Source organism: Amblyomma mixtum, chromosome 1 (assembly GCF_055824585.1).
Source record: "Amblyomma mixtum isolate Tamu chromosome 1, ASM5582458v1, whole genome shotgun sequence".
NCBI lineage: Eukaryota > Metazoa > Arthropoda > Arachnida > Ixodida > Ixodidae > Amblyomma > Amblyomma mixtum.
Genome location: NC_143012.1, coordinates 38,421,574 through 38,565,752, shown reverse-complemented (window position 1 = coordinate 38,565,752; position 144,179 = coordinate 38,421,574). Strand labels below are relative to the sequence as shown.

General features: G+C 47.0%; 2 protein-coding genes and 1 pseudogene across 14 annotated transcripts in view; 1 reads left to right on the top strand and 2 right to left on the bottom strand.

Moving 5' to 3' along the window:
- Nucleotides 1-58,984, top strand: part of LOC149366072 (membrane metallo-endopeptidase-like 1) — a 63,675-nt gene extending 4,691 nt beyond the window's left edge. The window contains exons 2-21 of one of the 4 annotated variants that reach the window (XM_089548252.1): nt 200-295; nt 1,555-1,596; nt 4,608-4,769; nt 9,673-9,753; nt 11,084-11,283; nt 12,753-12,947; nt 22,597-22,683; nt 24,015-24,145; nt 27,690-27,915; nt 31,627-31,725; nt 32,352-32,429; nt 41,598-41,707; nt 47,562-47,620; nt 52,512-52,563; nt 53,935-54,002; nt 55,044-55,174; nt 55,841-55,906; nt 56,714-56,818; nt 56,927-57,003; nt 58,820-58,984. In XM_089548252.1, the coding sequence (XP_089404378.1) occupies nt 205-295; nt 1,555-1,596; nt 4,608-4,769; nt 9,673-9,753; nt 11,084-11,283; nt 12,753-12,947; nt 22,597-22,683; nt 24,015-24,145; nt 27,690-27,915; nt 31,627-31,725; nt 32,352-32,429; nt 41,598-41,707; nt 47,562-47,620; nt 52,512-52,563; nt 53,935-54,002; nt 55,044-55,174; nt 55,841-55,906; nt 56,714-56,818; nt 56,927-57,003; nt 58,820-58,919 (2,160 nt within the window). In that variant the 5' untranslated portion in view covers nt 200-204 and the 3' untranslated portion in view covers nt 58,920-58,984. Of the gene's footprint in view, nt 1-199; nt 296-1,530; nt 1,597-4,607; nt 4,770-9,672; nt 9,754-11,083; nt 11,284-12,752; nt 12,948-22,596; nt 22,684-24,014; nt 24,146-27,689; nt 27,916-31,626; nt 31,726-32,351; nt 32,430-40,330; nt 40,780-41,597; nt 41,708-47,561; nt 47,621-52,511; nt 52,564-53,934; nt 54,003-55,043; nt 55,175-55,840; nt 55,907-56,713; nt 56,819-56,926; nt 57,004-58,819 lie in introns of those variants that run through there. The other 3 variants (XM_089548225.1, XM_089548235.1, XM_089548244.1) reach the window with 3 other exon arrangements.
- On the bottom strand, nt 13,557-21,264 carry LOC149366073 (uncharacterized; annotated as a pseudogene).
- Nucleotides 58,985-66,444: 7,460 nt separating the features above from the next.
- On the bottom strand, nt 66,445-143,810 carry LOC149366071 (membrane metallo-endopeptidase-like 1). Of its 10 annotated transcripts, none has more exons than XM_089548086.1 (21): nt 143,785-143,807; nt 124,157-124,257; nt 122,833-122,869; nt 120,526-120,687; nt 115,609-115,689; nt 114,056-114,255; nt 112,398-112,592; nt 102,970-103,056; nt 95,803-95,933; nt 91,759-91,984; nt 89,453-89,551; nt 88,667-88,744; nt 76,214-76,323; nt 74,904-74,962; nt 72,863-72,914; nt 71,570-71,637; nt 70,682-70,812; nt 69,945-70,010; nt 68,999-69,103; nt 68,814-68,890; nt 66,445-66,609 (listed from the first exon to the last, which is right to left on the bottom strand). In XM_089548086.1, exons 2-21 carry the CDS (start codon nt 124,250-124,252, stop codon nt 66,510-66,512), a joined length of 2,160 nt encoding a protein of 719 aa, XP_089404212.1. In that variant the 5' UTR covers nt 124,253-124,257; nt 143,785-143,807; the 3' UTR covers nt 66,445-66,509. The 10 variants fall into 10 exon arrangements, with proteins under 10 accessions (XP_089404212.1, XP_089404204.1, XP_089404188.1 ...); XM_089548078.1 differs by lacking the exon at nt 143,785-143,807 and adding an exon at nt 143,666-143,765; XM_089548062.1 differs by lacking the exon at nt 143,785-143,807 and adding an exon at nt 128,742-128,878.
- Nucleotides 143,811-144,179: the final 369 nt, after the last annotated feature.

Below are 144,179 nucleotides of genomic sequence, written 5' to 3'. Positions count from 1 at the left end.
AACCCGTTCTCTATCTTCTGGAATTTCATGTAAGTGACACCCATGTGTCCAACTGCCCTACAAAAGGTTATCTTTGCGGAAACTCAACAGCGCTATGAAATTTTAACCCGCAAAAGGAAGACATGCATGTAGCCGCACTTCTGCAGTTCTGCGTGTTCATACTTTACTTTCATTTATTTTTCGTCCATATTCTTATTAGAAGCTATGCCGGCCACAAATCTCGATGCAGTGGTGTTCCTATCAACGTGGGCAACCTTGGTAGCTTCAGCGCCAGCGGAGATCGAAGAAACAAAAGGCAAGCTACTGTTTTTTTTCCACTTTACTAAATTTATGAACCAAGTTATGCTGATGATGATTTTTCTCCTTGACTATGCTGTGGTTCCAAGATCAGCCATGTAATTACATGCTTCTCTCAGGAACAACGATTTTTATCGCACGTATAACTTAATGCATTTCAGCAAAGCTCAGAAAGCGACATATTCCATGAGCCCTCGAAACGTGTATGCGTCCACATATGTCCTCTGACAACTGGACATGTAGAGCTATTTCTGTCGGCAACTCCAGCTGTGAGTGTTTTTGTAAGAGGCCGCAATTTTTTGCAGTGCAACTTGTACGAAAGCCTTTCTCTTGGGTTTACTGCTTGTCAGTCGTCTGTTTTCACTCCAATAGACGTGTCTTGCGTTATAGCAATGGATCTTATGTCGTCACGTGGGGCTAGGAACGAGCGCATAATAGGTTCAAGACAGGGGAGGAGGGGAGCTTTTATAGACCAGCACGGCTGTTGTCATTTTTCTTCGTGGAGTGCAGCGTGAACTGTTTTGTACCTTTATGCAACACACGCGTAATAATAGAACCAGACGCTCTCGCAAGCAACGATAGTGCTGCCGAGCCGAGAGCGTGGAATCGCATCTCCCATTTTTTCAGATGTCCGTAGACACCGCATCGAACGCGGTGTTCGCTTCAAAACATTGTGACTGAATGTTGTTATGCGAACAGGCACGCCAGAGCTGTTGGAAACCGCTCTCGTCTACGGGAAAATATGCAGCAGTGACATCAGGACGCCTGAGACACAGTTAGCGGTGCTCTACCGTGAAATAGCCTCATTTAGAAAAGTACAATTCCTCATCAGCGCAGCTCAAACTCGTCCTGTGGCTTTCCAACGGCGACTGACGTCATAAGGGATGCAGTGGCATAAGTCAGGGGAGTAATGTCGTGACAGCTCTCCTGGCGTAGGCTTAAACTTTGTTGAGCTCATTCAAAGAGCGTACCTGCCTCTTCATTCACACCAAATTTCCACGAAAGGTCGGACACATTAGAGGAATATAAGTAATCGACTATGCGCCCCTTCGATAACTGTAGGAGGCGTGTACAGTTGCAAGGTGGTATTTCTATTTTCATTTAGTGATATGAAGCTGTAACCTCCCCCATCCGCTTCCCCTACATTAAAGAAAGAACATTTAACTGCCACATATGCAATAATGTCGATAAAGATTGACAGTTCATTCAAATTTATTATATCTGATCGGAAATTTCCTTCCTTACACCTTCTTATAGGAAACTACACAGTGTGTGACACCGAGGTGTGCCAGCAGCGAGGTAAGATATTCGGGGCTTTTTTAATTTATTTCACTCCTCACTACATCATTTAAATGTTCGCTGAACTTTAAAGAACACTGACCTCTTCTTAGTAAAAGTCGATTCTGTGGATATTTGTTCTGACCCTGATGTTCGTCCAGCCGCAAAATCTCAGAAAATTGCATTTAAAATTGTGTTCCCTCACTCGATACGGACTCGCGGCGTCGAGATCTAAAAGGGCCCCGTGATACCCGTTTCGAAATGAATGTAGCCGGGTAACGAAGCCTCACGGATCCGACCTAACAAAAAAACTGTTTTGTTGCACCGCAGCTCCTTTGCGACAACTAACGATGGTGGCGACAGCGGTATTTATTTCGTGGCCTTTTCAAGTTTACAAACGCGCCATTTTGAATGAAATCTAGCGCTTTTGTTGTTAGAAAGTGCTAATCAACCAAAACAGGACAACTAAAGTTTGTATTCAGCGCCCTTTTGAGGCCTGGTATAAGCTTTATAAGATATAAGATAAAAGGTATAAGGTAAGCTTTTGCCGTTATTATTCAGAACTGCGCTAATTCGCACCTGTCAAAGCCGCTCTAAATACTTAGAAGTGATGCCGGTCTTAACAGAGCAAGGATACCGTAGGCTGAGACTCATGCTGGAACAATTGTTCATTCGATTTCGCTTTAAATTTTCGATTATTCGGGCTGACGCCCTGATCCTGTCACCATTGAATGCATTAAGAAGGCTCCAGTTAATCGAACCCCAAATAATCCTTTTCGGTGCCGTTTCAGTTATCGAGAGGGGTGCGTCTTACTGCTGCTTCACCTTGACGCCCAATAGTGCTTTCCGCGAGAAAGTGTGTTCTGAAATCCCAGATACACGGAGAAACAGTGTCCACATTATTTTGATTCATATCCTGTTTTAGCGGTATGCTCGAAAATGTGCCGGGGACAAACAGCGATAGAAGATCTGGGGTGGTATTCTCCCGGTGTCGCCTTTTGCGACATGTCGCATTCGCTCTTCGCTGATTGGCTCGAGCCGCGGTGACGGCGGCGTGACGACACGGACCCGCCTTCCTGCTACGTCATCGTGACGTCGCCCCAATTTACTAAGCTTAGTCGAACAATGGAATGCGCTGAAGCGATTCGCGCGGGCGACGGGCTACCGTTAGCGTACGAACGCAATCGGCAGTTGCGGCTCTTGAGCCCTTGGCGTGAAAACATGGCGACGTCCTTTCAAGCGAGAGCCGCCCGCTTCAGCGAATTCAGCAGTCCTTGCGATTCCGGTCGGCATGTTTACCGGCAACTACTGGTGTTGTTACTTTTCGCTATGACTTACCTTGCTTCGACGATAAAGTTTAAGCTGCAATTCAGCCTAGTTTCTTAGATACGCTCTCGATTCTGGAGCGCGCAAGCCTAACGGGACCTCCAGCTACACTGCTACCGTCTGCAACTGCCCGAAACGCAGCCGAAACCTAGCACAACCGTCCGGAACGAAAGAAAAATAGATTTGGAGCTTTTTCGCGGTGTTTTATAGACTTAAATGAAGTAAAGCGAGTTTATATTAAATTTGCAAATGTTTTTTTGAACATAAGACGTCATGTGATGGCAAATATTCTTGCTATCAAAGATACGAAACTACTGCTGCTATTGAATCAGCAGTGGTAAATTGTCGCTTCTCGGAGTGAATGAATGCACCGCAGACGAAAGTGCCGGCGGCTTTTTCCGTTTCTTCGAGCATCTGTAAGCACTTTTTTAGGCCCCGCCCATATGCGACATGTCGCAAAAGGCGACACCGGCAGAATACCACCCCAGGGATCAGAAGAGGGAACACAACACGACGTCGTGTTACGTCCAGGACGCATGAGGTGAATGGACGTAACACGACGTCGTGTTACGTCCATTCACCTCATGCGTCCTCCCTTCTCACCGTTGGCCACATGAACCAACCAGCCTCTCAACCTTTAAGTCTTTGAAAGGCAATCCTACGGGTTTCCGGGGGCGAGTTCTGCTCGGACACCTCAATCCAGGCCGCACTTGACAACTAACATCCACGAGTAAAGTCCCAAAGGTTGGCTGTGTAAATACTGAGGTTATAAAACATCGAAATCATCGTCGACGGCACTGAACGAAACAAGTATTGCGTGCGCCTTAAGTCATTTTGTTTTGCTTTGTTTTCAGCTTTGAAAAACACAACAACGCAATATGCCACCGTATGCAAAATATGCATAATTTCGTGGAAGTGACTCGACTGTCTGTGTTGTGTTTGTGTACGCCCTAGCTTGGAGCTAAACAACTAAAAGACACGGCGCGTAGGTATTTTTCGTGTCAGGCTGCAGTTGGTGCTTCCCTTCAGTGCCCCGTTTACTAAAGCGAAGAATTCTGTTTCGTGCTCTCTTTCTTCATCTCTCTTCCTTCACTCGGAAGTCATCGCCTCTGTGAACTGCACTATGTTTTTTTTTTTTCGCACACAAGTACGTTTCTTACGTCCGGTGCTACTTGAGGGCTCATACAACTTATGCGAAACCGGATAACCTATTCAAGAAGCTTAGCTTTTAACAGCAGCCGTGCGATGCATATTCATTTTCACTGTACTAGCGGACAGAGTGATGCGAAGGGAATGTAAATGCATAGCAACTGCACGATATCTTGCCAACATGAACCCGTGTTTTCGGCCTATCTAATAACGCGCATATAAAACCTCGGCAGTTGTCTTAGCATTTACAACACCACAGATTCGTTAGAACCGACTGAAATCAAACGCGGCATTCTTCCATTCCAGTTTTTCAGAAAGAACTGTCACATCTTCATTTATTCAGTATATATGCCTAAGACGAAACCAGACCGATGAGGAAAGTTTTACGTGAAGCGTACCTCGTTAAGAAGAGGAAATAGAAGAAATAGGCGCTTTTTGGTTGATTGATTGAGTGATTGATTGATTGATTAAGTGATTGATTGATTGATTCATTCATTCATTCATTCATTCATTGACTGATTGATTGATTGATTGATTGATTGATTGATTGATTGCAGCCAAGCTTATCAACGAGTCCGTCGACGAATGCGTTGACCCGTGCGAGGATTTCTACTCGTACGCTTGCGGCGGTTGGATAAAAGGGCACAATATATCAGAGAGCAAGTCTTCGACGGGTACTTTCGAAATCCAGGAATATCAACTGCAGGAGACGCTTAAAAGTAAGACACGTCCTATCTGCTTCTTTGCACGCGAGTGCGCCTTGTTTTTCTAACAAAGCTAAGCATTCGTCCACCAGCGACGATTCACTTTGGAAGAAACAAAACAAAAGTGTTTTGAGCCTTTGCTTGCGTTGTTTTTTTTTTGGCCCTCACTTGGAGGCTTCGAAGCGCACATCTGTTACTACAGCCGCGTAGCTTAGCGGGACTGCGGCGTCCACTGACGCAGGGAGCCAGCTATGCGGCCTTGCCTTCCTCAGAAATTGTCGGAGTCTAGAACGTTGTAAACAGTAACGCTAATGAATGCCGACGACCTATGGCTTGAGTGCCGCGTGTCTGCCACAGCGTTATCAGTGCCAACGCATGCAGCGCACATCTGTCACAACAGCCGCGTATAGCTTAGCGCGACTGAGGCGTCCACTGACGCAGGGGGCCAGTTATGCGTCCTTCCCTTCCTCAAAAATCATCGGAGTGTAGAACGTTGTCAATGCTAACGCCAATGACTGCCGACGACCTATGGTTTTAGTGCAGCTTTTGTGCCACAACGTTGTGAGTGCAAACGCATGCAGAGCACATCTGTCACTACCGCCACGTAGCTTAGCGCGACTGAGGCGTCCACTGTCCCAGGGGGCCAGTTATGCTCGCGCCTTTACTTTGCTTTCGAAGCCCCCTCTCTTCATCGGTTTCGGCTGGCCGATTAGCGCGTTTATGCTCCCTATCGACAGCTAAATCCCTGGCACGGTTGACAGTGCCGACCGGATGGTCAGACTCGGCCCGACTCGAGTACCCACTCCCGAAGACGTCGGCTCCGGCTGACTCGATTCGCCCGTAGCGAAACATTTGATGGGTAGCGTGCAGATGCCGCAGCGACGGCGGATCGCGCAGCTGCAGGTGCTGCTAGTCACGTGGTACGTCACTTGGTTACTTAGCTGAGGTAAAAATAGGTAAAATTGATTTTTCAGGAAAGGGAATAGTATCTGTCTCGCATATCTCGATGGACACCTGAACCGCGCCATAAGGGAAGGGAAGAAATAGGAGTGTAAGAAGAGAGAAAGAAGTGCTCTCCGGAATAATTTTGATCACCTGGGGATCTTTAACGCGCACTTACATCGCAAAGCATACGGGATCCCTTTGGGGAGCGCGTATACAACTACACTGCAAATTTCCTCTCTGGCAGAATAGCGCGCATCCAGTTTGGTAAAAGTCAGTCTCACTACGTGAACTTGGGCAGCATAGAAGCACCGCAGGGCTCGGTACTTTCTCCCCTTCTCTTCAACATGGCCATGATACGGCTACCGGTTAGGCTGGAGGGGCTAGATGGCCTGAACTTCTGCATGTATGTGGACATCACCATGTGGATGACCCTTGGAAGCGCCGCGCACATCGAAAGTGCTCTACAGAGGGCCATAAATGAGGTCGAATACTATGTCCGAGACCGGGGTTTGCAATGCCACCCGCTGAATTCCGAACTTTTTTATCCACCTCTTGACCAGTGAGAAACAGAACCATCCCTAACATCAAATTCCAAGTGCAAGAGGCGGAGATCCCTAAGGTTTAAAAAATCTCAATTCTAGGCATGAATATACAAAGCAACCGGTATAGCGGTGATACAGTAACTCAGATGCAGAACTGCGTACAACAAACGATGCGCGTCATACAGCGGATTGCCAACAGGAGACACGGCATGAAAGAGTATAATCTCCCGGTACTGGTACAAGCCTTCGTAGTTAGCCATATCTGGTATGCTGCCCTCAATCTTAATGCGGCAGAAAAGAGAAATATAGATGAGTGTCCTTCAGGACCCCTACTGTGGGAAATAAAGTTTTACCACCACCATGGAATTATCAGACAGCGCACGAAGAAAGCTCTACGGTTGCCCATCCGTACATCCACTCACCGCCTCACTCCGTTTCATACATAGCAGTCAACGGCCAAAGGTACGAATGTAGTCCGCTGCAAAAAACGAGCGGAATGTATTCGTCCGCATTGCGTCGTGGCTGAGTGGCACGAAACGCACGCCTGCCTGTTCATTTTATAGGGGCCAAGGTTCGACTCCCGGCTTGGCTGGTTTTTTTTATTTATTTTTTATTTTTCTTCAAAGATTCTTTAAGTAGAAACTCGAAACTGTCAAACTCTAATACCTACTTTGAAAAACACAGCGCTGTTTACTTATTTCGAAGGGAAAAGGCAGGCATACATATCGCGTGTTGCGGAAATAAACGCACGCCGTAAAATGCTTCTCCCAGCTAAACGGGTGCATTATTCGACCTAACATTTCGCACAGAAATGGCATTTGATCGGCAGAATTGTTTTATACCACGTTTGCTTGGGGTACTTACCTAATTCGAACAGAATAAGTCGGATATTTACATCGTCTGCGGCGGCGACGAAGGAAATTAAGCCGCTCTCAAAACGATCGCACCGGTGGCGCCATCTCGTTTGTTGGTCGTGAAGATTCAGCAAGATTCGGGAGATTTGCAGATGCTCTTTCAACTGGTTTCTTAATGGTCAAAAAAACTTAGCTTGGCCAAACTAAGTTTTCAGCACGTTAAGTTTTCTGTGACCATTAAAAGAAACAGTTGAAAGAGCGTCTTCAAACCTCCCGAACCTTTCTCCTTTACTGAATCTTCACGGCCAACAAACGACATGGCGCCACCGGTGCGATCGCTGACAGAACGGCATGATTTCCTGCGCCGTCACCGCAGACGATGCAAATACGCGACTTTTTTTTGATCGATTCAGGCAAGTAACCAAAACAAATGTAGGCTGAAACGATTCTGTCGACAAAATTCTACTTCGGTGCGAAATTTCAGCTCGAACAAAGCGCCCGTTTAGCTGGGAGAAGCATTCTACCGCGTGCGTTTATTTGCGCAACACGCGATACGATGTAACTTGAGTCGGATGGCGTTGAGTGCAAAGTTGTCATATTTAACACTGCGAGAGCTAGATATTGTCACCTGCTAGGACGTTTTTGCAGTGATCTTATTCCAGTAGAGAGACCTCCTTTCTTGAACCTCGCAACTGTCCGAGGGCTCACCCCGGTCATCTCGCCCACAGTTTCGAGAACTTCACGCACAGTCTTCTCCGGGAAGCGCTACCTTAACCTAGAGTAAACGTTGAGAGTCACCTGCTTGCAGTCTTTCGAAATTTTCGGAGACTTCAGCTTCGACAATAGGCGAGCTGGAGATGTTTTTGAAGCCTCAGTGAGCGAAGAAAACATGCGAGTAGGAGATAGCGGTGCCATTTTCACAGACTCAGAAACCGAAAGACGAAAGCAGACGACAACACCGGCCAGCCTAGCTGCGAAAACCTGATACAGGAGCAGCCGGAAAAAACCAGAAAACTAAGGCACCCTGTTCTGAAGAACATAAAAGAAAAAGCAAACTTTTTGCAAAATAAAGCACTTTTATTATTATACTACACTATCGCCAACATTTACTTTAGTTTTAAGTTCATTACTCTTTTCACTTCCGACGCACTACATTACGATGCGGACGAGGAGCGCGAACAGGCGCCGCAGCCTTCACTGCGTTGACTCCTATGTATGAAACAGAGTACAGAGCTAGGCATGAACAATACCCTGGAAGAAATTACGGAAGCAGTAAGAACGTCCCATATCGAACGCTTAGCCGGGACCACAACCGGCGGGGCCATTCTGGACAAACTCCATCTCATTTGAGACAACAGAAGAACTGCCAAAGTCGACTTTTTCGAAGAAGTTCAGAAAAATATGATTGTACCACAACTCCCAAGAATATGAATCCTAATCATCACTCCGTGCGCCGGGCCAAACGGGCAGAAGCGCTTGAGAAACGCTTCCACTCCAACAAAGACGAGAACGTGGTCTACGTGGATGCCACTGAGTTTGGTAAGAACATGATGGCCCTCGCGGTCTTCCATGATAAAGAACTCCTAAAAATAAGTGCCTCTATACTGTCGGGTAACCCCGAGACTGCGGAGGAAGCTGCCATAGCACTGGCTTGTGTAAGCACAAAAACGAAGTACACCATCAGTGACCACTCCAAAGCTGCCATACTATATTTCAGCAGGGGTCCGGTCTCCCCCCTGGCGAATACAATTCTAAGCCGTCATGTAATAGACAAAGAAATTACGCTAGTCTGCGCACCAGCACACACATCCCTGCCTGGTAATGAGACGGCCCTGCGAGTTCGCCCGAGGCTTTTCCTTCCTTTCTGACCCGAGCGAGGTGCTCTTCATAGACAGGGATCGCATGGTTGAGGACTTCCTTAACCAGATACCAAGCCATCAGCTGGCGCCGGTTACAAACTTAGACATTTCCAAACCCGACCATCTGGAGACTTATGTACCCTGGGCAGTTTTTAGAAAAATGCGCAGACTGCGAACTTAGGCCCAGCTTTCAACACAAGCTATGAGAGTGTCCTCATGACCCCTGGAGAGAGGACACAAAGTCCACAGACCAATGGAAGGCCTTACTACTGAGCTGCGACCCGGAAATTCAACTACGACTCCTCCGACTGGGCGAAGCCGCCATCGAGATCCAATACCTTTCGGCCGTCGACTAGGCGGGTAGCCCTCTGGCTATCCTCTTTCTGCCGGGCCTCAAATATTTTCCTATCCTGTCCTATCCGCCTCCATCGAAACGTGGCCTCCTCCGTTTCGCGGTCATTCGTACAGACAAGGCGAAATTGGCGCCTCTAAGCAAGTCACGCTTTCGGTTTAAAAATGCTCTTTCCCTAAATTTCTGGACATAGGCTCAATGGCGATCGCCACTTGAAGCTTGTTTGTTATCACATGCGTGCCCACTATAGCTTGCCCCAATTGTCCGTTACGCATGGGGTGTCATTAGAAGCCTCCGAAGCCTAGGCAAGGCTTTGTATCTTGTTCATTCGTCTGATAACAAGGCGTGACTCTTTTTCCACTTCAGGCATACTGGAAAACATGACCGTGGTTTACGAGTGCCAGAACATTACAGACAAGGCTGCTGTTGCATACAACGACTGTATGGGTACGTGAGTTTTCCATGTCAAACATAACCTAGCAACCCATTTTTTTTTGTTTTTGCTGAGTACACTTTTAAGCTAAATGGTCAATTATTGCTGGAGAAAAAAAAGACGAGCGCCAGTCAAGACGAGGACGCAAAAAAAATGGGACGAATAGGACGGGCAATCGATCCTATTGATCTTTTTGTTTATGATCTCGCGGTTCTCTATTCCCAAAAATTTTTTAAGTTTAATATTCTTTTGACAGTTATTTGCTTATTTTAACTCCAGCGGCTTTTCGCTCCAGTAAAAAAACGAATACGATATTTGTACGAAAAAGAGTATAGAGTGGTCCAGTTAGCCACGGATGGTGTGAGGGATTACTTCTGCCACCTAACGGTTACTGAAAAACAAGGCGGACAGACATCATCGTCAGCTGAGTTGAGTACACTTCAGGGTAAAGGACTCTCAAAACGACTTTCAGTTACTACAATGTATCCCCTACCGTGACAACGTTAGTTGTATTTCCTATGATCTCCCTGCAGCCAATCCTCGACCGCCATCGATAGCGTTTGTAAATCCAGAGTATACAAATCTAGAGTGCCCAGAATGACACTAGGCAGGACTAAAAGACCAGTTGTTTTTCATTCGGTCCACGGGCGCAGCCATGAGATCACAAACTCAAGCATAATTTGTTTACTTAAATTATTTATGTATTTTATGTGGTCGAATATGAACATTCGTTCCGGCGGCATTCATTACCAGCTATTCTAGAACAAGCGGTTCCAGTTGCCTTGGCTGCCATCACGTGGGGCGCATGGCTTTGAACTTCAGAAACAGCGCGCTGACATCATCAGTGACGTCAGTGCGCTTTCCATGACGTCAGAATTGCTATCGCAGCGCTTGTCTGTGCTTGCCCTAACCGACCTCGGACTGTTCTCGCCGCGGATCTCATTGTTCCGGTTCATTACATTAAACCGTGATCTTACAATTTATTTGTTCATTGATTTACTATCGAGATAAACACCGGCACCAGGGACGCCTTCTTTTGTTTTGAACTTACCAACGTTGAGAGCGTTTATGAAGGCACATTTGCAAAACGAAGCTAAAGAAAGAAGAAGCATCATAAAAGGTATGAGAGCTGAAAACGCTCGAGGACCTTGCCGCAGGGATTAATTTTTCTGCCCTACGTTTCTTATCTCGCTTTAGTTTCATGTTCGTGTAGCTACACGGCTCCAGCAGTACTTTCAGATTGCCGCGCGATCGTTTCAAGTTAACTTGTCGAGGGCTGTATGCGCAGCGCGTATCTATTAATGCATCCGTTTGTACACATGTGCATGCACTTTATTTTTTCAGCTGTTCCAGAGTTAGGAGACCAGCCCGATGTGATGAGGGCAATAATGAACTTGTCTGGCCTCACTCACTGGCCGATAACCAACGACACCGAGATAATGTTCGCAAATTGCACCGAGGTGCTGAACAAGACTACAATCTTCACCGTGCTTTCCGTTCATGTTGACAGAGATGCCAAGAACCTCAATTCTAACATCATTGGGGTAAGCAGGCTGCGTCAAGAATTGAGGTGAACATTTAACCGCTCCTTTTATTCTTCTTTTTGCTGAAAGAAACGGACTCGGCAAGAAAACCTCATGCGGTCGTCTGTGGTTAGGGGTCGAATTTAAAAGCCGACAACTTAGGCAAAGGTCGCAGTTTTTCCAAATGTGCGTAAATGGAAACCAGCATTGACATGAAAGATAGCTCTGAGGGGGAGCGTGGCAGCCATTTTGTCTCTGATTACCAGCTTAATACGCAGTCAACAGCACTTTGAAACAAATTCTACTTTCTTTTCAAGAATATGCGCGTTGCCCTGACAGAACACTGATATGATTAAACCGACAGCGAAGCCGTTTTCCTACACTCTAAATAGAAAGGTGTAAAAACGGAGTAAAGTTGTCCTCTAGGAACACCCTTTAAAAAAAGGTGTGGGGGGCAACTTACTTCCTTTTTACTGTCATATAGGTGTATTCATGTTTATATTGTAGCTGTGTCTTCAGCTACACTTAGTCTCCAGCCTTTTCCTCATAGTTGCAAACCTTGTAACCTCTACAGTTCAGAAAGAAAGAAATCACTCAGACACCTAATTACATTCATCATCATCATCAGCCTTACTACGCCCACTGCAGGGCAAAGGCCTCTCCCATTTCTCTCCAATTAACCCTGTCCTTTGCCAGTTGTGGCCACCGTATCCCCGCAAACTTCTGAACCTTACCCGCCCATCTAGCTTTCTGCCGCCCTCTGCTACGCTTGCCTTTTCTTGGAATCCGCTGCGTTACCTTTAAGGACCTGAGACTATCTTGCCTTCGCATTAGATGCCCTGCCCAAGCTCATTTCTTCCTCTTCATTTCGACTAGGGCGCGATTAAACCGCGTTTCTTCCCTCACCCACTCTGCCCTCTTCCGGTCTCTTGACGTTAAACCCATTATTTTTTTTTCATACATCGCGGCGTTGTCCGTAACTTAAGCTGTACCCTGTTGGTTAGCCTCCATGTTTCTGCACCATTGGTGAGTAGCGGTAAGATACAGGAGCTGTTCATTTCACTCTTGAGGGATATTGGCAAACTGTCACTCATGATGTGAGAGAACCTAATTACCTCGTGTGTTGGTGCCTTTATATCGAGGTTTGTGTCACTTCTTCAAGGCTGTGTTTGCGGTCCTTTGTGCGTCTACCTGCCCACAACTGGACATCGTTTCGGCTCATCTAGATCGTTGTTAGATGCTTCCTCGAAAGTGTCTAGAGGTAACCACGCGGACTAAAAGAAGATACATCGAAACTTATAGTTGTCATATCCGGTCTGGTGCCGTCGATTCCGGTATAGTGACGTTACTTACGGTCCTGAGAATTATGTCACCAATGACGCATTTTTTTCCTCAATCAGGCTTCTAATGCTGAATGTATTAAAAAAAAAAACTGCACAATCCCCGGCTGATTGCACTCGCAAACTAACGTACGATTACTCTGTTTTCAGCTCGATCAGATAGAATTCAGCCCAGTGGGCAGAAACGAGCTGTTACATCCAGAGGAAGAAGAGAACAAGGAAATAATTGATGCGTACAAGAAACTCATCCAAAGCGCACTGAGTTTTATGGAACCCAACCTCACTGAAGATGAGCTAAAGGATGTTTCTGACACGATTGTGAACTTCGAAGGACAGTTGGCCAATGTGAGAACCGAAGAACCTTCTTTTTGTTCACGATAAGACGAGCATACCTTAGTAACTGTGCATTTAACATATTTATTTACTTAGTAAGTCAGTCATCCTGTCAGTTAATTAGCTGTGGGTTCACGCTGGTTAGTTAGTTTTATTGTTTAGTTTCTCTTTTAAACGCAGGCAGTCCCTTACAAAAATGATTCGTGCGACAGCGTTGGAGTTCTCATCAGCAGAATCAACATGCCATGTTGAATTTGTGTGGGGTCCAGGATGGCCTAGTGTTGGTGAATAATTCAGTCCGAGTTTAAACCCAACCGAAATGTGGCCACCGTGCTAGAGTTGAGCATTCTCCACAGACTTTCTGCATTGCTTTTATGTCGAATTCATGTTGAAATCACTGGGGTGCATAAACACGTGATTCTGAATCTTGGCTGTGGTAAAATAAAAATTCTAGGAATACATTTGTATTGCGCCAGATGGACCAACTACCGATGTCATTTTCGTCGGTATATTCACGTTTATCGCTCAAATTTCTCATTAACGTGACGTGGTGGTGGTAATCTCTCTTATTACACCCAGAACCAGAAACGGTGGACCAGTCCAAGGACCGGTTGCGCTGGCTTAGAGGAGGTCGCGGGAATTCCTTGGGATGTCGCGGCCTCCACCGCGCACCGGATGAGCCGGCGTTGGTCTGCTGGCTCAGAAGTACGCAGGAGAGACTCCCATGTCTCTGGGGTGTTTGAGTTGTTTGTTTTGTAACGTGAACAAGTCCACACCGTGTGTATGAGAGTGGCCGGAGTTGAGCAGTGTTTGCACATCGGGTCTATCTGTTGCGAAAAGATCCTGCTGTATAAGAGGGGGTTTGGAAAACAGCCGGTTTGTAGTTTGCGCCATTGGACGGCCTCGTGTCTCGTTAGATCATGGTGTGCGGAAGGATGGAGACATCTTTCGAGCCGGAAGTGCTGGAGTATGTCCGTGTAGGGGGTGAGTAGAGAAGCGCGTGAGATATTTGTGTCAGAGGAAACAGGGAAGCTGATTATTCACTCGGCTCGGCAGCTGAGATGTCGGGCTAGAGTGTGCGCCTGGACGTTTCCGCTGAGCGACTCGTGGGCTGGAGCCCAAAGAAGTAAGCGAGAGGTGGAAGAGGGTGCAGTAGAAAGGAGAATGTGTAACGCCTGGCAAGAGATACGGCCAGCATCGTAGTTGCGTATAGCCTGTTGAGAATCACTGATGACGATTTTGGTATTAGGGTCGGCTAGCGCAATGGCAACCTCCTCTGCTGCGGTGACTGTTTCTGCATTGCGAATGCTGCAGGCTGTGTACCAGCTGCGGTGAGGGGCGAGAGCTACCGCCACCGTCGCTGGCTTCAAGGGATGGTAAGATGCGTCCGTATACGTGACGTCCGGACGTCCACTGAAGCGTTTCTCGAATTGACGTGCACGGTCGGCCCGTCTCTGGGCATGGTGTGCCGGGTGCATCCGTTTGGGAATGGAAGGGATGCGGTGATTTAGGCGATATTCCGGGATGAGTTCAGCATAACTTGGGGCCGCTCTCGGCGGGGAGATCCGAACTTGCTGCAGTACCGCTCGGCCAGCGTGTGTGAGTGAGAGCCGCTCGTATTGGGCAGTGAGGGTTGCTTCGATAAGTTCGCTCACGGTATACGAGATTCCGAAAGCCATGAGCTTATGGACATTGGAAGACCCAGGGCCGTCTTGAACGCTTTTCGGAGTGACGCCTCTAGCCGTTCGCTTTCGGCACGAGTGAGACGTAGGTAGGGTGCCGAGTTGGTGATGCGGGAGCAGATGAAGGCTTGAACGAGGCGCAGGAGGTTGGACTTTTGCATACCATGATGTTTGTTGGAAACTTGCTTAAGGGGGCATCCGATCTGTCGTTGCTACCGTTGGCCTGTAAGTGTAAGCCTAAGATCCTGATGTGATCTGTACGAGGGATCGGGTTGCCTTGCACCTGGAGGTTGATCTCAGGATGTATCTTTGAAGGGTGTCTTCCCGGGGACGGGATGATTACATACTCTGATTTTATCGCCGAGCAGGTGAGGCCAACTTTCATGAGGTAATCTCCGATCCATTTGATTGCGGTCTGCAGAGTCTCTTCTATCTGGCCGTCACTGCCGTGCGTGATCCAAAGTGTGAGGTCGTCAGCATAAATGCTGTGGTGCAGGTGAGGGATGTCGGCGAGTAGCTTGGGCAGGCCTATTAATGCAACGTTAAAAAGCATCGGCGAAAGCATGAAGCCCTAGGGCGTGCCACGGTTTGATGGAAGGAATGATGGAAGGATCTCCTGTGCCGGCGTTTAGCTGTACTGTGCGGTCGGAGAGGAAATCTCGAACGTACGCATACGTGCGATGACCGACACCGAGAGCCTGAAGTTGTTGAAGGATCGGTTCATGGAGGACGTTGTCGAATGCCTTGGCAACATGGAGGCCGACGATGACTTTCGTGTCTAGTATACGTTTCATGACCACCTGGTGATGGAGAAGAAGCATAATGTGCGTGGCCGCTAAATGAGGGCGGAAGCCGAACAATGCGTCTGGTAGTAGATGGTTGTCTTCGAGGTATCTTAAAAGTCTGGTGTGGATAACGTGTTCCATCAGCTTCCCAACGCAGGACGTGAGAGAGATGGGGCGGAGGTTGGCCAAGGTTGGTGGTTTGCCCGGCTTGGGAATGAGGACTAGATTCGCGCATTTTCACTCCTGAGGGATGATAAAGCTGGCCCAACATTCTTGAAGATAGTCGGTAAGAGCATGAATGAATGGGTCGTCTAAGTTCCTAAGCATTTTATTTGAAATGCGGTCGCGACCGGCCACCGAAGCCGTCTTCAGGCGATTGAGTTCTGCACGGACGAACCAGCAACCAACCTCCCCTTCTAGACGTTAACGTGACGCTGACATCCCCAGTCGCGTAGTGCTCCACACATACGCACAAACACAAATGTGCTAACATGAATGCATACATACATAAATACATACACTTTCGCCTGGTACAACAATCCGATAAATAGAATGAAACAGAATAGCACACGGGGCTATAGCATGAACTGACTCAGCTAGAGTTCATAACTTTTCTATCTTAAAGGCCATCCCAGCTTTACCCCTATATACTCCTACACAGTGGTGTCCGGATCTGCGCAGGTAGTGGCCTGCCGATCAGAAAAGTTATTTGAAATATTAGTATTAATATTGCAACGGGAGATAGGGCGACAGGTCGCTAACCAGCAGAATACGGCAGCCAGCCAGGGCGAGACACTTCAACGTCTTCTACTTCAACGTCTTCGAAGACACTTGAGCGCCACCTGAGAACACCAGGTGGCATTACTCCCCCTCCCCCACAAAAAAAAAAGAAAAACATAAAAGCGAGGCTGCAGTACGAGCAATGGAAGGGAAAAAAACGAAACAACAGCACAAGCACACAAAAATGTATAAGGGAGGTGGGCGAAGGTGTCCCACGCGACAACTAGCGGAACACTGAGCGTACTCTCCATTACCGCGTGAAGTACGGTTTAACGCGGACTACGTGCACGACCTCATAGGTGGATGGGCGACGCTGAGGCTGCACAGTCCCGTCAGGAAGAACTTCTTGGGTCACTTCTGTGACGCGGCGCAAAAGTCTGTAAAGTCCAAAGTAACGGCACAGCAGTTTTTCAGACAAGCCTGGGCGGCGTACCGGGGTCCACACCCAAACTTGGTCACCGGGATGGTATTCGACGTGCCGATGACGGAGGTTGTAGCGGCGCGCATCCGTGCTCCGCTGCCGCTGAATGTGAATACGGGCAAGTCGACGTGCTTCCTCGGCGCGCTGAGCGAACTGCTCGGCGTCTGGCGTGAGTGGTGGTCATCAGTGCAGCATGGAAGCATTGCATCCAGCATCGTCTGAACGTCACGTCCATAGACCGGACGAAATGGTGTAAATCGAGTCGTCTCCTGGGTGGCCGTGTTGTAGGCGTATGTGACGTACGGGAGAATCTTGTCCCAGGTTTTGTGCTGCGAGTCTATGTACATTGCGATCATGTCGGCGATCGTTCTGTTGAGTCTCTCTGTGAGCCCGTTCGTCTGTGGGTGATAGGCAGTGGTTTTGCGATGGTTCGTGTGACTGAGCTCGAATACGTCGCGCATGAGCTGTGCCGTAAACGCCGTACCTCGATCAGTGATTACGTGGGACGGTGCGCCATGACGCCGCACGATTTGTTGCATAAAAAACTGGGCGATCTCAGATGACGTGCCGCGCTCTACTGCCTTAGTTTCCGCATACCTTGTTAAATAGTCGGTCGCGACTATGATCCATTTATGACCGGACGATGACACAGGGAATGGGCCCAGAAGATCGATGCCGACTTGATCAAACGGCGTCCGAGGCGGTTCAATAGGTTGGAGCAAACCCGCTGGCTTGAGAGGAGGCGCCTTACAACGTTGGCACTCGCGGCAGCCTCTGACGTAACGTTGGACGGCGTGAGACAGTTTGGGGCAATAATACGCCTGGCGCACGCTTGCAAGTGTGCGGGCAAAGCCCAAGTGGCCGGAGGTCGGCTCGTCGTGACAAGCAAGTAGGATATCGGCGCGGAGATCTGCCGGAACGACGAGGAGGTGTGCTCGGTCAACAGTGCTGGAGTTTTTCTTAAACAAAATGCCGTTCCGTAGGCAGAACGCCGGCAGGTTCCTAGAACACAGCACTCGTGTTGTTGTGTGTGTAAACGTCGTTGTATTTTCGCGCTGTTAAAAAAATGGTCGGGGTACGTCAGAAGCTCATCCCTCCAGATAATGAATGATAGGTCGCAGGTCTGGGTCAACTCGCTGTCGGGTCATTAAGTCTAAGTCGCTAACAACTACAATAAAACCACTCTCGTCCTCTATGCTATCATCGGCTAACCCGACAGGTGCGCGAGAGAGTGTGTCAGCGTCTTCGTGCGTCTCGCCAGATTTGTGCGCAATGGTGTAGTCGAATTCTTGGAGGCGGAGGCTCCATCGGGCTAAGCGTCCCGATGGGTCGCGAAGATTGGCAAGCCAGCACAAAGAATGGTGGTCGGCAAAACTACTTTGAACGGGCGGCTGTAGATTCATGGTTGCCCACACAACCGCAAGGCATTCTTTTTCTGTGGTTGAATAGTTTGTTTCAGAGCGAGAAAACGTGCGGCTTGCATACGCGATGACACGTTCCACGCCACCTTGGTGTTGGACGAGTACGGCGCCGAGGCCGACGTTGCTGGCGTCGGTGTGGACTTCGGTTCCAGCCTCTTCATCAAAGTGCGCAAGAACAGGGGTTGTTAGCAGTCGTCTGCGCAGCTCGGCAAAAGCCTCCTGTTGCTCGCCGGCCCACACGAGCTGTGTATCATCGCGCGTAGGGTGGTGCAGGGGTGCGGCAATCTTGAAAAAGTCGGCGACGAAGCGACGGTAACATGCGCACAGGCCCAAAAAACGTTGCACACTTTTCTTTGTTGTAGGAACAGGAAAGTCGGCGACAGCAGCAGTTTTCTCGGGGTCGGGCTTAACGCCATCGGCACTCACAAGGTGACCGAGAAACTTCAACTCTTTGTACCCAAAGTGGCACTTCTCGGGCTTTAGCGTTAAGTCGGCCGATCGGAGGGCATCTAATACCATCCTCAGGCGTTCCAGGTGTTCGGCAAAGGTTTCGGAAAACACGACTACATCATCGAGATAAACCAAACAAGTTTGCCATTTGAGTCCAGCGAGAACGGTATTCATCATCCGCTGGAAAGTTGCTGACGCTGAAAGCCGTTTTTTCGCGGTCCCGCTCGTCGACCTCTATCTGCCAGTACCCAGTCTTTAAATCAATGGAGGAGAAGTACTTGGCGGGAAGAAGTCTGTCGAGATAGCCGTCGATACGAGGCAGTGGGTAGACGTCTTTTTTAGTGATGTTGTTCAGTTTTCGATAATCAACGAAGAAGCGGAATGTCCCATCCTTTTTCTTCACCAGCACGACAGGTGACGACCAGGGGCTGCTGGAAGGTTGAATGATTCCATCTGAAAGCATCTCCTTCACCTGCGTTTGGATCGCCTCACGCTCCTTCGGTGAGATACGGTACGGCTGCTGATGGATAGGGCGGGCATCGTCGGGCGTAATGATGCGGTGCTTCAGAAGAGCCGTTTGCCGGACTTTCGACGAAGAAGCGAAACAGGTAGCGTATTACAGTAGAATGGCACGTAGTTCTCGCTGTTGAGTCACCGAATGGTCCGGGTTGATGTCAAGAGCGTCAAGGGATGGGCGCGCAGGTCTAACAGCTTCGAACGCGAAACATTCAGAAACCTCCGCTAACGGGTCGGCGAATGCGATGGCAGTAGCACAAAAAAGGTGCCGCGGCTCGTTAGAGAAGCTAGTCACCAGGAGCTCAGAGCAGCCGTCGCGGAGATGGATGAGACTTCGCGCTGAGCAGACGCCGTGGGTGAGGAAAAGGGACAGGTTGCCTTCTGCGACCGCTGCCCCTTAAGTAGTCCGTCGCAGTGAACACTCACAAAATCACTGGCGCGTGGCGGAATCCAAACGCTCTCGGTAGATATTCGAAGGGCGGCGCGGCGTTGACAGTCCTCGGAGGAAACATCAGCTTTCTCGGTAGAAAATGTGACAGTGCGCTTTCGGAGGTCAATAATAGCTCTATACTCCCAGAGAAAATCAACGCCAAGGATACAGTCACGGGAGCAGTCAGGTAGAACTAGGCACCTGACAACAAATGTGGAGGTGCGAACTTGGACTCGTGCCGTGCATAGGCCAAGCGTAGTTACATGTCCGCCAGCCGTGCGAATCTGCGTGCCGGACGATAGCGTCATTACCTTTTTAAGAAGCGCCGCTAGCTTTCCGCTTAAAATCGAGAAATCAGCGCCAGTGTCCACCAAAGCACTCTTATAGCCGTCGAGAAGCACGGGTATATCCAACGAGAATCGATCTCCGAGTTCAGGTACTGCAGTCGTTGCCTTTAAATCGCTATCAGTCGCTGTTCGCGTCTTGTACGCATCGATTGCCAGCGGCCTCGCCCCCGCAGGTCGCTCTCTTTAGTTTCCCGGCGGGGGCTTGGCGACCGTCTCTGCGCCATCCAGGAGGAGCTTTGGGGCTGTGGCGAAGGTCGGCGTGATGATGGAGACCGAGACTGCCGCTGGGGAATTGTCGCCATGCGTTGCTGAGCCACGTAATCTTCGATCTCCCGGGGTCGTGGACTTCTTGGTGGGCGGGGCATGTCGACAGGGAACCCCTGCAGCCTAAGCTGTCGATACGGCCACTGGCGATACAGATGACCGGGTTCCCCGCAGTGAAAGCAGAGACGCCGCCGATCTGGAGCACGCCACAGGTCCGTCTTCCGCTGGGGCGATCGTCGATTGTCGATGTAGTACGTGTCGGGGTGTGCGGAAAACAGCGAGCCTTGATTGGACGGAGGGAACTGCGCTGAAGAGGGCGCAGGACGTCGCAAGGCTTCAACATACGTTGGCCGACGGCACTCCGTAGAAAAAGGTGGCGTGTCAACGGACGGGAACGAAGGCCTCAAGGCTTGAACCTCTTCGCGGACGAGGCTAGCGAGAGAGCCGGCCGTCGGCAGGGGAGTACCGAATAGCGTCTGGAGCTCTTCCCGCACAACTGAGCGGATCAGCTCGCGGAGATCAGGGTTAGCCCCGAAGGTAGGAAACGGTTCTGCAGCCGAAGCGGCGAGTACCGGCCTGTCGTAGCATCTTGTCCATCGTGACCGCTTCCGTAAAAAACTCGGCAACAGTCCCTGGTGGACTGCGCACGAGGCCAGCGAACAGTTGTTCTTTAACGCCACGCATGAGTTGGCGCACCTTTTTCTCTTCGGGCATGGCCGGGTCAGCTCGCCGTAAGAGCCGAGTCATATCCTCCACGTACATGGTCATAGCCTCATTCGGCATCTGAATGCGAGACTGCAAAGCCCATTCAGCCCGTTCTCGACGATCCGTGCTGGTGTAGGTCTCCAGCAAGCGTCGGCGGAACTCGTGCCATGACGTTAAGGCGTCTTCTCAGTTTTCGTACCAGGTACGTGCATCATCCTCCAGGCTAAAGAAGACGTTTCGAAGTTTAGCGGCGTCGTCCAACTGGTTGTACGAGGCCACCCGTTCAAACTCGACCAGCCAGTCTTCGACGTCCTCAAGCTGACTGCCATGGAATGGCTTGGGCAGTCGCGGATTCTGCAAGGTGTAGTAGGCTGCAGCTTGCATGACAGGTCGATGGGTGGGTGCTCTGGCAGACTCCAAGGGCCCGTGTTCGGGAGGTAGGCCTTGGTTTCTCCGGCTAGCACGGTGCACAGGGGTGTCCACTAGCGAAGGACTGGAGCCCAGGGTATCCGGAGGAGTATGAGACATATACAGGGATCTTTACCCCGCACCTTCACCAAAATATGTAACGGGAGATAGGACGACAGGTCGCTAACCAGCAGAATACGGCAGCCAGCCAGCGAGAGACACTTCAAGGTCTTCTTTTTCAACGTCTTCGAAGACACTTCAGCGCGACCTGAGAACACCAGGTGGCAATATTTATTTATTTTATGTATAGTAGAAGTAATCAAGTTCACATGCGACGTTCTGTTAAGTTGAAGACTTTTGATTCATTCATAAACAGAAATAATGCGCTAATTAGCCGCCCTTTGAATCCACGCGCATACGAATCCTCCGAAGTAGTTATGCCTGAAAAAGCATATTGCACCACTAGCACTTTTTTCTATGCAAGAAAATGACTTTGAGCGGCTTACGAGAGCCTTAACTGGTGCTGCATGCGTTCTTAATATGTATAATGTGATATGGTTTTGCTCACACGACGGAAGTCGAACTAATTTTATTTCGTTAGGCTTAGACACGGAGGCCACGAGGCTCGATTCAACGTAAATTCAAATAAACTTTTCAACAACTAATGTGTTGACTACGTTCAACAAAAATTTTGTTTACCAGGTGTTGAGTGGGCTCAACATGCATTATGTTCATGTTGATTTCCAGTTGATTCAGCAAGAGCTCAACAAGTTGTCAACTGAAGCTCAAAAGTCATTTTTGTAAAGGGTTCGCGCCGCATTTCCGTGTTCTTCGGCCTATCTCAGCATGCCAGTTCATTTTTGAAGACTGCACAGCAGTTCCCTTCCCGCTGTCTGTTTTACCTTCAAACGATGCAAGCGTTTTCTGAAATAGCTTAGAGGTAGTAATACAAATGTAGTTAGTCCAAATTCTTGCACTTATACGCTCTAGCGGCCACTTCTGTTCCGACAAATGTCTCTGAAGCCAACACTTTGGCAACCTGAAATTGCACGCTGCGAAAGATGCGGCCGTATTTGCTAAGCCAGGCGCACTTCGTTCCGCATCTCTCTGTCCAAGACACGAACTACAACCAACCGCTACAAGCAGTCAGAAATACGCATTCCATGAATTGGAAATGAATTTAGTGGAACACACGACAGACACGTCTGTTTATAGTAATATAAACTAAGACTGACATATGTGAGAGTGTAAACATTCAGGTGACATTTTGCGCATTCTCCTTCGTTACCAACAATGTTACGTTGCGCTCGAGGCATGCGCCATACGCCGAGGCCATTTTATTTTGTATACGCCAAATATATGCACAAGAAATTTCCAGCGTAATATTGTTGCCACTTATAGTCATCGAGCATACATGTTTTTGTAACTAGATTTTACATCATTTCTTTCCAGCTGACGGATCCTCCCGAAGAAAGGCGAGACCTCCTGAAAATTTACCACAGAACTACCATCGGGGAGCTCCAGGAAAATTTCACTCACGTGAGCAATTACGTGTCACTGCAGTCGATGATTGTATTGAGAGGTCCAGTTTGTACATTGTACACAGATATAAGGCAAATAGGAGGAAAAGGGGAGTGAGCTCTCCTATAACGCACTCTTTTTTAGGGGTAGGATATGCTGTCCAATTCGCGAAGTAGATTTCGATCACTAAAAGTACGGAATGCTTATTCTTGGCAACACAGTGTATTCCCACTGCAAAGCATAGTAACTTGATTCGGTTAGCAATGGGAGGAGACTTTTAAACACGGCAGTGATGGTCCTGAGGTAAACAAATAGCGGAGATTAAAACCTTGGTCCAAATTTTCATAACTGCTATAACTTCCATGGTTATGAAGAGGAACTTTGTCGCTGTTGCCAACCGTAAGTATATCGTATTTTTAGTGATTGAAATCCATCCCAGGGCTTGGGCAGCATACCCGGCCCCGTAATGGGAGGGCAATAGAGGACACCCTCCTTCCTTTTTACGCATTTTGTGTTGAGAGTGTACTGCGCCACCGGCAAGCGGGTGAGAAAGCACGTTCGAAAAGAACCTTTACTGCTGGCATGCATACAGTAGCGCAAGCGCGCAATCACGTTATGTATATAGAGGTTGCGAGAGCATGAAGTACTTGACTGCTGACAGGAGTATAGAGCAAAGTATACGCTTTGTTAAAATAAACATATTTATTTGACTCGACGTTTCGATCTGAACACCAATCTTCTTCAAGAGTGGTTTGTCTTTGCTGATGTTTCCCCTTTTATAGGGATGGGCACAGAACAGGTGAGCGAGAAACACAAAAGTAGAAGAAAAAATATAAAAACAAAGAAATAAGGGGGGTGGGAACCACTACTTACCTGTACTGCGCACACTTCATTTTTTTTTCGTGTGGGGCGCACTCCTCCTTTGCTTATATATATATATATATATATATATAAGCAAACAAGGGAAGGGGAATGAGGGGCTCGTTATAAATATGAAAAAAGCCAACAGCCACAGAAACCAAGGGGCACAGGGGATTTTTTAAAAATTGATTTATTTATTTTGTGGTGTTGATCAATTTAGAACATTACTGAATGTGCTATCGCTTAAAGCTAATTGATTAGAAAAGCAGAAGAAAAAACAACCAGGTTCGGATCCCACCGGCGGCATGTGTTTGTTTTTTCTTCTGCCTCCATTGCATTTTCAGCACATAAAGCTCTGCAACCTCCCGCCTTAGCACGCCTGTCAGGGAAACTTATGCAGAATGCGAAGGCGCTTTCTTGCCACCAGTGCATTGCCTCTGGCGGCTGAAATGTTAAGATTTCTACGTTTATTTTCATTATTTTGCCAGGTGCCACTTCTCAGTTCACTAAGGAAGGAATTTTCGAAAGCAAATATCACTCTAAATGAGAACGAGACAGTTGAATTGTACGCACTGAACTACTACGAAAGGCTAAACGTCTTTCTTGAATGTGCCGACCCGTAAGTAGAAAAAATTAACTTTTTTTCGATGACATTAAGAAGAAAGAATATTTTCTCCGCACATTGAATACTTGGAATCTGCCCTGTTATGATGTCACAATATTATAACGTCGAGAAGCTGCAGAAGCATATTATTATAACATTGAGAGAGTATTCGAAACAATTTTTGCCACTGAAAAAAGAATGTGATTAGAAAAATCTAATCCATGTGTAACTCGAGATAGCTGGCCATCTTGAGTTTACTCGCGCCCTTTATCGAATTCAAGAGATATATGAGTGACCACGGCTATCCGTTCACGTCACATATTACGTGAGAACCAGCCGAGACAGTCTAGCAACAGAAAACCCCAATCACCTGGCCTGCACGACTTCTGAGCCGTATGGCAGCAATGCCTTTTCATCAGATCGGTGTGCGCCTACTCGACCCCTTCCGTATGTTTACTTCTGGAAAAAAAAATGAATAATAGTGGCGACCGACTGCCTGACCAATACGAAGAAGCGAAAGCCTTGCCGGACTGAATTGTACTGCAGCCAAAGCTGCAAAATGATTTGTCGAACACGTCCGATTGGCACGGCGTGCCAATCAAGGACAGGGGAACAGAGTTCACGGCTGAACTGACGGAAGCCCTTTTGCTCTACATTTACACATACCATCCGCAGACCAGCGACCCAATGTAACACCTTGACTAGACCACTTCCGGCATAAGACCTGGAACGTGGGTGTCCAAAAATTTGCCCCTCTTCTAAAAACGTATCCTCGGTAGTGCTGAATAGCCACTATGCTAACGCAGAATATGTCAAACCCGCTTCTGTACGCGCAAAGCATTTTCCCCCCTTTGGGTACGTCTCAGAAATCACATAATATCGGACCACTTTTTATCTGGCGGTGAAGATTATCGTTCGGACCATCATGTAGTCGCGCCGTATTGATTTTAAACAACTGTTCGTCCGCGTCACTTGTGGATGCTGCTGTGATGTCTTGTTCACAGTGGTGTCTCAAGGCATCGGTAAGCAGCGCCGTGGCCTGGCATGTAACTGGTCGACAACTGCAAAATCCTAGACTAGGTAGCCTTCTTAACTGTGCTCCCGACTTTTAATTCCGTCTAAGTAACTCTCATCGTAAGGAAACAAAGTGAAAGAAGCATCGAATTCTCTTTCGATTCGCGACGGGCACATGCTTTGGTCATCCTGGCAAGAAACTCCGTCCCAGCCAAATATTCTCCCCCTCCCCATTTTCCCCCACTGCTCTGGCTTTTACAAATATAAACCTAGAATCTTAGCAGAGAGGAGTAAAAAGGGAGTACGCTGTACTCTCTAGCTCACTCCCTTAAGAGAGTGCGCCAGAGGACAACTTACTCCTTTTTGACTCCCACATAGGCGTATTCGTGTTTAAGAGTGTATGCAAACAAAAACGAAACAGAAGCCCAGTCAAACACTCGTGGCATTCACTGTGTTCAAAACGAAAAAAAAAAAACAGGCGTACAGAACGCCTGCGGACCAGAGCTATCTGCACTCTTTGAATCCTCGAAGCAGTTTATTGGTTTCGGGATGCTAGTCACTCATTTCGTCAGCTTCCACATTTAACTAGAACAACACTCCGGTTTCCTATTAGGCACTAGAGGAAAGGGATCACAAAATGAACAAGGGAGAGGAAAACCTCAGGTTGCTTGAGCCAACGTTTCGACAAGAGGACTTGTCTTCGTCTGGGCAAAGCGTTCATCATTGGCAGGGATTAAATAGGGCCTTCGCTCCGAGGAGGAATGCCCCGGGTGGTGGAAGGAAAGTGTTGTGAGAGGAGGGATGCGTGTCAGGAAGGGGAGGGAGGTGAATCTTGATTCGTTAAGCTGCTATAGTGGAAAAACTTATATCCGGGGGGGGGGGGGGGGGGGGTGTAATGAACAAAGGCTTTGAAGGGGCTGCGACGGGGGGGAGGCGCTGGGTGGACCTGTAAAGCTCAGATAAGAGGATTAGTCAGCGTGGCACAGGGAAATGTGAACAAGGCAAAGAAAATAGGCTGGCACTGGAAGGAGAAAGAAAGGGGGGCATTTCTAAGGAAGGACAAGGCGGGGGGGGGGGGGGGGACGGCTCGAGTTCAGAGAAAGCCAAAAGGTGGGGGCATAGGGGGTAACAGGAATGCCATGGTTCCGAGAACTGATAGTAGGGGATTAGGGGAAAAGAAGAAAAAAAAAGAAAAAGAGGTGAACAAAGGGAGAGGGTGAGAAGGCCGGAAATGTGGTGGAAGATATGACGTGGGAAGGGTGCAAAGAGCGATAATATACTTATGCGAGGTTCTAGAAAATGGTCTGACCACGTGCAAGACATTTGTAAATTTAAAATTATGCTAACCCTGGAATGTACCTGAGAGATTCCAGGTTTCCTCTGGACATGTTAATCCCTGTTGGTTGCAGTGTTTTAAATTTGTGGATTAGGAATGCTTCTCTATATTTTCTGTCCCTAGTCGATTTGAAGCCTGACTGAAGAATGAACCATTTGAGTTCATCGAATTTGTGATGGCGCTGATTAAAATGGGTCGACACTGCCTTCTGTTCATTCCGTGTTGTGTCAGCCCGGTGCCCGTTTAATTTGGCACTCATTGTTTGCCCAGTTTCTCCGATATATTGTTTCTGGCTGAAGGGGCACTGGAGCATGTAGAAATATTGGACGATGTGCAGCCAAAACTAGTCTTTGAAGGAAAGGGAAGTAGATATAATTGAGAAAGGTTAAATGGAGAGTGGTTAAAAATGAAGGTTTGGTTTATTGGTTTATTAGGGTTTGACGTCCCAAAGTGTCTAAGACTACGAGGGTCGCCGTAGTGAAGGGCTCCGGAAATTTCGACCACCTGGGGTTCTTTAACGTGCGTTGACATCACACAGTACACAGGCCTCTAGAATTTCACCTCCATCGAAATTCGGCCGCTGGAGCCGAGATCGAACCCGCGTCTTTAGGGTCACAAGAGGTACAACACCTGTCTTGTCTTGTCTGTCCTGTCTTCACCTTTTCTGTGTTTTTTTTTCGCGCTACGTGTTTCGAAGATCACAAGAGGTAGTCTGAGAAGGCATACAATTTAAGGTGCATATGTCATCGGTTCGAATCCGTGTCGCAAGCTGGCCACCAAACTGACTATAGCCCATGTTGGCTATATCCAACAAGAATCGTATGACACCAACCGGAACGCTGTACGACAAACGGCTGCTCACAATTTTGGTGCGAATGGAGTCGGGAAAACTGGCGTCACATTGTGGTCGGCCACTGCGGGGTATCTACAGACGAACAAACATGTATATGACTGAAGTGGTGGTGCTCGGCTTGCTGTGTGCGTCATACGGCCAGTTTATGACGTCAGCCTATTTTACTTGTCATTGCTGTGGTTTTCTGTACAATCTTTCGCATTAAAACAAAATAATCAGTACATCTCACGCACAGTAATAATCCTGTCGCTTGAACGCTACCCTAAATACAAAGCTTGAAATGTTTGTGCGCTACAGGGATGCTTGAATTATCCTCTGCCCTAAACGCAGCGGCCTGCTTCCAATTTTCTTTCCAGAAAGACGTTGTACAACTACGCCGGCCTGCAAATCATGAAGGCACGGGCAGCGCATGCTTCTGAGCAGTTTCGAAATGCTTCCTTCGAGCTATCGCAAGCGATTTCGGGGGTTGTCACCGACAGTCCGAGGTGGGAAAAGTGCGTTGGTACCGTGAACAACGTGATGCCTGAGATTGTCGGTCATCTCTACGTACAGCACAAGTTCAGCAAAGAGGCAAAAGAAGAGGTAATCTCGAATGCTAGTTCCTCGCACAATTCGTTGTTAACACATTCAAATCGAAGGAGCAAAAACATCGGCATCGCTGCGGCGACCCGCATTGCAGCAATGCGAAATCAAAACGTCCACATACTATATCGACGTCCGTGGCTATTTTGACGTCCATGTGCTATATCGACGAGCGTGGATACTTCGACATACAAGTGTAATTTTCATGTGTAATTAAATAACCGCTACTCATGAACTAAATATTTCTTACAGCAAAATCTCATTACGCACAAGCACATTCAAACTTTTGCACATTTATCTTTACTGGACTTCATCATCTTGCGGACAGGTTTTGATGACGCGACCCAAACATTTAATGCTTTCGCATTAATAAATTGTGGCGCCAACAGAAATAATTTCCGATGGCAGGGACTCATGTATTGCCAGCTTCTTGGGGTGAAAGTTTGTTCCTTTAATGTAATTCTGGTAACTACCGTGGTCCAGAATTCATGGTAGAGAGAGGGTAGGGTAGATGGTCCTTGACGATCACAAAATGAACAAGGGAGGGTGTCGTGTTCGTCGACCTTTGCGACTCAAGGCCGCTCCGGCAGCCCTTGCCTCCTCCGCGCATACCCGCCGCCCGCTTCCAAGAAACAAGCGCGGGCCGGCCATTCCCCACAAAAGCAGGCAGGCGTCCGTCTCCCCCGACGACGTCTGATCCCCATGGCCCCGTCGACTGGCGCATTCCCCATTTCCTTGCCGTGACCGTCTGCATTCCCACAGCGGCGAAAGTTCTTTCTTGTACACTCGCTCTCTCTCTCTCTCTCTCCCTCTACGGTAATAAACCCCCAGTCTCCACCCAGCAACCGTGTTGAGAGGTTCCTCGCATGCGGGGCTCCCACGCCCCGCACCAACGCCGCCATTAACAGAGGGGAAAAGCTCAGGTTGCTTGAGCCAACGTTTCGACAAGGGGACTTGTCTTGCCCAGATGAAGACAAGTCCCCTTGTCGAAACGTTGGCTCAATTAGCGCGCGAGCGGCGCGAACTTGATTACTTTTGTATTTTGTAAATAGTGTACAAAGCTCTCCCCTGTCCTTTCTCGCTGTCGCTCCCCTCTATACGTCTCCTCACTATCCTCTTCCTTTCCCTTTCGTTTCCGCCGGCTGCAGCTCGGGTGCTTAAGATATTAGATAGCAATTGCCGCGGCCGGCAACACTCTTTTGCTTCACTTTTTATTTTTTAAATAAACCACTACCACCAGCAACCTGAGGTTTTCCCCTCCCTTGTTCATTTTGTGAGGTCCAGAATTGCGATACAAGGGGGAGGGGGGATGTGTGAACTTGGTATAACAAAAATTAGATGTGACCTAGGCCAAGAATTAACAAAACTTAGTCGACCATCCCGGTAAGAGTCATGTCCACTATTCTCGAACAAAAATTTTGAAAATTGGAAAACTGTAAGGTACATTTATAGAATTATTCAAGGTAATAGTCCATTCTTGTGATATGCACCAAAATCTTTCTTTTAAAGTGTTTCCATCGATTGCATCGAAGTGTTAAGGCTGCCGCAAAAAAACAATTTGGAACGCTTTTGAAGATAGTAAAAACGTTAACCGAAAAAAATTCAAGACTGCTGGCGGGTGATGCGCGAATGTATTGATTGCTATTGTGAAATCCCGCATTATATGAGAAAATTGCGTTCATAAACGGTTTTCCGCTCAAAGACTCTTTCGTCCAGAATTGCTGGATATAGTGGAATGACCATACATGGTCTGTTCTGAAAGTAGTAGGACTCATTTTTTTAAACAAAATATATTCAAGAGAATAGTACAAACGATTAAAATTTTTCAAGGTAGCACCCTTCCGCACCTACACGCTGCTGCCAATGAGTTTTACAGTTTTCGTACGCCTCCAGGAACGCCTGGACCGGAATGCTGTTTAGCTCCCTCGTCACGGCCTTTTGAACCACCTGTACCGATCCGTGATGTTTCCCCTCGAGCGTCGATTTTTTTCTCGGGAATAGAAAAAAGTCTGACGGGGCCAAGTCGAGGCTGTAGGGGGGCTGAGGCAGCGTTGCGCCTTGTGCTGGGCAAAAAATCGGGGTCCTCATTAACATCATGAAGAAGATCCTACCGGTTGGCCTTTTCCTCTTCTGACAACACTCCCGGCACCAACTTCGCGCACGCGTTCCTCATGGCTAAGTTTTCTGTCACGATCTCAAAAACTTGAGTTTGAGGAATGCTCAAGTCATCAGCAATCATTCCGATACTCATTCTACGATCACTGTTTAGTAAACGTTTCACTCGCTACACATTTTCGTTGGTCTTGCTAGTCGAAGGGCGTCTGGAGCGGTCGTCTTCCTCCACTCTTTCCTTACCTTCTCAGAACCGCTTGTGCCACTCAAAAAACACCTGATCTACCCATGCAAGCCTCACTGTAGGCCTCCTTAATTATGTTGTGAGTCTCTTTGCCCGTTTTACCAAGATTTACTCAAAATTTGATCGAGCATCGCTGATCCAGTAAACGCCGATGATTCTGCGTGACGAGACGTTTCGACAAGGGTTCACAGTACAAGCGACCTCCTCTCTTCAACGGCCGAGAGCCGACTGCCGATTTTCCCCAGCATTCCCAATATCCCCCTTCAACGATCCTACACGCGCAGACAACCTCTAGTCCGCCCGTTCGCCCAGGAAAAAACCAGTCCTACTACTTTCAGAACAGACCCTGTATTACGCGTGCAAGTGCACCGTCTTTTACAAAACTAACAAAGGAATGGGTTTTGCTTACCAGCTGTAGAATGGAGCGCTTAAGACACATTTTAAAACAAAAACATCTATGAAGATCAAGACACAAATTCTGCTTACTTCACACACATTTTGAGATTAAGAAGTGTTTCTATAAAGAAGAAACGTGGCAAAAACATCCATTTATTTCCAAAATTTTACCGCTTGCATACCACCACTCATCATACGACACCAGGAGGCAAAACCATTTTGTGTTGCATACGTGTAAAAGAAACCGCGGGTTTTCTTTGTTAACCTCTACTATACTCAGCTTCCTAAATAGCTCATTACATGATCAACTAACTAATATGTCCCTGACTGCAATCCGCAAGAAATTTGTACAGCATTCTACGCTATTGTTATCGGAGATGCGCGCATGTAAACTTGTACTGTGCCACTTTCTATTATAGCTTTTATTTTTTTCAGAACGTATTGCTGCCAATTACGTGAAACATGTGCGATTATGTGATCACGTATGTTTCTGTATATAGGGCTCATCTAAGCGCAATTATAATTGTAGAAAATTCTCCAGCGGCTTTTTCTTTTGTTCTATTTCTGCCTTGTGCCTGTTGCTTACTTGTAAGGGGGCGGGCGAGGCCTATCAAGCAGCTGCTTTTTTCTCGTCATCCGCTTTTTGTATATAAACTGAATTGATGGATTGATTGATTTAATCGATCAATCGATCGATTGGTTGATTGATTGATTGATTGATTCATTGACACGTGCCGCACTACGCGGCGAAGAAACAAATGCCGTTGCGTGTTACCTTGTGCAAAGATCTTACATGGAAAATAAAAGTTAAAGTGTGTATGCGTCGAAACAACTTGCGTGTTTGTGTTACAACGATGCAGCAAACGTATATATAACGTTTTTGAAGAATAACATCCGTCTTTCCAGTTATAACATTAGGGTTTGCTAACATCGGATGCATTTACACTTTTCTCTTTCAGGTTGAAGATCTTGCCAAGCGGCTCGTAAAAGTCTTCAACGAGACGTTGCAAGAGGCTGAATGGATGGACAATGAAACGAGAAACGCAGCAGAGGATAAGGTGCTGTGCCAACCTTTTTTGGACAGGTTTTGAAAAATGTTGTTCGTCCACCTTTTTTTGACCCTTTATTAATTACACAACGCAAACAAAAATTTATTTGGGCAGTTTATTGACTGTACATACACCTTAGTCAGCAAAATCTATAACCTTTTCAAAGACAAGTCTCATAGACTTGTCTACCAAAATTTGAAATCATACAAACAATCTATAGACTGCCTACGGATTTACAGCCCTACAATTTTAGTAGACTTCTCTATAGACCGTATATAAACTGTCAATAGAGAAAAGAAAAAATCTATATCAAGGCAATAGAGTCTATAAGAAATGTATAGAAAGTCTTTAGATTATTTTCATAATGGCAGCGTCAAAGTTCACCCTCCCATGCTAGCGCTAATGGGACCTCTGACCGTAAATTTTGCTGACACATCTAAAATCTGTCTAAGGAAAAGGAAGATATGGCGCTAAATTTTACTGACACATCTGAATCCTCGCTATCAAAAAGCTCCATATGGGTGGTTGACTGAAAATGACAGTTTGCACACTACTTTCCCGACAAGTTCTGCAAACTTAAAGCATGCAATTCTGGCTCTGAAGCGCACGAATACATGACCTTTTCCGTTTTCCAGCTGGCGAAAATGGGAACAAAAATTGGATACCCGGAATGGCTGTACAACACTACATATCTGGAGCAACTTTACCAATACGTGAGTATGGGGCCTATTTACACTTTATCGCCGACTGTGACAGCATCTGAGAGTGTCTAAAGTGAGATACCTAGTTTTCTGGCACTTCGTTTACATTTCAACGGATACCAGTCGCCATCTTTCCCTCACCTCGCACCTTGAGCCATTACGTAACGGCCGTAGCTGTCCAGGTGCGCTTTGGGCAAACATGTCGCTTTGATCAAGCGTGAAAAGAGATGAACGTCAGCGCAGGACTGTTCGAAAGTTATGGTCGAACAAGGGCTGAAAAAAATGAGAGAGTTTTACCGCCGTTAAAGCGAGTATGACATAAGAAAGCAGTCGGTTTCGAATTAGCCTGACTCTTGCCTAGAACCTTCCTTACATTGTCCTCCAAAACATTTTGTTTTAAACTTTCCTGCCACGTGACCTTGCGCTATCTACATCGGATCCGAGTCATTTGACCGTGGGTAAACGGTCAAGGGTCGAAGGTGAGGATTCAGATACCCGTCGGCTTTTTCAGGAGTGCTAGTGAAGTAGTGCCATCGCATTAAAAGAAATCCCAACGTTTCGGGAGCAGCTCAGTTCCTTCTTCAAGAGTGTTCAAGGGTGACTGAAGGCTTAGATTTCTTTATTTGAAAAAAAAAAAACCTTTGGTTTTGTTAATGTCCTTCTACATTACAAACCAAACCAGAAATCCGTCGAAGCTGTTTGCGTTCAGGCTAGAGGATCCGTTATGCACCCTGGCCGATCCCCTGCCGTGGGTATCTACCATTAAGCGTGAGGACATCATCATTAGCTTGAGCGCGGATATGTCATACTATGCATTAGCAGACTTATGCACAATACTGTTGCGAAAATATCGTTTTGCGTACAGCGTTCCTTTTACATATGCAGCGGGCTTGTCATGAACATGAAATGTATCGGGAATACAGCGGGGCAGTGGCTGCCGTTGGCTAAACTGGCACTGAACGGATGCTGTAATCTGTGAATTTTGTTCCATTGTATCCTGAAATAAAAAAAAAGGATATCATTCCTCTAAACGTTTTTAAGCTGTCGCAGTAATTAGCAACCTTGTGCAACCCAGTTTTGGAGATACCCTGAACTCTAGTAGTTCAATCACGCGACACCACATGTTCCGGACGTGTTGACTCATGTTGGGGGAAGTGCCCTACCCCAGTAACCCAGCTGCTGGGAGGCAGTGCGATGAAAGGAGCAGCAAGCTTGTGCACGATGTAGCCAAAGATTCTGTACGGCCCGTTGCGGCCCAAGACTATGTACGAAGTTGAAGGTGAATCTCAATACCCATTCCCGCTGTCGGTAAGGAGAATACGAACTGCACAACGTAGAATACAGACTCCAAGACTAGGGAAATTGTTAAGCGATTCTGCTTTAACTCCACTTAGTTGGAGCATGTGGTCTGAGGACAAACTCCCAGCGCCTCCATGAGGTGCGTCACGGGCAATGGAAGATCCTGTAAGTCCCCTGTAGGGCTCCGGGACTAAGTCCGGCTAAAAAGTGGAGGTCTACGCCGCATGCGTAATACCGCTGCGGAGTGCAGGGGTCTTACTAAAAGCCCTAGAGCCCTGGTATTAAGGCGCCCATCTAAGATAGCCTGAGAGACGCTACACAATCCCCCCCCCCCCCCCCCCCCCCCGGATGCCATCGCGGTTCTTCTGTGATGCTGAACAAGCCTTCGGGTAGGGGAGCTGGCTAGTGGCCGATGTATGGGAGCCCTGGTGTTGCGCTCCCCAGGTTGGTAAAGCACGGGAACTAAAAACCCCGCGCCGGGACATCGTCACCCGTGGCAATGCTGAGGGGTTTGCTCTCCGAAGTGCTGAACCACCCGCAATCCCCACTCCGACAACGAGAACTGGTGGTGACCGTGTTATGCAACTGTGGGCTCTTGGGCTTGTTCGCGGGATTGCGGGCCATAAGCAGGGTGCTGACGAATGCTTATTGAATGCGAGAGTGGAGCAAATAAACTTGAAATGAATAAAAAACTGATGGCCCCTTGTGAACCGGGCATATTAGGGGTCCGATCTCCGAAAAACCCTCATCCACAAGCTGTACTCTACGCAGCGTGTGCTATCAGCGGGAAGATGCATCGAAAGGAAATAGAGGTAGATATAGTGCGTCCGATGGGTATGTACAGTCTTTGTCAAAAGTAACCAGGCTGCATGGTTTACTTCTAGCTCATGCAGTGGAGCTCTTACAGCTTCGCTGAAGCTGAAATGGTCGTTAAAGGTAAGGACTGGGGGTCTTCTTATCTTCCAGCACCTTTTGATCTTAAGGAAAGCCACGAGGGCTCCACTATACAAGCTAGAAGCAAACCATGCAGCCTGGTTATTTTTGACAAAGACGGTACGTTAAGGCACAGAGCGAGTTCCGAATCATAATTCGAACGTGTCGCCATCACTGCCGTTTCCACGGCGTTTCAGCCATGATTCCGGTGGTCTCGTCGAAGATGAATGTCGAGCAGGAACGAGGCTATACAGCTACCCCAGCGTAGCAGCGTTCGTGCACTCTATCAGTTGCTTATCGTAGCGACTACTGTAGACAACGCAGCGGTAGACATCGATTTGTGACACCACGTGAAGCCTTTCAGTATGACAGTTGCTATCGGTGGCAAGTGTTTCGCTCCTTTTAATGCGTAAGCATTACTACCCGCACTTTCTCGAACCCTGCCCGTCTCTTGCGTTATGGTGCCGCCCTCCGGAAGCCTCCACCCACCAACGTACCGTAATTGCTCTCCACTCACATTCACCATCCTGAATCACCCCCCCCCCCCCCCCCCACAAACAACCCACCTCCACCTTACAAAAGCATCTCACCCACCACTAACCAGCCACCTCCCCCGCCTCAGACGCCTTCGCCAAGAAGCCCACGCTGCGCTGGAACTAAAATTGACGGCGAAACACAATTCAGTGCCGCAATAGCAAGGCGATCAATGTAGAAGAGAAATGCACAACCAACACTGCTAAAGCAGATTTGTCACATCGCCCGTACTTTCTTTGAGTATTGTTACGCTTCGCCTTCATCCTGAAGAAAAATCGGAGTGGTGGTGGTGAAAACTTTTTAATAAACAACAGGAGAGTTTGCAGACCAAAAATGGCCCTTTACATAGGTGGAGTCCTTAGTCCGGGACCCCGCTGGACGAGGCCGCTACTCGCGCCCGTTGGACTAGAGCCCTTTGAGACTCCAGCCCCGAGCAGTTGAGCAGGGCTGCCTCCCATGCCTCTCGGGAAGGGGAAGGATTGGGGGGAAGGGAAGGATTCTTTTGACAGGCCCAAACCATGTGGAAGGTATCGGAAACTTCCCCACAGTGAGGGCAGCGCCCATCAATTTTGGGGTCGAAATGTTTCACTATTGCAGGACACAACAGAGTGTTGGTCTGCAAGCGCCTCAGAGTTCGCTCATCAGCTTTACTCAGGCCCTTAGCAGGGACCGGGAAAAGACGATGGCGTTCGCAATAGTCGTCCAGAATTTCTCTGAACCGCAGAAGCGGTTGCACAATCTCCGAGCCGGAAGAGCCTGGGTGAGGTGCCCGGTAGGTAAGCGCTCGGGCAGCCGCGTCCGCAGCCTCATTACCTCTAACGCCCTGATGGCCTGGAGTCCAAACTATGCGTTTGGGCGAAGGGTCCGATTCCCTCACTGCGCGCTTTAATATACTCCAGGCTAAAGGTGAAATCTCGCCAGCCAGGTAGTGTTGACAGGCTCGACGCGAATCTGTCACGATTACCTTCGAATTCAAGTCCGAGGCGGCAAGCGCAATGGCTACTTCCTCAGCCTGTGCTGAATTTCGAGCTCGAAAGGAGAGCCCGTTAACGCATTGATCCTGGTGAACTACTGCGGCCGTGTAGAATCCATTGGGCGACGGCCCTGCCACGTCAACGTAGTATACACCCTGTTTGGATCCGTGTTGGTGTTCGAGGGCCCGAGCGCGCGCCTCTCGTCTGCCTTCGTGTGTATGTGTGTCCATGTTGCGCGGGAGTGGAGGGACCCAGAGCTTGTGACGCCATAGCTCCGGAATCCGACACGTCTCCTCTGGAGTGCACTCGTGTTGGATGTGCAAGCGGTCTAGCAGGCGGCGGCCGGATGCCGTCTGCGAGAGTCGCGTATATTGGTTCACGAGGTGGGCCTCCCGTAACTCCTGGTAGGAGTTGATCACCCCCAACGCCGACAACTTAGCATTGGAGGTGGCCACTGGGAGGCCCAGTGCTCGCTTTGTAGCCTTTCTAACGATGGTGTCGATTCTTATTTCTTGTTGTTTCGTAGTGCGAAGGTAGGGAGCGGAGTAGAGGATCCTGCTGGTCACGAAGGCATGGGCGAGCCGAAGCGCGTCCCTGCCTCGCAACCCGCCGCGCTTGTTAGAAACGCGATGGATCATGCGTCCGACCTGTTCGCCTACGCGCTTGAGTTTGGCAATAGTGGATTCCGGGCTGAGCCTGTTATGGATGAACAGACCTAGTATGCGGAGCTCCCCGACCTCTTTGATGGGGCCTCCCGTCAGAGAGATTTGCAAACTCGTGTTGTCCTTAGGATCGGATCTGATGTGCAGAAGTTCCGATTTTGCGGGAGCACATTGGAGACCACAGCCGATAGCGTAGCTATCGGTTATGGTGGCGGCCCGCTGAAGGCGGTCCTCCATTTCCCCAAGGCTCCCTTCGGTAGTCCAAATTGTTATGTCGTCCGCGTATAGTGCGTGATGAATGCCTTCCACCCGGGCCAATTGGTGGGGAAGCTGCATCATGGCAATGTTGAAAAGAAGTGGCGACAAGACCGCCCCTTGGGGTGTACCCCGTGTACCCATCGTGTATGGTCCGTATTCGTCATCCTCAATCTTGAGGAAGGCCTGACGCTTGGAGAGAAAGTCTCTTACATATGTGAATGCCTTGCGCCCACAATCAGTGGTACTCAAGTTAGCCAAGATGCTGCTATGACGAACGTTGTCAAAGGCCCCCTTAAGATCAAGGGCAAGGATGGCCTTGTCGTTGTGGCGCATGGCAGTGGGTCGTATTATGTAGCGGTGTAACTGGAGGAGGACGTCCTGCGCAGACATATGCGGTCGGAACCCGAACATAGTCTGCAAAGAGGCCCTTGGTCTCTATGTGTGGAGAGAGGCGATCCCTAACCATCGTCTCCATAAGCTTGCCCACACAAGAGGTTAGTGAGATGGGCCTCAGGTTGTCGGTATTCACTGGCTTGCCTGGCTTAGGGATGAAAGTGACCAAGGAGGTCTTCCATTCGGGAGGGAGTGGACGCCCGTCCCAAATCTGGTTAATGTACCCTAGCAGGTGGAGGTAGGCCGAATCTGGGAGGTTGGCCAACAGATTGACTGTTATGCGATCCCGACCCGGAGCCGTACCTCGCCGCATTTTAGCTAAAGCCGCCTTAAGGTCGTGTAACTCAAAAGGGGCATCAATGTCGGGATTCGGCTTTCCCGCGTACTCGTACTCGGGCCCAACTGGGTCCTCTATGCGGCAGAGATATCTGTCGCACAGGGTGTCCGCGAGTTGAGCCGTCGTACCTTGGTACCCGTGCAAAGCCCGCCGGAGCTGTCTTTGCGTCTCCCCTCTCGTTTGAGTGGGGTCGATGAGACTGCGAAAGAAGCGCCATGTTCCTCTCGAGCTCATCTGACGCGCTGCCGAATTACACTTCTCTATCCAGTTTGAATCGGTGAGCTGGGCAGCATACGCCGCAGCCTGCTCCGTGAGGTCGACAATGCGAGCTTTAAGTTTGCGATTCAGCTTTTGCTTCTTCCACCGTTTGGTAAGACTCCGGCGAGCCTCCCACAAGTGCAGGAGGTGATTGTCCACTGCAGGGATCTCTTCAGTGGTCTGAAGTGTCGTGACGTGTTGTCTTTGTATAGTGTCTAATTGCTTTGCCCACTCCGCATATCCGCCGGATAAGAGTACGGGAGGTATCTCTTTTGTTCGAAACTTATGCCAATCGGTCAATTTAGTGTGGCCCCACTTTTTGCGAGCCGCCTTCGCCAGAAGAGTGACCCGGAGAAGGCAGTGATCGCTACCAAGAGTCTCTCCCAGGTTCTCCCAGGTAGCGTCTCTGGTGTTCGTAACGAGAGTCAGGTCAGGGCATGTGTCTCGCGTAACCGAGTTGCCCACACGTGTGGGACAACATGGATCCGTGAGGAGTGTAAGACGAAGTGTGGAGATGAGCTCCGCCAGCTTGCGTCCTCTGGCCTTCTCAAAGTGGTAGCCCCAATGTAGGCTTGGAGCATTGAAGTCCCCAACGATCACTAGAGGTTCCTTGTCAGCCGATTTGAGCGCGCGGTAGAAGATTTCGTTGAAGGTCACGCGCGGCTTATGCGGGGGGCAGTAAATGTTAAGGACATGTATTGATGGGTCGCGGCGCTTGAGCGGCAGGACCTTGACCATACTGTATTCCTGTTCAGTTTCCAGTTCGAGGTCTACTGGGACTGCGGTGTACGCTTTGTTCACCAGGATGCACGTTGTAGGACCGCCTTGAAACGAGCTATACCCTGTGAATTTAGCATCTGCGCCGGGTTCCTGAAGAGCTAGGAGCGCCGGTGCGGTACCGAGAGACTGCAGGTAGAGCTGGAGGTGTGACCGTTTTTTCCAGCTCCGTAGACCCCTGCAGTTCCACTGTATGATCTCGAATTGCTCCGAATTGTTGTTGGCTTTCCGCTGGGGTCGGCTAGCCATCGTGAACGTGATTATTTAATTTTGGGGGCCAGGTCCCACCCCCGAAGGTGATGGGGCCTCAGGCAGAGGCACCAGCACGTCCGGAGAGAGAGCGGCCGGAATGTTTTCTAGTGAGCCTGTGGCCTGGCGAAGGACCACCTTCCGCCTGCGGAGGTCTGGTCGCGGAGACCGCGAGCGGGAGCGGCTTTGACTGAGTTGAGCTTCAATTTGGTCCTGAACGACAGAGAGAGCTGTCTCAGTAACCTGTGCCACTATAGCAGGCATGATTTTTGCCAATTCGGCCTGAAGAAGTTGCTGAATGGAGCCCCGGACCGCTTCCATGATTTTACCTGGCAGAGCATCAATTTCGCTCTCCAGGTTGTACAGGCGGCTCTCCATCATTGGCAGCCTACCAACCACTGTGCTGGCCGACTGCTGCGACACGCTTGTCAGCCCAGATGCGACCGAGGCATTCTCATCTCGGTCCTCCGGCTCGGCTAGTTCTATAGGCTCGGAAGGACCAGCTTGAGGTTCTTTACGTCCCTCTAACTTAGCCTCCAGCTCCTGAATTTTCCGCACTAGGAATTCTGTTTGGCGCCTAAGTTCAACATTTTGCCTCTGTAGGGCGGCTTCCGTAGGGGAGAGGGAGGGAGAAAGAGGCCCGGAGGCAGCCCTAGCCCAATCGCTCACCTTGTTTTGGGCGGTCGCTAGAGGCGGGAAATCCCCAGCGCTGAAGTTCGGCGACCTCGCCTGGGTCCCGGACTTCACAGCCGTCTTGACATGACCGGACTTGCCGGGCGCAGAAGTGGACTTGCTGTCCTTGGCATTGGTGGGCGGAGCTTGCTTCTGAGCCGACTTCCGCTTGCTTTGACTCCGTGATGGTCCCGGCTTGATCGGTTTCCGGTACTTGCCGACGCAGCCGGCAGCACCGGTGAAGTGGGCACCCGCGCACAGCAGACATCGGGGGGTGCACTCATGTTGTGGTATGCCCTCGGGTGTGGTGGCCACCTGAGAGCCGCAGAGGCCGCAGCGTCCCGACTGCGGCCGCGGGCAGATGTCAGCCCGGTGCCCCACCGTGCCGCATCGATGACAGGCGGGGATCGTCTTCTTGTACAGTCTCACAGGAATGCCCTGGTCGCTGCAGAAGATTTGGCGGGGTACCTTCTTCCCTTGAAAGGTGACCACTGCGATGGCGGTGCCGCCCAGCTTGCGCACAGAAAGTATTTCTCCGTGTCTCCACTCCAGCTTCTGCTTGAGCGGTTGCAGCGGAATACCGACTAGTCACGAAAGGCAAGCTGGGTCAACGCCTGGATTACCCACGGAAGCAGCGTCCGTCTTCCAGGAAGGAGTTTTCAGCGAGCGTGCGAACGCATGAAATGCGCGGGGACGCCGCTCGTGGACATTCCGCGTCTGCGCGACGTAAATGGCATCTTTCTCCTTCTCCCAACACGTGACGGGGGCGTGTTCCCTAAGAGGAGAGTGTGTAGTGGGTGCGGAATATACGGCTCTGGTGGGTGCCACAGTGAACTTTCTAGGACACTCCTTCCTCGGCAGGCGCCGCCCTCATCTAGGGAACCTAGGGAAAGCAAATGCTTTAAAAACTCGGCATCGAATACGGCCGAGTAGCGTCTCACCATCGGGCGTCTCACCATCAAGCGTCTCACCATCGAGCCTCTCGTCGTCAAGCTCCTTGTCGAGACTCTTTGTTTGTACATAATGCAATTTAATTGTATAAATTTCTTCTCCTTTTCCCTCTCCGGCCCGACCATGCTACCTGATCCGCAACAGTATTCCGAAGCTTAAAACCATGATCAGTGAGCGGGACAGCTAACTCTAAAGGGGGGAACCAAAAACTAGCTCGGCCCCAACCGTCACACCGGAATTGGACAATTTTAGCACATCGTGGAGTCCAGTAGCGCTTCCGTACGCAATGCCGTTGAGACGTGCCGACTTATGTCTCGTCGACAATAGTTATGACGCACCGGGGTTACTGCTTCGACCAAAAAATTCCAAATGCTCGCGATCTGTCTAGTAAAAACAACTCAAGGCTTTTCATCAGCGCTTCAAAGACATTATTTACGTTTCTACTTATACAACGTTTACATCCAAATAAGCACTGTAAAGAAGATGAACCATAACTAATATGACGAACACTTTTGAGAGTTAGAAAGCAATATAAACTCAACCAGATATCAATTGATATAAGTGATATTTCACCAAGATTTGGTTACGTCATGGTACACGCGTGCAAAACCAAAGTGGTGCACCAGTACGTCTCCTCAGCTTGTTTTATGCGATAACCACTTCCCAATTCAAATGATAATTTCCATTTCATCAATATTCCAATGCTTCATTTTGTCACCGTGTATTAGGCAAGATACTTTCATTTCGATCATAATCTCAAAGCACGTTTTCGTAGGCCGTCGTTCCTTTGCAGCTTGTGTTTTTATAATTGCAAAACTCCATTGTGCAGAACGTTAACTTATTTTTCTGGCTGTAAAGAGCACAAGACTTCTTCTTTCTGCAGGTACCCCAGCTAGATCAAAACTGTTCCTTCGCGCAAATTCTGGTGTGGGTAGCGCGTAACAAGTGGACGCGGGAAATGCTCAAGCTGCGACTGCCGTACGACAAGAAAGGGTAAGTGGTTACTTTCCTTCTCGCTCGAGATTCCTTTGCCTGATCACAGAGAAAACACATCAGGTCGACCTAAGAAAAACAATAATCAAACCTTTTTGCTTAACGTGACGCCTTGTCAGTTAATCTAATCATTGATTGCCACAGCCCCGCCGCGGTTGTTCAGTGGTTGCGGCGCTCGGCTGCTGACCCGAAAGACGCGGGTTCGATCCTGGCCGCGGCGGCCGAATTTCGATGGAGGCGAAATTCTAGAGGCCCGTGTACTGTGCGATGTCAGTGCACGTTAAAGAACCCCAGGTGGTCGAAATTTAGTCGCTTTGGGACGTTAAACCCCAATAAAGAAAACGATTGATTGCCAGAGTGTTAAGTGCGTGGCGGGTTAACGTGGCGGCAATAAAGCTAGCCCTAACACAAGTACTGTCTGGGGCAGAGTATCCGGGACGCACAAGCACTAGGTGAATTGCATCCGCACGCCGCCTGGTGGCCCGACTCTCTGCGGCCATGACTTTGTGTAGCATTTCCATATCGCGCGCCTGCTGGTCTTGAAGCCTCTTATTTGATTTTCTTGCACCTGGACCACGAAGCGACCCACAGGACGAGTCGGGAAATCAGTGTGCCTCAAGGTGGTTCAGTGGCTAGGACACTTGACTACTAAGCCGGAGCCCCCGGGTTCGAACCCGGCCGCGGCGGCCGCGTTTTGATGGAGGCGAACCGAAAAAAGGAGACCGTGTGCTGTGGGATGTCACTGTATATTAAAGATCCCCAGGTGGTCGAAATTATTCAGGATCCCTCTACTACGGCACTTCGATCCTTCTCTCTTCTTGCACTCCAACCTTCCTCCCTTCCTTTACGGCGCAGTTCGTGGGTACAGCGAGATGTGAGACAATAACGGCACCGTTTTATGCGAAGCATACTACTTTAGCTACCACTTCAGCCCTTCACCGTGGTTATGCACCTCCAAATCACGTGATACATGACGTCACACCACGTGACACGATGACGTCACGACAGTGGAGAAACGGGGGCCCACCTCGCGCCGTCGCTGTGGTTGTGCGCCTCCAAATCACGTGACACGATGATGCCACACCACGTGACACGATGACGTCACGGCAGTGGAGAAACGGGGGCCCACCTCGCGCCGTCGCTGTGGTTGTGCGCCTCCAAATCACGTGATACATGACGTCACACCACGTGACTTGATGACGTAACGACATTACAGAAACGGGGGCCCACCTCGCGCCGTCGCTGTGGTTGTGCGCCTCCAAATTACGCGACACGATGATGCTTCGCATTCTCCAGGCTTAACCAAGTTAAGCCTCAGCCCTTTTTTTTTCTTTCCACAAAAACCTTTATTTTTGTTGCCCAAGGTGTGTGTGCCGCTTTTCTGTAAGACGTCGCCAAAAACATCCCAGACAAAAAACGGTTCCTGCTTTGAATTTCGCTAGAGTAAACAACCACGCACTTGGCGATATTTAACAAAGAGGCTTTGTTTGTAAATCATAGCGCAATGATAACCCTGTACAATGGCAAGGCGACTTCCGAGTGTGTCCGATATTGCTAGCGATAACAGTGCTACAAGAGAAGATCATTATGTTTAGCAGCGCGCCCCTGCGGGCTGCCGCAGTATTGCTCCGCGTGAATAATTCTGACACATGCAGACGAGCACACCACGTGCAGTTTCGATGCTACAGTATCGAGCCACCAGATGTCGCAGCGACACATCCCAGACACAGATGACTCATCAACAGGCGGTACATGTAGGCCCTGTTACGACTCAACTTGAGACCCGCGATGATCACGGTGGCGGATTCAGCAGCGGAAATTTCGATATGTGGTTTGACCTCACCAAAAAGGACAACTAGCTGGGAAGTGGCCGGTGGAGCTCTTCCCACGCTCGGCTCGGTGCGAACGACCTTCCCTTCTAGAAGCGACCGACGATGGACCGACGACAAGGGAAGAAAGGATTCACGTCGTCTGAGAGGAACCGGAACGAATCGGAGGAAGCCGGCGCAGATGCGGCCGCGGCGCCAGCATGTCTAAGCCACACCTGTATTCGACAAACACGTGCTGCTTGTTAGGGATGTTGCACCGCAGTGCGAAGGAGTTGCGGACTTGCGTTTCCTCCTCGCCAGTTCCCACGCGTGGACTCTGCAACAGGTGCCTCCGTGCTGTGCTGTACTGTGCCGACCTGTGTGTAGTTTTGAATTGCCGCCTGGTAAAGGGGCGGAGCCTTAGGGTATATAACCAGCGCCCTAAGGGAGAACGAACGCTCTGGGCCCTGGGTAAAAGGCTCATCCAGTCGCTAGACGTCATGAACTCTTTAATTTTGTTCCTTTGCTCTTTCCTTCCTTATGTAAATAAGTGTCTTAAAAAATTACCGACGATTACGTTACTTCCTAATGCGAAATTTGAGCGCAGCAAATAAGCTGTTTCACCTTTTCGATAGATTGAGGCAAAGAAATCGAGCAACACATGTATGCGCTATCACAGATTTTTTTTTTATTTTTCACACGTATTCCTTTAACAAAGACTCCACTAACAGTTCTTGGCAGTCATGAAGGAAGCTTTGTGGTCGGAGAAATAGACTGATATATGTTCGACTTGGTACACCAATGCTTGATTCTCATAGACGAGATCTATACAAGTGCCTCGCGAGGTTGTCACAGCCGTGGGACGCGTTACGAGCGAGAGGAACGGGATGTTCTCCCGCATAAGTGTTAGGAAATTGCTGTTTGTCTTTATGTCAACATTAAAGTCCCCCACTACTAACATCGGTGTGGATCGAGAGAGAGAAAAACTTTATCATGGCAAATGTGTTTAGACCCCCCTTGGGTCCCTGGACCACCGCACGGTCCCACTCTACGTCGTAACGTTCATGCGGTGTTTGTCCATGACGTCGGCACCCCGAAGCACGGACGGTTAATGCGAGTTGCAGGAAGTGCACGACGTCTTTCGTGAGTGCGGTAGGGGCGAAGTAGGCAGCTACTACCAGCAAGCCGTTGGGCAACTTTGCGGCGCACAGTTCGCCAACTTCATGTGACGTGCCAAACATTTCGACTGGTATTGCAGAGAGACCTGTGCGCAAGTAGATAGCGACTCCCGCCGCTCTGTTGTGGTCTCTGCGAGCACCACAGCAGTATAGGAAATCTATGATTTCGAGAGGCTCTTCGGGATCCATCCAGGTTTCAAGAAAGCAAAGTACAGAGGAATGGCGCAGAATGTGATCGTGGTGTACGTCCTTGGCATGTGCGGCAAGGGAGCGTACGTTAAGAATGTGGTTGTGAATGATGAATCAAGTGCTGCCAGCGAATGATGCGTCCATTGGCTGTCTGCGTGTGTTACTGATGTGTGGTTAACATGTTAAGCTTCGCCTGTAAGAGTGGAACGCGACAGCGTCTTGCAACGCTGCCAGGGAGTCCACAGAACGCCATCGCCAATTCGGCTGTACGCCTTGCTGGACGGTAAATTTATTTTTTGAGGAAAGGAAATGTATCTCTCTCGCATATCTGGGTGGACACCTGCACCTCGCCGTAAGGGAAAGGGGGAAGATGGGAGTGAACGAAGACGCCGTATTAGCTAGACGCGCCTTTGTTCATTCCAAACCATTCAGCTGGCATTACGGAGTGGCTAGCGTGCTCGTATCGCACTCCGGAGACCCTGGTTCGATTCCCCAACTCGACCAATTTCGTTCTCGGTTTTATTGATTTATGCGGTCTAACTAGAAAGGTTAATTAGGCTATTTCATATTTATATTCTTGTATTTCTATCCACCGTGTTCTGTCATTAACCTGTCAATTGTTGGAACTGTCTAGGATGTTCGACACAACGTATATGAAACGAGCAACGTCTCACTGAGTGGGGAAGTGCGGTGGTGGAGGGAACGCGGCTTCGCTGCCTTGTTGTTTTTGTCTTTGTGAGGGACTATGGTCCCTTTGTATGAATAATCAGTCCAATAAACATCTCTTCGAGTCGTACTTATCTGTTTTTTTCAGCAGCGTCTCCTTCCGCGGACGCTGTTGTTGCTGCGGCGCGCGTCTTTTCTTTTCTTCTGACCTCTTCATTCTCCTCTATATTAGTTAGGCTAATTGATTAATTAAGCAATTAACTAAACTCAGTCCAACTTAGTTGCAGCATCACTATACGATCCCTTTGATTGGTTGCATGGTTACTAGCCAAAGTACAATTGGCCCCATTTGAAATTCGCGCACTGTGACGTCACGAGCATTTCGACCAATTGAAAAGCGTGACATTGGGGGCGGAGCTGGTTACGAGGCCGACGCCGACGCGAAACCCAGGAACGGACGCCAAAGAGCTGCGCTCTAAAAAAATTCAGGGGGCACTTTGACTGTCTAAAGTGCGTAGAGGCGAAAGCATTTTCCGCACCACTTTCAGTGCTTCTGTGGCACTGGTGGCGTCACATGTAATTGAGTACTAATTACTAAGTTATGACAAATCACTAATTAATGGTTAATTACTGATTAATGCCTGAATACTAATTAACTGCTAATTAAGCTTAAGCTTCACCTTTAGGAGTGGAACGCGACAGCGTGTTGTAGCGCTGCCAGGGAGTCCACGGAACGCCACCACCCGTTCGGCGCGATGCCTTGCCGTTTCAACGCAACGGTTTTTGAGGAAAGGAAATGGCGCAGTAAATCTCTGTCATCTCGGTGGACACCTGAACCGCACCGTAGAGGAACGGAGGAAGTGGGAGTGAAAGAAGAAAGACGATGATGGCCAGTAATGAAGAAAATGAAAATTGCATTTGAGGAAAGAAAATTACGCAGTAACTGTCTCACATATCTCGGTGGACACCCGTCAAAATTCAGGGGGGGGGGGTGCACTTTTTTGACCTAAAGTGTGGTCACTGATGTGTGGTTAAGATGTTAAGCTTCGCCTGTAAGAGTGGAACGCGAGAGTGTCTTGCAACGCTGCCAGGGAGTCCATAGAACGCCATTGCCCATTCGGTTCTACGCCTCGCTCGTCGGTAAATTGGTTTTTGAGGAAAGGAAATGTATTTCTCTCTCATATCTCGGTGGACACCTAAACCTCGCCGGAAGGGAAGGGAGGAGGATGGCAGTGAGCGAAGACACCGTATTCACTAGACGTGCCTTTGTTCATTACAAACCATCGAGCTGGCATGGCAGAGTTGCAATAAAGACAAAAAAAAGCTGGCATGGCAGAGTTGATAGCATGCTCGTCTCGCACTCCGAAGACCGGGGTTCGATTCCCGAGCTCGACCAATTTCTTACTAGGTTTTATTATTTATATGGCCTGACTAGAGAAGCGAATTAGGCTAATTGGGTAATTAAGCAATTAACTAAGCTCAGTCCCACTTACTTGGAGCATCACTATATGGTCCCTTCAATTGGTTGCATGGTTACTAGCCAAAGTACAATTGGCCCCGTTTGAAATTGGCGCACTGTGACGTCACGACCGTTTCGACCAACTGAAAAGCGTGACATTCTCTGTCGACAACTGCTGCTTACAACGATGAGACATTAAAGGCTTTCGCCTTAAAAGTGCCATTAAGCCTGCTTGTTTTCGTATCCCCTACCTTCGAAGCTTCAGACTTTCCTCATCCCGGACGAGCCCCCAAGACGCAACAATTGGCCATGCTACCCGAGATATAACAGCCCCCTATTTCAGCGGCCGGTGCGCGCTCTGGGCACTTTCGTCCCTCATAGCGCACGGAATAACACCTGTTAACTGCAGAGCCGTATATTCCCGAAGGGAATATACCCGTATATTCCCGAGGGAATATACGGCTCTGGTTAACTGACGCTGCACACACTTCTCTTCTCTCTTTTTTGCTGCTTTTTTTGCATTCCCTAATGCTTGCCTTTCTTTCTCACCGCAGTTGGATCGTCGGGCCTGCTGTCGTGAACGCCTTTTACGACCCAACCAACAACGAAATGGGTAAGAACACGCATCGTTTTACAGCGACACCCGTGGGATAGCTCTTTGCGTTTCGATGCATGTATGGATGTTATAAAGGTCCCTTTTGAAACGGCGTGGTGAATGGTGCCACCATGCTGGGTATTTCTTTTTTTTATACCGGGTGTTTTTTTTAGAAGGTCCAAAATTTTTAAAGAAAGGTAAATTCCTTTAGATTTATTTTAACCCTGGGGCTATACTGAGGGCTACGGCAGACGCCAGGTAAGAGGCAAACTACTTTAATTATTTCGCTGATTAACTGAATACGTTAATTAACTTTTATAATCTATCTTTTAGGGGATATGTTGTATGAGCAGAACTGCAGATCGTCTTCCAAACAGTCTAGCCAAGAAAAAAGATTTTCATGAAAAAATTTTTGTGCGCCTTACGAAGCGAGAAAAAGTTACCCTGGTAGGCAGCTTCACACTGTAACACAGCGTCTTTGAGCGCCTGTCACGTAGCTCACTCCGCCCTGCGATTTGTGTGAATGCGTTTTTGTTCCAACGCAACATTCCGTGAGGCCGCGAAGTGAAGCGAAACAAACAACGATAGCGCAGGCCGCCCGTCCAGGCTTCAGGTGATATCAGCCGTGTGACGCAAAGCGCAGGGCGGAGCGAACTACGTCAGAGGTGCTCACCGCCGCTGAGTTACGGTGTGAAGATGCCTAACAGGGTGACTTTTTCGGGCCTCGTAATGTGCGTCAAAAATCTTTAATTAAAATTGTCTCTTCTCGGTTGGACTGTTTAAAGAACGATCTCCAATTCTGCGAATACAACATAACCCCTAAAGTAAACATTAGAAAAGTTTACTAACATATTTAGTTAATTAGCGAACTAATTAAAGTAGTTTTCCTCTTGCCTATCACCCGCCGTAGCCTCCAGTATAGAACCAGTGCTAAAATGAATCTAAAGCAATATACCTTTTTTTAAAATTTTGGACCTTCTAAAAAAAGCACCCGGTATATTTCTATCAGCAACCTATCAAGTTTCACGGTATTATCTATAAATTTGCCATCTTTCGCTGCACGCAAATTTTCTTGTCTTGTAAGTTTGACAAGTTTCTAATCGTGAACTTCTATCCTTACGTCACATCTGCTTTTGAGCCAACAATCTTCCGACCGGTTTTAGCGGACGTCTACCACAGATTCAGTCAGATTGCATTCATTGAATCTAAAGCCTCGAATCTCAGGGACAGCGTCTGTGCCTGTGTCGACATATTGATGGATACTGTACATTCTAGTAAAATACCTATGTTCAATTCTTTCTACATATCTACTACTTGCTGCATATGTGTCATCTTCTTGGTTAAATTTATTCTTGTAGCGTCGTGTTCTATGACGACCTGATCTCACTTAAAATTGTAGTGCTGTGCCTATTGACTTGTCATTGAAAGATTCCCTCTTGATTTCCCTTTGGCATTTTCTATGCAGGACTAAAGAGCGCTTTCTTTCCATTGGGTTAGTCCAGTGCTGATCAACTGTCGTTTAAAGCTCTATATACCTCCTTCCTGGTTTCATTCATACTTTGTTTAGTTTCCTAGTCCTTTTCCGTCACTGTGAGTGAACGCTCCTCTACGCAAGTATAGCTGCCCATCTGTTATCATCCAGTTTCCTCAGGCATTCTTTCTATCATTGTTTACTCTGAACTTCCCGTGCTTCTAATGATCCATATCTCATGTTCCCCTGTACTGCCTCATTAGTGGTCTGATCGTGGGCACCTAATGCCAATCTGTCAGCAGCTCGCTGATTTATTTCTAGCCCCGACTGAACTGCTGCCCTTAAGCACAAAACCGGATTCCCAAAAGCAAGCCCTGGCACCATTATTCCTTTGCAAATTACTCTCAGTACTTCATACCTATTGTACCATCTTTCTCTTCCTCTTCCGCCTTTCTCTCAGGGCGCAGTTGAGGTGTCCACCAAGAATTGAGACGATTATTGCGTCATGAGTGCCTTACATTCATGTACACTTTAGTCAATACACCTCATTTTTCTTCGCTAGATAATTATCTGGCATTTTCAAAACCTTCACCTACAAAGAACCGCCGTGTCCTAAACATTTAGCCCTTCTAAGCCTGCACTAACTTCTTTAAGTACAGTTTTTCAGTCATACCTGTGTACTGTGCGATGTCAGTGCACGTTAAAGAACCCCAGGTGGTCGAAATTTCCGGAGCCCTCCACTACGGCGTCTCTCATAGCCTTAGTCGCTTTGGGACGTTAAACCCCATAAACCATCAGTCATACCAGTGAAGTTTGGAATTCCTTAGCAGGCAGCATCCATTCTTTACCATTAAAAATTACGAGGAACTTTAGCGACTAAAGTGGTGAAAGGCGAAAGCCTGAGTGCTGACCCCTTCCCCGCAACATGTCCAGAGAAGACCATAGCGGTCGTCGCCAGGCGCGCGCGGAAGCGTTGGCGCGATACTATGGTAACCAACAACATGTGTATTACGTGGACGTTGCCGGCCCACACCACGGGGTGTGGTACACGGCCGCAGTCGTACACAACACAAACACAGTCAACGGGCTCACTTTCAAAGCCTACAGCGCAACACACGCGGAGGAGATTGCCATTGCTCTTGCTCTCACTACTCCCAAGTCGAAACACATCATCACCGACTCGCGAGGGGCCTGTCGGAACTACGAGTTGGGCTGGGCTCCCCCGCTTGCCTGGCGCATACTGGAATATAGCTGTCGATCTGAAGATCCAACTCCACGCAACCTGATTTGGGCCCCCGGTCACCAGGGACTCCAGGGAAACGAACAGGCCGATCAGGCCGCCCGCGCACTCTCTCCCCGGGCTATCTCCCTGTCCTTGGAAGGGTACTCCCAATCAGACAATCTGGCGATTACATTCAAACAAATCACCGATTACTACAAGGAGGAGCACCGGCGCTACCCGGCCCCTTGTAAGGGTCTGGATCGCGCTGACGAGCGCCTCCTCATCAAAATTCTTACTAACACTGTACTGTGCCCGGCGGTGCTTAAACATTTCAATACATCCTTTGATGGCGCGTGCCAGTTCTGTGGGGAGGTGGCTGACACCTTCCACATGGTTTGGGCGTGTCAGTCAAACCCATCTATCCCCCCCAACCCCAACCCCACCAGAGAGGACTGGGAGGCGGCCCTGCTCGGCTGTCAGGACCTAAAGACCCAAAAGGCCTTGGTTCACCGGACGCGGGCGGCGTTGCTTGCCAATGGGGCCCCGGAATAGGGGCTCCACCTAGTATTGTTAGGGGAAAGGGCCAATAGGGCCTACCCCAATCACCTCTCTGTAAATATTTATTGCATTATAAATGTTTTTCACCACCACCACCATTCTGCTACGCGATTGTTCACTGCACATTTTGTTGGGCCATTAATTAACTGCCAATTAATGACGCTTAAGCTTCGCATTTAGCAGCGGAACGCGACAGCGTGTTGTAGCGCTGCCATGGAGTCCAAGGAACGCCACCACCCGTTCGGCGCGATGCGTTGCCCTTTGAACGCAACGCTTTTTGAGGAAAGGAAATGGGGCTGCAATTCTCTGTCATCTCGGTGGACACGTGAGCCGCACCGTACAGTAAGGGAGGAAGTGTGAGTGAAAGAAGAAAGAGGGGCTGTAATGAAGAAAATGAAAAGTGTATTTGAGGAAAGGAAATTACGCATTAACTGTCTCACATATCTCTGTAGACACTAGTATTTGCGGAAAGGAAGTTGCGCAGTAACTGTCTCACATATTTCGGTGGACACCCGTCAAAATTCGCGCGCGGTGACGTCACGACAATTTGGACCAATCTGAAACGCGGCCAAATACACCTTGCTCGTTGGTAGATTGTTTTTTGAGGAAATGTATCTGTCTCTCATATCTCGGTGGACACCTAAACCTCGCCGTAACGGCAAGCAAGACGGGAGTGAACGAAGACACCGTATTCTCTATAGACGCACCTTTGTTCATTCCAAACCATCGAGCTGGCATGGCGGAGTGGTAGCGTGCTCGACTCGCACTCCGGAGACCGGGGTTCGATTCCCAAGCTCGGCCAATTTCATACTCGGTTTTATTTGTTTATCTGGTCTGACTAGAAAGGTAAATTAGACTAAGTGGTTAAGTAAGCAATTAACTAAACTCAAACTTACTTGGCACATCACTATACAATCCCTTTAATTGGTTGCATGGTTAGTAGCCGAAGTACAATTGGCCCCGTTTGAAATTCGCGCACTGTGACGTCACGACCGTTTCGACCAATTGAAAAGCGTGACATTTCTGTCGACAGCTCCTGCTTACAACGATGAGGCATTAAAGGCTTCCGCCTTAAAAGAATTCTTAGACGCCTGCTCCTAATGTTGTATGATTGCTTTCTGCTCATTCGCCGTACTAAAACTTGGGAAAACGACCGTCGGTGCGTTGTGCCATCTCAGCATCTTTAAGGCTGGTTCGCATGGGGGTTACTGTGAAAGAATTTACATTAAATTTGTTGATCGTAACCTCATCAGCTCCCCACGTCCTGCCCTTGTTATATAACACACATTCGATTAAGAATTCACAGTGGCATCTAATTTCTTTCTGCGTTAGCATTACGATGATAGCATTAGCAGCTGCTGATGTTTTTATCTGTAAGTGACGCCGCTTCCCTACAGCCAATGGGAAATCTCCGGTGTGGCGACATCAGGCATGGAAGAGCAGCCTTGGCCTCTCAAGCCTCACTAATGACTTCCCTCAAAGGCATCAATGGCTATCGAATACTGTCGAATTGCCAATATATAATGGGATTAGATGTCCCTGTGTTTTTTACCCTTCATATAAGAGCCAAGATCAGCTGCTGCATGCTGGAAGGAAAGGCAGACACACGGCGCACAATGAACTGGAGAAATAAGATATTTGCACCATTCACCTTGCAGTGTACCCTTCAGGAATTCTTCAAGGCGTCTTCTACCAGCACGGACTGCCGCGGTAAGCCACAGGATTCTTTCAAGTGTTAATAACCTTCAGACTCGGCCTGCGCTCTCTGGCAAAAGGTCACGCTATTCTGCTGAAATCTAGATTTATCACCCTCAACCGCGCAGTGACTGTAGCAACGACTGCATGCTAACAAAATGTCCTCATTTGGAGTTGGCAACCGTGCATTTAGCACAGTAGTGTGTTCAAAAAGTGCAAAACAGCAACCGGAAAAAATTTTTCTCCGGAGTCTTTAGGTATACGTTAAGGCTTCCTCATCGAGCACATGCAGCACCGTTATCGTGGCGCTGAACGACTTCCCTATTTATTAAAAGCTATAATTACAATTTTAATTACCGCCGTTAAAGCGGATGCTTGGGCGAGTTGGTACGACATTTTCCTGAATAACAGCGCGAACTTCGACCAGGACTGAAGGAAGGCACGAAGGAAGACGCATAGACAGCGCCTGCATATGTGTCTTCCTTCAGTCCTCGTCCAAGTTCGCGCTGTTATTCAGGATAATTATTACCGATTAGTTATAAAAGATGGAGCTTGGCGGAGCAAAATACTACAAGCTACCCTACACAGCTCCTAACAATTCATTCATTTCACTTCAAAGCAGAATATTGATTCATTTTAGCTGAGACAACTTACAAGTATACGCGATGAAGCAAACGCTCATGGTTGTATTTTACTGCGCTCATCGTTTCATTTGGTGCAACAGAAGTGTAAGTGTTGCATTTCCGTCGCACAGTAGAAAGTTCTGCTGTCGCTACAGGCCGCCCTGTATCCTGTCTTCTGTCTTCTGTCGTCACAACAGAGCTTCTGTAGCAACGGAACGTTCTGTTGTTTGTAGCGTGTCTTCTGTCTTTTGTCGTCACTGCAGAGCTTGTGTGCCCTCATCAGAACGATGTGTTGTCGCAACAGAACCTTCTGTTGACACGACAGAAATCACTTTAGCGGTACAGAGATTTCTGTCTCTCATTAACTTCTGTTAGGCAACAATTTTTCTCCCCCTTTTTAATCACACAAGTACTCACTAGCATATTGCTGTAAGGAAACGCATATACTAGGCACCTTTCTTCGCCAAGAAGCAACGCGGTTTCGGGGTCAAAGGATTGTGCGCTCACCTCGCAGTCTGAAAGTTCTGAGTTCAATTCGAGCACATTCGGAAGAAATTTTGTTCTTCTATGATACCGCAGTGACGTCATCTAAGATTTTTGGAGACCACTACTGCTGGTCAACGCCGACGCCGGGTTTCCTTGCCGATAAGCCGTGTAATGCTTTCGCAATGAAACACTTTCAAAATCTTGAACTGCGTGCCCTGAAGATAGACGTCAGTAAATGGTGGCGCTTATATGAAGGGCACCTTAATTTCACCCACAGGTCACTCAATTTTGGAGCCATCGGCATGGTGGTTGGGCACGAAATGACACACGGCTTTGACGACACGGGTGAGTAGTATGAGAAGGTCCACTGAGAACTTTCGCACGTGCTTCTCTTATTTGAGGAAAAGTTGTCGTCAAGTACGCCATATTAATGCATTGTCGATTGGAACTAGAAGTAAAAAGAAAAACTCCTCTCCATTCATTAGCAATGAGGAATATTATGCTCAGTTATGCCTGTCGCCTAATTAAATTTGCTTAGATCTCATTCAGTGAATCACCGAGGCGAATTAAGACGTTTGACACGAAAAAATAAGAAGCTTTCTGCAATAACGTTTACCGCACCCATCTCATAGTGTGTGTACGCGGATTCAGTGCTCTTAACAGACACCTTTAGTACACTTTTATAAATGAATTTAAGAGCACAACAACACGCACACAAGAAGAGGAAACACACAGGATAGGCGCTAACTTCATCTGATTTATTCGCAGGCAAGAAAGCAAATATATACATAAAAGCAGACATGCGCATGTCTCCTTTTACGTATATATTTGCTCTCTTGCCTGCGAACAAATCAGAAGAATTTAGCACCTGTCCTGTGCGTTTCCTCTTCTTGTGTGCGTGTTCTTGTGCGCTTAAATTCATTAAAAAAAGCTATGCACCATCTAGCCCAAACAGAAATTTTGTTAAATTTAGTATACCAGTGCTGTTAATAGACACCTTTAGCATGCCCTGTATCGTGTTACCGTTACCGGTTCCGGAGTACCGGAGCCCGCGCGCAGCCAGTGCGCATGCGTAAATCGCCTCGACGGCGCCAGATGACGCCCGGTACCCGGCAGATGCCCGCGCCTGGAGCACTGGAACCAATCAGCGCGTGCTCTCCGGCGGCGGGCGGCCTCTTGCTATTTCGGTAACAGTAATGGTAACACGATACACGGTATGCTAAAGATGTCTAATGAATGGTTTGACCTAAACGTGACATATGATTCTAAGCGAAACTCACAGCAAAGATGTCCACTATGTATTCGAAGTAAATTCAGTTATGATCATTTGAGGTTCGTTAACGTCGGTAGCTGAGACTTATGCTTATTTGCCACCCGCCCCTGAAGGAAGCCAGTTCGACGCTGAGGGTGCACTGAAACAGTGGTGGACAAACATTACCCGCACCCATTTTGAGGAGAAAGCAAAGTGCTTCGAATACCAGTACGGAAACATCACAGATCAAGCGGCCAACATGTCGGTGAGCGTTCTCAACGTTTGCTGTCCCTGCACCTTCATGACCTACACTCCACATGCATTCTGAAGGGAGGCATGCAGAGTGGGGACTAGCTGGTATACGACATTCGCCAACATAAACTGCGCAAAGGACGGGACACCGAAACGAAGCACACGGGGATGCACACAAACCCATGCCTCTGGTTTTGGTATCGGGTTACAGACAACTAACTTGAAGAAATGGGGGCTCTAGACTGGAAAATAACACAGCACGCCACAACCGCTTCCTGCGACGTCTATTATCTGATGTCTGTACACAAGTAAACACGGGATGCGTGTGTCCACTAAGCGCATATGCATTCCAGCTTCTGTTCATTGTTTAAGAGCATAAGTCCATAAATAGTTCTGATCCCAGCACGATTGGTGCTACAACATTTTACAGTGCAAGCTTAGTCTGTAGTTTTAAAGTCTATATTGTCTGGCCCAGATAGAGTGGAATACTTACCTCGGGCTGATTCTCTAGACTTTCACATTAGTTATTCATGAAACCATTTTATGTCCAACCAGATTGCGTTAAATAGTAAGATGTTAGGTAGCCGCGCATTTCCCGTAACTCCTTTTGCATACGTAGGTTATTCCAGTCACTGGCCAGACGAAGTAAAGGATCCATCTTTTCTCTCACCCCATGCAGATTAATGGCAAAAACACAGTGGGCGAAAATATAGCCGACAACGGCGGCCTTCGAATGGCCTTCGAGGTAAGTTTCACTATGACCTCCCACGTCATAAGTGGGTATGAAAAAAAAATGCTCCCTTCAACTCATATACAATTCTGAGAGCCATCTTATTTTTCTGTTCTTTTGATATAGTTGAAATTGGTTTTTGAAGAAAGGAATGGACGCAGTAAATGTCTCAGGTATCTCGGTAACACCCGAACGACGCCGTAAGGAAACGGGAGGAAGGTGCGAGTGAAAGAAAAAAAGAGAGAAAAAGGGGCCCTAGTGGAGATCTCAGGAATAATTTGGACTACCTGGGAATCTTTATCGTGCACTCTCATCGCACAGCCCACGGGAGCCTTTTGCGTTTAGCCTACATCGAAACGCGGCCAGGGTATTTCTGTATGCGGCGTTGGTGGTCGAGGGAAGTAGAAAATACTTCAGCATGCTCTAGAACACCGTACGGGAAATTAGGAGGACGAGGGTTAGTATCCCACCGGCGGCATGTGGTTGGTTTTCTTCAACGTTTCAGTCAATTATCTTTCGGCCACAAAATAATTAACCTATTAATTGGTCATATGTTAACACAACAAATTAAAGAAAGAGAAACATTCTCCTATGCTTTCTTTGGTTGATGTGACTGTTGGCTTGATATCTCCAGCCCTAATGAGCATGCGCATGTGCGCGTGCGCGCGCGTGTGTGTGAGTGTGTGTGTGTGCGTGTGCGTGTGTGTGAGGTAGTGTGTGAGTGTGTGAGAGTGTGTGTGTGTGTTCGTTTGCCAGTGATTGCCTGCAATCAGCTGGACATGTACGAAGCTATCTCTCATAAATGAATTATCTCATTTGCAGGCGTATGAACGACTACTAGAAGGTGAAAGTGAAAACAATGACACTCGCTTACCTGGCCTGGAGTACCTGTCTGGAAAAAAGCTGTTCTTCCTCTCAAACGCGATGGTACATGCATTCCCGTTCCGTCACTTTTCCGAGCAGTGTCCTTTCGCAAGTCCTCCTTTCTGATATATCGAGGATGCGCATAAACGATGGGCGTCGCTATGTGCGCAGGTATGGTGCAGCAACATCCGGCCAGAGTATCTCAGGCAGCTTATCCAGTACGACGAACACAGCCCTGCCGAGTACAGGTAAGAACCAGCTGCGGCACTTCGAAATAACGCAGCGTGTGTTAAACCACATTATCGGAAATTTCTTGCTTTCACTTCCGTGTTGATCAGCGTAGTAACAGCTCTCACCGATATATCACAGGTCAATCAATATCGCCATCAATAAGTTTTCATTTCCAGCGAATGTGGGCGGAGCGCATCAGAGGAAGGAGCTGCGACAAGCTTTACTGGCTTCTGGTCCATATGACACAACCCCTAAGGCGCTTTACAGAATGTTCAGTGAGATCCTTCAAGCTAGTTCGATGCAAGAGTGGGGAGAGTCCTTTTTATAGTTAAACCTCATAAACCAAACCTGTCTTTCTTAATCCCCTTATTTTTAGTAGAAAGCAGAATCTTCTAAAAACGTGAACTGTTTGAAGGCGTTCACGCAGTTACACTTGCAGGTGCACTAAAGTGGAATCTGAACTCATCTTTTTATCACGGCAATTAGATCTACACGTTCCTGGCACGCTTAGAAACTTGGAATTATTGTCCTGTGCGGCCGATTTTTGTAATTTAAATTATATTATCGTCCTGGCTCCCGCCTGTTTTTTTTTTTAACTCACCGCTGAGGGTAGGTGGAGTCAACGAGCGCAGAGTGCCTTTCAGGCAGTCGCGTGGCGGCTTTGAGTTCACTTTTATTTTGTTTTTCATGTTTCCGTGGATAAATAGATCCAGTTAGAGACCTAATAGCTGGAAATTAGGCCCACAGAAATAAAAGCACGCGTGGACTTTTTGCTTTCGACGATCGCTATGTATCACTCCGCCGATGAGAACGGCAAGCCGCCACGGGACTGTCTGAAAGGTTGGTTGACGCCTCCTACCGTCAGCAGAGAGTCAGCAAAAAAGTCTGGAGACAGGACTTTTAATCCGATTTAAATTCTGAAAATTGGGCGCACAGGACAATAATTCGAGGTTTCTAAGTATGCTTGGAACGTGTAGATTGAGTTCCCGCGGTAAAATGACGAGTTGAGATTCCTGTTTAGTTGAACTTTAACTTTTAAAGCTTCATACGCTGTTCAAACGGCTTCCGTGGCCGACGAAGACGTTAAATACTGCTTTCTGTGCTCCCATCCACAAAGCAATGTCAGTGCACGCTGAAGAACCCCAAGTGGTCGAAATTTCCGGAGCCCTCCACTACGGCGTCCCTGATATCCTGAGTACCTTTGGGACATTAAAGCCCATAAGCTATGAGCCTTCTTTCTCTGCTTGTTTCTGGACCATTTTTTCCGTCATTTAATTTTTTGTTAACGGATACTATATCTCTGATGATAGCGATGGGGGCGGGGGGGGGGGGGGGGGAAGGGAGATAAATTTGCAGAAATAAGTTCTAACAATGCCCGAAATATGTACTTCGAAAGCACAGTAAAAACATGTCGGCATCAAATCACAGAGTCCAAAAATTATTTCAAAGCCAGAACACGAGTTGGTACAGGAAGGAAGTTCCAAAATCTATAGCGCATGGAGAAAAAACTATTTGAACAACTCAGTACGAGGAATGAAATGTGTAATGTTTAGCTGGTGGTAGCTTCTTAATAGTGATAATTAAGAACTTTTAAACAGTTGCAAGGTGACTGAAATCACGAAGGATTAATTAAGGAACTTTGAACATACAGTGCGATGACGTGAGGAAAACGGAATGAGCCCAAGGTCAGAGAGATGGGGGGTTGATGAATGAATGCTTATTAAGAGAGAATGTACAAACATAAACAGCTCTAATAAAGTGAAGACAGCGCAATAAAATTACTCCATAAATACACCTTGAAATAAATATAATATCTGTTTTTCTTTTCTTCAGAGTCAATGTGCCGATGTCTAACATGGAAGCCTTCAGCACCATATTCAACTGCTCGGCAGGTTCTAAGATGAATGCCACAAAACGGTGCACTCTTTGGTGAACCTGACTCACACGAGAAGGAACACGTTTAGCTGTTTCTGCAGAAATAAATGCCTTCACGGTTTTCCTGCTTGGCGTTAATTTTTTTTTTATTTCTGGCTGTTGACATATCGCCGCCAAAAATTATGTAGCACAAATTTAGACAAACGAAAGTAAGCATTAGTGAGAAGCAAAAACACGCTTTACGCTCACATTTATCCTGTGCATAACTACCTACGTAATGCAAAGTTTTATTATTTCCAAAACTCTGGGGCATAAAGCTTTTCAGATTCTGGGAGAAAAAGTAATTCAGATTTCTTAAACTATTATCAGATGACGAAAGTCAACAGTCACTGAAACCAAGGAGCATAGGAGATGTCTTTTTTTAGTGGTCGTTTTTCATCAATGGGAAATGAATCAAAGCAGAAAAAAACACCCACATGCCGCCGGTGGGATCCGAACCCATGACCTCTGAATTTCGCGTCCGGTGCTCTTCCAGTTGAGGTACGGCGACGGCAATATAATCTGCTTTCGGGGGTGTATATGAGTAGTGTATCCGAATCTTGAGATAGTGCTCACCAGCGCCACATTCGTTCGAAATTCAGAGGTCGTGGGTTCGAATCCCACCGGCGGCATGTGGTTGTCTTTCCGTCTGCTTTTATTAGTCTCCCACTGATAAAAAATAAAAAAATTAAAAAAATTGCCAGAAGCTTCGCTTGGTTAAGCCCGGTAGGCTGCGAAAGCAAACGAGGCCTTGGTCGAAACACCTTACATATACACATCCTCACGTAATCTTCTCTCAGAGAGAGGAGGGGAAGGAGAGAGAGAACAGCAGCAGCAGCGTGGTTACCCTGGGACTGCGGCGACGAGCCGAGCTGGTCTCCACTTTTTCCACACCTCGGTGTGACGTCACTACGGGGGTCGTCTAAAGGTCAAACGTGGTTACCGCCGGGACCACGCTGACGACTCAAAACCTAGCGTAGTATTGCTTTCGCAATAAAAATACATCCTCTATGCTCCTTGGTTTCGGTGTCTGCTGGCTTTCGTAATTTATCCCATAACGAGCACCTCTTTTCAATCCCTTTTCAACTCATCAGATAAGGCGTTTTAAAGCGAACGGAATCTAAAGATAAGATAATTTACAGAATATCTTCTTAAGTTGTCAGAATTTTTCAGCATTCTTGTGCATGAAGATGAAGTAATGGCACATATATGAATGATTTTATTCAGAAAGGAAGTCCCGAGGCTGTGTTGCGTGGCATGTGTACAAAATCTAATTGCAGTGTACGTGTCGAGCTCTTGACACTATCTGGGATCCACGTAGAGGACTTTGCAGGACTGTTACATTTTCGCTACATACTTTTGCAGGCTACGTTCATACCAAAGTCGTTTACGCGCCGGTATAAGCGCGAGGCATAGAGTTCCTTACGTTTACTTAGCGGGAACGCTAGCGCCCCGTCTTTGGGAGTTTGCATGGAGCTTCCTCAAGACCACTTCAGCCACCATGGGCGCTCAAAGCGTCATGCGCCGGTGAGCTACCGACTGCATAACCATAACGTTTGACCAAAAATGATGCAAAAGTGTTTGACAACTTCTACTTTTGCTATCAAGAAAAGCAGCTAAAGAGCACACAATTGTCTCACTTGTGGCGATAAAAAACAAAGAAAAAAAGCGCAGTCGCGCAAACGTAAGCCATTTAAAAAAAAAGAAAACGTGAACAGATGGTAGCGGACACGAAAGCTGTGCCTTAAAGGTATGGCGTGATAGCGTTAAAGGGTGAAGGTGAATAAATGCGGTATTAGTCATTCTCGGCTTTATACTCATAGATGACCGGGAGTTCTCACACCACTCCTGGAGCAGTCGTGCAGCGGTTAATCAAATCAAATCAAATCAATCAAATCAATTTATTTAGCATTTCTTTCAATACAGAAATAAGCGATGCGCCACTGCCCTGCGGCGACAGGTGCTGCCACCGGTGGGGCTTGTGCGACCCGGATTACTCATCCCGGGGAACCTCTCGCGACCAATAATTATAATTTAACTGTCACCAGCCACGGTGGCTAGTTTGCTCACACTCTGGTGGTCAGGCTGGTTGTAATAAGACTCGCCTCCGATAGCGGAACAGTCCTATAACATTGTTTGTTTAGCTGTCATGACATCACAAGCAACCACTATCAGTAATAGAAGAGCCAAAAGATAAAGCGGGAAACGAATCTTTACAAATTACTGACCTTTATTTATTTCGCATACCCTCAATCGCCGAAGCATTGTAGAGGGGAGTGGGTTAAAAAAGCAACAACGGAATATGAAAGCGGCAGGTATATAGTACAAAATACAAAATAAATCATATAGCGTGAAAGGCTAAAAAGCGAGAAAACGAATATAATTGCGCTAGAAAAGTAAATCGAAAAGCAACAAAAGACATGAAAAACAATAACAAAAAAAACGGCAGAAAGAAAGAAAAAAAGGCAATAATGAACTCTTAGGTGACGTCACAAAAATGAATGAACAATGCTTGCCTGAAAAGAGTGTATGAAAAGAGTGTAATCTGATATGGATGCGATCTCTGCAGGAAGGTGGTTCCATTCTATAGATGTGTTTGGCATTCACCTTGAAAGCTGATTGTGAATTGAAGTAAGAAGAGCTGGGCAATGACACATTAACTAGAAAGATGGGTAAGCGGCGATTTTGTAGCGATAGCTACACTACGCCAGCCGCTTCGCGAGGTCAGCGTGACTGCGCACTGAGCCGTGGCACCACTGCGCCTCCAGCTGTGCGCAGGCGCGGAGTGACCTAAGAGCACGCAGCTGGTGTGCGCGCTTCGCCGCTGCACCGATTGCGGAGCAGACGCCACCTGCCTCGTCAGTTGTGCGCATGCGCGGAGTGACGTCAGAGCACGCAGCTGGTGTGCTCGCTTCGTCGCTGCACCGATTGCGGAGCAGACGCCGCCCGCCTCGTCAGTTGTGCGCATGCGCGGAGTGACGTCAGAGCACGCAGCTGGTGTGCGCGCCACGCGCCTCGCCGCTGCACCGACGGTGGTGCAGACGCCGCCCGCCTCGTCAGTTGTGCGCATGCTCGAGTGACGTCAGAGCACGCAGCCGGTGTGCGCGCCGCGCGCCTCGCCGCGTCGGTAGAGGTCAGTTCCGAGGGTGTTATGTCTTTTCCCTCTATTACAATGGGTTATATGCCGCCGTCGAGGCGCCAAAATTATTGAGAAAATAGACGTTGCTTGATAATCAAGAATGTCCTAGCATTAAAAATCCTGTCTATAAATTGCAACAAACGAGGAGAAAATCATGTGAATGCAAAGTTTGCCTAGAAAAAGTGATGGTTTGCTCTCCTATTGGCCAAGTATGGCAGACTATACGAAAACTAATATTTCGTGCTTAAACCTTTAAAAAGAAATATGCTTTAAAAAATATTGTTGCTTAATCATTTAGAGGGGTCTTTTAATGGCATTCCGGAAAAAAGAAATCGTTTATTGGCGTCGTGTGCTGTTGCGTTTTCGCTACTACAGCTTTTGCGCACTATGTTTGCGTCAAAGTCGACTGCGCGCGGGGCGCGCCATTTGACGGCTCTTTTCTGGAGCAGCCATTTATCCGGATCTATACAACCTAAGATGCCGCCGCGGTGGCTCAGTGGTTATGGTGCTCGGCTGCTGACCCAAAAGACGCGGGTTCGATCCCGGCCGCGGCGGCTGCAATTTCTTTGGAGGAGATTCTAAAGGCCCCTGTACTGTGCGATGTCAGTGCACGTTAAAGAACCCCAGGTGGTCGAAATTTCCGGAGCCCTCCACTGCGGCGTCTCTCATAGCCTTAGTCGCTTTGGGACGTAAACACCCATAAACCAAACCAAACTATACAACCTAAACTGTAAACACTGTGGCCAACGAGCCAACTATGATCACATAACGTTGGATTACGAAATAGAGCCACCTCCGGGTGATCTAGTTACCGCTCCTTCTCTCGAGCGGTGGGAGACCGTGCTGGCTAGCTCTGACCCCAGAACGCAAGTTTTGCCGGTGGAGTGGGCAGACAAAGTCTTCGAGGGCTATGTACTCTCGACCACTTAACACGACCTCTTACCAAGCTTTTTCCGGCGAATAAAATGTTTTACAATCAAATAGAGTTTCTTACTATTACCTATAGAGGGAAAGTCGTGAGCAAGAGCTATATATATCTCTTGCGATAACTCTTGCTATGTAGCTCTTGCTCATGTGTGCTTATATACTCGCAAATATTTTTTGCTTTCGAACATCACCTTTATTGATGAAAACCATCGGTAGTAGTTGCGAACCGCAATTCAACACGCTTTTGTTTGTTTTTGTTTTTTTTGCGCGAAATTTCCTCACCAACAAAGAATTTGAGGAATCGTCGAAGACCGGCGAATGAATCGACTGACAGCTGGTGTTAGACGCCCGTTAACCTGGCTTGTTTACCACATGCACGGTACACAAAACTATGAAAGAGCGCGGATTCTGCTTGCATAATATTTTATATATTCCTTTATATTTTTGTTATATTATGGTCTCATTTCAAGCCATCTTGAACTAACAGAAGCCTTGCCACACAAAATGCGCCAGTGTCTGAAGCCGTTTTGATGAAATCCATCTCGAAGCTCCACGTTTTTTCACTTCAAAGTTTTCGGGTGCCAGCATGATGCTTTTCCTACGGCTTTGTAACAATACTTTGATGCTTCCGTGTTTTCCATGCCCCTGTTTCTTTTTGTATTCCACACTTGCAGGCGAAATAGAAAATACGCAATTTCTGGTTAAAGCTTTTGCCGAAGTTGTCTCTCAGTGGAAAAAGGGCTTTATTCTGTACTATCAGACGAGTCTTTCTGTGTGGTTTTCAAGTCGCAGTTTCGAATCCCATATTGCAGGCATTCGAAGCGAATGTAGACGGAGAAGCTCTCCTTCCTGCGGCGCTTCTGTTTGCGTGTCTTGTCTCTTTCTTGGTCTGTGTGTGTTTACGCTGTTGAACCACCATTATGAATTCGAAGCGACTAAGATGAACTGCTAATTTTTTTATGAGTTTCTTTCGTTCAGCGTGTTTCTCTAAAAATCGCAGGCCGTACCTTTAACCCCATTAAAAAAAACTGATCAAAAATGTTTTTACGTCCATGTGGAAGAGATGCTACAACCTACAAATAATAAATGCTACAAATAAAAAATGAGCTCGCAATTTAGAGATACGAGTTATTATGTTAAAATATTACATCAATTTGCTATATTCAAATCACATTGATTTGCTTTCGTCGCATTGAATATGTTTACTGGGAGTGCGACACGTCGCATTAAACTAAAGAAGAACCATGGTACAAGGCAAGTTTAGTAAGTTAAATTTCACTTTGTGCAATTAATGTGGCGTTAGTTCTTAAGCATAAAAGATAAATTATCCTGCAAAATATGCTGCGAGTGTCTTCACGCAGACTGTGTTTCACACCTGTGGCGGCCATAATTAGGCTCATCATGACATCATGCATCTCTTTGCAGGCTCAACGCATCGTGAGATCATCGTGCATGAGCTTTACGAGGAATGTGTTTGAATGCAGTGCAACAGTCCTCTTGCAAAAGGAGTGCAACGATTACTTCCGATATGACTGATCAGTTCACTGGAGGACAGCTCCGTTAAACACTTTAGGGATGCCTTAGCCGTGCCACGGCAGCTTGCCGAGCTGCGTTGTCCAACCTGAAATATCAGTATGCAGAAAACTTGAAAATAAATGATTTTCCCACAGCCTCTGTCACCATGCTCTTAGGCCCTCCTTTCCTTTACTCTCCAGGGTGGCTGGTGGTAGCGCAAGCCATCCTGCGTGCGGTTGAAGCGTGATCCTTGTAACTCGATGCAATAAACAGGTCTTTTTCCAGGAATTCTTCAGCACTCTCTTTTATGAATATTTGCTATGTAGAGTGGTACATCCACAGTGCCGGTCACTGGTCAGTGGGTTATGTTGCATGTGCCAATTTTCGAAAGCAGGATACCAATGTTCGAAAGCTGGATACCAGTGTTTGGAACCTGCATACCAATGTTCGAAAGCTGGATACCAGTATGAAAAGCCAGTCTGAGGCCTTCATTGGCCCATGTCGCGGAACGAATGCCAGGCCTGCGTTGGTTGCTCGAACGGCCGCCAAACGTTGTTCCCAGACTGGCCTGAAAGTTCGCCAAATGTGTCAGTATCGTATCGCTCAGCCTAAATGCCAGTGTAGAACCATCGTTCATGCCAGTTTCTGCCAATGATTGCCAGACCTTCGAACAGTGCTGTTATGCTGCCTGGGTGAGATGTTCCATTCCGTAAACGCTGTTCTCCGTGCGTGCGCGCATATGGGCTGCTTCAGTGAAGAGCAAATTGCGCGTTCAGACGACTTTGGCGCGAACGTAGTGTGCAAAAGCCATAGTAGCGAAATTGCAACAGCACACGACGCCAATAAAAGGTTTCAATTTTCCGAAATGTCATTAAAAAACCTTCTATAGTGTTTAAGCAACATTTTTTAAAAACATATTTCTTTTTAAAGTGTGCAGCACGAAGTATTAGTTTCTCTAGTCTGCAACATTTGGCCAATAGGAGAGCAAGCCATCTCTTATTTTGGACAAACTTTGCATTTACATGTTTTTCTGCTCGTTTGTTGCAATTTAAAGACAGGATAATGAATGTTTGGGCATTCATGATTATCAAACAACTTTAATTTTTGCATGATTTTTTGGCCAAAAGTTGTGGTTCTGCAGTCGGTAGCTCAACGGCCCATGATGCTTAGAGCACCCATGGCGGCTGAAGTGGTCTTGAGGGGGCTCCATGCAAATTCCCATAGACGGGGCACTAGCTTTCCCTCTAAGTAATAGTAAGGAACTGTATGCCCCACGCTAAGCCCGCGCGCAGACGACTTTGGCGCTATAATAGTGTGCAAAACCATAGTAGCGAAAATGTAACAGTCCTGCAAAGTCCTCCGTGTGTATCCCAGATTGTTTCAAGAGCACGAAACGTACACCTTGAATTAGATTTTATACACCTCCCACCCAACACGGTCTCGGGCCTTCCTTTCTGTATAAACTCATGCATAGATGTGCCGTTACTTAATGCCCAAGAACGCTGAAAAATTCTCACAACTTAAGAAGAAATTCTGTAAATTATCTTGTCTTCAGCTTCCGTTCGCTTTAAACAGCCCATCCGATGATAAGTTGACAAGGGATTGGAAAGAGGTGCTCGATCGTTATGAGATAATTGACCCATTGATGAAAAACCACCAATTAAAAAAGGACATCCCCTATGCTCCTTGGTTTCAGTGACTGTTGACTTTCCTCATCTGATGATAGTTTAAGGAATTTGAACTACTTTTCTCGCAGAGTCTGAAAAGCTTCATGCCACGCAGTTTTGGAAATAATAAAATTTTTGCATTACGTAGATAGTTACGAACAGGATAAATTTGAGCGTAAAGCGTGTTTTTGCTTCTCACCAATGCTGTCTTTCGTTTGTCTAAATTGGCGCTGCATAATTTTCCGCGGCGATATGTAAATAGCGAGCAATGACAAAATAAATAAACTCCAAGCAGGAAAACCATGAAGGAATTTATTTTTGCAGAAACAGCAAAAAGCGTTTCTTCCTGTGTGAGTCAGGCTCACCAAAGAGTGCACCGTTCCGTCGCGTTCATCGTAGAATTTGCCGAGCACTTGAATATGGTGCTGAAGGCTTGCATGTTAGACATCGGCACATTGACTCTGAAGAAAAAAGAAACAGATATTAGATTTCCTTCAAAGTGCTTATGCCGTAATTTTATTGCGTTGTCTTCAGTTTATTAGAGCTGTCTTTGCTTGCACATTCTCTCTTAATAAGCATTCATTAATCGACCCCTCGTCGGTCTGACCTTGGGCTCATTTCGTTTTCCTCACGTCACCGCACTGAGTGTTCAAAGTTCATTAATTAACCCTTCGTGATTTGAGTTACTTTGCTACAGATTAAAATTTTCTAACCAACACTATTAAGAAGCTACCATCTACTAAACATTACAGCTTTCAGTCCTCGTACTTACTTGTTCAAATACAGTTTTTTCTCCATGCGCTATAGATTTTGGAACTTCCTTCGTGTACCAACTCGTGTTCTGGCTTTGAAATAATTTTTGGACTGTGTGATTTGCTGCCGACCTGTTTTTACTGTGCTTTCACAGTGCATATTTGGGGAATTCTTAGAACTTATTTCTGCACATTTATCTCCCCTCCCCCACTCGCTATCATCAGAGATATAGTATCCGTAAACAAAAAATTAAATGACGAAAATATGGTCCAGAGGCAAGCCGAAAAGGAAGGCTTATGGCTTATATAGGGTGTAATGTCCCAAACCGACTCAGGCATGAGGGACGCCGTAGTGGAGGGCTCTGGAAATTTCGACCACTTGGGGGTCTTCAACGTGCACTGATTAACATCTTCGTCATCACCGGAAGCAGTTTGAACAACGTATGAAGCTTTAAAAATTAAAGTTGCACTAAAGAGGAATCTGAACTCGTCATTTTACCGCGGGAACACGATCTACACGTTTCGAGCATTCTTAGAAACTTCGAATGATTTTCCTGTGTCGTCGAGTTCCCTAATTTAAATCAGATTAAACGTCCCGGCTCCCACCTTTTTTCGAACTCACCGCTGACGGTAGGAGGAGTCAACCAACCTTTCAGCCAATCCCGCGGCTTCTTGCCGTTGTCATCGGCGGAGTGATACGTAGCGATCGTCGAAAGGAGGATCCACACGTATTTTTATTTCCGTGGGCCTAATTTGCAGCTATGTAGTCTCTGACTAGACCTATTTATTCACGGAAACCTAAAAAAAACAAAACAGCGAAAGCGAAGCCGCCACGCGATTGCCTGAGAGGAACTTTGCGTTAGTTATCTCCTCCTACCTTCAGCAGTGAGCTCAAAAAGAAAAAAAAGGTGGGAGCCGGGGCGTGTAATCTGATTTAAATTACCGAAATTGGCCGCACAGAACAAAAAATTCAGGGGGCACTTTGGCTCTCTAAAGTGCTGCAAGGCGAAAGCGTTTCCTGGCGCACTGTTAGTATTTTTTTGTTATTTATTTTTATTATTTGTGTGCACTTAGCTTTTATTTTTGTTTCTTTTCTTCTCTTTAATCTTTTATTAATCTTTTCTTTTATTTTTTAATTTCCTTTACTTTATTTCTGAAACCCATGCATTCACTACATGCGCCTTTATTCATGCTCAAACCCTGAGCTTTCGTGGCGGATTGGTAGCGTCTCCTCTTCAAATGCCAGAGGCCCTGGTTCGATTACCAGCTTCGACACAGTTGTTTCTTTAAGCTTTAAGTAGTGACGCCGAAACGCGGACACACTTGCTAATATTCCTTGGTCACGACAGAATGAGGCATTAAAGGCTTTCGCCTTAATAACTTGATGAAATTTCGGAACGTGTAGACCGAATTCCCGCGATAAAAAGAGAAGTTAAGATTCCTCTTTAGTGCACCTCTAACTGCGGTTGCAAGCGGAACGGCGTGAACGCCTTAAACAGCTCACGTTTTTAGCAGATTTTGCTTTCTACTAAAAATAACGGCGTTAAGGAAGAAGGTTTATTTTATGAGGCTTAACGTTCCAAAGGGCTCTCCCCCCTTTCGAACCGAACTGGCTTCAGTGATCTCGCTGAAGTTTGTCCCAGGATACGAGATACAGCACACTCTGTAAAACGCCTTAGGAAATATATCATAGGGCCCAGAAGGCAGTCCAGCTTGTCGCAGCTCCTTCTTCTGATGCCTTCCGCCCACTTTCGCTGCAAATGAAAACTGATTGATGGCGATATTGACTGAAGTGTGATAAATCGGTGAGAGCTGTTGCTACGCTGATCAACATGGAAATGGATGCAAAAGATTTCAGATAATTTGGTTTCCCACACGCCGCGTTATTTCGAAGTGCCGCAGCTGGTACTTACCTGTACTGGGCAGGGCTGTGTGTGTCGTACTGGATCAGCTGCCTTAGATACCCTGGCCGGATGTTGCTGCACCATACCTGCGCACATAGCGACGCCCATAACTTATGCGCATCCTCGATCTATCAGAAAGGAGGACTTGGGAAAGGGCACTGGTCGGAAAAGTGACGGAACAAGAATGCACGTACCATCGCGTTTGAGAGGAAGAACAGCTTTTTTCCGGACAGGTGCTCCAGGCCCGGTAAGCGAGTGTCATTGTTTGCACATTCGTCTTTTAGCAGTCTGTTGTACGCCTGCAAAATGGGATAATTGTTTTATGTGAGATAGCTTTGTACATATCCAGCTGACTGCAGGCAATCACTGGCAAAGGAAAAAAAACACACACACACAAACACACACACACACACACACACACACACACACACACACACACACACACACACACACACACACACACACACACACACACACACACACGCACACGCACACACACAAACACGCACGCACACACACACACACACATGCTCATTAGGATTGGAGATATCAAGCCAACAGTCATATAAAGCAAAGAACGCATAAGAGAATGTTTCTCTTTCTTTACTTTGTGGTTTTACATATCGGCAATAAATAGCTTAATTATTTTTTGGCTGAAAGATAACTGACTAAAACGTTGAAGAAAAACAATCACATGCCGCCGGTGGGTTACTAAGCCTCGCCTACGGTGTTCTCATAGCATGACGGATTTTCTACTTCCCACAACTACTAACGCCACATACAGAAATACTATGGCCGCGTTCGGATGTAGGCGAAGCGTAAAAAGCTCCCGTGTACAGTGCGATGTCAGTGCACGTTAAAGATCCCCAGGTAGTCGAAATTTTTCCAGAGATCTCGACTACGGCCCCTTTCTCTCTTTCTTCTTTCACTCCCACCTACCTCCCTTTCTTTTAGGGCGCGGTTCGGCTGTTCACCGAGATACATGAGACAATTACTGCGTCATTTTCTTTCTTCAAAAACCGATTTCAGTTATGGCATAAGAATTGAAAAGTAAGATGGCTGTCAGCATTGTATATCAATTGAAGGGAGGGTTTTCTTTTCATTTACACTTACAACGTGGGAGGTCACAGTGAAACTTACCTTGAAGGCCATTCGAAGGCCGCCGTTGTCGGCTATATTTTCGCCCACTGTGTTTTTGCCATTAAGCTGCATGGGGTGAGAAAAAAAATGGACCTTTTACTTCGTCTTCGTTTTTACTTCGTCGCCAAGGCGTGCAAAGATTTGCAGCAAATGCGCGGCTACCTAACATCCTACCATTTAACACAATCTGGTTGGACGTGAGGTGGTTTCATGCATAACAAATGTGAAAGCCTAGAGAATCAGCCTGAGGTAATTATTCCACTCTATCTCGGCCAGACAATATCGAGTTTAAACCTACAGATTACACTTGTAGTGTAAAATGTTGTAACCCCAATCGTGCTGGGATAAGAACCATTCATGAAGTTATGCTCTCGCACAATGAACACAAGCTTGAACTCATCTGCGCTTAGTGGACGCACGCATCCTGTGTTTACTTGTGTGCAGACATCAGATACCGGACGTCGCAGGAAGCGCTTGTGCCGTGCTGTGTTATTCTCCAGTTTAGAGCCCCTCTTTCTTTAGGTTAGTTGTCTGTAACCCGATGCAAAAACGAGAGGCATGGGTTTGTGTGCAGCCCCGTGTGCTTCGTTTCTGTGTCCCGTCCTTTGCGCAGTTTATGTTGGCGAATGTCGTATACCAACTAGTCCCCACTGCACTCTTCTGCATGCCTCCCTTCAGAATGCACGTGCAGTGCAGGCCATGAACGTGCAGGGACAGCAAACGTTGCGAACTCTCACCGACATGTTGGCCGCTTGATCAGTGATGTTTCCGTACTGGTATTCGAAGCACTCAGCTCTCTTCTCAAAATGGGCGCGGGTAGTGTTTGTCCACCACTGTTTCAGTGCACCCTCAGCGTCGAACTGGCTTCCTTCACGGGCGGGTGGCGAATAAGCATAAGTAGCAGCTCTTGACGTTAAGGAAGGTCAAATGATCATTACTGAATTTACATCGAATACATAGTGGACATCTTTGCTGTGAGTTTCACTTAGAATCACATGTCAGGTTTAGGTCAAACCATTCATTAGACATCTTAGCATACCGTGTACCGTGTACCGTGTTGCCATTACTGTTACTGAAGTACCGAGAGGCCGCCCAGAGCCGGAGAGCACGCACTGATTGGTCCCAATGCTGCAGGCGCGCGCAGCTGCCGGGTACCTGGCGCCATCTGGCGCCGTGGAGGCGATTTGCGCACGCGCATTGGCAGCGCGTGGGCTCTGGTACTCGGTACTCGGTATCTTGTTGCCGGTAACGATAACACGATACATGGCATGCTAAAGGTGTCTATTAACAGCAGTGGTATGCAAAAGTGTGTGTTAAAAGCACTGAATCCGCATGGGCACACTATGAGATGGCTACAGTAAACGTGATTGTAGAAATCTTCTTATGTTTTCATGTGAAAGGTCTTAATACGCCTCGGGGATTCAGTGAATGAGATCTAGGCAAATGCAGTTAGGCGACAGGCATAACTGCGCATAATATGCCACATTGCTAATGGATGGAAAGCATTTTTTTTTGTTTCAAGTTTCAATCGACAATCCATTAATAAGACGTACTTGACGACGACGTTTAATCAAATAAGAGAAGCATGTGAGAAATTTCTCAGTGGGCCTCCTCATACTACTCACCCGTGTCGTCAAAGCCGTGTGTCATTTCGTGCCCAACCACCATGCCGATGGCTCCAAAGTTGAGTGAGCTGTGGGCGAAATGAAGGTACTCTTCACATAAGCGTCACCATTTACTGATATCTATAGTCAGGACAACCAGTCCATGATTTTGAAAGTGTTTCAATGCGAAAGTATTACACTGGTTATCGGCAACGAAACCCATCGCCGACATTAACCAGCAGTAGTGGTCTCCAAAATCTTAGATGACGTCACTGCGGTATCATAGAGGAACAAAATTTCTTACGAATATACTCGACTTGAACCCAGAACATTCAGACTGCGAGGAGAGCGCGCAACCTTTTGACCCCGAAACCGCGTTGCTCCTTGGCGAACAAAGGCGAACGTAGTATATGCGTTGCCTTAAAACAGTATGCTAGTGAGTACGTGTGCCATTAGAAAGGGGGAGAAGAATTGTTGCGCAAAAGAATTTGATGCGAGACAGAAATTTCTGTAGCGCTACACAGGTTTCTGTCGTGTCAACAGAACCTTCTGTCGCGACAACAGAACGTTGTGTTGAGGCTACAGCAGCTCTGTAGTGACGACAAAAGACAGAAGACACAAAACAGACAACAAAACGTTCTGTTGAGACTACAACACCGAGGGTGTTGAGACAACACAGAGGCTATGTTATGGCGACATACAGAAGACACGCTACAGGGTGGTCTGTAGCTACAACAGAACTTTCTACTGTGGGGCAGAAAGGCAACACCTCTGTTGCACCAGATGAAACGATGAGCGCAGCAAATGCAACCATGAGCGTTTGCTTCATCGCGTGTACTTGGAAATTGTCTGAGCTAAAATGAATCAGTATTCTGAATTGAAATGAAGTGAATGAATGGTTAGGCGCCGTGTAAGGTAGCGGCTAGTATTTTTTCATTCCGTCCGGCTCCCTGTTTGATAACTAATCGGCAATAATCAAAATGGTAAATATAGCTTTAAAGAATAGGAAAGTTGTCCAGCGCCATGAAAATGGTGCAGCATTTTAGTCGATGCGGAAGCTTTAACGTATACCTAAAGTCTGGAGGAAAACCGTTTTTCTTCTTGCAGTTTTGCAATTGTTGAACACACTACTGCGTTGAAATGTATGAATACCAGCTCAAAATGAGGACATTTTGTTATCATGCAGTCATTGCCACAACCACTGCGCTGTTGATTGTGATAAATCTAGATTTCAGCAGAATAGTGTGAGCTTTTGTTATAGAGCGCAAGCTGAGACTAAAGGTTATTAACACTCGAAAGAATCCTGTGGCTCACCGCGGCAGTCCGTGCTGGTAGAAGACGCCTTGAAGAATTCCTGAAGGGTACACTGCAAGGTGAATGGTGCAAATGTCTTATTTCTCCAGTTTATTGTGCGCCGTGGGTCTTCTTTTCCTTCCAGTTTGTAGCAGATGGTTTTGGCTCTTATATGAAGGATAAAAAACACAGGGACATCTAATCCCACTACATTTTGACAATGCGATAGTATTCGAAGCCGTTGATGCCTTTGACGGAAGTGATTAGTGGGGCTTGGGAGGAAAAGGCAGCTCTTCCTTGTCTGATGTCACCAGACCGGATACTTCCCATCGTCTGTAGGCAAGTGGCGTCACTTACAGCTAAAAACATGAGCAGCTGCTAATGCTGTCGTATTGCTAACATGCAAAGAAATTAGATGCCACTGTGAATTTTTTCATCGAATGTTTGTAATCGAACAAGGGGAGGACGTGGGGAGCTGATGAGGTTACGATCAACGAATTTAATGTAAATTCTTTCACAGTAACCCCCATGCGAACCAACCTTAAAGATTCTGAGATGCCACGACCCACGTACGGTCGTTTTCCCAAGTTTTAGTACGGCGGATGAGCAAAAAGCAATCACACAACATTAGGAACAGGCGTGTAAGAATTCTTTTAATGGTAAAGAATGGATGTTGCCTGCTAAGGAATTCCAAACTTCAATGGTATGATTGAAAAATTGTACTTAAAGAAGACATTGCGGGCTTAGAAGGGCTAACTTTTTAGGACAAGGTGGTTTTTTGGTGATCAAAGTTTTTAAAATGTCAGACAATTAACTAACAGAAAAAAACAAGGAGAATTGACTAAAGTGTACATGGATGTGAGGCATTCATGACGCAGTAATCGTCTCAATTCTTGGCGGAACATCAGCCGCGGTGCTGGTGTCCGCCGAGATATGTGAGACAGATACTGCGCCATTTCCTTTCCTCAAAAACCAATTTACCAATTTAACATCAACCGCGCCGTGAGGGAAAGGAAGAAGGTGGAGAGAATGATGGTACAGTAGGTATGAAGGACTGAGAATCATTTGGAAAGGAATAATGGTGCCAGGAATTGCTTTTGGGAATCCGGTTTTGTGCTTAAGGGCAGCAGTTCAGTCGGTGCTATAAATAAACCAGCGAACTGCTGACAGATTAGCATTAGGTTCCCACGATCAGACCACAAATGAGGCAGTACAAGGGGGCATGAGATGTGTATCCTTAGCAATACTGGAAGTTCAGAGTAAACATTTCTGCGAATAATGCCTGAGAAAATTGCGTAGGAAAAACATTCACTCACAATGACGGAAAAGGACTAGGACAGTAAACAGTAAGTATGAAGGAAACCAGTGCGGAGGTTGACAGTGAAAACACACAGTGAAAAAACCCAGATGATTAGCACTGGATAAAACCAATTGAAAGAGAACGTGCTCTAGTCCTGCATAGAAAATGGAAAAGGCAAATAAAGAGGGAATCTTTCGATGACAACTTCATAGGCAGAGCCCTACACTTTTAAGCGAGATCAGGGTGTCTTAGAACACGACGCTACACGAATAAATTTGACCAAGAAGATGACACGTATGCAGGGAGTGGTAAATCCGTAGAAACAATTGAACATATGTATTTTACTAGAATGTGACAGTATCCATCTATATGTCGATACAGGCACAGCCGCTGTCCCTGAAACCCCAGGCTTTAGAGTCAACGAGTGTAATCTGACTGAATCTGCGGTAGACGTCAGCAAAAAGCGATCGGAAGGTTGTTGGCTCAAAAGCAGGGGAGGTGACGTAAGGATAAAAGTTCAAGAATAAACATGGGAAAACTTAGAAGCCAATAAAATTTTCATGCAGCGAAAGATGGCAAATTTATAGATAATACTGTGAAACGTTATAGGTTGGTGAGAGAAACATATCAAATAAGGAAATACCCAGCACGGTGGCACCATTCGCCACCCCGTTTCAAAAGAGACATTTCTAACATCCATATGCGCATCGAAATGCAAAGAGCTATCCCACAGGTGTCGCTGTATACGTTACGTGTTCTTACCCATTTCGTTGTTGGTTGGGGAGTAAAAGGCGTTCACGACAGCAGGTCCAATGATCCAACTGCGGTGGGAAAGAAAAGTAAGCATTTCAGAATGCAAAAAAAAAACAGAAAAAAAAAGAGGCCAAGAGGTGAAGTGTGCGCGGCGTCTCTTTACACGTGTTATTCAGTGCACTATCAGGGACGAAAGTGCCCAGAGCGCCTATCACCCGCTGAAATAGGAAGCCTGCATGGACCACCTGTCGCTGAGTCATCTGTGTCTGGGATGTGTCGCTGCGACATCTGGTGGCTCGACACTGTAGTATCGAAACTGCACATGGTGTTCTCGACTATGTGTGTCCGAATTCTTCGCGCGTAGCAATACTGCGGCAGTCCGCAGCGGCGCGCTGCTAGATGTAATGATCTTCTCTTGTAGCGCTGCTATCGCTAGCGATATCGAACACACGCTCAAGCCGCCTTGCCATGGTACAGGGTTACCAATGCGCTATGATTTACAAACAAAGCCTCTTTTTTGAAGTTCGCTAAGGGCATGGTTGTTCACACAAGCGAAATTCAAAGGAGGAACCGTTTTTTTGCCTGGGATGTTGTTGACGACATCTTACACAATAGCGGTTCACACCTTGAGAAACAAAAAAAAAGGTTTTGTGGAAAGGAAAATGGCGCCGTTATTGTCTCACATCTCGGTGGACACACGAACCGCGCCGTAAGGGAAGGGAGGAAGGTTGGAGTGAAAGAAGAAAGAGAAAGAAGTGCGGTAGTAAAGGGATTCTGAATAATTTCCACCACCTGGGGAACTTTAATATACACTGACATCGCACAGCAAACGGTCGCCTTTTTGCGGGTCGCCTCCATCAAAACGAGGCCGCCGTGGCCGGGTTCGAACCAGGGACCTCCGGCTCAGTAGCCGAGTGCGATATCCACTGAGCCACCGTGAGGCACACTAATTTCTCGACTCGTCCTGCGGATCGCTTCGTGCGCCAGGTGCAAGGAAACCAGATAAGAGGCACGCGCAGTCATGACCGCAGAGTGTCGGGCCACCAGGCGGCGCCCGGATGGAATTCACCCAGCGCTTTCGCGTCCCGGATACTTCTTCCCCCGACAGTACTTGAGTTAGGGCTAGCTTTATTGCCTGCACGTTAACCCGTCACGCGATTAACACTGTGGCAATCAATAATTAGATTAATTGACAGGGCGTCACGTTAAGCAAAAAGTTTTGATTATTGTTTTAATTCACTGTTCTTAGGTGGACCGGATGTGTTTTGCCCTGTGATCAAGCAAAGGAACCTTGTGTGAGAAGGAAAGTAACCACTTACCCGTCCTTGTCGTACGGCAGTCGCAGCTTGAGCATTTGATGCACCCAATTGTTACGCACTATCCACACCAGAATTTGCGCGAAGGAACAGTTTTGACATAGCTCGGGTACCTGCAGAAAGAAGTCGGTTACTCTTTACAGTCAGGGAAATACGTGTTCGTTGTGGACATTGGAGTTTTGCAATTAAGAAAACATAAAGAAGCTGCAAAGGAACGGGGCCTACAAAAACGTGCTTTGAGATTATGATGGAAATAAAACGATCTTGCCTAATACACGGTGACAGGATGAAGCATTGGAATATTGATGAAACGGGGATTCTCATTTGAGTTGGGACGGGGTTATCGCATAAAACAAGCTGAAGCGACGTTCGGTGGTGTGCAACTTAGGTTTTGCACGCGTATACCGTAACGTAACCACATCTTGGTAAAATATTACTTATATAAATTAATACGTTGTTGAAATTATATTGCTTTTAACAATCGAAAGTATTCGTCGTATAAGGTATGGTTCATCTTCTTTTCAGTGCTTATTGGGATATAAACATTGTGTAAGTAGAAACGTATATGATGCCTTTGAAGCACCGATGAAAAGCCTTGAGTTGATAACTCTGGCGGTGTACCATAACTCTTCTCGACGAAACGTAAGACTGCGCGTCTCAACGGCATTGCGCACGGAAGTTCTACCGAACGCTACGCTGTCCTAAAACTGTCCAATTCCTGTGTGACGGCTGGGGCCGAGCTAGTTTTCGGTTCCTCACTTTTGAGATCGCTGTCCCGCTCACTGATCATGGTTTTCAGCTTTGGAATACTCAAGGAAAGTACGAGGTGATGTGACAAATCTGCCTTAGCAGTGTTGGTTGTGAATTTCACTTCTACAACGGTCGCCTTGCTATTGCGGCATTTAATTGTACTTGTAATAAGGAAGTAATTACCCATTGACATCCACCCAATCGCAGCCATACGGCTACAAAGGAAAGCTATACAGCTTTCCCAGAAACTTCGCAGTTAAAGAAAAATTCGTCCTGGTCCGGGGTTGGAACCCGGAACCACCGCTTCACCGGAGCAGTCGCTCTACCAATTGAGCTAACCGGGAAGGCAACCTTATGGTAGGGTGAGAGCAAATTGATCAATAACTCGAAGTGGGAACAGTGTTGGTCAAATGTTTAGGGGAATCCCCCAAGGTGGAGTAGATTTGTAATAAGGGAGTAATTACTCATTGACATCCACCCAATCGCATCCACCAATTGTACTTCGCCGTCAATTTTAGTTCCAGAGCAGCGTGGGTTTCTCGGTGGCTTAAGCGTCTGGAGGGGCAAGTGGCTGGTTAGTGGTGGGTGAGATGCTTTTGTAAGATGGAGGTGGGTTGTTTGTAGGGGAAAGGGGGCGGGTGCTTCTGGACGGTGAACCTGGGTGGAGGGCAACTATGGTACGCTGGTGGGTGGAGGATTCCGAAGGGAGGCAGCATAACAGAACAGACGGGCAGGCTTCGAGAAAGTGAGGGTAGTAATGCTTACGCATTAAAAGGAGCGCAACACTTGCCACCGATAGCAACTGCCATACTGAAAGGCTTCACGTGGTGTCACAAATGGATGTCTGCCGCCGCGTTTTCTGCAGTAGTCGCTATGATAAGCAGCTGACAGAGTGCACGAACACTTTACGCTAGAGTAGCTGTATTGCCTCGTTCCTGCTCCACTTCCACCTTCGACGAGACCACCGGAATCATGGCTGAAATGCAGTGGAAAGGGCATTGACGCCAACACGTTCGAATTATGATCCGGAACTCGCTGTACGCGTTAAAGTATACATCCGTGCGAGGCACTCCAGCTACCACTACATCATTTCGATGGCGCATACACACGGCGGGGGATTGGCCAGGGTGCATTACGGATCCTCTGGCCTGAATTTAAACATATTAGACGGATGAGTCTTTCTGGTTTGGTTTGTAATGTAGAAGGACATTACAAACAACCAATAATAATAATAATAATAATAATAATAATAATAATAATAATAATAATAATAATAATAATAATAATAATAATAATAATAATAATAATAATAATAATAATAATAATAATAATAATAATAATAATAATAATAATTTTTATTAGTCCTCATAGTATACACATGATAACTTGCCGGGCCTGCCGAAGCCTCTGCATGGCTAGTATGGCAGAGCCCGGCAGCGGGGCAGAATCTGAATTCACAAACAAATGGTATGCGCTTGTTCAGATTAACAGGCAGCCAAATATGCTATTGGCGTACACACTGAAAACTCATAATTGTGTCATATAAATACGTTAAAGAAATATTTTTTTTTAAGTTCAATACACTTTCAATGTATTAGCATAAATCAGTCAGACAAAATAAAAGGAAAGAGGACCACACTGAGCAATGCCATTGTGCACATACACAGAAAGGAACAAAACTATATCGGATGCTCCGAAACATCATAAAATACGTACCAAAAGCACTATGCACCACCTATTTTTGAAGTTTTATTAAAGCTCTTTTCATTCCGGATCGTGTAGTTTGTTGTAATACTGTCCCAGGAAGGTCATTAAAGGTCAGGGGAATGTAGTATTTTCTAAGGCTTTTACCGTAACGTGTTCTTATAGGAGGTATCGCAAAACCTGTATCGGCACGTAAAACTTTACCGATGCTGCGTCGCTGACGAAAATCTGTATTCCAAAAGTACTTGGGAACAATGGTGGAGAGAAAAAGGGTGTCAAAGTCTGGAAGTCTTAGATATTTAAACAATGTAATACCAGGTGCAGGGGGGTTGGTGTTATAAGCAATACTTTTAAGAATCTTCTTGAGTAGCCCATTAATTTTGTTTTTCCAAAACAATGAACAATTGAAAAAACAGGCTATACCATATCGTATGACAGAATATGCTAAGGAGTGTAAGATCATTTTTTTTACACGTAAAGGAACAAGTGATTGCAATCGGTACAACATGCAAGCAATCTGCCGAAGTCTAGTACAGATAAAGGACATGTGTTTGTTCCAAGCCAGGTCGGAGTCAAAGTAGACACCCAGATATTTTACTGAATCAGTGTACTGAACGGGTGGGCATGCGCAGGACGAGCATTTGTGGGAATGAAGGTAAACAGGTATTTGTGTACTGATAGTTCGCAACGGATTATGAAAACATACCAGTTGTGTCTTGGTTGGGTTTACATTTATCTTGTTTTCTTGAAACCATGCCATGGTTTCAGTCATGTCTAACTGTAGCATTGACACAGCGTCCTTGTAATTCATATGCCTAGCAATAATAAGTGTATCATCGGCATACTGATAAATATTACTGTATCGAATGACCGAGCTAAAATCATTAACATAAATGTTAAATAGTAACGGTGATAACACTGATCCTTGTGGTACACCCGTCTGAGTGAATTTTATGGTACTTCTAAATTCTCCTAAACAGACTAACTGCGACCGCTGCGAGAGATAATTACGCAAAAAATCATGAAACTGGCCGCGGAAGCCATAGCTATACAACTTGCTGCACAGTATGTCCCGACTGACAGAATCAAAGGCCTTGGCTAAATCCAAGAAGAGAGCACATGCAATCTGGTTTCGCTCAAAAGTTTCATGTAGAAAATCTGATAGGCTTTCGAAGAGCACATTTGTACCGCTACCTGCTATGAATCCATATTGAGAAGGTGTGAGCATGCTATGCTTTTCTACAAAGCTGTACATAACATCGAGAACATGTTTTTTCTAAAATTTGAGATAGTATAGGCAGTACAGATATCGGCCGATAATTTGCGGGGTTCGAAGGATCTCCATTTTTGTATAGGGGAATGATGCGTGCTTGCTTCATTTCATCGGGCATCAGGCCCATCTCTAAAATAGTGTTCAAAATACAAAGAACCGGTTCCGTCAATACCGGCAGATTCCGCCAGATATCGTCCGCAGATATGCCATCCACACCAACAGCGCGTCTTTTCCGAGACTGTCGCACAATGTGCACTAAAGTTTCCTTATCAAGTGGTGGTAGGTAGGCCGAGTCCGTAGTAAGGTTCGCTGGCGCCTGATAATGGGATCGTTCATGACTGTCAGCTTGAGACCCGAACGAAAAGTGGTCATTTAGACTGTTTGCAACGTCCGACGATATCTCTCCGAATCCTTTTTTAATGTTATCAATGTAACTATGCGATTGACAACCACGCAGCTCATTTACCAGCATCCACGTTTTCTTTGCATTATTCTTAGAAGCTGAAAATTGGGTGTTATAATGCTGCCGTCTAGAAGCCCGCAGCATTGCCGTTACTTTATTTCTCGTGGCTCTGTACAAATCCCTTAGTGACTGATTATTTGGTGATTGTCTGCATTTCTTCCAAAGTTGTTCTTTTTCTTTTATAACCGTTAATATATTATGATTCAACCAGTGCAGATTTGTATGGCGCTTTTTGACAGAAACTGTTTTTTTACACTTGTCACGAATATCAGAAAATATTTCTAGGAACCTCTTATAGGACGTACCTGGACATGAACTCGAGTGTACCGTTTTCCAATTTTGTTCTGAGATTAATTGGTCGAGCTTAGCTCTATCGATTATCTCCAAACAAGTATTCCAAACGGGTCGCAAACATGGCTCATGAGCACAGTAGATTTTACAGCCAACAAAGTAGTGGTCTGCCAGTTTTTCGGTAATTAACACGGAGTCTACACTCAAAGACTTTACCCGATATATTGATAGATAATCCTAAAAAGTTCTGGAAAGTTATCAATCCTACAGACCGGTCTAAAATTATTTTAACAAGCGCTAATGACGAACCTGTTCCTAACAATGAATGCTCCACTGTATTAAATGATGTCTTCTCCAGCCACTTCACGAAATCCCTGCCAAACGACTTACCTTATTGTTGCGCCCATAATTATCTGCCAATGTATCCTGTTATCGTCAACCCGGATGGAATCGCCAAAATCATTGACGGCCTGAAACCATTTTCAGCCGCCGGCATCGACTGTATTAACTCAAAATTTCTGAAAAGCACTAAGATATATTCCTCCATTATTCTTTCTAAATTATTTCAGCAGTCTCTAGAAAATAGCGCGATGCCGGCCGACTGGAAGATAGGGAAGGTGATTCCAGTACATAAATCCGGAAACAAGCACTCACCTTACAACTACCGGCCTATTTCAATCACTAGCATCCCCTGTAAGATCCTAGAACACGTTCTTTTTTCACATATAGCAAATTTCTTAGAGTCAAACTCGTTTTTTCATCATGCACAACACGGTTTTCGTAAGTCATATTCATGTGAAACGCAACTTGTTCTCTTTACTCATAAATTGCATGCAATTCTTGATCATCGTTCCACTGCAGATTGCATATTTTTAGATTTCGCCAAGGCTTTTGATAAAGTTTGTCACCGGCTTTTGCTACTAAAACTGCGCATGATAGGGCTCGATACTGACGTACTAAAATGGCTAGAGTGCTTTTTAACAGACCGTCAGCAGTTTGTAGCAACTAATGGAACTAACTCACATTTACACCCCGTTCTTTCTGGCGTTCCACAAGGTACCGTGCTTGGGCCCTTACTCTTCTTAATATTCATTAATGACCTGCCTGATTCTGTTACATCATCAATTCACTTATTTGCAGATGACTGCGTCCTTTTCCGTGAAATAATAACCGACGATGACGTACGCGCAATTCAAACTGACATTAACAACATCTCTTCTTGGTGCAAAGCATGGCAAATGACGCTAAACGTTAACAAGTGCAAATTCCTGCGCGTATCAAGGTCATCTAGCAACTCACCTACGTATCACCTTAACAATGTAGCTCTCGAATCAGTAGCGTCATACAAGTACCTTGGCATTCATATCGCTTCTAACCTTAGCTGGAACAGTCATGTCGAATTCATTGTCAACAAAGCTAACCGCATGCTAGGCTACTTAAAACGGAACTTTCGCTCGGCCCCTTCTAGTACCAAGCTTCTCTTCTACAAAACGTTAGTTCGTTCGCAACTTGAATACGCATCTTCAGTTTGGGACCCGGGCACTACTGATCTCATTAACCAGCTAGAAATGATTCAAAATAATGCAGCTCGTTTCATCTTCTCTAATTATCACCGCACCGCTAGTGTATCCTCAATGAAATCTAATCTCAATCTGCTACCCCTCACATTTCGTCGAAAGCATGCACGGTTATGCCTCTTTCATAAGATATTTTACCATGATGACTTACACGATAAATTGCTCATTCCGCCTTCATATGTATCATCACGCATTGACCACGCTCACAAGGTTGGCATAAATTCATGCAACACTAAATGTTTCTCCGATTCTTTCATACCCCACACATCTAAAGACTGGAACCGCCTTCCCTCTTCCGTTGCAACAATTAAAAAATTTTGGTTATTTCAGTCTGCCGTGCGCAATATAGAACATGCGAGTTTTTCTTAACATTGTATAAAACCTACCTCTTTCCTGTGTGTTCATATATTATTTAATTTCACCACTGTGTACACTCAAACGATTTTCATTGTGTTATATTAAGTGTTATGGGACTTTGTTTAGATCATTTTTAACCAAAATTAACTGTCACTTACAGTATTACTTGTATGTTTTTGTTGCTGTGCATATCTTTTGTTTGTTTATTGATTAAAACCCACTCCCCTCTGTAATGTTTATACCCTGAGGGTAACACTAAATAAATAAATAAAATAATAAAATACCGCCGGGAGGCCGGACTAGCACATGGTCAATGCATGACACTACAGTTCTGTCGCATACAAGTTCTTCTCTGGTTGCCTCACGGACCAGCGATTCCACTCCATATTCAGCTAATATGTTTAAATAATTATTCGCCAAGGCCTTGTCTATTTTCAAGGTGTCGATATTGAAGTCTCCTATTAAGCATAAATTACTGTAAGATGGTAACCTCTCTAAATATTGCTTTAATTCTTCTAAAAAGGATGGAGCATGCTCTGATGGTGGCCTGTAAACAGCAACTAGAGTTATCGTCATTCCGGATAGCTCCAGATCAAGTGCAAGGGACTCAGCTGTCTTAAATTCTATCTGAGCGGGTAGGGATGACCATCGTGATTTGATAAAGACCGCTATGCCGCCGCCCCTTCCTTTGGGTCTCGTAACGTAGTATTCTTGATACCCAGGTAGACGAAACTGATGTGTCAAGTTGTCTGAAATGTTTATTTCCGTCAGAACGAAAACCTCGATAAGATGAATGATATCTCGGACACTGACTAAAAAGTGGTCCCAGTATTTCTTTATACTGCGTATGTTTATATGTATAACTGAAAAAGACGCGAGGTTTTTTTCAAATACCGAGCTAAGAGCGGTACAATTGGGAATGGAATGAAACCGCACAGACATCTTAGATCAGTTTCTGGATATCCTCTTTGGTTACTACCTTAACTAAGGAGCTGCCCTCTTCCTTTCTGGCAAAGATTTTGCCATTCTTTGTCCACACGTATTTGTACTCCATTTGTTTCGCCTTGATCCGAGTCATCCAAAACAGCTGCTTATTTGCCTGTGTCAAGTTCTCGTTCAAGAACATCACGGAGGGAATGACATTTTCTTCTGCAAGTGAACGAAGCTTCCCTCGAGCGAGAAGCCATTTATCACGAACGGATGGGGACGCAAAGCGAACGAGAACAGGTGGTGTCTTATCCTTTTTGGCAGCAAGACGATGGGCCGCAACTATGTCACCTTCGTGAAAATCTTGGAGCTCCATTTTTGCGGCCAAGTCGGCCATTACAGCTTTCAAGTTCTCGCCACTGGTGACGGCAAGACCATGCAATTCTAAATTTGAAAGCCTGCTGTACTGCTCCGCATTATTCAGCTCAACCCGAAGGTGGCTAATCTCTTCCGACTGGTGTGTCACCGTGGCCGTTAGTGTAGAAACTTTCTCTTCGAGGCTTTTTTTTGCAGCATCTTGTGCTGTGTTCTGAGCGACCAGTGAGTCATAAGCCGATGACATGAACTGCACCGAATTTTGGAGGTCAGTAACCACCTGCTTCAAATTCAAGACCTCATCGATCCTGTCTTTGAGAGACAGAAGTGCATCCACCTTTCCCTGCAAGGGCAAGAGGCCAACTATGGTAGTGTTAATGCTTTCCAGCTGCCGACGCAGGGCTGTTAGCTCTTGGGCTACAGATGTGCTATCTGCAGCGACATCAGATTCCGACTGTGTTGGGACATTGTTCCCTTCCGTCTGAGACGATCTACAACCCTTGCACTTCCAACAGTCTCTTTTCGCCTGACCCATGGCCATAAATGTATTATCAGCTACACCTGAGCATGATTTGCCAAGATGATAACCGTTTCTGCATTCTGCGCAAGTCAGGTATCTGCCGTCTTTAGGAAGAACTTTTGAACACGCAGAGCAGTTTTTCCCGTCAGACATGGCCACAAGCAAACAAAAGACAAAGTGAGAACAATTATACTGCGCAAGTGACTATTTTCATAACCATACACTTCACAGGTGCAGTCGGCGGCAAACCAAGAAACACTAATACAGAGACGAAAAAAACGCTCACCTGTAATAATAATAATAATAATAATAATAATAATAATAATAATAATAATAATAATAATAATAATAATAATAATAATAATAATAATAATAATAATAATAATTTTATTTCCTGTCAGGCAATACAATACAATTCCGGGCATGCCAAAGCCATCTGTGGCTTGTTGGGCAAAACCCGGCAGCAGGCGGCAAATCTCTTTTTTTCCTACTCAGGAAAAACATTTCAAATTGACAATGCACAATGAAAAGAAAAAAACACTTCAACGAAACACAATAAAGTCATTAACAACAGGAAATGATCAAGTGGTTTGCTTTAGGTTACTTACTAAAACCGAAAAAAAAAGAAGATGATGAGAGCGTTATACCCTAAGAACACAAGAAAACAAATCTGGAGCACTTCTTCCTTTATACTGTCTTTTCCTTTAAGACAGTGTAGGTTATGAGGGCTTTCTTTATTGCCTTCTTATTCTTCAGTACCTTTATTTCATTAGGTAGACTGTTAAATATTGCGGGGACATAAAAGCAGCGCTGGCTTTCTCCGTATTTAGTTCTAGTAATTGGTAGTTCATAGGTGGAGACAGAACGGAGGTTATGACCAGATGACCGAGCAACTTTGAATTTGTTAGTCCACATATGTCTGACGGCAGCATACTGAAGAAAGACATTGTTAAATTTTGGGAAACTAAAGCTAAGAAACAAATCCTCCTTAGGCACAGAAGTGTTGTACGCTACACTTTTTAACGCACACTTTAACAAATTATTTACCCGCGTTTTCCAAAATTCCGCACAGTTAAAAAAACAGCAAATACCATATCGCAACACTGAGTAGCCTAATGAGTGAAGTATCACCCTTCTAACCGAGACAGGCGTGTATAATTTGACATTGTATAAAAGGCAAAACACACTTCTCAGCTGTTTACAAACATAAGATAGGTGAGAGCGCCAACTTAAGTCACCGTCTAGATAAATACCCATGTACTTTACCATTTCTTCATAGGGAACCGGCGAACATTGACAGGAACAGCAGTTAGAGGAATGTAGCCTTAGAGGAGCATCTAAGTTGAGAATCTTCAGAGGGCTTCTAAAACATACTAGTTGGGTCTTTGTGTTATTTATACTGATTAGGTTTGAGTCATACCAGTCTAATACGGCAGTCGCATCTTTTTGGAGCAGCTCAACACAGGCGTAATAGTCTATGTGGCGAGAAATAAGAAGTGTGTCGTCTGCATATTGGTACAGGTTAGATGAAGTAATGCTTTGTTTCAAGTCATTGACAAAAATATTGAATAACAAAGGTGATAGAATAGACCCCTGCGGAACACCACACCTAAGTTCTACGGGGGAGCTCCTCTTTTTTCCTATACAAACAAGTTGAGTACGATGACACAAGTAACTCTTCAAAAAGTCATGGAATTGACCACGGAAACCATAAATATGCAATTTTTGAAGCAGTATTTGATGGTCTATTGAATCGAATGCTTTGGACACATCTAAGAACAGACCACAGGCAACCTGATTCAGCTCAAGAGTAGAGTGCAACAGGTCCGAGACGTCTTCCAGCAGGCTCAGTGTGCCCTTTCCTGCCACAAATCCGTACTGATTGTCTGCAATCGTTTGATGTGAATCCAGGAAACTGTGCATAACTCTGGACACTTGTTTTTCTAAAATTTGCGCTAAACAAGGCAACACAGATATCGGACAATAGTTTTTAATTTCTGCCGCCGCGGTGGCTCAGTGGCTATGGTGCTCGGCTGCTGACCCAAAGGACGCGGGTTCGATCCCGGCCGCGGCGGCTGGAATTTCTTTGGAGGAGAAATTCTAGAGGCCCGTGTACTGTGCGATGTCAGTGCACGTTAAAGAACCCCAGGTGGTCGAAATTTCCGGAGCCCTCCACTACGGCGTCTCTCATAGCCTTAGTCGCTTTGGGACGTTAAACCCCATAAAAAAATAAAAAAAAAATAAAAAAAAATAAAAAAGTTTTTAATTTCTGATGAATCACCCTTTTTAGGCACAGGGATAACTCTTGCACGTTTCATAGAGTCGGGGACTTTGCCGGTCGCAATGATAGTGTATAACGTACAGAGAAGCACGTTTTTCAGGACCTCGAAATTTCTAACAATATCATCCATACGAATGCCGTCGATGCCAGCGGACTTTCTTTTTTTGAACGACTGCAAAATTTCCTGCATATCAGTTTCGCTCATTTCAGGCAGAAAAGCTGACTCAGAGACTGCGACATTACGCATGCGCGCCGATGAAGAAACACTCAGGGATTCAAGAGTAGGCACGGATGAAAAATGCAGGTTAAATCGATCTGCAAGATCCTTGCTTACAGGGCCAAAATTTCGCTCGATAATCCCTTGTGTGTCACGAGGCTTGTAACCGCGCAGTTCATTTACCAGCTGCCACGTTTTAGCAGAGTCATTTCTGGAATAAGAAAACTGCTTCTGGTACTGGTTTCTTCTTGCTAATCGAGAAAGCGCCGTGGCTCTATTTCTTGCGGCTCTAAAAGCGTTTCGCAATGCCACATTTTTCGGATATCGCCTACATCGCTGCCATAAACTATCTTTTTCATGTATCGCTTCGAGTACATCAGGATGTAACCAACTGAGGTCTTGATTGCGTCTTTTTACTTTCACCTTTCTTTTGGCGGTCTGAACAAAAGTGCCGAAACAGTCCAAAAAATCATCATACATCGCTTCACCATGCGGCTTTGACAGAAAAGAGCTCCAATCATAACCGGCCACACACTGATCCAAAACTTTTTTGTCAATAATTTCAATGCTTTCTACTTTTCGCTTATTAGAAACTTTCACCCTGGAGACAATACAACATCCGACAAAATAGTGGTCAGCAAGTTTCTGGTTGATAACAATACCCTCAACTGAAGCAACGTCATAATAATGATAATAATAATAATAATAATAATAATAATAATAATAATAATAATAATAATAATAATAATAATAATAATAATAATAATAATAATAATGTTTATTTCCACCATAACATATGATGGAGGTGGTGAGAAAAAAAGCGAGGACACTTGACTAAGTTCTCACCACCTCAGGCAGTGGCATGCAGCAAGACACATTCCGCTCTGTACATACTGCACACATGCAGCAAAAAAAATGGTTTTTAAAAAGAAATCTAAGCCTTCAGTGACCCTTGAACACCCTTGAAGAAGGAACTGAGCTGCTCCCGAAACGTTGGGATTTCTTTTAATGCGGCATTAAAAAGGACATTAAAAAGACCCAAAGGTTTTTTTAAAAAAACAAAATATAAGCAGTCAGTCACCCTTGAACACCCCTGAAGAAGGATCTGAGCTACTCCAGAAATGTTGGGATTTCTTTAAATGCGAGGGCACTACTTCACAAGCACTCCTGAAAAAAGCCGACGGGTCTCTGAATCCTCTACCTTTGACCCTTGACTATTCAGCCTTGAACCGTGTCCCTTACGGTCAAATGACTCGGATACGATGTGGATAGCGCAAGGTCACGTGGCAGGAAAGTTTAAAACAAAATGCTTTGGAGGACAATGTAAGGAAATTTCTAGGCAAGAGTGAAGCTAATTCGAAACCGAGTGCTTTCTCACGTCACACTCGTTTTAACGGCGGTAAAACTCCAGCCCTTGATTGGTTTATATACTCCTACATCATGTTCTAGCCGTCATACTGTTGTTTCTCTATTTGTGTGAACATAATTTTCGAACAGTCCTGTCCTTACGCCATCACTTATCGCACTTAATTAAAGTTGAACTAAGCCTACCAGGACAGCTGCGGCCATTACGTAATGGCTCAAGGTACTAGGCGAGGGAAAGATGGCGACTCCTATTCGTTGAAATGTGAACTAACTGCTGGAAAATTAGGCATTTCACTTGAGACACTCTCAAATGCGGTCACAGTCGGCGATATGGTGTAAATAAACCCCAAACTCACGTATTGGTAAAGTTGCTCCAGATAAGTAGTGTTGTACAGCCATTCCGGGTATCCAATTTTTCTTCCCATTTTCGCCAGCTGGAAAACGGAAAAGACAATGCATTCACGCGCTTCACAGTAAGAACTGCATGTTTTGTTGCTAAGTTTGTTGAAACTGGTTGTAGAACGTGTCGGGAAAGTAGTATGCAAACTGTAGTTTTCAGCCAACCATCTGCACGCTCTGACGCTAAAAACAGCGCAAACGGGGACGAAGCAGAGAGAGGGACACGACGTTTTTAGCCTCAGATCATGCACCAACCAGCCCAAATTTCCACCCTTTTGAAGTATCTGTATGCAGCTTTTTGCTAGCGGTGCTTTAGATGTGTCAGCAAAATTTTGAGTCAGAGGCCCCATTAGTGCTAACATGTGAGAGTGAACCTTGACTCTGCCATGATGAAAATAGTCTACAGACTTTCTATACATTCTTTATAGACTCTATTGCCTTCATATAGATTTTTACTTCTGTCTTTTGACAGTTTATAAAGTATCTATTGACAAGTCTAATAAAATTATAAGGCCATAATTGTGTAGGTAGTCTGTAGATTGCCTGTATGATTTTTATTTTCTATAGACAAGTCTATGGGACTTGTCTTCACAAAGGTTATATATTTTACTTACTAAAGTCTATGTAGAGTCAATAGACTGTCCAAATAAATTTTTGTTTGGGTTGTGTAATTAATAAAGGATGAGGAAATGTTGGACGAACAGCACTTTTCGAAATCTTGAAAAACAAGGTTTGCACAGCACCTTATCCTCTGCTGCATTTCTCGTTTCATTGTCCATCCATTTAGCCTTTTGCAATGTTTCGTTAAAGACTTCCATGAGCCGCTTGGCAAGGTCTTCGACCTGAAAGCAAAAGTGTAAATGCATCGGATGGTTGTATACTCTGCTGCTATAACTGGAAAGACGGACGTTATTCTTCATAGACGTTGTATAAATGTTTGTTGCATCTTTGTAACACAAACACGTAAGTTGCCGTTTCGACGCATGCACACTTTAACGTTTATTTTGCATGTGCCATGTTTGCAAAAGGTAACAGGTAACGGCATTTTTTTCTTCGCCATGGAGTGCAGCACGTGTCAATCAATCAATCAATCAATCAATCAATCAATCAATCAATCAATCATTCAATCAATCAATCAATCAATCAATCAATCAATCAATCAATCAATCAATCAATCAATCAATCAATCAATCAATCAATCAATCAATCAATTCAGTTCGGATGCAAAAAGGGGATGGCGAGAAAAAAGCAGCTGCTTCACGGGCCTCACCACCCCAGAAGTCAGCAGCACGCACAAGGCAAAAATAGAACAAAAACCAAAAGTCGCTGGAGGAATTCCTACAAATATAATTGCGTTTGGATGAGCCCTATTTACAGTAACACACGCAATCACATAATCGAACATGTTTCACGTAATTTGCAGCAATAGGTTCTGAAAAAATAAAAGCTATAACAGAGAGCGGCACAGTACAAGTTGGCATGCGCACATCTCCGATAACAATAGCGTAGATTGCTGTACAAATTTCTTGCGGATGGCAGTCAGGGACATATTAGTTAGTTGATCATGTAATGAGGTATTTAGAAAACTGAGTACAGTAGAGGTTAACATAGAAAACCCGGTGTTTGTTTTACACTTAAGTAACACAAAGTAATTTTGTCTCCTGATGTCATATGATGAGTGGGGATATGTAAAAGGTACAATTTGGGAAAGAAATGTAAGCTTTTGTCGTGTTTTTTTTATAAAGACACCTGTTAATCTCTAAATGTGTGTGAAGTAAGCAGAACTTGTGTCTTGATCTTTTTAGACGTTTTTGTCTTAAAGAGTGTCTTAATCGTTCCACTGTACAGCTGATAAGCAAACCCATTCCTTTGTTAGTTTTGTAAAAGACGGTGCATTTGCACGGGTAATATAAAGACTTCACTCTTTGATAGTCATTCCACTATACCCAAAATTCTGGACAAAAGTATCTTCAGCGGAAAACCGTTTATGAACGCAATTTGCTCATATAATGCTAGATTTCACTATAACAACAAATATATCGGCCGATCACCCGGCGGCAGGCTTGCATTTTTTTTCCATTAACGTTTTTACTCATACTTTTAACTGCGCGAAAAAACACGGACACAAGGTTGAAGGCACGACACGAGAGCAGTGTCTACCTTCTACCTTGTGTCCGTGTTTTTTTGCGCAGTTGAAAGTATGAATCCCCACCAACTCGCCCAGTTTTCCGTCCTTATTAACGTTTTTACTGTCGTAAAAAGCGGTCTCCATTGGTTTTTTGCGGCAGCCTTAACTCTTCGATGCGATCGATGGAAACACTTTAAAAGAAATATTTTCCTGGATATCAGAATAATGGACCATTACATTAAACATTTCCATAGATATATCTTATAATTTTCCAAGTTTCAAAATTTTGGACCGAGAATGATGGGCATGACTGTTATTAGGAGGGTCAGCAACTATGTTTTGTTAATTCTTGGCGTAGGTGGTAACTAAATTTTCCATTACCAAGCTCAAACATCTCCCCCCCCCCCCCCCTTCGTATCTCTCTTCTAGACCTCGTAGTTACTAGGGATTCATAAAAGGAAGAGACTTCCACTCTGCCAACATTCTTCCTCCCCAGGAAGCTGGTAATACATGACCCGCTGCCATGGGAAATTATTTCTGTTGGCGCCACAATTTATTAATCCGAAAGCATTAGATGTCTAGGTAGCGTCATCAAAATTTGTCCGCAAGATTGTAAAGTGCAGTAAAGATAAATGTGCAAAAGTTTGATTGTGTTAGATAGTGTGTAATGAGGTTTTGCTGTAAGAAAAATTTGGTTCATGAGTAGAGATTAGTTAATTAATTACATGTGAAAATTACACTTGGATGTGGGAATAGCCACGGTCGTCGATATAGCACATGGACCTCAGAATAGCCACAGAAATTGATATAGGATGTGGACGTTGCTCCAATGCGAGTAGCCGCAGTGATGTCCAAATTTTTTCTCCTTAGATTTGAATGTGTTAACAACTAATTGTGCGAGGAACTAGCATTCGAGGTTACCTCTTCTTTTGCTTCTTTGCTGAACTTGTGCTGTACGTAGAGATGACCGACAATCTCAGGCATCATGTTGTTGACAGTACCAACGCACTTTTCCCACCGCGGACTGTCGGCGACCACCCCAGAAATTGCTTGCGAGAGCTCGAAGGAAGCATTTCGATATTGTTCAGATGCTTGCGCTGCCCATGCCTTCATGACTTGCAGGCCAGCGTAGTTGTACAACGTCTTTCTGGAAAGAAAATTTGAGGCAGGCCGCTACGTTTAGGGCAGAGAATAATTCAAGCATCAATGTAGGGCACAAAGGCGTTTCTCTAGGCGGAGCTCGAGGTGCCGGAGGCTCGTCTTCTTCGGCACATCCAAATGAATGCAGTTATCACCCCGTCTCGCCTCTTTCTCTATCGCTATCGATCGGACCCTTCCCGTCCCAACTGCCCCAGTATCTATGCGGACCTGGCCAATTGCCTCTTCTATTGTCCGGCTACTCAGCAGTCGGCTTCCTATCCCCACCTTCTTTATCCATCACCACCTGGCTCGACTGGCTTGGCGCTGAAGGGGAAGAAGAACAGCGACTTCTGGTCGCCCAGGTGGTCGACATGCTCGGCCTGTAAATTATGGCCGAATGAAGGTTTTGTACTACTACTACTAGGGCACAAACATTTCAAGCTTTATATTTAGGGTAGCGTTCAAACGACAGGGCATATTACTGTGTGTGAGGTGTACTGATTATTTTGTTTTAATGCGAAAGATGGTACAGAAAATCACAGCGATGACAAGTAAAATAGGCTGATGTCATAAACTGGCCGTGTGACGCACACAGCAATCCCAGCACTGCCATTTCAATCATATACATGTTTGTTCGGCTGTACGAGGGGGTACCCAAAAGAAACCGGACTAATGTTTTGAATCGGCACAGCTTCCGTGGTACCGCGTTTTGCCGCTAGGAGCGCATAGAACGAACATTTCAGAGTCAGTAAGCCGAGTGCCGTCGCTGAAGGAGGTCAGACTAGTTTAGGCAGAGTTTTAGAGTGATGACTGCTTTGTGAGTGTCGTTTTTGCAATGGCTGATTTTCGTGAACAGCGCCGGTGAAATTCTGATTCTCGGAAAAAGTGGAACGGAAACTCTTGAAATATTCAGAAATGCGTTCAAGGACGATGCTATGGGGACAACTCAAGTGTTCCTGAATTAAATCCTGAATCAAAGCAACAGTCATGCCAATGGAAAACTTCAAATTCACCTCGCCTCAAGAAAGCTCGTCAGGCGAAACCAAGCCTCAAAACAATGCTGATTTGTTTTTTCGACGTGAGAGGAGTCGTCTATTCAGAATTTGTTCCGCAGGGTCAGACAGTTAACCAGGCTTTCTACTTGGATGTTTTGAAAAGATTCAGCAACAGTGTTCGGTGGAAGCGGCCTGATTTGTGGCAGACGGGCGACTGGTTTTTCCACCATGGCAATGCCCCTGCTCACACAGCCCTGTCTCTACGACAAATCCGGACCAAAAATGGCATGACCTCTGTTCCTCAACCATCATACTCACCCGACCTTGCCCCGTGCTACTTTCTTTGTTTCGTAGAATGAAAAGACAGGTGAATGGAAAGCGTTTCGCTGAGGTTGCTGAGGTGAAGAAAAAAACGACGGAAGGACTGTCAAGCATCACAAAAGATGAATTTAAACAATGTCTTGAAAAATGGAATGAAAGATTCGACAAACGTATCATTGTAAGTGGAGAGTACTTTGAAGGATATTGAAGGTCTGTGCTGAAAATGTGAACAAATAAGTTCAAACAAAAATAAGTCCGGTTTCTTTTGGGTACCCCCTCGTATATACCTCCCACTGGCCGATCCCAATGTGGCGCCAGTTTTCCCGACTGCATTTGCACCAAATTTGTGAGCAGCCGTTTGTCATACAGCGTTCCGGGAGGTGTCATACGGTTCTTGTGGCATATAGCGAACATGTGCTATAGTCGATTTGGACGTCAGCTTGCGACAGGGATTCGAACCGGTGACATACGCACCTTAAACTGTATGTGTAACAAGTGAAGGCGGGCTAGTTGGTGGTTGACAATGGAGTGCATATTGCAACCGCGCAAAACGACGCAGGACGAAGAGAGGAAAGCACAGGACAAGACGCGGAACTTCAACTAAAGTTTACTACAGGAAAACCGCGTTTATACAGGAAACGTAATCACACCTGATAAACAGCCGAAACCATCAAATAACACAGGCACGTGGGCGCGTATGGCACAAGTTAGCATCTGGATAGTTTAACTCTTTCTTAGATAAAGATACTGAAGTGGAGCTGATGCACTGGTCATTTTCTTTTTTTATGCAGTAGGCTTCGAAGATTTCCCTGCTAAGGTGGGTCGTGAATTTTTTTATAACAATTGTGTCGCGGAACCTGGGTGTGCAATTACTACAATGACGACAATGTTTTGCCAGTTCCCCGCCCCCCGCCAATGATTCAACAGCGGCGCGATGCTCCTGAAGTCTGACATTCAGGCATCGTCCAGTTTGCCCTATGTAGCAATTCCCACATGTGAGGGGTATTTTGCACACCACCCCCGTTTTGCAGGGAACGAACCTGTCTACGTGCTTAGTGCGGCACTCGTTCTTTTTTCCCTTCCCTGCGACATATTGCACATGCCCGAAAGCTTTTTGGGCGCCGTGAAGACCACCGGGACATCACATTTCATGGCCACTTTTTTGAGGCGATGGGAGTCTTGTGGAAGTATGGCATTGCCACGGGTCTCCGGCTTTGCGGTTCTTCACTTGGGCTTTGCTTCGGTGGGCAACGAGCTTCCTTGGCAAGGGCTTCTATCACCGAGGTGACCACCTCGAGGTGACCAGAGATGGTCACCTCGGTGATAGAAGCCCTTGCCAAGGAAGCTCGTTGCCCACCGAAGCAAAGCCCAAGTGAAGAACCGCAACGCCGGAGACCCGTGGCAATGCCATACTTCCACAAGACTCCCATCGCCTCAAAAAAGTGGCCATGAAATGTGATGTCCCGGTGGTCTTCATGACGCCCAAAAAGCTTTCGGGCATGTGCAATATGCTGCAGGGAAGGGAAAAAAAAGAACGAGTGCCGCACTAAGCACGTAGACAGGTTCGTTCCCTGCAAAACGGGGGTGGTGTACAAAATACCCCTCACATGTGGGAATTGCTACATAGGGCAAACTGGACGATGCCTGAATGTCAGACTTCAGGAGCATCGCGCCGCTGTTGAATCATTGGCGGGGGGCGGGGAACTGGCAAAACATTGTCGCCATTGTAGTAATTGCACACCCAGGTTCCGCGACACAATTGTTATAAAGAAATTGACGACCCAGCTTAGCAGGGAAATCTTCGAAGCCTACTGCATAAAAAAAGAAAATGACCGGTGCATCAGCTCCACTTCAGTATCTTTATCTAAGAAAGAGTTAAACTATCTAGATGGTAACTTGTGCCATACGTGCCCACGTGCCTGTGTTATTTGATAGTTTCGGCTGTTTATCAGGTGTGATTACGGTTCCTGTATAAATGTGGTTTTCTTGTAGTAAACTTTAGTTGAAGTTCCGCGTCTTGTCCTGTGCTTTCCTTTCTTCGTCCTGCGTCGTTTTGCGCGGTTGCAATATGCACTCCATTAAACTGTATGCCTTTCGGTTCTATGCGCCATCGGCGCCATGAGGCTCAGAAGTCGTGCAGGTTAGATGTGGAGGATTTTCTGTTGCTGACTGTCGTAGCAGGTTCTCATGTAATATGTGACGGGAACGGATAGCCATGGTTACTCAAATATCTCTTGAATTCAATAAAGGGCGCGTGTAAACTCGAGATGGCCAGCCATCTCGAGTTACACATGAATTAGGATTTTCTAATCACATTTTTTTTAAGTGGTAAGAATTGTTTCGAATACTCTCTCGATGTTATAATAAAACACTTCTGCAGCTTCTCGAGTTTATAATCTTGTGACATCATGTCAGGCGCAGATTCCAGGTAATCAATGCACTTAGAAAAAATTCTTCCCTCTTAAAATTGTCGAAAAAAAGTTAAAAAGTTAATTTTTTTCATACTTACCTGTCGGCACCGTCAAGAAAATCATTTAGTCTTTGATAGTAGTTCAGTGCGTACAATTCAACTGTCTCGCTCTCATTTAGAGTAATATTTGCTTTCGAAAATTCCTTCGTCAGTGAAGTGAGAAGTGGCACCTGTCGAAATAATGAAAATAAACGGGGAATTCTTAAGATTTCAGCCGCCAGAGGCAATGCACTGGTGGCAAGAAAGCGTCTTCGCATGCTGCATAAGTTTCCGGGACAGGCGTGCTAAGGCGGGAGGTTGCAGAGCTTTATGTGCTGAAAGTGCAATGGAGGCTAGTTTTCTATGAAATGAGATGAACATGAAACTGATTGCACAGCTGAGAACAAACATGAGGAGTACGCGAGCTTTGAATTCTCACTTCTCAAGAGTTGTCTCTGTTGGTCACTTTTACGACTCTGTCATTGGTATACTCTTGCGAGGCGCGAGTTGTTTGTTCGGGAAAGGTCGCGATCTGGAACGCGCAGTTCTATTACGCTCGCAACTGAACGCGATGACGCATGCTGCATACCTATAGAATGTCCCCTGTGATAATCAAATGGAGATCAGGCGGTAGCGACGTACATTTCGATCGTTGATGACTGCCAAGTATGAGTCCCCGTCCCTACCGCCGCAATCTTTTGTGGCCACAAGTTCACACACAAAAGAAGAGAACAGTGTGGTCCTGATGGCATCGTGTACGCTGCCGGGTGTTTCGTAGCGGGCGTTCCTCCAGCAAAATTCCTACCGACACCCCATTGCCGCCGCTCGAACTATAGGGTGTTTCACATAAGTTCACCCAAGCTGAGGGAAACCGGTGACATATTGTTTTTCGTCATCTGCCGCTCCTCATAGCATTTTTAAAATTTCGCTTAATGAGTTAATTAGCTAATGCTGATTATGCAAAATGTTTAATGTTCACTTTGGTCAAGTACGTTTCGGTAAGTTTTTCGGTAAGAAACTACCGATCCAGTTTTTCATGCGAACGTATCTTCTACGTGGTGCATTTTTCCCAGTCCAGGAAATATATATATATATATATATATATATATATGAGAGAAGCCAACCGCCAGAGAAACCCAGGGAAACTGGGGATTTTTAATTAATTTATTTATTTGGTGCTGTTGTTCGATTTTAGAATATGTTATCGCTTAATGCTAATTGATTAGAAAAGCAGAAGAAAAAACAACCACATGCCGCCGGTGAGACCCGAACCCACGACCTCCGAATGTGTGTATATATATATGTACACACACACACACACACACACACACACACACACACACACACACACACACACACACACACACACACACACACACACACACACACACACACACACACACACACACACACACACACACACACACACACACACACACACACACACACACATATATATATATATATATATATATATATATATAAGATAAAGTCACCAGAAATTGAAAAACATAAGATTTAATTCAGGACGTTTCGGCTGTTCGGCTGGAGGACCAGCCTTTTTCGAGTGCATAACAGTATTTGAAACAAGCAGCTTTTATAGCATCCGCGAAGTACAAAAAAAAGTGTAAAACACAAATGCAAACAGTGGTGAGGGGAGAGGTTAAAAAAAGAAACAAGAAAGAAAAAAAGAAAAAAGTTGGTTACAACTAGAAAAGGCGGCTGGTGTTCGGAAGGAGGTAACGACAGAAAAGTCGATGACAAGCGCGAACCTCTACAACGCACAGCTGCCACAGGGTAGTGACAAAAAAAAACTTTACTGCACAAGACTGCGGCGCCTGGCAGCTGCACAGCGAGAATTCAACATTTCAGGAGAAAGTTCTAGGCATGGGGATCCGCAGGAATGTCAAAGAAACACCTCCGATAACAAAAAAAAGAAAAGAAGAAAAACGCTACTACACAAGAATATGAAAAATCCCACTCAGAGAAGGGTTGTGGCAGCACAACACGATACAAGATAGGTCATTAGAAAAAACTCAAGTTTCTAATGAATCCTTACACAACCACTCAAAACACAAAAAAAGGAGAATCCTTACACTACCACTCAACAAAAGAAAAAGATGAAAGGCTAACAACAAACAGATACACACAGCACCAGAAACGAACTGCAGTCAGTGGCAAGTACAATGAGCCGTGTTAAGACAAATGTAATTCTTCACTGCGCGTGAGCGCACGCAGAAGAGAAATGCGTGACAATGCAATACAAGGCATGACAATACAATACAAAAATACTTAAAAACAAAAAAAAACAATATATAGAAAAGGGGGAAAAACACTAAATACGTGGCAATGCATGTGACATGAAAAAAAAGAACAAAGAAATGCTTGCTATGCTTTCTGACGCCCGTTCTGTCAGTCTCTGCCGTCAACATGTGTTGGATAATTATTTGGTACTCTAGGGGTGTAAGCATGACAGCCGGCCTACTGGTTCGTTGATGCCGCTTGAGAATGTGATAAATTTGTGAATCAGGTATGATTCACAGCTCTCACGCTCATAATGCGTTTTGAACCCCGATTGAAGTACAACAGCCTTAAAGTTATCGAATGGATGCCCAAGGTTGTTTATGTGTTTTGAAAGTGGGAGATTTGGCTGCGTCCGTACATGTGATCTGTGATTGTTGATGCGAATTCTGAACGGTGTAACTGTTTGTCCCACGTACTGAGCTTTACAGGTGCCACATTCCAGGAGGTAGACAACATTAGCGCTGTCACATGAGAAGTTGCCTTTTATCTGGAATGAGAAGGATGACGCTGTGATTTTGGCGCTAGTAGTTGTTTCCATCATCAAACAGAGTTTACACTTAGGTTTATTGCATGGCGAAGATCCTCTGAAGCTACGGTTCCCGATTGTAGATGATGTTATGATATCACGGATGTTCCTTGCACGCCTATACACGACGCGTGGGGGAGCAGGGATGACTTCTTCCATCCTTTCACTCTGTAGAAGGATGTTGTGGTGTTTCTTAAGAATTGCATTAACATTGGGGATTGACGCCGAATGTGTAAGGACAAGATTGACTTCAGAGTTCGGGCGTGGCTGCTTCTTGCTATTTATGAGTTCGCGCCGGTCATGATTTGAATCTTTCTTGATTGAATCGTCGATAACTTACAATGGGTGTTTCTGTCGTGCTAGGTCTGCCCGGAGTTGCTCGCAGTTTGATTCAAAGTCGCCATCTTTAGAGCAAATCCTCCAGAAACGTAGGGAGCGACTGTAAGCGATGGAGGTTTTACAATGTCGGGTGTGACGGCTCTGGAAGTGTAAGTACTGATGTCGGTCCGTGGGTTTTCTGTAAACTGTTGTCTCAAGTTTGTTTCCCCTGATAGTCACCTGGACATCAAGAAAATTCAAAGGGCCTTAACTTCTGCCCCACCAGCGGCCCATTTAATGAATTTCAGCTTTATAAATATATAGAAAATTTCTCCCGGAACCTTACACGTAGAGAATACTACTACGATCGCCCCCAGAAATCTGATCCTGGTCCAAAACTTCCATCTAGCACCCATTGGACACCACCTCCGCAGCACGATAAGTGTCTGGATCTATATATAAAGGCGGTGCAAAGAGATATCCTTGCGGAATTTCAAAAACGACGCTCTTATTGCCCTAATCTTACAATGTCGGAACGCAACGCATTGCAGGCTCTCGGCAGCCGATCTGACATTGTAATAAAATCAGCGGATAAAAGTGTAGCCACCGTAGTTATGAATCAAAAGGACTACCTTGATGAAGCCCAAAGGCAACTCAGCGAATCCTTATTTTACAAGGCTTTCCCTATTGACCCCACGCCAGAGTACAACAAGAAGGTTTCAGAATATATTCTAGGTCTCGCAAAAAAGAAGCTAATTGATGACAGGATCGCACAAGCCCTAATTCTGTTACATTCAAGTCCAGGACGCTTTTATCTTCTTCCAAAGATTCATAAAGAAAACAATCCAGGAAGACCAATCGTCTCTGGCATTGGAACTGTTACCGAAAACATCTGGAGTTTTGTCGACAGCCTCATCAGAGATATCCTTCCCTTATAGCCCTCCAATGTTAAGGACACCACCCATTTTTTGAGCGAAACTCTTTACTTAGTAATTCCAAATGATTCCCTTCTGGTAACCCTGGACGTCGCTTCATTATACACCAACTTACCGCATGCTGATGGCATCAAAGCAGTCGTCTCTGCTTATGAGCGCTTAGAATCCAAACAACCGGTTGCCGCCAACACGCTTGCAGCGCTTTTAAAACTTATACTCGAGTTAAATAACTGAGTTTAATGGCCAGCACTACGTACGAATAAGCGGAACATCAATGGGAACAAACATTGGACCAAATTACGCTAATATATTCATGGCCGCACTTGAGACAGAATTCCTCAATAGTTCTCCATACAAACCGATATTTTACAGAAGGTTCAAAGATGACATATTCATGATCTGGTCAAATGTTTAGGGAATCCCCGAAGGTGGAGTAGATTTGTAATAAGGGAGTAATTATTCATTGGCATCCACCCGAGCGCAGCCACACGGCTACAAAGGAAAGCTAGTCATGATCTGGACACACGGGGAGGAAAAACTAACGAAGTTTATTTCCAACTTCAACGACGCTCACACTAGCATCTCGTTTTCATCTTCATATTCAGCTTCGTCATTGAATTTTCTTGGTGTCCAGGTGACTATCACGGGAAACAAACTTGAGACAACAGTTTACAGAAAACCTACGGACTGACATCAGTACTTACACTTCCAGAGCCGTCACACCCGACATTGTAAAACCTCCATCGCTTACAGTCAGTCCCTACGTTTCCGGAGGATTTGCTCTAAAGATGGCGACTTTGAATCAAAATGTGAGCAACTCCGGGCAGACCTAGCACGACAGAAACACCCATTGTAAGTTATCGACGATTCAATCAAGAAAGCTTCAAGGCATGACCGGCGCGAACTCATAAATGGCAAGAAGCAGCCACGCCCGAACTCTGAAGTCAATCTTGTCCTTACACATTCGGCGTCAATCCCCAATGTTAATGCAATTCTTAAGAAACACCACAACATCCTTCTACAGAGTGAAAGGATGAGAGAAGTCATCCCTGCTCCCCCACGCGTCGTGTATAGGCGTGCAAGGAACATCCGTGATACCATAACATCATCTACAATCGGGAACCGTAGCTTCAGAGGATCTGCGCCATGCAATAAACCTAAGTGTAAACTCTGTCCGATGATGGAAACAACTACTAGCGCCAAAAGCACAGCGTCATCCTTCTCATTCCAGATAAAAGGAAACTTCTCATGTGACAGCGCTAATGTTGTCTACCTCCTGGAATGTGGCACCTGTAAAGCTCAGTACGTGGGACAAACAGTTACACCGTTCAGAATTCGTATCAACAATCACAGATCACATGTGCGGACGCAGCCAAATCTCCCACTTTCAAAACACATAAACAACCTTGGGCATCCATTCGATAACTTTAAAGCTATTGTACTGCAATCGGGGTTCAAAACGCATTATGAGCGCGAGAGCTGTGAATCATACCTGACTAACAAATTTATCACATTCTCAAGCGGCATCAACGAAACAGTAGGCCGGTTATCATGCTTACACCCCTAGAGTACCAAATAATTATCCAAGACATGTTGATGGCAGAGACTGACAGAACGGGCGTCAGAAAACATAGCAAGCATGTCTTTCTCCTTTTTTTCATGCCACATGCATTGCCACGTATTTAGTGTTCCCCCCCCCCCCCTTTTCTATATATTGTTTTTTTTAAAGTATTTTTGTATTGTATTGTCATGCCTTGTATTGCATTGTCACGCATTTCTCTTCTGCGCGCGCTCACGCGCAGTGAAGAATTACATTTGTCTTAACACGGCTCATTGTACTTGCCACTGACTGCAGTTCGTTTCTGGTGCTGTGTGTGTCTGTTTGTTGTTAGCCTTGCGTCTTTTTCTTTTGTTGAGTGGTAGTGTAAGGATTCTCCTTTTTTTGTGTATTGAGTGGTTGTGTAAGGATTCATTAGAAACTTGAGTTTTTTTTCTAATGACCTATCTTGTATCGTGTTGTGCTGCCACAACCCTTCTCTGAGTGGGATTTTTCATATTCTTGTGCAGTAGCGTTTTTCTTCTTTTCTTTTTTTTGTTATCGGAGGTGTTTCTTTGACATTCCTGCGGACCCCCAAGCCTAGAACTTTCATACTGAAAAAATTGCGCAGAAAAAACGAGGACGAAGCAAAGACAAGACCAGGCTTCCTCCTTGTTTTTTCTGTGCAATTTTTTCAGTGCGCATATCAACCAACTTGCCCAACTTTCTGCTCTCCTAGAACTTTCTCCTGAAATGTTGAATTCTCGCTGTGCGGCTGCCAGGCGCCGCAGTAAAGTTTTTTTTTGTCACAACCCTGTGGCAGCTGTGCGTTGTAGAGGTTCGCGCTTGTCATCGACTTTTCTGTCGTTACCTCCTTCCGAACACATGGTGCCTTTTCAAGTTGTAACCAACTTTTTTCTTTTTTCTTTCCAATTTTTTTCTTTCTTTAACCTCTCCCCTCACCACTGTTTGCATTTCTGTTTTACACTTTTTTCTGTTCCTCTCGGATGCTATAAAAGCTGCTTGTTTCAAGTACTGTAATGCACTCGAAAAAGGCTAGTCCTCGATCCGAAACGTCGTGAATTAAATCTTGTTATGTTTTTCAATTTCTGGTTACGTTATCTTAAATTAATTAATCAGCTGCCAAGATATAATTTTTGATATATATATATATATATATATATATATATATATAGGCTAGAGTTCAATCACTAAAAATACGAAATACTTACGGTTGGCAACAGCGACAAAGTTCTCCTACAAAACATTGTAAGTTCTAGAAGTTATGAACATTTGGACCAAGGTTTAAATATCCTCTATTTGCTTACCTGAGGACCACTGCTGCCGCGTTTAAAACACTCCTCCCATTGCTAACGACATCAAGTTACTACGCTCTGGAGATGGAATACACCCTCCGTTGCCAAGAGTAAGCATTCCATATATTTAGTGATCGGAATCTGCTCTGGAACTTCGCCAGCATAGGCTGCCCCTAAAATAGAGTGCGTTATAGGACAGCTTAGTTGCTTTTTAGTCCTATTTGCCTTATATCTGTTTAGAATGTTAGAAACTGCTATAACCATCGACTGGGGTGTCATATAATTGCTCACGTGAGAGAAATTCTTCTGCAGCTCCCCGATGGTAGTTCTGTGGTAAATTTTCAGGAGGTCTCGCCTTTCTTCGGGAGGATCCGTCAGCTGGAAAGAGATTGTGTGAAATCTTGTTACGAATACATTTATTCTCGATGCCTATAGGAGCCAGCAATATTACGCTGGAGATTTCTTTGGTATGGTACTATATTTGCCGTATACTAAATTAAATGGCCCCAGGGTGGGGCGCATGCCCAGAACGCAACGTAACTTTAGCGGTGACAAAGAAGCATACAAAAAATTGGTTTATTGGTTTATTGGGGTTCAACGTCCCAAAGCGACTCAGGCTATGAGGGACGCCGTAGTGAAGGGCTCCGGAAATGTCACATGACTGTCTACGCTCTCAGATATGTCAATCTTAATTTGTACTACTGTCAATAGACGTGTCTGCCGTGTGTTCCGCTAAATTCATTTCGAATTCATGGAATGCATATTTCTGACCGCTTGTAGCGGTTGATTGTAGTTCGTGTCTTGGACAGAGAGATGCGGAATGAAATGCGAGTGGCTTAGCAAGCGGGCATCATCCTTCGCAGCGTGCGATTTCGGGGTCCCAAAGTGTTGGCTTCAAATACATGCGTCAGAACAGAAGTAGTCGCTAGAGTGTATAAGTGTAAGAATTTGGACTAACTACATTTGTATTGCTACCTCTAAGCTATTTTAGAATATCCTTGTATCGTTTGAAGGTGTGGAAGACAGCGGGAAGAGAAATGCTGTGCCGCCTTCAAAAAATGAACTGGCATGCTCAGATATGCCGATGAACATGCAAATGTCACGCGAACCTTTTACAAAAATTCAGCGGGGCACTTTGTTCACCTAAAGTGTGGTGAGGCGAAAGCCTTAATCGCAGCGTTGCTGCTTGTGTCACTGATGTGTGGTGAAGATGTTAAGCTTCGCCTCTAAGAGTGAAACGCGACAGCGTCTTGCAACGCTGCCAGGGAGTCCATAGAACGCCATCGCCCGTTCGGTTCTACGCCTTGCTCATCGGTAAATGGGGGGGCGCTAGCGTCGGTGACGGGAGCGGTCGCATACCGCGTCGGCTCCGTGACAAATCGCAATCAATTGCGATACACCAACTTTTTCCCCTGCAAGCCTGGTATTATCGTCTCCAGGAACCTCAGCGGCACCCGTCTACACCACGTTTGTTAAGGTGGGGCCAATTTTCGACCACTTTTCGGTCATTTGAAGCTTTCGTCACGCCGCGGTGGTGCTAAGCCTAACGGCGCCGGGGCCTGCGATGGCCCCGGTCGGGGATCCCTCGGCTCTGGCGGCTCCAAATCAAGTCACCGGATACGACCCGCAGTCCTTGCAGATCGTAACAATGGATACCCATCAATCCGAGGATACGACTGAAGGCGAAGATCCTCTACCAACGGAGGACGACTACCTACAAGATATGATCCGCGTCTGGCGCGGAAAGAAGAACGCGGCAGCGGCATCGAGGGACGCTGGTGCTGGTGCCACCCAGCAACAGGCACCGGCTAGCTCTGCGCATACGCAGGGCGGGAGTGCGCTGAACGCAGCCTCGAAGAGCTCCAAGCAACTCCGGTGGCGGCCGCAGAACACGCCGCGCATTGAAAAAGATGACATCGTTGTTGTGCTGAAACCAAGAATCACGGTCGACCTCAAGGCAACGTTTGGTCCTGGACAAGCCGGCGCTGCAGTCCGCAGCATCCTCGGGGACGACGCAAATGCTGGACTTGCGGTGTGGCCCGTTTGGGACCAAAACGTCCTTGTATGTGCACTGAAATCAGTCGACGCCGCGGAGAAACTACTCCGGGATATTGTGCTGCCGGTAGGGGAACGCGAGCTACCGTTCCGGGGACACCCTAAACTCTCCGGTGCGTTCTGTCGAGGCGTCGTGACTGTTTCGCCAGACGAAACGTCTGAAAGCGTTAAAAGAAAACTCAGTGCGGAACAAAATGTGGTGTCTGTGCGCAAGCTAGGGGGAACCCCGGTTGCGGTGATCACCTCCGCGGGGACCAAGGTGCCACGGACGGTGTTGTACAGCTACGAACGGCTCCCTGTTCGCCTGTACAAGAAAACAGTGCCAGCATGCCACCGCTGTGGCACAGTGGGCCATCGGGCCGATGCGTGCCCGCGACCGCAGCCGGGACGCTGCAAACGCTGTGGAGTCCAGGTTCCCGATGCCACTCCTGACGGCCTGGCGGAACATGACTGTGTTCCGAGCTGCCTCATCTGCGGAGGCGGCCACCCTACCGGAGCTCCTGGCTGTGCTGGGCGGTTCCGGAAAGCCATCAAACCGAGCTCCCCATCCGGATCGAAACCGAAGACAAAGACGGGGCCCAAGCAGGCTCCTCCGCCCAAGACCAAGAAAGCGCCAGCCGATCAGGAAATCAAGGCCAATCCCGGCACATCGAAACCTGTCAAGTCCGCGACCCAGGCGGTGCCCCCGGTCCTCAACGCCAGGGACTTCCCGCCCTTGGCACCCGTCCAATCACAGGTGAGCAGTTGGAGTAGGGCAGTCTCTGGGCCCCCTACCCGTCCCTCCCCTACCCGTCCCTCCCCTACCGAAACTGCCCTACAGCAGCAGGTAGAGGAGCTCAGGCGCCAGAACCAAATTCTAGCGCGCAAAATTCAGGAATTAGAGGCCAAACAGGCCGGGTCATCCGAACCAATGCAAGAAGCTGAGCCAGATGACGAGGATGACGGATCATCCGTAACATCTTGCCTCACTAGCGTCTCGCGGCAGAGCGGGGACACGGTAGTTGGATCAGCTGGTCGCGTCGCCGGCCTAGAGGCACTGCAGCGCCAAACCGAGCAACTGGAGGAGCAAGTGGCGGCCCTCCCGAATCAAATCATGTCAGCAGTCCGCGAGTCCTTCCAGGACATGTTCAAGGCAGCTTTAACGCAAGCACTTCCCGACCTTATGGCCCAGGTCACTGACTCGGTCCTTAAAGCCGTGCAGCCCTGGGTCAGCACCCAAATTCAGAACGCCACTAGCTCCGATTCCCCTCACCTCAAACGTAAGACAGCCTCCCGCCAGGCAGCGAAGGAACACGGTTCAGGCTCGGCAGCTGTTGGGTCGGTGCGGCCTCTCGCTGGGGTTGCGCTGGCTCCCGGCAAGAGCTAGACCGCTCCCCCGTAAATAAATAGAACAACATGGCTAGCACATCTAATAGGAATGATAAAAACCTTGAAAAATTCCAAATCATTCAATGGAACTGCAGGGGTTTCAGGGCTTGGAAAAAACGGTCACACCTCCAGCTCTACCTGCAGTCCCTAGGTGACATGCCGGCACTCGTTGCCCTGCAGGAGCCCGGCATAGACGCTAAATTATCAGGCTACAGCACCTTTCAGGGGGGCCCCTCTACGTGCATCCTGGTGAATAAGGCTTACACCGGGGTTCAGGTCGACTTAGACTGGAGTACCGAGCAAGAATATACAATGGTCCGGGTACTGTCTCTCAGACGCCGCGACCCGTCAATACATATCCTCAACATATACTGCCCTCCGCGTAAGCCGCGCGTAACTTTTAATGAAATCTTCCTTCGCGCGATAAAAATGGCAGCCAAAGAGCCTCTAGTGATCGTTGGAGACTTCAATGCTCCCAGCCTTCATTGGGGCTACCACTTCGAACGGGCAAGAGGACGTAAGCTGGCGGAGCTCATCTCCACCCTCAGCCTCACGTTGCTCACGGACCCGGCGTATCCCACCCGAGTGGGGAATTCGGTAACCCGCGACACGTGTCCAGACCTTTCTCTCGTCAAAAATGCTAGAGCGGCTGCTTGGGAGAACTTGGGAGATTCTCTAGGCAGCGATCACCTCCTTCTCCGGATTACACTCATGGCGAAGGCAGCGCGCAAAAAATGGGGTCAGGCCAAGCTGACCGATTGGCACAAATTCCGAAATCACACTATCCCTCCCGTACTATTTTCCGGCGGCTACGCGGAGTGGGCTAACCACATATACAACATTCAGAAACAACACGTCACAACACTACAAACCACCGAAGAGATCCCCGCAGTGGACACCCACCTCCTGCATTTGTGGGAGGCGCGCCGGAGCTTAACTAAACGGTGGAAAAAGCAGAAAACTAATCGCAAATTACGCGACCGCATAGTCAAACTCACAGAGCAAGCTGCAGCGTATGCTGCCGAACTCTCAGATTCAAATTGGATAGCACGCTGCGACGCCTCAGCTCATCAGATGAGCTCGAAGGGGACGTCGCGTCTCTTTCGCAGTCTAATCGACCCCTCTCAAACGAGAGGGGAGACGCAAAAGCAGCTCCGGCGGGCTCTGCAAGGGTATCAAGGTACGACGGCGCAACTTGCGGACACTCTGTGCGACAGATATCTTTGTCGTACGGAGGACCCGCCTGGGCCTGAGTACATGTACTCTGGCAGGCCTAATGAAACACTTGATGCCCCTTTTGAGTTGCACGACCTTAAGGCGGCCTTAGCAAAAATGCGCCGGGGTACGGCTCCGGGACGGGATCACATAACAGTGAACCTGTTGGCGAACCTACCGGACTCAGCCTACCTCCATTTATTAGAATACATCAACCAGATCTGGGACGGGCGTCCACTCCCTCCCGAGTGGAAAACGTCACTTGTGACGTTTATCCCTAAAACAGGTAAGGCCGTGAATACGGACAACCTGAGGCCCATATCACTGACCTCATGTGCGGGCAAGCTTATGGAGACGATGGTTCGGGATCGCCTCTCTCCATACCTGGAGAGTAAGGGCTTCTTTGCAGTTACCATGTTCGGGTTTCGCCCCCACATGTCTGCACAGGATGTCCTTCTCCAGCTGCACAGGGATGTAATACGACCCACAACTATGCAACACAATGACAAAGCCATCCTCGCCCTTGATCTGAAAGGAGCTTTCGACAATGTTAAACACGGAAGCATCCTGGCCAACTTGAGTTCTACCGATTGTGGGGCTAGGGCCTACGCGTATGTAAGAGATTTCTTGACTAATCGCCAGGCCTTTCTTCAGATTGAGGGCGAGGAATACGGCCCTTACATGATGGGAACACGGGGTACCCCTCAGGGAGCGGTGTTATCACCGCTCCTGTTCAACATAGCTATGATGCACCTCCCAAGCCAACTGGCCCGGGTGGAAGGCATTCAACACGCGTTGTATGCAGATGACATTACAATTTGGACCACTGAGGGGAGCCTTGGGGACATGGAGGCCCGCCTTCAGCAGGCCGCTTCCATAGTCGATGCGTATGCCATTGACTGTGGGCTCCAATGTGCTCCAGCGAAATCAGAGCTTTTGCATGTCAGAGCGAACCCAAAGGATAGGACAGCAATTCACATCTCTCTGTCAGGAGGTCCTATTAGAGAGGTGGAGGAGCTCCGTATTCTGGGCCTTTTCATTCACCACAGACTCAGACCGGACTCCACCATTCTGAAACTCAAGAGAGTAGGCGAACAGGCAGGGCGCATGATCCGCCGCGTTTCCAACAAGCGGGGCGGTCTGCGGGGCAGGGACGCGCTTCGGCTCGTCTATGCCTTCGTGACTAGCCGGATCCTCTACGCCGTGCCATATCTCCGCACTACTAAGCAAGACGAGGCGCGAATAGACGCCGTCATCCGCAAGGCAACTAAGCGAGCCCTGGATCTCCCGGTGGCTACCTCTAATGCCAAACTCAAGGCATTGGGGGTGCTAAACTCCTACCAGGAGCTGCGGGAGGCCCACCTCGTGAACCAATACACGCGGCTCATGCAGACGGCCCCTGGGCGCCGCCTGCTAAACCGCTTACACATCCAACACGACTGCACTCCAGAGGAGGCGGAGCGTATCCCAGTACTGTGGCGCCATATGCTCTGGGTCTCCCCGCTCCCCCGTAACATGGACACCGACATGCACGTAAACAGGCGACAAGCGCGGGCTCGGGCTCTTGAGAGACAACACGGCTCCCGACCCGGTGTATATTATGTAGACGTAGCAGGCCCATCGCCCACGGGATTTTACACGGCCGCTGTCGTTCACCAGGAAATGCACGTTGATGGACTCTCTTTTCGAGCCCCGAATTCAATGCGAGCCGAGGAAGTAGCGATAGCGCTTGCTGCCGCCCACGCCAATTCGAGAATCATCATTACGGACTCCCGAAAAGCATGTGATCATTACTTGGCAGGGGAGATCTCCCCCTTAGCTGCTTGCATTCTAAGACGGACTGCCACTGATCCAACACCCAAAAGAATCATTTGGGCTCCTGGCCACCAGGGCTTACGAGGTAATGAGGCCGCTGACGCGGCTGCCCGAGCGCTTACTCACCGGGCTCCTCATCCCAGCTCTTCTGGCTCGGAGACTAACCAGCCGCTGCTGCGATTCAAGGAAATTATAACGCATTATAGCGACATCCACCGCCTTTTCCCGGCCCCTGCAAAGGGGCTGAGTAAGACGGAGGAGCGAACTTTAAGGCGCCTGCAGACAGGTACTCTACTCTGTCCTGCAATCTTAAAGCATTACGATCCTAACACGGATGGGCGATGCCCACACTGTGGGGAGACCTGTGATATCTTCCACATGGTGTGGGCATGTACTCAAAATCCCCACCTCCCCCCTTCCCCTACCCCTTCCAGAGAGGCATGGGAGACTGCCCTTCTCAACTGCTCCTCGCTTGAGTCCCAAAGGGCTCTGGTGAAACGGGCTAGAGACGGGGCATTGTCATGCGGTGTCCCGGACTAGGGACGCCGACCATGTAGCGTGGCCACTCTGTGGCTCCCAAACTCTATTTCAGAAATTAAAAGTTTTCACCACCACCATCGGTAAATTGTTTTTTGAGGAAAGGAAATGTATCTCTCTCGCATACCTCGGTGGACACCTGAACCTCCCCGTAACGGGAAGGGATGAAGATGGGAGTGAATGAAAGGACTGTATTCACAAGACGCGCCTTTGTTCATTCCAAACCATCGAGCTGTCATGGCGGAGTGTAATAAAGAAAAAAAAAGCTGTCATGGCGGAGTGGTTACCATGCTCGTCTAGCACTCCGGAGACCGGGGTTCGATTCCAGAACTCGGCGAATTTTGTACTCGGTTTTATTTCTTTATCTGGCCTGACTAGAGAGGTTAATAAGGATAATTTGGTAATTAAACAATTAACTAAACTCATTCCCACTTACTTAGAGCATTACTATACGATCCCTTTAATTGGTAGCATGGTTACTAGCCAAAGTACAATTGGCCCCGTTTGAAATTCGTGCACTGTGACGTCATGACCGTTTTGACCAACTGAAAAGCGTGACATTTCTGTCGACAACTTCTGCTTACAACGATGAGGCATTAAAGGCTTCTGCCTTAAAAATGACTTCCGAGCTTCAGTTGACGCCTTGTTGAGCTCTTGTTGAATCAACTGCAAACCAACATGAACCCAATGTATGTTAAGCCTACTCAAAATTTGGTAAACAAAATTTTCGTTGAACGTAGTCAACACATTAATTGTTGAGTAATTTCTGTTGAATTTATGTTGAATAGAGTCTCATGGCAGCCGTCTCTAAGCCTAACTAAATGAAATCAATTCGACTCGCGTCTTGTAAACAAAACCATATCACATTATACATATTAAAAACGCATGCAGCACCAGTGAAGACTCTCGCAAGCCACTCAAATTCATTTTTTTTTATAGAAAAAAGTTCCAGTGGTGCAATATGCTATTTCCGGCATACCTACTTCGGAGGATTCATATTGTGGCGGACTAGAAGACGACGAAGCGGGCAGTGGCATGGGCAGGAGAGCTCGTGCTAGGCTCGCAGACATTAAAATCATATCATCGCCATCAGTCATGCTGTCCTTTCTTCATCGCTTGCCGTCTCCTAACATTTGGTGGAGGTGCTGGGTACCTTCTTCATCCCGGTCCCGGAGCTTAGGAGCCTGCTGTACACCGAGGTCTTCTGTGGAGAGCTCACGGCTTCGCACCTCCCGGCGCTTCCCCAGCCTGCCAGGTATGCCTCGACGCCGCCGCTCTTCACCGCCCCGTCCCAAGCCCCGACAAGAAGACACGACGACACAACGACCGACACAACGACCGCCGCAATTGTCCTGTGACCTCACTCACCGCCCACATGAGAACCCACATGAGACCCTAGAAGACCCAACGACCTACGACCCCACTGAACCGAGACCGCCGCCACTGACCAGAGAACCCATTCACCACCGACACTCACACGAGAAACAAGTACCCCAGCCCCTGCCGTTGGGTGTGTCCACGGGCCTCGACGTTGACTTCCAGAAACCGGTGGCTCCTCAGTCTTCGTGGACCTGGCTTCACCCGCTCATCATCTCTTTCATCGTGACGGCAAGCCCTTCATCTTCTCTTCTCGGTTCATATGTTCTGCCACGCCCATCGTCACGTCCTGCTTGTCATCGTCTGTGGCATTCTTCTAGTTCGCGCGATCGGGACAATCGCTTCGTGGCCCCGAGTCATGTGGCGGACTAGAAGACGACGAAGCGGGCAGTGGCATGGGCAGGAGCGCTCGTGCTAGGCTCGCAGACATTAAAATCATATCATCGCCACCGGCCATGCAGTCCTTTCTTCATCGCTTGTCGTCTCGTAACAATATATATGCTCATAAAAAAGGGCGGTTAATTAGCGCTTTATTTCTGTTTATGACTGAATCAAAGTCTTCAACTTAACAGAACGTCGCATGTGAACTTGATTACTTCTACTACACATAAAGTAAATAAATATTAATTCTAATATTTAAAATAACTTCGCTGATCGGCACGCCAACACCTGCGCAGATCCGGACACCACTGTGTAGGAGTATATAGGGGTGAAGCTGAGATTGCGCTTAAGATGGAAAAGTTATAACTTATAACTCCAGCTAATTCAGTTCGTGCTATAGCCTCGTGTGCTATTCTGTTCCATTCTCTTTATTTGTTGGTGTTTGTGCGTATTATGGAGCACTACACGACTGGGGATGTCAGCGTGACGTTAACGAGAAATTTCACCGATAAACCTGAATATACTGCCGAAAATTGAATCGGTGGTAGGTCCATCTGGCGCAATACAAATGTATTTCTAGGATTTGTTTTTGCCACAGCCATGGTTCAGAATGACGTGTTTATTCACCCCAGTGATTTCAACATTAATTCGACATAAAAGCAATGCAGAAATTCTGCGGAGAATGCTCAACTCTAGCAAGGTGGCCACTTTTCGGTTGAGTTTAAACTCGGCCTCAATTATTCACCACCCTGGACCCAACACAAATAAAACATGGCATGTTGAGTCTGCTCATGAGAACTCCAACGCTGTCTTAAGAAGCATTTTTGTAAGAGACTGCCTACGTTTAAAACGAAAACTAAATAAATAAAACTACCTAACCAGCCTTAACCCACAGCTAACTAACTAACAGGCATAGTTACGAAGGTCTGCTCGTCTTATCGTGAACAAATAGAAGGGTGTTCGGTTCTCACATTGGCCAACTTTCCTTCGAAGTCCACAAGCGTGTCAGAAATATTCTTTAACTCATCTTCAGTGAGGTTGGGTCTCATAAACCTCAGTGCGCTTTGGATGAGTTTCTTGTAGGCATCAATTATTTTCTTGTTGCGTTCTTCCTCTGGATGTATCAGCTCGTTCCTGCCCACAGTGTTGAATTCTATCTGATCGAGCTGAAAAGAGAGTAATCGTACGTTAGTTAGCGAGCAGTCAGAAGTGGAATCAGCCGTGGATTGTTTAGTTGTTTAAAAATACATTTAGCATTAGAAGCCTGATTGAGAAAAAAAATGCGTCATTGGTGACAAAATTCTCAGGACCGTAAGTGGCGTCACGATACCGGAATCGACGGCACCAGACCGGGTATGACAACTATACGTTTTGATGTATCTTCATTTCGTCCGCGTGGTTATCTGTAGGCACTTTCGAGGAAGCATCTAACAACAATCTAGATGACCCGAAAGTATCTCTAGTTGTGTGCAGGTAGACGCATCAGGGACCACAAACACAGCCATAAAAGAGTGCCACAAACCTCGATCTAATGGCATCAATAACTTCTAATGCCCTCGCATTGCCAACAAATGACGTAATTAGGTTCTCTCATTCATGAGTGACAGTTTACGAATATCCCTCAAGATGAACCACGACTGTATCTTACCGGTACTAACTTATGGGGCAGAAACATGGAGGCTAAAGAACAGGGTAGAATTTAAGTTAGGGACAACGCAGCGAGCTATGAAAAAAAAATGATAGGTGTAACATTAAGAGAGCGGAAGAGGGCAGAGCAGCTGAGGGAAGAAACGCGGCTTAATCGCGTCCTAGTCGAAATCTAGGGGAAGATTGAGCTTGGGTAGGGCATCTAAGGCGAAGGCAAGATAACCGCTGGTCCTTAAGGGTAACGCAGTGGATTCCAAGAGAAGGCAAGCGTAGCAGGGGGCGGCAGAAAGTTAGGTGGGCGGATGAGATTAAGAAGTTGCGGCGATACGGTGGCCGCAACTGGCAAAGGGCAGGGTTAATTGGAGAGAAATTGAAGAGGCCTTTGCCCTGCAGTGGGCGTAGTCAGGCTGATGATGATGATGAATGTAATTAGCTGTCCCAGCGAATTTTTTTCCTTCCTGAACTGTCGAGGTTACAAGGTTTGCAACTACGAGGAAAAGGCTGGAGACTAGGTGTAGCTGAAGACACAGCTACAATATAAACACGAATACACCTATATGAGAGCAAAAAAGGAAGTAAGCTGTCCTCCACACCTTTTTTTAAAGGGTGTTCCTAGAGGACAATTTTATTCCCTTTTTACACCTTTCGGTTGAATCATGTCAATGTTGTGGCGCGAAAACGCGGATATTCTAGAAATGAAAGTAGAACTGGTTTCAAAGTGCATTTGACTGCGTATTAAGCTGGTAATGAAAGACAAGATGGCTGAAATGCTCCCGCTCAGAGCTATCTTGCATGTCATTGCTGGTTTCCATTTACGCACATTTGGGAAAACTGCGACCTTTACCCAAGTGGTCGGCTTTAAAATTTGACCCGCAACCATAGACGACCGCATGAAGTTTTCTTTGCGAGTCCGTTTCTTTCAGGAAAGAAAAGAAAAAGAGCTGTTATATGTTGACCTCAATTCTTGAGGCAGCCTGCTTACCCCAATGATGTTAGAATTGAGGTTCTTGATATCTCTGTCAACATTAACGGAAAGCACGGTGAAGATTGTAGTCTTGTTCAGCACTTCGGTGCAATTTTCGAACATTTTCTCGGTGTCGTTGTTTATCGGCCAGTGAGTAAGGCCAGACAAGTTCATTATTGCCCTCATCACATCGGGCTGGTCTCCTAACTCTGGAACAGCTGAAAAAAAAAAGTGCGTGCATAAACTTACACACGGATGCATTAATAGATACGCGGTGCGTATACAGTCCTGGACAAGTTAACCTGAAACGACCGAGCGACGATCGGAAAGTACTGGTGCCGCCGTGTGGCTACAAGAACAAGAAACGATAACGAAATAAGAAACGGCAGGGCAGAAAAAGTAATCCCTGCGGCAAAGTCCTCGAGCGGTTTCAGCTCTCACACCTTTTATCATGCTTTTTCTTTCTTTAGCTTCGTTTTGCAAATGCGCCTTCATAAACGCTATCAACGCTTCGTCAGTTCAAAACGAAAGAAGGTGACTCTCGTCCCGGTGTTTATCTCAATAGTAAATCAATGAACTAATAAATTGTAAATGTTAATGTTTGTAATTGTTGATTGTAACTGTTTAATGGATCGAACCGGAACAATGACAGCACCGGCGAAAACAGTCCGAGGTCGGTTAGGTCAAGCACAGACAAGCGCGGCGATAGCCATTCTGACGTCACGGATAGCACACTGACGTCACTGATGGTGTCTGTGCGCTATTTGTGAAGGTTCGAAGCCATGCGCCCCACGGCAGCCAAAGCAACTTGAAGCGCTTGTTGTCGAATAGGTGGTAATGAATGCCGCTGGAACGAATGTTCACATTCGCCCTCATAAAATAAATAAATAGTTTAAGTAAACAAATTACGCTTCAGTTTGTGATCTCGTGGCTGCGCCGGTTCACTGACTGAAAAACAACTGGTCTTTTAGTGATGCCTCCTGTCATTCTGGGCACTCTAAATTTGCTTACTGTGGATCCACAAACGTAATCGATGGCAATAAAGAATTGGCTGTAGGGAAATCATAGGAAAATTAAATAACATTTTCATGGTAGGGGATGCATTGCAGTAATTGAAGGTCGCTTTGAGAGACCTTTACCCTGAAGTGTACTGAACTCGGCTGACAATGATGTCTCTCCTCCTTGTTTTTCAGTATCCGCTAGGTGGCAGCCATATTCCCTCACACCATACGCGGCTAACTGGGCCACTCAATACTCTTTTTCGCATAAATGACGTATTCGTTTCTTTACTGACAGGAAAGGTCGCTGGAGTTGAAATAAGCAAAAAACTGTTAAAAGAAAATTAAACTCAAAAAATTATTGGAAAAAGAGAACAGCGAGGCCACAAAGAAAGACCAATAGGATCGAGTGCCCGTCCTATTCGTCGCCTATTTTTCTTGCGTCCTCGTCTTGAGTGGCGTTCTTTTTTTTCTCAACCAATAATTGACCAATTAGCTTAACAGCGCACTCAGCGAAAAAAAAAAGATAGTGGATTATTAGGTTCTGTTTGAAATTATGGAAAAGCCACGTACCCATGCAGGCGTTGTATGCAACAGCAGCCTTCTGTGTAATGTTCTGGCACTCGTAAACCACAGTCATGTTTTCCAGTATGCCTGAAGTGGAAAAAGAGTGAAGCCATGTTATCAGAGGAATGGACAAGACATAAAGCCCTTGCCTAGGCTGCGGATGCTTCTAATGACACCACATACATAACGGACAATTGGGGCAGGCTAGTGGACACCCATGTGTTAAGAAACAAGCTTCAAGTGGCGACCGCCATTGAGCCCATACCCAAAAATTCCGCATAAGTGCGTTTTTAAACCGAAAGCCTTACTAGCTTAAGAACGACGATTTCGCCGTGTCTGCACGAATGACCGTGCATAGGAGGCGGCCGCGTTTCGATGGAGGCGGATAGGATAGGATAGGATAGGATAGAAAAACTTCTAATCTCCGACAGTGTTTTTTCTTATTCTGGTGCCATAAACATGCAATTAACGAAACTTGAACCTTGAACCTTGAAAAAGAAAGAAAAAAAGAAAGAAAGACAGTAGCTAGAGGGCCACAGGCCTAGACGACGCCGAAAGGGCTTGGCTCACGGCGGCGGCTTCACCCAGTCAGCTCAGTAGTAATGCTTCCCATTGGTTTTCCGACCTTATGCGTCGCCCCTACCGGGAGGCATGACGACACTCCCATGGTATGTGATCCAACGTGACCCTAAATTCGCAGTTTGCGCTTTTTCTAAAATTTCCTTGGGTACATAAGACTCCAGAGGGCCTGGTTTCGAAATGTGTGAGTTTTTAACCTGCGCCAGCTGATGGCTTGGTATCTGGACAAGGATCGATCAGCTGGAGGAAGTCTAACTCTTTGAAAAGGATAGTGCTGTGGGGTTTCTTTGTACCTCGCCTTGCGATCCCTGTGGGTGAAGACCACCCCGCTCGGGTGAGCCCGGAAGTAAAAGCGTCGGGCGAACTCGTGGGCCGTCTCATTACCAGGTAAGGATGCAGACTAGCGCAATTTTTCGGTCTATTACATGACGGCTTATAATTGTATTCGTCAGAGAGGAGCAACGACCCCTGCTGAAATTTAGTATCTCAAATTTGGGGTCACCGATGCTATACTTCGCTTTTGTGTCTGCACAAACAAGTGCTATGGCAGCTTGCTCTGCCGTCTCTGGGTTACCCGACGACAGTATAGAGGCACTTATTTTTAGGAGTTGTTTATTATGGACGACCGCGAGGATCACTGCGCTCTTACCAAACTCAGCGGCATCCACGTAGACCACGTTCTCGTCTTCGTTGGAGTGAAAGCGTTTCTTAAGCGCTTCTGCTCGTTTGGCCTGGCGCACGGAGTGATGAATAGGATGCGTATTCCTGGGTAGTTGTGGTACAATCATATTGTTATGAACTTCTTCGAGCATGTCGAGTTTGGCGGTTCTTCTGTAGTCTCGACTGAGGTGGAGTTTGTGCAGAATGGCCCTGACGGTTGTGGTCTCGGCTAAGCGTTCGATTTCGGACGTTCTGCTTCCGTAATTTCTTCCAGGGTATTGTGCATGCCTAGCTCTAGGAGGCGGTGAGTGGATGTACGGATGGGCTACCGTAGAGCTTGCTCCGTGCGGCGCCTGATAATTCCATCTATCTTATCCTTTTCTGGCTCTTTAAGATCGAAGGGCGAGATACGGCTAGCTACGAATGCTTGTACCAACCGCAGGAAATTATGCTCTTTCATGCCGCGTCTCCTGTTGGCAATCCACTGTATGACGCGCATCGTTTGTTGTGCGCAGTTCTCCGTCTCATTTATTACGTCACCGTTGTACAACGGTGCTTTGTATACACATGCCTAGAATTCTGATTTTTTTATCCTAATGGATCTCCAGCCATTGAGCTTGTATATTGATATAAGGGATGGTTATATTTTGACTCTGGTTCAGAGGTCGATAAAAGAGAAGTTCGGACTTCTATGGCGAGCATTGCAAGCCCCGATTGTTGACATAGTTTTCGACCTGATTTATGGCCCTCTGTAGAGTACTTTTGATGCGCGCGTCGCTTTCACAGGTCACCAACACACATGCAAAAGTTCAAAGCACCTATCCACTCCTGCCTCACCGGTAGCCGTATCATGGCCACGTGTAAGAGAAGGGGGAAAAGTACCGAACCCTGGCGGTGCGTATGCTACCCAAGTGTATATACTTTTACCAAACTGGATGCGTGCTATCCTGCCCGAGAGGAAGCTTGCAATGTAGTTGTATTTGCGTTCCTCAAAAGGTTCCCGTTTGCTGTTCGATGTCAGTGCACGTTAAAGATCACGAAATGTGCTCTGCATACGTTGGCACTAACAACGTTGCGGCGGAAACGCGGCACTGAAGCCATATGTCGTCGGCGTTTATTGGCGTTAGCGTTGACAACGTCCTAGACTCCGATGATTTTTGAGATTGGAAGGGAGCATAACTGGCTCCCTTCGTCAGTGGACACCTCATTCGCGCTAAGCTACTTGGCTAGTGACAGATGTGCGCTACGCGATACATGCGTTGGCACTGGCAATGTTGTGGCCGAAACTCGGCACTGAAGCCACAGGTCGTTGCCGTTTAGTGGCGTTAGTGCTGACAACGTTCTAGACTCCGATGATTTTGAGGAAAGGAAGGGCGGGTAACAGGCTCCTTGGGTCAGTGGACGCCCCAATCGCGCTTCGAGGAACGTAGTGATGGTGAGAGAGAGATGTGGACTGCTTGCGTTTGCACCGACAACGTTGTGGTAGACACGCGGGACTGTAGCAATAGGCCGCAGTGTTCATTGGGTGAGCATCCTCTCGCGATCAAGCATTAATTGAACTACCGCCTGCCAGGGCGGCAGAGTGGGCGCGTAGCCTATCCAGTGTCTCGCTAGCTTTCGCTTGCATAACGAGGGTTAGATGAGCTAAGCCGCAGCCATTGTGTTAACGGGTAGCTATTTGTGAACGAAATTTTTCCGCATATCATAAGTTTGCACCATAACAACAAATCGAACCGCAGATCACCAACTAGACGCCTGTGCTGTCATGTTGCTTAAATTGCCAAAACTCCCTCCATAGGTTCTCCAAGGTCGTCCTAACTATTCGGTGCGACCGCAAGGCTAACTTGATATTAAGATGTTGCTACGCATAGCAAAATTCGACCATTCCGATCAACACGTTCATAAGAATATCTCACAATATTCCACTGTTGCCTCGCAATTAAAAGTGATGCCCGCCGCAACGGTGGCTCAGTGGTTATGGTGCTCGACTGCTGACCCGAAAGACGCGGGTTCGATCCCGGCCGCGGCGGTTGAATTTCTTTGGAGGAGAAATTCTAGAGGCCCGTGTACTGTGCGATGTCAGTGCACGTTAAAGAACCCCAGGTGGTCGAAATTTCCGGAGCCCTCCACTACGGCGTCTCTGATAGCCTTAGTCGCTTTGGGACGTTAAACCCCATAAACCAAACCAAACCTAAAAGTGGTGCCAAAGAAAGCTGAACTTCTTTCAGAATGTAGTCTCGAGTGCAAGGTTGCTGTGCGTGTCTCTTCAATTCATTAAGTTCTAATTTTTAAGCGTGAATAATTTCTGGATTCTGATCATTGCAACTTAACGGCGTCGAAAAGCCGCTAGCACACTGCAGTTTGGCGTTCTAGAATGGAAGTGAGCACTCAGAGCACAGGGCACCATAACAAAGAATGAAACAACACATACTAGAAAACACAACCGATGTTCACGTATACACAAAGGTGCGCTCGTCTCGTCAGCTTGAGGCTTGTTTTTGTAGCGATAGCTACACTACAACAGCCGCTTCGCGAGGTCAGCGTGGCTGCGCACTGAGCCCTGGCACCACCGCCCCTCCAGCTGTGCGCATGCGTGCAGTGACATCATAGCCCGAATCTGGTATGCTCGCCTCGCCACTGCGCCGACGGCGGAGCAGACGCCGCCCGCCTCGTCAGTTGTCCGCATGCGCGGAGTGACGTCAGAGCACGCAGCTGGTGTGCGCGCCGCGCGCCTACATTACGCTAGCATTTCGAGCCTTCAGCGTGGCGGCGCCGTGGCTGGTCACGTGGTTGGTAACGTGGTGCGGAGCAGCTGCTGGCGGCGTGGCGCGCCGGCGAAACCGAGTGGGGGAGGAGTGGAGAAGGGGGAGAGAGTGAATCCACGTCCAGGGACGAAGATGAAGAAGGAACGCCCAGCGAAACAGAGCGGCGAAAGACTGACTTTGCAATTCGACTCAGCGAGTTCCACTCGGCCAGCTGTAGCTTTCGCGTCACTCAAGGCTTAACCAGAGCTAAACCAGAGCCAAATTTTTTGATGTTGCTTGTATTCACTTCTGTGTTCCAATTTAGACAAAAGAGTACCGAAAGGAGTGCTTGAAGCGTACGAAAAAAAACTAATTTATTACAATGCGGCGACAAATAATACCTGCAGGTGGGTTTGTTTGTTCATTCTTAATAAAGAGAAAGATCGAGAGAACCAAAGAAAGACCGGAGTGTGGTCCGATGAAGTACAGCGTCCGTCATCCTTTGCCTGTCTGTGTGTTCGTCTTTCTTTAGCCCTGTAGATCTTTACCGTTATGACTAAGTTCTTCAAGAATTTCAGCCCTTGGTCATCATTTCGTGAACATTCGAGACAACCGTGTTTCAAATCTCAACATTCCTGCACATTCGCAGATCGGCTCTGTTCTCGCTGGTGTTGCCAACCACAACACATCGTGTGCCCTGTGTTGCACTAGGGACAGTTCTATGTAGTTTTACATGGCACAGCGCAGAAGTGAGCGTTCGTAGAGTGTGTAGGTCGTTATCAGGTACGAAGTGAGGGCAAAAAAAAAAACGGAAGCAAAGGCTCAAAACACTTTCATTTCTTTTCTTCCAAAGTGAATCGTCGCAGGTGCACGAATCTTAAGGTTTGCTTGAGAAACAAAGCGCGCTCGCGTGTAGAAAAGCGGATATGAGGTGTCTTACTTTTAAGCGTCTCCCGCAGTTCATCACGCAGGAGGTTGAAAGTACCCGTCGAAGACTTGCTCTCTGATATATTGTGCCTTTTTATCCAGCCACCGCAAGCGTACGAGTAGAAATCCTCGCACGGGTCAACGCATTCGTCGATGGACTCGTTGATAAGCTTGGCTGGAATCAATCAATCAATCAATCAATCAATCAATCAATCAATCAATCAATCAATCAATCAATCAATCAATCAATCAATCAATCAATCAATCAATCAATCAATCAAAAAGCGCCCAATTCTTCTATTTCCTCCTCTTAACGTAGTACGCTTCACCTACAACTCTCTTCACAGCCCTGGTTTCATCTTAGGCCTACAGACTTAATATATGCAGTCGTCACGGCTCGTTTTGAAAAACTGGAGTGGAAGAATGCCGCGTTTGATTTAACTCGCTTTTAACGAACCATGTGGAGTTGTAATGGCTAAGACAACTGTACAAATATGCGCATTACGTAGAAAATATATGCGCATTATGAGATATGCCGAAAACACGGGTTCATGTAGGCAAGATTTTGTGCAGTTGCTCTGCATTTACATTTCCTTCAGATCACTCTAGCATCTGCTACAGAGCCAATGGACATGCACCGGACGGCTGCAGTTAAGGAACTAAGCTTGTTGGAGAGCTTATCTCGTTTGGGATAAGTCTTATCAGCTCCCAAGTTGCACCAGACGTACTTGCGTGCGAAAAAAAAAAACACTGCAGTTCACAGAGGCGATGACTTCCGAGCGAAGGAAGAGAGAAGAAGAAACAGAGCAAAAAAACAGAATTTTTCAGTTTAGTAAACGAGTGCATGATGCTTGCTGTAAGATATGAATTAGCAGGCTATTAGCGAGGAACTTAAGGGAAGCACCAACTGCAGCCTGATACGCAAAATACCTACGCGCCGCGTCTCTTCGTTGTTTAGCTGCAAGCTAGGGCGCGCACAAACACACCCTAGAAGGTCGAGTCACTTCCACCGAATGTTTCATATTTTGCACGCGGGGGCGTATTGCATTATTATATTTCTCGAAACTGAAAACAAAACAAAATGGCTTAAGGCGCACAAAATACTTGTTTCATTCTATGCTCTCGACGATGATTTCGATGTTTCTTAACCTCAGCATTTACACAGCCAAACTTTAGCACTTTTCTCTTAGATGTTAGTTGGCAAGTGCGGCCTCGATTGAGATGTCCGAGCAGAAATCGGCCCGGGGAACCCGTAGGGTTGCTTTTCGACAGCTGAAAGGGTGGGGCTGGTTGGTTCATGTGATCAACGGTGAGGAGGGAGGACGCATCAGATGAATGGGCATAACATGAAGTCGTGTTGTGTTCCCTCTTCTGATCCCTCATCTTCTATCGCTGTTTTTCCCCGGCACATTTTAGAGTACACCGGTAAAACAGGATGCGAAAAAAAAAAATGTGGACACTGTTTCTCCATGATGCTGGCAATTCAGGACACACTTTTTCGCGGAAATCATTCTTGGGCATCAAGGTGAAGCAGAAATAAGACACAGCTCTCGGTAGCTGGAACGGCACCGAAAGGGATTATGTAGGGTTCGAATTAGACGGAGCCTTCTTAAAGCATTTAATCTTGGCTGGACCAGAGCGTTAGCCCGAATAAACAGAAAATTTTAAGCTAGACCGAATTAACAAGTGTTCCAGATAGTGCCCGAGCCAGCGGTGTCCTTGCAATGTTAAGACGCCCATCAGTCCTAAGCATATAGATTGGCTTTCACAGGTATCAATGCGCGCAGTTATGAGTGGTAATAGCAGGAGCTTATATATGAGCTGCGAAGCCAGACCTTAAACGGGCATCGAAGGCAATCTGAACTTGTCGTGTATCGGTATGTTTCTTCGTCTGATTGACAAAGGCACTACATTTTTGTTTATAACCTAGAAATGGCAACGTAATGAAAGACAGGTTTCGCCACCATCTTTCGTTTTTGCAAGCAAATTGCGGCGCCTCCAAATAGTTTCGTTTTCTTCTGTTTCGTGCGGATCCGTGAGGCTTGGCTACCCGGCCGTTAATTTTGAAATTGGGATCACGGGGCCCTTTTAGGTCTCGACGCCACGAGTTTGTATCGAGTGACGGATCACAATTCTCAATGAAATTTTCACAGCTTTTGCGGCTGGATAAACATCAGCATGAGTACAAAGATCCATAGAATCGGCTTTTACTGAGAGGTATACTGGATAGAGTGGTGTTCAGTGTTCTTTAATGTGCGAGCAACATTTAAATGAAGTAGTGAGGCGTGAAATGAAAAAGCAATAGCCCCGAATACCTTACCTCGCTGCTGGCACACCTCGGTTTCGCACACAGTATAGTTCCCTATAAAAAGGCAAAAGAAAGGCAACTTCCCATAAGATATAATAAAATAGAACGAATTATCAATCTTTATCCATGTTGTTGCAAATATGGCAGTTAATTTTTTTTTTAATCTAGGGGAGTTGGGAGGCTACAGCTTCATATGAATAATAATATCTCGGTCCAAGTGGAAGGGCGACCCGATGCTTTTATTTTTTTTAAATGCCGCCTTCCAACTGCGCACGCCTTCTGCAGTGATCGAAGAAGCGTAAAGTCGATTACTTCTATTCCTCTAATGCGTCCGGCCTTTCATGCAAATTCGAGGTGAATGAAGAGGAAGCTACGGTCTTTCAGTGAGTTCAACAAAATTTAAGCCTACGCTAGGAGAACCGCCACTACATTACTCGCCTGACCTATGCCACTGCATCCCTTATGACGTCAGTCGCCGTAGGAAAGCCAGCTCCGCTGATGTGGAATTGTATTTTCCTAAATGAGACTATCTCACTGTAGAACACCGCTAACTGTGTCGCGATCGTTTTTATGTGACTTTTGCATATTTTCCTGTAGACGAGAGCGGTTTCCAACAGCTCTGGCGCGCCTGCTCCCATAAAAACATTCAGTCGCAACGATTTGACGCACACACAGCGTTCGCTGCGGTGTCTGCGGACATCTGAAAAAAACGGCAGATGAAATTCCAGGTTCTCTGCTCGGCAGCACTAATGTTGCTTGCCAGAGCGTCTGGTGCAATTATTACACGTGTTTTGTATAAAAGTTCCAAACAGTTCACGCTCCACTCCACGGAGAAAAATGGCAATAGCCGTGCTGGTCTATAAAAGCTCCCCTCCTCCCCTCTCTTGCACCTATTATGCACTCGTTCCTAGCCCCACGTGACCACATAAAATCTATGGCTATAATGCAAGACATGTCTATTGGAGCGAAAACGGACGACGAACAAGCAATAAACCCAAGAGAAAGGCTTTCATAAAATTGTACTGCCAAACATTTCGGCCTCTTAGAAAAACACGCACAGCTAGAGTAGCCCAGAGAAATAGCTCTACCTGTTCAGTTGTCAGAGGACGTATGTGGACGTATAGACCTGTCGAGGGCTCATGGAATATGTTGCTTTCTGAGCTTTGCTGAAATGCGTTAAGTTACACGCGCGATGAAAATCGTCGTTCCTAAGAGAAGCATGTAATTACGTGGCTGATCTTCCAGCCACAGCATAGCCAAGGATAAAAAGGATAAAAATCATGGTCAGGATAACTTGGTTCGTGAATTTAGTAATGTGGGGGGGAAAAAACAGTAGCTTGCCTTTTGTTTTTCCGATCTCCGCTGGCTTTGAAGCTACCAAGGTTGCCCACGTCGATAGGAACGCAACTACGGCGAGGTTTGTGGCCGGCATAACTTCTAATAAGAGTATAGACGAAAAATAAACAAAAGTATAGTATTAACACGCAGAAGAACTACAGAAGTGCGGCTACATGCATGTCTTACTTTTACGGGTTAAAATATCATAGCGCTGTTGTGTTTCCGTGACGTTAACGATGCCTTTTCGTTCCCCGGAACGCGCGGGCCACTGTAACGCCAATTTGTCAATGTATCTATACATTGAATAGATATTCGTACACAAGGGGAGCTGTAGATGTAATTTACTCAAAGCCAAGTAGCAGGTAGCGGAAAGGACAGCCAGACCAAGTGCAAGGAGGCTTGGATAAACGGTGGCACTTCGTCGTCCTCATCTTCATCTTCCTGGACAGCTCAAACATCTACATCAATACATCTGGTCTGGCGGTCATCCCTATGTACGCGCTCTGCGTTGATCCCGAAATGATCGACCATTTTTTGTCGTCCTGCCACTGCTCCCCCTTTACGTTACGACAACTCGGTCTAAGTTTGTCTGCTGGGCATTTCCTTCTCTTAGTTATACCATTAGGCACAGCAACAAGAACGGGCTCTCCGCCATTCAATGTTCCCTTTAAATTTGAATTGGCTGCCATCCTAAAATCTTCCTGAATTCCATCTTGTGGCTACTCATGCTCAAAATTCGTCTGCATTCTACACATTCTACACATTCCACGTGTAGCCCCATTCCCATTTTCAGTCACGTATCTCACAGCTACCGTCTCGTTCGTAATTTTAATAACCCAATCAGCATTCCTTTATTCCCAGTATTTATTTTTTTATTTGATAAACTTTCTTCAGCATCTGTGAGTCTCCGCCTGTGTTTTGGCCAATAATCCACAGAGGATAGGCGCCATTAACTCCTTGAGGAGAACAACAACAATACGAGACGCATCCGTCATGGTTCGTTACTGGCTTCGGGAACGAAGAGGAGCCACCCTGGAGATCTATGGCGACGGAATAAGCAGCGGATGTTAGTAAGTAGGCCCTGAGGAGACGCCCGCTAGGAGGTGAGATAAGGCCCACGATATTGCGACGAAGAAGACGAAGGTGGCAGTGGCGCGGGACGAAGCGCTCACGCTAGGCCAGCGGCCTTTAAATCATTTCACTGCCATCAGTAATTTCGTCTTTTTCTTCAGCTGGCCGCCACGTAACATTTGTTGTGGGGTACGGAGTTTATCCCCTATCCCCATCCTGGTCCTGGAGCTCCGGCGCATGCGTCAGCCGTGATCGTCAGCCGTGAGTCCTTGGCCTGCGTCGCCCGGCTCTTCCCCAGCCTTCCAGACCCGAACCAATCTCGCCGTTGTTCCCCCGCCTCGTCTACCACCCAGACCACTCGACACGACGAAATGAACTTGACGCACGGACCCGACCTGCCAACCCCACCGACCCGAGACGCTGCCCACACGTGACGACACCGTTCCCCTGTCCATGCCGTTTGGCGCGTCCTGGGGCCTCGGCCGTCGGATCTTGGTGACATGCGGCCTGGAAGCTTCGCGGACTAGGAATCGTTCAGCCCTCTCCTTCATCGTGGCGGCCAGCACCTCACCATTTTCTCCTTCCTGTCCCACCATCCTCTGAAGCCCGTCACCATTTCGCGTGCATGTTTGTCACCGATTGGGACCATCGCTCGGTGGCCCCGGGTAGTGTGACGAAGAAGACGAAGCTGGCAGTGGCGTGGAACGGAGCGCTCGCACTAGGCTAGTGGCCTTTAAATCATCTCACTGCCATCAGTCATCTCGTCTTATTCTTCGGCTGGCCGCCACGTAACAATACTCTTTTTAGAATTTCGACGGCTATTCCGCTGTTGAGGATGGGATTCAGAGCCCGAATAGACATCCAGTAGAGTAACGTGTGGGGTCTGGGTTTTGTTGTGGCGATGCTTTGGTGACCTTGGGATTCTGAGCTAAAAGGACTGGCCAACTGACGGAAATCTTTGGTATGTAACCGAGCAGTTTCATAACGCTTAGGATAGCGCCCGACTCCCATTCGCAACGACGTATTCTTCAAACACATTCTTCTGCTGTGCCAGTATAACTCTGAGGCTGACGCCACTAGCATCCGTATAGACCTCGGTAGATGCTGTGTGGTCATAGTGCCGGAGTATTGGCTGCGCAATAAAAAGGCAACGCGGTCAGCGAAAGCTTATTCGCATTCGGCAGACTAAGCAGACAGATAAGTGGTGCTCCCAAGCAGCTTCGTCAGGGGCGCAGTTTTCAACGCGAAATTGCGGACGAAGCGCTGAAAATGGGAGCACGGAGCTGAGAAGTTTCCAAGTTACTGGACTGAAGTCGGTGTTGGAAACTACACAACAGCATCGAGCTTGACCATGCCACGGAAATCGCTTTACTTAAAGACAATGTGGATCAAGGCTGTCAGCTGCCTGCCTCCGCAGTGGCACTTCTTCGATCCAGCTGCAGGCCGGCGTCGGTCAGTGAAGCCAAAAATTGTTGGTGCGTGAGTTGGGCGGGGAAATGGCCGGAAAAGGACAACGATGCTGTCTAGGTAGCGGAGAGACGTGTTCCACTTGAGCTTGCGTAAGATGTTGCGGATTATCCATTCGAAAGAGGCTGACGCTTTGCACTGGCCAAATGGTATTACAGTAAACCCACAGAGGTCGTCGGCTGTAACTGATGTTGTCTTCTCTCGGTCAGAGGAGTCCATCGGCACCTGCCAGCAGCCAGAACTTAATTCAAAGGACACAAAGTACTCTGTGTGTTGGAGAAAATCAACAGTCTGGTCGGTACGGGGGAGAGGGTGATTGGCCCTATGCGTAACATTGTTGAGGCGGCGCTATTCGACACATAATCTGATAAAACAGTCTTCTTACCAGTGCCAGCGGAGAACACCAACAGCTCTGAGGGGGACGTACGACGCCCCGGTGCAGAATGTTCTCAACTTGCTCACTGATCACGGAGCCGAGAAGATATGACCGCTGCCGAAAAGGCGCGTGAAAACCGGTCTGAGTGCGACGAGGGACAGTTGACGTGTGGCCTAAATGCATCTGGACAGTTGCACACGGTGCGTCGGTGGAAGATTGTCGTCGGGCAATGGATTAAGCGCGAAATGTGTATGCTGAGCGTTCACTGTGGAATTGTAGACAGTTTAGGAAACATCTAGGTTGCAGAGCAAGTAAGCAGGTTGAATGCGGTCAAGTAACCCACCACGCAGAAGGGTAAGTGGATACGGGGACGCAATGTAAATTAGCATCTTCGCAGCACCTCTATGGACATCGAGGGCAGCCGACGAGAGCGGCAGGTTCTTGCTGCTCACAAAGGAAGCAGACGACGTAAATAAAACGCTGACTGCTCACGCGGCCGGACACGAGAGTGAAAGAAGCGTTCAAGCTTCCGGTGCAGCTTCGGCTTCCTCAGCGGCAGTGAGCTGTGCATTCAGGAGGAACGGGTTTCATCTGCAAGTTCGTCACACGGCTCAGAAAATTCCACCTCAGCGCGGGCGCAATCAATCACGCATTATGTTGCGACGAGAGTTCGAAACCCATAGGCACGTCATGGGAACAAAATGACAGGACCGAGCACTGAACTGTGTTTAAAATGGCGGCAAATGACGGCCCGCGCAGCGCATGCAGTCAGAGGCGCTGTTCTGTCTTCACTGCCAGTGCGAAGCGAGGGACAGGTAAATGACGTTGTCATTTTGAGCAAAGAGCGGCATACTTTACTGAATCACGGAAACCGCGGCAGCCGTGTCGACAAGCGCGTATACTGGCAGTCCTTCGGCGGTGACTTGTATGACGTTGTGATGGGAAAGATGACGCTTTGAACTTACCGAAGACCCCGTGCCTACGGTACTGCGGAACTTTGTTTTACTCGTCAACGTAGATAGGAAATGGCGCATGGGTGAGAGCGGTGAGCAGAGAGGGATAGGAGAACGACATGTTGCATACAGACGCTGGGTCGCCGACTCATTACGAGGCGAGGATGAACAAGGTGAGAGCAAGAGAAGACTCACCCTAATGAAGGACGGTGCACAGTTAGAAATCGTGGGATGAATAAACGAAGATAATCGTATACGTTGTCACCATCTCAATCTGCAAGTTTTCCCTGACACGCACACGCACAGACACATGCACAAGGGCACATACACACAGACACTCACCCACTCGCGCACACACGCACACACACAATCGCACACGAAGGCACGCACACACATGCACTCATTCACACACTCACTCGCACACGCATGCTGTGCACTTTCAGTGCAGATTAAAGCACCCCGGGTTCCCGAAATTGATCCGGCACCCTCTACACTACGGCGTCCCTAATTTCCCTCAAGCTGCTTCACGCCGTTGCACTCCACAAAATAATTCAGCCGGGTCGGCGGACTATTTTAACGTGGTAGTGGTTAAAGGCAGCACACTAACTATGCGCTGATGGCTTTCAAGTATAAGGATATGAAAGGCATGCTTTTGAAAACTAAGTAATCACAAATAACTGCAGCGCAAAGAAAACATTCACACTAGAAAGACGCACCCATGTACGAACACTGCACTCACGGCTGGTTTACTGCAAAAAGACACGATGAATGCAAAGCCTGCGCTCCGAATGAGCGGACAGAACACACTGAGAAAGGCACGTGGCAAAGGCAAACTTATAGAACACCGTAAGAAGTATCTTGCGGCTGTGAAAAGGTCGAAATGTCAGATATGTACAAAAGAATGGAAGCATCGCTTACGCATTCATCTCTCCGAAATAACCACTGAAGTAAACGCGCGGGCGACGTGGATCAGAGTTTGACCTTTTCTCGGCAGCACGACGTTCCTTACGGTTGATGTCGGCTCTAGGCTTGCCTTTGGCATATGCATTTGTTACTGTATTATGTTCCCGCATGGACAGCACAGTGTTTATATTCAACATGAAAGCAAGAAAAGCAGCACATGATTGCCTCTCTTCTGAGGACAGAAAAAGAATAAAAAAAAACGTAAGCCATTCCAAAAAAAGACGTGAACGAAGTGTTAAATGGTTAATGTCAGTATATGCGGAATTAGTCACTCTCGACTCTACTTACATATGTCTCCGGGAGTCCTCATACCACTCCTGAGCCGCCGCGGTGGCTCAGTGGCTATGGTGCTCGGCTGCTGTCCCGAAAGACGCGGGTTCGATCCCGGCCGCGGCGGTTGAATTTCTTTGGAGCAGAAATTCGAGGCCCGTGTACTGTGCGATGTCAGTGCACGTTAAAGAACCCCAGGTGGTCGAAATTTCCGGCGTCCTCCACTACGGCGTCTCTCATAGCCTTAGTCGCTTTGGGACGTTAAACCGCATAAACCAACCAACCATCATTCCACTCCTGTCGCAACGGTGCAACGGTTAAGCGATGCGCCACTGCCCTGCAATGGCAGGTGCTGCCATCGGTGGGGCTTGTGCGACCCAGATTGCTCTACCCGGGGAACCTCCCGCGACCAGTCATTATAATGTAACTGTCACCAGCCACGGTGGTCAGTTTGCTCACAATCTGGGGGACAGGCTGCGATGACACCTCAAGATCAGGTGACCATGATAATTGCTACGGAGTCTTCAGCTGAAGTTATTATTTTTTCAATCTGTGATCAGTTGACTATCTTGTTGTATAAGTATACTTGCTGTGTTTTTAGAACAGCGGGACGTGCGGTGTTCATTCACTCTACTTGGATTGACTTGTGTATTCATCTAATTTGTAAGATTCAGTTGATTTGAGTTGTCTTCAGATTCGCTTCAAAATCGCTATACTTGTAATAAAATCGATACAACTCAAGAACGAAGTGACGGATGTTTAGAAAACCCTGTTGCCAAAGGGGCTGACCAGTTCTCGCGACGTTGCTGTTTAATCTCCTTGAATTTGCTAGCATAACATCTCAGAAACTGGCTGTTGCCAGGTGATTAACCGCGGATTAACGGTTTAACGACAACGTTACTATAGTCGATCGACGCCTTTGGCTGCAGGGCCTCCTGTGAGTAGAAACTGGAGCTTCGGTCTTGAGTCGTATCCGACTGTAGTGAAGGTCGGCCGCTTTCACTGCGTTCGGCGTTGAATCTACTCTGACGTCACAGCGTCGTGGCAATGACTGTCACTCAGTTCCTCGTTACCATGCATTGCAGTGAAAAGCGCCAATGGGCGATAGGATCCTGACGTGCAACCCCGCGATGGCGAGATGATGAGACACGGACTGAAGGGTCATCATAAAAAGGACCAGTTCGTAGGTTTCACGGTGGCTGAACGGCTATAACTATAGTTTCATCGGCCCTTGGACCTCTCGCTAATTGCTCCAAGTACTGTGGTGGTTCCCCAGCCCCCGAACACTAGAGATTTTTTATAAAGATAGGCGCGCACTTTCAAAGAGGCACGAGAAGCGTTCTTTATCTGGAAGGAGGCTGTTCACTGCGGAAAAACACCATCGTTGGAACAAAGAAAGAGATAGATCATCCCAGACATGACTCACCGGCGGTATTTCGATTCATCTCTGTCTAGGCTTTACGATCGGATGTAGATTTGATGATAAAAAAAGAACACCCCTTTTGCGAAGTTAACGCCAGTTGTTAGAATAGCGCTTGATCTATGCACTTATCTTGTGTCCTTTGGGTCTTAGAAACTCTAATAACAAAGCATTCATTCCGGGAACATCAGACCGCACTCATCTCAATTCCAATGACGCTATCATGCCCAAGAAGCTTCCCTTATAACTGACACACCATATCTTTAACCACTACTAAAACCTCTCCTTGAAATATTAGTTCTCAATGCTTTTGGTATCTTGCTGCTGCATACGAGGTCGAGGGATTGAATCCCAGCCACGGCGGCCGCATTTGGAGGGAGACAAAATGTAAATACGCCCGTGTGATGCGCGATTTGAGCGTAGCAGGTTAACGAACACCATATGGCCGAAATGCATCCGAGCCCTCCTTTACGACTATCCTCATAACCCACGGTTCAACTCCATGATGTTAAATCCCGCAAACGAAACCACTTGTGGCTGAAATACGTGGTAGATACCGGGTGTTACAGAGAACATTTCCAAAAAGTTTCAATAATTGGCCTTTTCGTGTAAAAATATGGCTTTAGCGGCATAGTATTACTCGTGTTGGTGGACAACAGAAAGCTGGTGAATCCTTTTAAGTAGTACGCTGGCAAACTGTCGTGTCCGGTCGCTGTGTTGAATGCAGCGAAAGACGCACACGGTACTTTAAGACTTCGTTTATTTAAAGCCGATGAGGGTGCGACCAGCGTCGACCGAGGCAGGAGCCGAACTAGCCGCCCGAAGAAAGGAGGGAGCGGAGAAGCGTCCACGGGAGGGAGTGGCTTCCCAAAACAGGAGGAGGATGCGGGGGCGCACCATGGGGGGGCATCTGGCGACAGCGTGCGACGAAGGGCAAGTGGTCGTTAGGAGGAGGATGCGAGTGGTCGTTAGGAGGAGGATGCGAGTGGTCGTTAGGAGGAGGATGCGGGGGCGCACACACACAAAAGCAATAAGGGGACACAACACTTCCTTCCCCCTTAGAAAGTTGCCTGGTATCGTGCAGGGGGTCGGCGCTCACGCGTGGAGGCGCGCTGGCTTTGTGCGCTCGGGGGAGAAACACTTGTAGGCTGGCTGTTGTTCGCTGTGTCTCCTAGGTCTGTCCTGGGCGAAGTCTCTTCTTCCGGGAAGAGGTGCCAGGCTATGTGGGAAGATGGTGCACGTGCTCTCTCCGCTGGCGGACAGCTCTCAGACGGCGTCGTAAATCTACGCAGCTGGTTGAGATGTCGGCGTGCTACTGTGCCATGTATGTTGACGAGCCAAGAGCGCAGGCCTATGCGTCTGACAATTGTAGCTTCCTCCCAGCGTGGCTTTTTCAGAAACTGTCGGGCGAGGACGCGCTGCCCCTCATTAAGCGTGCCGCAGCGCGGAATTGCTTTTTCTTCCCGGAACGTCTCTGCCTTTGGCTCGGGGAGGATGGCTGTGAGCTGGGTTCGCATTTCACGCTCGAACATCATTTTCGAGGGGGTCTCGCCTGTTGTGCTCTGAACCGTCGTGTGCTGCTTGAAGAGAAAGCGCGCAAGGCGGCGCTGCAGCGAGCCTGTCTGATCTCTTTCAAGGGCGCGTTTTAGCTCGGCTACGTAGCGCTCGGCTTGTCCGTTTGTCGCTGGGTGGTAGGGGGCCGATGTAACTGATGAGATCCCGTTGTCGCGATAAAACTTGAGGATCTCCGCAGACACAAACGGTGTTCCGTTGTCCGACACTACCTTGCGCGGCAGGCCGAACGTTGCAAATAGTGATCGGAGGTTGTCAATGACTGCTGCCGAAGTCGTCTGTCCCATTTGCCTTATCTCAAGCCACTTTGTGTAGGCATCTACGACCACAAGGAAAGTGCAGCCCTCAATTGGTCCTGCAAAATCAATGTGCAGTGTGTGCCATGGTGTGTCTGGCTTTTCCCATTCTGGGACAGGAGCTTTCGGCGGGGCGCTCCGGCTGCTCTGGCAAGGCTTGCATTCTCGCACCACTGTTTCGATGTCGTTGTCAATGCCAGGCCACCACATGTAGCTTCTGGCACACTTTTTCATTGCAACGATGCCCCGATGTCCGGCGTGGATGAGAGACATAGCTTGTGCGCGTAGTTCTCTCGGCATCACAACTCGGGACCCAAATATTATGCAGCCGCGATGGGTGCTCAACTCTGTAGCTCGCCTGCGGTAAGCGTCGAAGTTGTCCCCTTTGAGTTTATGCACGTTGCCTTGTTGAACAGCTGTGTAAACTAGCCGGAGAGCTGCGCACTTCTGCGTAGATGCTGCAACTGTGCCTGCTGTAAGCGGAGGTTCTGGCAGTGCTTCGAACATCAGAACGTCTCCTGGTGGAAATGGTTCGTCAACAGTTGCGTCTAGTGGCAGACGGCTTAGCGCATCGGCGTTTTGATGTTTACTCTCATTGCGGTAGACCAGAGCGTAGTCGTACGCTGAGAGTTTGATGCACCAACGTGTCATTCGCGGAGACAAAGTTGGTGGCATAGGCCTTTGTGGTCCCAGAATGCCCAATAGCGGTCGGTGATCGGTTATAAAGGTCACCTTCCGGCCGGCAATGTACTGGTGAAAATGTGTCGCCGCGTAGACGATGGCTAGCCCTTCTTTGTCAAGTTGCGCGTAGTTGCGTTCTGCTTGCGACAACGTACGTGAGGCGAAGGCGATGGGAGCTTCCCTTCCTTGCTCGTCAGTTTGCGATAGAACCGCGCCGACTCCGTACGGTGATGCGTCGCAAGCCAAAAGCAGAGGCTTCCTTTCGTCGTAGTGGCGGAGGGCTGTACATCTTCGAATCAGGTCTTTCAGGGCATCGAATGACTGCTGATGGCGTGGCGACCATGTCCATGTCACATCTTTCCGAAGGAGTTGGTATAAGTCGTTGGCCACGGTAGCTCTTTGTTCCAAGAACCGGTCGTAGAACGTCAAGAGTCCGAGAAAAGCCTGTAGCTCCTGCTTGTTTGTTGGAGCTCGTGCTTCTGTGATCGCTCGCACTTTGTCCTCGGTAGGGTGAATGCCTTCCGTATCAATTCGGTGTCCCAGAAATTGCACCTCTGGCACCGCAAAACAGCACTTCGATTTGCTTATGCACAAATTAGCGTTTGCTAGCCTTTCGAGAACGAGCTCTAGGCGCACTGTATGCTCTTCAGTGGAAGTGCCACTGATGATGACATCGTCAAGGTAGACACAAACTCCTGGGATGCCCTGAAGCACTGTCTCCATGAATTTTTGAAATATGGCCGGGGCTGCAGCTACGCCAAAAGGCAGTCGCTTGACTTTGTACAAGCCTTTCAGTGTGTTAATTGCCAATAATTCAGCAGTTGACTCGCTCACCTTCAGCTGCTGATACGCCTGGGTGAGGTCCAATGTGCTGAAGACTCTTGCGCCACGTAGTACACTGAATACTTCTTCAGGTGTCGGTAGCGGGTAAGAGGACGCTTTAGTCGCAAGATTGACGGTGCTCCGGTAGTCTCCGCAGAGGCGTATGGTTCCGTTCTTCTTGCGAACTACGACAAGTGGTGTGGCCCATTCTGAATGCTGCGTCGGCTCGATGACACCTTGCTGCTCCAGTTTGTCCAACTCTTTTTCAACTGAATCTCGGAGAGCAAACGGCACCGGCCTGGCCTTCAGAAATTTGGGTTGCGCGTTGTCCAACAACTCCAGTGTGACCGGGGGCCCTTCGTTTCCTGGAATCTCTTCCGAGAATACTCTTTCGTATTTCTCTTGCAGTTGCTCAACCATGTTCTGGCTCGGCGTCTGGTGTATGCCGCATATCATCACGCCTAGTGGAGAAAACCAGTTTCTCCCTAGAAGGCTTGATCCTGTGCCCTTCACAACAAGCAGAGGTAGCGTATGGGTCTGGCCGTTGTAGTTAACCTGCACGTTGGCAGAGCCCAATAGTGGCAGATTCTGTCCTGACCACGTTCGCAGGTGCGTGTCGTCTTGTTGCAGGGCGGGTGCGTCAGATGGCCATGAAGTTCGGAACGTGTCCTCACTGATCAGAGTACAGGCTGCGCCGGAGTCCACCTCGAACTTAATCAGCTGGTGATGTACGCTTACTTCTGTAAAAATCTTCGGTCGCGTGCCGAGATTCATGGTGTTCAGGTCGTACAACACAGATGGTGTTGCTGATGTTGCTCCATGGAGATCAGATAGCGGCGTATTCTCTGAGGCGTTGACGCTGTGATTAGGCTGGGAAGGTGACTTTATCTTGGCAAGTCTCCGTTTCGTAATGCATGCTCTTTCGATATGCCCTCGCTTGTGGCAAAAATTACACGTGGCTGACTGGAATCGACATCCCTGGGGGTTGTGTTGGTCGTCACACCGCCAGCAGCGTTGTGCCTTTTTGACCGATTTTACAACAACAGAAGGCTTGCGCACCTGGTTGCTTGTCTGGTGTACCGGCTCGGTGTTCCGGCGAATCCCTCTCTGCTGGTGACCGGCGCTCTCCGCTCGAACGGCGATGTCGTAAGCTTTGCTGAATGTGAGGTCCTTCTCAGCGAACAGGCGCTGCTGCAGTGACTCTTCACTCAGTCCGCACACAAATCTGTCGCGTAACATCACGTCCAAGGGAAGCATGGTGGTGTTAGCAGAAGAAGCTGCGTCTCCCTCCTGCCCGGTAGCTGTTGTCGACAGCGTTCCAAAATTGCAGTCGGCAGCGAGCTTCTTGAGCGCGGCTACGTAGGCGCTCACAGTCTCTCCTCCCAGTTGATCTCGTCGTTGGAAGCGAGCCCGGCTGTAGACCTCGGATGGCCTTGGGTCGTAGTGCTTTTGCAGCGCTTTTACGATGTCGTCGTAAGACACTGCCGCTGGTGTGCTTGGCTGAATAAGGGCGCAGACAGTATCGTAGGTCTGCTCCCCGCACAGCGTCAGCAGGTTGGCCCTCTTCAAGGCTGGGTCTGTGATGTTGTTAGCTTCAAAGTAGAACTGAAGGCGTCCAACCCACGATGACCACGATGAGCCGTTGAATTCTGGTATCTGATTGGGAAACCCTCGCGTAGCCATGGCTTGTCAATAGCGTTGCGTAGCGCGGGTCGAATCCACTTTCTCGTCGCCACTGTCGTGTCCGGTCGCTGTGTTGAATGCAGCGAAAGACGCACACGGTACTTTAAGACTTCGTTTATTTAAAGCCGATGAGGGTGCGACCAGCGTCGACCGAGGCAGGAGCCGAACTGGCCGCCCGAAGAAAGGAGGGAGCGGAGAAGCGTCCACGGGAGGGAGTGGCTTCCCAAAACAGGAGGAGGATGCGGGGGCGCACCATGGGGGGGCATCTGGCGACAGCGTGCGACGAAGGGCAAGTGGTCGTTAGGAGGAGGATGCGAGTGGTCGTTAGGAGGAGGATGCGGGGGCGCACACACACAAAAGCAATAAGGGGACACAACGCAAACTAATGTTTAATAATTAATACCGTAACTACTAAAATTAGGTGCATAATTTCAATTAGAGATTTGTAGCCTGTTATTAGTAATGGCCACATCATTTTTTAGAATTTCGAAAACGTGATTACCCTCGCCGCTATGGCTCGACAATATTTGGCTGCAACGTGAGAAAATACATGCGCTTTCGAAAGCATGCAGGCAGAGCAGCCCTTCCAGTGCACGTAACAAGTCGGAAAAGACAAATTTTGTCGACCCACAGTGCGAAGGGCGTTTTCGAAATTAGGACACTGGTATAGGTATCGCTAACGATGGGTTACAAATCTCTAATTGCAACTATGCGCTTAAATCTACTAGTTAAAAAGTTCATTATTAAAAATGAGTTAACAGCTTACTACTTAAGAAGATTCGCCCGTGTTCTGGTGTCCACCAACACTCGTAATACTATGCCGCAGAAGCCATATTTCGACCCCAAAATGCCTCTTTTTGCAAATTGCTGAAAATGTTCGCTAAAACACGCGGTATGGTCAAGTTTCCGATACGTGACAATGTAAGGAGGGTTTAAAGGGACACTAAGGTCAAATTGAACTTCGCCTGTATTGTCTAATAAGCGGAATTTAACGGCTAAAACACTACTTTCACAGAAAACGAAGCATTTATAAGCTTTAAAAGGAGAAATAAAAATTAGACTGCTGCCGGGATAAGCGAGCAGTTTCGCTAGAAAACTTCGGCGCTGCGATAGCTTCCTGCGAAGGCGATTGTGAATTGAATTAACAAGAACTGAGCGATGACAAACTAACTAGAAATATGGTTTAGCGATTATTTTTTATATTATGAGACACTAACTTGAAAGATGGCTCAGCAAATACTTAATATGTTATGAGACACGAACTATGAATAGCTGCAAGCAGCTATTTAATACGTTATCCTTTCTGAAGTTCGGTGTTTACCGCGCTGTTTGCGCACATTAGAATGGTTCGACGAGCAGTTCTTTCCCAGCGACGTGTCGCGAATCTCATCGCTCAGAAAGTGGTTCGTGTTTTCGTAGAATACTGCCTGTTCTAAACAATACAATATTGATCTTTGTCACGTGGCCCACAAGCTGCGAATGTAAGAGTCGTGCCAGGCCAGTGGAAGCAGTTAACAACTGGATCTTTAAGCGGGGTATCTGGATGCTTGGATTCGCCTGTAGCATTTCTCACGCTCAGAGAGTGTAGTTGTAAAGGAGGTAAGCATGCAGCGTGATTTGTAGAGGGCATGATAATCTCTGCCAGGAAGCACACATTGGCGGTGTGGTTAAGAAATAATTATAACTGCTTATGTGCGAACATTCGACCATGTCAAATTAGAATTGAATATCATGCATTCATTATTCGTGGTCAATTCGCCAGCTCAAAATTATCTTGCGCATTTCGAATATTCGCTATAAAACGAATGTTCGACACAAATCGAATATTCGATTGCGAAACCAATCACATCAATTTTCTCGTCCGTGAACAGCGCTCGGTAAGATTCACCGACAGTGGCGCCGCAACATGACAGGTCCATTCACTTTCCTGTCAATGTGTTTTTATATTATTTGGTACTCTTTACAAGCCATGTTTTTAGATTACGCCATGGGACATTTTTAGACTTCTTGCTTCGGATATGACTGGATTTCCTGTTACTGCGAAAATACTTTTCCTGAATTGAATTCAGGGTCATTTGTGACTATGACGAGATATTTATTGTGTTCTCGTGAAAGAATATTGTTTCAAGCTTGTGGTACTAGTGATTAGAACCATTTCATTTAGCGCTAAGGCTAAGTGAATCATCATTCCAAAGTGCTACACACTCCATGATATGAATGTAAAAAATTACATTGTGAGTTAATGCGTCTGTGGTTAACTACTCGATATTTGAAGATAGCAATAAATAGATCTGTTTTTGGTATTCTTAGCTTAGCCATTGCAGCTAAGGATGCAGTTGATTATTCAGCACTTTCTAATACGGGAGTTATTACTCATTGACACCCACCCGAGCGCAGCCATACGGCTACAAAGGAAGGCTATACAGCTTTCTCAACAGCGCTTTCTGTATTATTTTTGTGAAATAAACATTCCGATTCTGATCTTGTGATACTTTTTGAGAAACTTTTGCATCTGTTTTCTTGCTTCGTCTAAAAAGCCGTGGAATAAAAAAATTAAGGTGTATTAAAACTTTGCAACTCTTTATGTACTTCGTCATGAGCATTTTCTTGGATTTGTTTCTGTCATTTGCCTGGCTTCTTTTTCCTTCCAGATCGCTGTCACTTAGTTGTGCATAGCCGGTGTATAAACTCCAGCACAAGAAAATTAAGAGAACAGGCATTACGCGAAACATCAGAAACATGTGAGCAGGCAGTGGTGGTCCTAAGGGGTGGGGGGGGGGGGGGGGGGGTGAGGTAGCGGTCGCGTCCCCCAAAAGACTTTGCACATCTTCCCGGACGTCCGTTTTCGGGCTCTCATAGGGCGAAAAGTGATTTTTGACTTAGAACCGGAAACTTTTTTTTCTGTGATGCGTCAATTAATCTCCTACTTTGTACGTTCACCGTGTTAGTGCGGCTGTCTTATTTCATTCAATTCTACGTTTTATTATAGGAGTACAATTCTTAGTGGTTGTCGAGGTATCGTGGTCCTGCCGTGCACCCACCGTTGTCTTGCCCTGGCGCCGTTGCGGTGACGACGGCGGCGGAGGTGCCATTCATCTGCGTTTCGGGTGGCCAGCAACCTCGTCGGGGCAGCAAGGAGCCACTCATTCATGTTATCCCACCATGGGACACAGCGACGCCATAGAGGGGATCATCCCTTTCGTTGGCTTGACAAGGGGCGTCGCCCAGGCGCCTTGTCGGAGGTGGCCGACGGTGGAACAAAGCCCATTCCTCGAACTGAGTAGTGAAGGCCGCTAACCCCGCTCGTGAAATGCCAGGGCAGGTGCTTTGACCTTCCTGGACACGCCGTGGCGGGATATCTCAGCCGACGACCTGCTTTGCCCTGGTATCGAAATTCCTTCGCCAGCTAGAAACACAAGATAGCCATCGCCACCTGCAGTGATGACCCTCGCCACCGGGAGATCTGGGAGAAGGTTAGAGTGATACCCTCGGCAGTGGAAGGCTCCTCTAGTGCCCGCGTGCGCTCCATTGGTTGGACTTCACCAAAGAAACTGCATATCCTCATCTAGGGAGCTGGGGATCATGGACGCTGCTTAAGGGGTGTAACTGATCCACAAGCAGCTCTGATCTCATCTGACTACTTGTTCCTCTCTCACCGCGTGTAGAAAGTTTTCATAAACTCATTTCAAAGAACGCCTGGCAAAATTTCCTTGGCTCGTAGTCTCGGACGTAAACAGGGGTCTGTTTTGCAAATAGTGTCCGTTTTTCGTGGCTGGGAGTGCCGGAGGTCATCAGCACAACGTGCCTCTGAACAACCTCGTTACAAAACCTCTGTCGTCTTTCGCCAAGCTTCTCGGAAAAGATGGCACTTTAGAGCTGCATAACAGCAACAGGTACCATCGTGACGCTGTGGAAGCGGGAAAGGCGTTCTTCCTATGCTATCACACCCCATAAAAAGATCTGGCCAATCAGCTGGAGACCCAGAGACTGCAGAAAATCACCGAGAACCGTGATCGTATAGGCCGTATTCTTGACTGCATCAACCTCCTCGACAGAGAGAGCATTCCACTTCGCGGACATAGAGATTTTGGCGAGCTTGAATTGTTTGAGCACAACGAGGCATCTCAAAGCCCTATTAACCCGGAGATTTCTGAGAGGTGCTGCGCTTTTTAGTTCAATCGGGAGTCAAAACGCTGCAGAACTACCTAAAAACAGCGTCGTCGAGGGCTATGTACATCGGTAGTCGTGTTAAAAATGGAATTATCATAAGCTGTGACAAGCAAGTTTTGGCGCAGGTTCAATATAATTTAACACAAGCGGAATACTACAGTATTAATTTCGACGAGGCGACTGGCATCGCCCATCTCTCTCAGATGAGTCAGGTTTTTCTTTACGTGCAGAGGTCGCAGGATGGAACTCACGTAATAAGAGAAGACTTCGCAAAATTTTGGGATTGTCACACCTCACTTCCCGAAGGGGAGTCCCAATGCGAAGATGAAGACACTGTTTATGAGCCGTCGTTGACGGGAGAGGTTCTGGGAAAAATCGTCAAGAGAGAGAGAGAGAGAGAGATAAAGTCGATTGGTTTGCTTCCTGCTAACTCCGTTGGCATCAGAACAGATGGATGCAGTCTTATGATCTCACGAACATGCGGAGCAATCCAAGAGATTAAACACGAAGCGAAAATGCTGTGCGTTGTCCTTTTTTAAATGATGCATTGAACCTTTCTCTTTCGAAATGATCGTGTTTTCCGAGCGTGCGAAATTTTATGGAAATCATAGCAGCATTAGCGTCATCACCTCATCATCAAAACGAAATGCCGTCCTTCGACCCGTGCTCAAAGGCAAATTTCAAAGGCTTTGCGAAAGGCATTTCTTTGAGCGTCACAGCGCAGTGCTGGAATTAATGTCTTCCTTGGAAGATATTGCTGCGCTGGACATCGTGGCCAACTGAAAAAGCAAGGCGTCATCTGCGACTGAGGCAAGAAGTCTGATAGCAGCGCTTGGAAATAGCAGCTTCCCGGTAGTCTTGCTTACGATGAGCCACGACTTTTCCCTCACACAACCTCTGAGCAGGATTTTTCAAAAAGAGACCCTGGATGTAAACACTGCTGTCGACCTCTTACATGACACTCTTGCGCAGCTGAAAGCCAGAAGTCAGGAATCTGAAGTCGAGCTCTGCTGCCATTTCGGGGAAGTGCAGGCTCTTGCAGACAAAATTGGCGTTGAACTATCCACACCTCGGATCGCGACAAGCGAAATGCGCAATCAGAACCCTGGGGTGGAAGATCCTGAAACTTTCTACCGCCAAAGAGACTTCATTCCCATCCTTGAATGAATCATTGAAGACCTGTCATCGCGTTTCCCCGAGGAAACTCTTTCTGATTACGACATGAACATTTTCTTGCCCCGTCTTCCCGTGGCAGGAGGCGTCGAACCCAGTAACCAACCTACGGCAGCAAGAGCGCTTGCGTCTGAGATATGCCTCTGGAAGTCACAATAGGCCCGCCAGACGGGTGGCAACGCACTGCCATCTACCGCCCTTGAGGTCCTTGATGCTTGCGATGAAGCGCACCCGAATGTACGAACTCTAGTGCAGGTTGTGGCTTCGCTACCAGTTAGCGTCGCCACAACACGTTTTTAACACTACGACGTTTGAAGACCACGGAGCTTCCGACCGGGCGTGGTTTGCTGAGTGTCCAGAGGAGTTTTCTTCACCGTTAAAATTCAAAGCATGAGTTGTGGTATAACATCTACATCACTCGCCGTTTATTTTTCAGCAACAAAAAAAAATGTACAGATAAAATGCAAATAAGGAATCGTTCTTTTTGTTTACTTCTCTTTTTCGGTACACACACGACCCCCCCCCCCCCTCCCCCCCTCCCCCAGCCAAGCCAACTTCTGCGATCGGCACTGGGAGATGGACAGACGGACATCTCAAAGTGACTCAGGCTATAAGGGATGCTATAGTGGAAGGCTACGTGTAATTCCGGCCACCTATGATTCTTTAAAGTGCCCTGACATCACACAGTGCACGTTGTTAACGGAAAGCGCTCACGCGCTCTCAGCTTGGAGCCTCGCGTTCCAGTCAGCAGGCTTCGTTCAACTCTGCCGCCTCACGGCGCAACTCCTACAACTTCCGCCGCGTGGCTCAGTGCGGCAGAGGTTAATGACCAGCCTAAGCCTCGATGGATATTAAAAAGTTCCGGGTACACACAAGCTTCGGCTTATGTACTCATAAGCTATTGGAAATTGATGCTTTTGCTCTGGTTTCTGGTTCTTTGTAGAACCGGCCTTTGCCAATACATTTCAAATATTGAGACGATTAGCGCTGCTTCTGGGTTAGGTTCCTTCAGCGGCCCGATGTTCTCTTTGCATCTCTCTTCGCAGACACGGACACTGTTGTGTACTTTTCTTTCTTTCCTTCCTTCTTTCTTTCCTTCTTTCTTTCTTTCTTTCTTTCTTCCTTTCCTTCTTTCCTTCCTTCTTTCTTCCTTTCTTTCTTTCTTTCTCTCTTTCTTTCTTTCTTTCTTTCTTTCTTTCTTTCTTTCTTTCTTTCTTTCTTTCTTTCTTTCTTTCTTTCTTTCTTTCTTTGTTTTTTCGTTCATTCTTTCTTCCTTTCTTTGTTTTCCTTTCCTTCTTTCTTTCTTCCTTTCTTTGTTTCTTTCTTTCTTTTTCCTTTTTAGTTATTTCGTTCCTTCTTTCTTTCCTTCCTTCTTTCTTTTCTTCCTTTTCAATTTCCTTATTTCTTTCTTTATCTCTTTCTCTCTCCCCTTCTTCGTTTCTTTCCTTCGTTCTTTTTTTCTTTCCCTTGATTTCTTCCTTTCCGTTATAGAAAGCTTTTATGTTTTATGTAAACTTTTATGTGTTATGTCTATGTCCTTATTAATTCTTTTTTCATTTCTATTTGAGCTCTTTATATTTATTGTCTATTGTTTATTTAATTAAGAGAAGACACGCAAGCCCTCTTTTAATTGGTATTCAACGAACGTTCCTCATTTATCGAGAGGTAGCGGTTCGAGTCACCGGATCCACCATTTTTCTTTTTAGCACAATCGCTTTTCTCTCTTCAGAGGCACTACGTAATGGCGACATATTGATGCCAGGAGACTGTATGGCACTGAGGAATTGTGTAGTGACGTCATCTTTGCTGTGCTGTGATGATTGAGAGCAACTTCAACTTCCCGAGCGAGACCACGTAGTTGTGATGCTACGACGATTTGAAACAATCGCTATTTTTTTGACATGACAACGCCAACGACTACGCCAACTGCGGCGGTTTTTCCGCCGAAGGGGGGCCATTAATGCTGTGGCGTTGAAACAAGCGAGTTGTCGCGCTGAAGCGACATGTTGCCTTCGCACGCTGGGTGGTTGCCGACAAATTACGAGGTGAGGATGAACAAGATGAGAGCAAGAGATGACTCTCACCCTAGTGAAGGATGGCCCATAGTCAGAAATCATGGGATGAAGAAGCGAAGATAACCGTACAAGTTGTGCCATCTCATTCGGCAAGTTTTCCCTGACAGGCACACGCACAAACACTGGCACAAGTACACATACACAAACATTCACACACACCCAGACGCACATAGGCACACACATGCACTCACTCATTCGCACATGCACGCACACAGGTCGCATGTTGTGCACTTTCACTGCAAATTAAAGCACCCTGGGCGCCCGAAACTAATCCGGCACCCCCTCCACTACGGCGTCCCTAATTTCCCTCAACCTGTTTCGCGCCGTTGGACCTCACAAAGGAATACAGCCGTGTCGGCTGACTCTTTTAACGTGAGAAAGGCTAAAAGGCAACACACTAACCAATCGCTAAACACTTTCAAGCATAAAGTTATAAAAGGCACGCTCTTGAAATCTAAGCAGTCTCACATAACCGCAGCACAAGGAAGACATTCACATTAGGAAGACACACTCACAGACGAACGCTGCACCCACGGCTGGGTTACTGCAAAAAGACACGCTGAATGCAACGCCTGTGCCTCCAATGAAGCGCACAGAACACACTGAGAAAGACACGTGGCAAAGGCAAACTTACAATGGACCGTAAGAAATATGTTGCGGCTGTGAAAAGGTCGAATCGCCAGATAGGCACAAGAAAATGAAAGCATCGCCTACGCATTTATTGGCCGGCAACAACCCCTGAAATAAATGCGCGAGCGACGTGGATCAGAATTTGACCTTTTCCCTTCCGCAAGATGTTCCTTATGGTTGATGTTGGCTCAAGGTTTCCCTTTGTCATATGCCTTTGTTACGGTATTATGTTCCCGCATGGGCGGCGCAGCGTTTGTGTTCAACATGAAAGCAAGAAAAGCAGCTAAAGAGCACATGGTTGCCTCGCTTGAGAGGATAGAAAAAGAACGAAAAAGAAAGTGCACATGCACGAACGTAAGCTACTTCAAAAAGAAAAAAAAAACGTGAACAAATGGTAGC

Excerpts from the sequence above, each read along its gene's own strand:
- LOC149366071 (XM_089548062.1), bottom strand. Across the intron at positions 95,934-102,969 it reads TGCAGAAGAATTTCTCTCAC|GTGCCACTTCTCACTTCACT; the intron begins GTGAGCAATTAT and ends TTATTTCGACAG. Across the intron at positions 71,638-72,862 it reads TACCAGCACGGACTGCCGCG|CTCACTCAACTTTGGAGCCA; the intron begins GTGAGCCACAGG and ends TTTCGCCCACAG.